General features: G+C 39.9%; 1 protein-coding gene across 1 annotated transcript; it reads left to right on the top strand.

Annotated features, from left to right (window-relative positions):
• The first annotated feature begins 51,220 nt into the window (after positions 1-51,220).
• On the top strand, positions 51,221-137,981 carry TP53I11 (tumor protein p53 inducible protein 11). Its single transcript, XM_070936133.1, has 7 exons — positions 51,221-51,384; positions 107,861-108,024; positions 115,339-115,397; positions 121,064-121,112; positions 123,599-123,695; positions 133,362-133,463; positions 135,305-137,981. Exons 2-7 carry the CDS (start codon positions 107,896-107,898, stop codon positions 135,436-135,438), a joined length of 570 nt encoding a protein of 189 aa, XP_070792234.1. The 5' UTR covers positions 51,221-51,384; positions 107,861-107,895; the 3' UTR covers positions 135,439-137,981.
• The last annotated feature ends 6,198 nt before the right edge of the window (positions 137,982-144,179 follow it).

Genomic DNA, 144,179 nt, shown 5'->3' with positions numbered 1-144,179 from the left:
CAGGTGGGGGAGGAGAACTGCGCAGCAGGGGTCCAGTGGGGTGTGCATGGCTCCTGGCTTTGCCACTTTCTACCTTCAGGTAGGAAGCCCCAAACCAGACTTAAATCCCCGCCCCACCCTCCCTCCCTCCCTCCCTTTCCCTGCTATGCATCTCCCCGTCGAGCCTCCAGAGAACATCTGTGTAGGGAGGATGGAGGGAGCCCCCAAGTTTCTGCTGTGGTGCGGAGAGCTGCAAAGGCCTGGCCTGAAAAGCTAAAGGCGATGGTGGGGGATGCAGAAAAGGCCGGGCCAGAGACAGAGATAAACAGAGAGAGAGGGAGAGAGACACACAGAGAAATACAGAGAGATGGGGGGGGGGAGAGAGACACACATACAGAGATACAGAGAGAGAGGGTGGGGGAGAGAGAGACAGAGAGAGGGGGAGAGAGAGACACATAGAGAGATACAGAGGGGGGGGAGAAAGACATAGAGAGATACAGAGGGGGGAGAGAGAGAGACATAGAGAGATACAGGGGGAGAGAGAGAGACATAGAGAGATACAGAGGGGGAGAGAGAAAGACAGAGAGAGATACAGAGAGAGGGGGAGAGAGAGACACATAGAGAGATACGGGGGGGAGAGAGAGAGACATAGAGAGATACAAAGAGAGAGGGAGAGACAGAGAGGGAGGATTTTGTGGTTCCCATTGTTTTTTAGCAACCGGTTCTCTGCCCTAATCACCATCTGGCTAGGCGTGGCTCGGGGGCTGTCATCAGACATCATGTGACTGATGAAAGTGAGTGACGTCGAGTTGGCCACGCCCACCAAATGTTCGTGGAGAGTTTGGAACTTCAGCCTCACTCTTTTAGCCCAGTGGAAGCACCAGACTGGGCCACAGCAATGCGTGGCCGGGTACAGCTAGTCAATAATAAAAAGAAAACATTCATCATCAGCAATATCTCTGGATTTTCAAGCCTGCAGGCATCTGAAGTCAATCTACAGGCTAGAAATTTTGCTCATTTGCAGTACTGCAGTTCCATGCTGTAGTCATATTATTTGACACCATGGGTGGTAAATTAATACATTTTATTAGCCACTGATGACATATCAATGGAATATGTGCCAATGTGATACCCATGTGAAAAAACAGAATAATTAGAAACTTCTTTATTTTGTTTAGAATACTGTGGATCTGTTTTCATATCTTTTTTTTTCTCCTGATGCTCCTGAGTATTATTATTCTCAGTAGCATAGAGTCTCAGTTGTCATTTGAAAAGAATATCAATGTTACATTCAATTGGCATGCAAATGGGTACTTCAAGTTAGGAACAATGTAATGTAGAATGTGGAAGAATTTTGGGAGATTTGAATGTCTCTGTTTACATTTCTTTTACAGAAATTTCCTTTGTATAGTTTCTCAACATAGAAACCTCTTGGACTTTGCTTTCTTTCTTTCTTTCTTTCTTTCTTTCTTTCTTTCTTTCTTTCTTTCTTTCTTTCTTTCTTTTTTCTTTTTCTTTTTTCTTTTTTGCAAACCAGCAAGCAGATGCATATTTTGCATAAAATATAGGGGTTTTTAAAAATCAACTAACCATTTATATGGATGGTGGCACTTAGCATTTTATATTTTGTGAAGCGAGAAATATAGGACTTTTATTCTCAATTTTCTGTGACAGCAAGCGAGGCAGGGCATTGAGTAGATGATATTCCCTATTGATCAGCTGAAGGATGAGCAATGATTGAGTCATGATATTTCCTATATTTGCATTTCAAGATCAGCCACAATGAAGACAAATGTGGGTCAGATTCAGATGGCTTTGTCACATACTAGGGAACAGAAACTTTCTTGGTGAAGTTGTTTTCCAAGTTTTGGTGTTCAATCTGTTACCCAAGCTTGCAATTACTTTATGATGTTCTTCCAAACAGGCATGTCAAATTAAAATATGACCCCCAAAAAACCCCTTTTATTTGTATCATGACAGTGGGATCAGAGTAATAATTTAAAACATGTCTCTACTCGTTTAATTACAGCTGACATTAAAGTTCAAATTTTCTGTGAAATATTATTAACATTAATAACTGTAGGGATTTTCTCTGCACTAGATGTCTTTTATTGTAATAAAACATATAATTATATTAAAAGTATATTAATTGTAAGCAATAAGATTTTATAGTATGATGTTCTAAATCTTGACAAGGCTATAGTGATTTTTAACATTTTTTTTTGCCATTATTATGATATTAAAGTAGAAGATATAAAAGAATAACAGATTTTATTGTGCAAAATAGATTGAAACTGCATTGAGTGTGGATCTGGAGTTTTTTAAAAAATTCTAGATTCCAAAAGCGATATTGGCAGAGATGTTGTGGATTTCTGAAAATGGGTTCAAAAATGCAATAATATAAGAGTTAGATGGAAAATAATGTCAAAATGAGTTTACAAATGAAATCAGTTTCTATCTTAAAAATTAAAGGGGACATAGAAATAATAAATCAGAAGAGTGTCCTTGAAAGCCTTCTTACTTTGGGTTTTACAAAAGAAATGGGTGAATCAAGGAAACTGTTTCTGAGAAGAGACAAAAAGAAATTATTCAACTGGTTCCAGGAAGAAGAAAACGTGATAAAATATCAACTTATGGGACACTACTTGATGGGACTAAAGAGCAGTTTTTTTATATATTTATATTTTATATATAATGGTGTGCCTTGGTGGCGCAGTGGTTAGAGTGCAGTACTGCAGGCTACTTCTGCTGCCTGCTGGCTGCCTGCAATTTGGCAGTTCAAATATCACCAAGTTCAAGGTTTTACCCACCTTCTGAGGTGGGTAAAATGAGGATCCAAATTGTTGGGGCAATATGCTGACTCTGTAAACTGCTCAGAGAGAGCTGGAAAGCACGGGAAAACAGTATATAAGTCAGAGAAACTGGAAGCGTCACAGCAAGACTGGCTGGAAAATAGTGGGCTCCAATGAGCATTGCAAAAATCCAGCCAGACAAACTGCTGTCCGGCGGGGGGGTGGGTGTCTTCAGACCAGAACTGTCCTGTAGGGATGGTGAAGAAGGAGAGGTGCCTCAGATGACCAAGAGGAACTGACACGTTCCTTGAAAGGTTGGAGGCAGCTCTTCGAACCGGCGGCAAGAGTGGCAGCCATTAAAAATGACCGCTTTAAAGCTGGGGCAACCAGAATAAGATTTTGTGCAGGAGCAGTGTTTGAACAGAGTACTGGTACCGGATGAGTGATTGGCCAACTCACAGGTAAAAAAGGGAATTTTTTTAAAAAAGGTGTCCTGGAGAGGAAATGAGCAGCTAATTGGCACTTGGGAATTTTAATGGAGGGAGAAGAACAAAGAGGAAGTGAAAGTACTAAAGCCCAGAAAAGAAAACTTTATATTTGGATTTAAAATTGGATTTGGAGGAATTAAAACTAATACAAGACAAAGAAACATGAGGGAAAGTATTTTTTAATGAGGATTTGAAATAATTTTGACAATTTTGAAATTTGAAGGAAGAACAAAGAGGAGGTTAAAATATTAAAGCCCAGGAAAGGAAATTTTACATCTGGATTTAAAACTGAATTTGGAGAAATTAAAAACAATAAAAAGAAAATAAATTTGAGAGAAAGTATTTTCAATGTGGATTTAAAATACTTTTGCAAGTTGGATACTTTGTTGTTCTGAGAATTGTGGATTGTAGAAAGACATCTGCTGGTGGAAAGAAAGCACTATAATGACCAGCTTAACTTGAAAGAGTAACACCAGTGACCTTGATCACTACAAGAGCTGTGGGAAATTTTATGGAGTATTTGTTTCTACTTAAACTGCTTGGCCTCAACTTCTAAAAGATGTGGAAAACAATAAAGCTTTAAATTGGAGTGGATTGGACAAACATTTGTATTGGATATTATCTGGAAATAAAAAAGAGACTATATGGACTTAAATCTTAATTAAACATAAGTTAAAATATCAATGATTTTTTAATTTGATAATATGGAGTCTTGGATGTGTGAGGAATTAATTGAGATGCTTAAAAATGTGTGTGAATCAATAAAGGGCAATACAAAGTTAGAAACTTCATTAGAACACACTACCAGGAAAAAGAGAATATAAATGAGAAGCAAGAAAATAATATTGAAGGTAAAGGAATTGAAGGTAAAAAATTGAATGATTACACTGGGATTTACAGTGGCAAAAAAAGAATGGATAAGGGGGAATATTTTCCAAAAAAGAAACAATCAAAGGGAAGGAAATGGGAAAAGATTAAGTAAAAACTGGGGGCGAATTATGCAAGTAATAGACTCAAAAATTAGAGAAAAGATTCAGGAGAAAAGATATAATAAATATATATTAAAAAAGAAGAAGAAGAAGAGGACAAGAGAATGGGATGAAGGGAGAAAATTATTAAGAAATGGAATTCTGGAGAGACCAAGAGAAAACGGTTAAAAGGGGAAGAATAATGGAAAGGAGGAAGGGAAATAAGGTATATATTAGTAGAGCTAAGGGAACTGTATTAATATTAATAATTGTGAATGTAAAAAGCAAATATGATGATGTATATTGTGTATTGTAAAATAAACAGCAGTTGAAATATGAAGTGGTAATTTGGTTCATTATGAAAATAACTGAAATTAAGAGATAAAATTGAAATGTAAAAAAGTGTGATGGGAACTTTGAAATAATATGTTAAAAATGATGAAATTAAATAATTGATGATATAATAAGGAACTAGGAATTAAGGGTGGATAGTGATATTGCTTATTATGAACTTAGAATAGATTAAGGTAAAATGTGGAAGGTCAATTAAGTTAAAGGGTTTTTATGTAAAAATTGAATAAGATGAAGTACATTGTTTATAGTTAAAAATGTGATGGGGATTTTGAGAAATATACTTTATAAATATAAATATTTATATTTGATAAAAGAAGATGTATAAAGTGAATCTGTTTGAAAAGGGTTAAGATATATATATTGTGGTTTCCGGTAGCTGTTAATGGGATTTCCTTTTGATCAGGATTATGTGGTGAGGCTTTAAAGATTTGCTTATCAGTGGAGAGAGATTTCTTCTCCTTTACTTTTTAGAGAAAATGATACATTTGGATTATAACATTGAATTGTTTTATTAAGATTAAAATATATATGTTAATATTTCTGACTTTGGCTGAATTATCTATTTTTTCTAATTAAGGAAGAAGAGGGTATTTTTTTAAAAAAATTGAAGTACTAGACAAAGTATTGTTAGCGAAATTGTGTATACCTATCTGGAATGAAAGGGAATACCTTCTTTTTTCTATTGTTTTCACTTTTCTTCTTCTTTTCCTACGTTTTATATTTAACAGATTAACAGATTTGGAAGGGACCTTATAGGTCATCTAGTCCAACCCCCCGCTCAAGGAGGAGACCCTATACCATTTCTGACAAATGGCAGTCCAATCTTTTCTTGGAAGTCTCAAGTGATGAAGCTCCCACAACTTCCGAAGCAAGCTGTTCCATTGGTTGATTGTTCTCTCTGTCAGAAAGTTCCTCCTCATTTCTAGGTTGAATCTCTCCTTGGACAGTTTCCATCCATTATTCCTTGTCTGGCCTTCAGGTGCTTTGTAAAACAGCTTGACCCCCTCTTCTCTGTGGCAGCCCCTCAAGTATTGGAAGACGGCTATCATGTCTCCCCTGGTCCTTCTCTTCACTAGACTAGCCATGCCCAGTTCATGTAACCGTTCTTCATATGTTTTAGTCTCCAGTCTCCTAATCATCCTGATTGCGCTCCTCTGCGCTTTTTCTAGAGTCTCAACATCTTTTTATGGTGTGGTGACCAAAACTGGATGCAGTACTCTAGGTGTGGTCTTACTAGGGCTTTGTCTTAGGTTGTATTAGTTTTTATCTTAGTATTTGAATTTTAATAGAATTATTAAAGGAAAAACATTCAGTCCACAGAGCAGAGGGGGTGATGTGTGTCCATTCTACTGCATTCTACATCAGCTGAAACTTACAGACAGAGTGCAATTCTCCATCTGGGAGATGTCCAGGCAGAGGTGGTATTCAGCAGGTTCTGACCAGTTCTGGAAAACCGGTAGCAGAAATGTTCAGTAGTTCAGAGAACCGGTAAATACCACGTCTGACTGGCCCTGCCCCCAACTATTCTCTGCCTTCCAAGTCCCAGCTGATTGGGAGGAAATGGGGATTTTGCAGTAACCTTCCCCTGGAGTGGGGTGGGAATGGAGATTTTACAGTATCCTTCCCCTGCCATGCCCACCAAGCCACATCCACCAAGCCATGCCATACCTACCAAGCCACGCTCACAGAACCCGTAGTAAAAAATTTTGAATCCCACCACTGTGTCCAGGGCATAGGCAGAGCCTCCCAAACTAGGAACAGGTGCAACTGTTGCACAACACAAAGCTATCAAGTCAATAAATAATGCAGAAAGATTACAAAACATTTCAAAGCTACTATTCCATTAAGCAGATGGTTATGAGAATTAAGGAGTAAGCAGATAATTTGGTAGGACACCTCAACTGACATAAAATATCTAATAAATAAATAATAATGGATCAGTGCTGGTATTTTCATGGAAAGTATTGTTAAATAAATTAACTGATCTTAAAATAAATTAAGCGATCCTTCATTAACCTTTTAAAAGATTAATGAATGCTAATGTCCTTCCATTCCTTACAACCAACCTCCAGAATATGAATTCAAGCCTATAGCTTTTAATTTGAGCTTTTATTTGTTATGCTGGTTTCATCAACTGCTTCTTAGATTTTATATTAGCCTATGATTGTGATCTCTGAGCATCCATTGATGTTTCTGAAGTGTTTTCATGTGGAAATGCTTTCTCTTGTGGTTTGATTATAGCAAAACAACCGCTTATTCTTCACTAAGCAATAGTTCTAAAACAGTATTGTAATATTGGATTTAACTTCCTAGTTCTAAGATATGTGCCAATTAATTGTAAACTGTTCTTTGGTTTAAATTTGGGAACAGGGCCTACACTTAGCATAAAATTAGGTGTGATTCACAATTTCAGATATTTAAAAAAATCCATATATCTCCAGATTTCATTCATGTTTTCATGTGGATATTTCTTTTTGCAAGTAGCAAGAAAAGAGGTTATGGTTAAGGTTTTTCTTTCTTTATTTTCTCTCTTTTACACTGGAGTGTGAGTTATCATAACAGGATTTTATGCATGTAAGTTTAGTGTGATTCTTGTTGGAGACGTATAAAAGAATTCAATCTCTTGATGCAGATGGTATGTTAGAATCAAGAGTACAAACAAACAGTCCTCTGGTGTTCTGCCAGGCTTTGTAAGGAAACATTTCATGCTGTGAAACTATCTATTAATAATGTAGATGCTTAACAGCCAGATACCAAGTGTATCATATATAAAAGGATGCTAATTCAACATTGTAGTGATAGATCATGTTAGGTAAAGGAGAAAAACAGTTCTGTACAGCACATAAAAATAGGGGTGATAATATGATGTATATTTCCACTGACATAAACTTCATTTACTCTTCTAGAAGCTTTTTTTCTTTTTTCTACGGAGAATTTTTGTATGTTGATTCTTGAGGACTTTCTGGCCAGTCCCTGAAGCTTCCCTACAAGATTTCAGAAGCACTTTGCCATTGCCTCCTTCCTAAGACTGAAAGAGTGTGACTGATCTAAGATCATCCAGCTGGCTTTATGCTTAAGGTGGGAGTATAATTCATGATCTTCTGGCTTCTAGTCTTGTGTAACACCTGGAAAGCCATAATTTGGGAATTATGTCCTCCTCTCCATACACACAGTAGTGTTGGAGGTTTTCAAGCTAAGTTCATATGTATACCTCACTGAACATCATTTGAGAAAACTTCAGTATGTATGTGTGTGTTTGTGTATGTGTGAATACAGGTAATCCTTGACTTACAGACACAAATGAGCCCAGAAATTCTGTTGTTAAGTGAGACATTTGTTAAGTGAGTTTTGCCCCATTTTATAACCTTTTTTTCCACAGTTGTTAAGTGAATCCCTGAGGTCAATAAGTAACATAGTTAAGTGAATCTGGCTTCCCCATTGACTTTGCTTGTCAGAAGGTCACAAAATGTACAAATATAGGTTAGATATAGCTATAGATGATATATAGCTAGAGATGATATAGATTAGATATAGGTGATATAGATAGCTATCGCTATCGACAGATGATATAGCTGATATAGATATCGGTAGATATTGCATCACAGCATTTTCTAATAAAAGAAAAAACAGGAAAAGATATGACAAAGCTAATGATCAAATCTCAGCTTCTACAGATATTGATGCAGTCCAGAGTGTGCCATGCTCTTTGTGTTTACAAAGCCAGAAGTGCATCCACTATGAAGGAAAGGGGAGAAGGAAGTTAGCTCTGTGTAGGAGAAATGATACCAGCCAGGAGCATCTAGCAGTTACAGTATGTCAAAAAAAAAAAAAAAAGAAAAGAAAAAGAAAGAATAAAGATGGCAGCCACAGGCATGGGATTGAAGCTCTACCAGAAGAAAATGGAAAGTCGGGACATTATATCTTAAGGCAGATAGCTCTTTGAACTTTTGTTCATATTGTTGCAGTAACACACCTGGGTTAACCAAGTAGGGATGATTATTATTCATCATAACAATTACACTAAAGTAGCCTGAATATTTCCTTCATTCTTTAATTCTTCTACATGAATTTAATCTATGGAAAAAGTTTTCTTTGAATAATAAGACATGTGTTGAGCCCTGTTTGAGATGCAGACAATACAGATTCATCCCCAATAGCCTGTTCCCGTCTTCAACAGTGAAGGGACACAGGACAGAAAACATCCTGTAGACAAAAAGGCTCCACACACATTTGCACTACTCAGGTGACGTTGAGGCACAGATAAACCTCCAAGTGGCCTCAACAACTCTCTAAACCAGGGGTGGGCAACTATGGCCCTTTTATGACTTGTGAACTTCAACTCCCAGAATTCCTGAGCCAACCATGTTAGCTCAGGAATTCTAGGAATTGAAGTCCACAAGTCATAAAAGGGCCATAGTTGGCCACCTCTGCTCTAAATGAATGCAAATGACCAGCTGCCCGCAAGGAATATAAACCCTTCCATTCCCCACCATCCAGTCAGAGCTGAAGAAGCTTCTTGGATGAGAAGGGAAACATCTTTAAAGAAAAACAAGAAAGTCCAGTTGCCTCCTGAAAAAGCACCTTTGGGACTGGTCTACTTAGTTTTTGAAGGATAACAAAGCTTCCTTTCTGTTAAATTGATGATATAATTCTCTTCCAATGCTACAGCTCAGTGTTTGCCTGTGTGATATTTTGGCTTCTAAAAGTCATTCATCTCTGCTTAATGTATAGTTCTATTGGCAGGAACAGTTTAAGATCAGATTTAAAAATGCAAAAGGATAAAGTTTGATTCATGTGAGGAAAATACACAACAGCAGAAATCCCCCCCCAAAAGTGTGCTTATTGCAATAGAATTAGCAATCTAGACTGAAATAGCTAGCAGTTATAGCAAAGCTATAGTTAAGTGCAGTGATGGTTGCCCACCAGGAGATATGAACCACTTAAAAAGAAACTCTTACAGAACAATCACTTGTAAGGATATATAAAGAGAAAATTTACTAATTTAGAAAGAGAAAGGGAAAGAATAGAGGAGAAAGTGCATAGGAGACAATATTCCCTGCCAAATTGCAACTGCCTGAAATAACAGAAGATCTTACTTCATAGTAAACTTGTAATTGTCCAAAACTACAAAGAAAAGGCAATACAGATAATGTTCGTTTAAGGTTTTAGAGATTCAGTTCAAATTGTCAGCAAATTGGCCACTCTTGCCTAAATTGATCTTGATGTACCCATTGGGATTGATGGATGGGTGCACTTTAGAGTAACACCAGCTGCCTGCAATTACTGCAAGTTCAAATCTCAGCAGGCTCAAGGTTGACTCAGCCTTCCATCCTTTCAAGGTAGGTAAAATGAGGACCCGGATTGTGGGGACAATAAGCTGACTTTGTATAAAAAAGAACACTGCTTGGGGGGGCTGAAAGCCCTACTAAGCAGGTATATACAAAAGTATGAAGGCTATTGCTTAACGCATTGTAAGCTGCCCTGAGTCTCCGGAGAAGGGTGGCATATAAATCAAACCAATAAAATAAATAAATTGCAAAATTAACGAATTCATCTCTTTGGAATTCTTCACATGGAGACCCAACCACAGCCATTCTTGTAGTCCCTATTCTTTTTTGTATGCTACTACCTTTCCAGAAGGCCTGACTCTTGAAATTCTTAAAGGAATTTAAAACAAATTTCAAATTTATTGAACTGTACTGACAAAGAAATATAAGACAAAGAGGCAAACTGTTGTAGATGCACATGACTAATTTTGAGCAGGTTAAATGTAGAGAAGAGTATTGGGCTGTGAAGGATAGAATGTGCATATGTCTTCACTGCCTATCCACCATTTGGAAACTGCATGTAGCAAAGCTGGGAATCACAGGACTAGATGAGTTTGTACTACAAATAAAGCTCCTGTTATGGAATTCTTTAATTATTTAGTTAAATATCCGAGTGCTCTGCATTCTGACACTATCCCTTCCTTTGCTAGACTGCATTCTACCTTTCTTGATGGACACCATTTTTCACTACTTCTAGTATATTATCATGCATAGAAGTAAGACTGGACAATCTAAAACACACTTTCTTTAAGCATTGAGAAAATGCCTTCCTTAATAAGCAAGCGCTGGATACACAGCTTTGATATCCAAGAGAAAAGGAGATTTCTATTATCACTTGGACAGAAACTAGAGTTTGATGAAAGCACAGCTGCTAAATTCAAGCACATTGATTTTTTTGGCTGCATTCATTCAGAAGACAAGAAGAGGACAGTGCTTTTGACATGTGCTTTGTAGGCAAATGAACAGAAATAGAACCAATTAATTAGCCTGGATCAATTTTCAATGAATACAAAGTTTTGTTACTAGTTAATTCTAGCAATAGCAAAGATTGCTAGACCAGGTGTGATCTTTATTTGTTCTCTCCTAAAAGTAAAGAGAAAAATGAAGTCAGGGAATACTATGGAACTTTTCTCAGTATTTCTTTCAGGAGAGAAAAAAATGGAATACGTATTTACAAGCACATTTGTATCACTATAAAAAAAGGGGGCGGAAGCGCTTCTGAACATATTTGAAGTAGTAGAGGATCTCTTCTGCATAACTGAAAGTATGTATAGAATTCTAAACTGTTGATGGGTCAGAATTTTTGAGATCACTGACAGGGATTTTAATCAGGGTGCCTTTTGGTCGGTGTGCAGGTGTGCTCATGTGCATGTGGCTTCAAGTCAATGTTGATTCCTGGTGACTGCCTAGATTAGTCCCTACAGTTTTCTTGACAGGATTTTGGAAGTGGTTTGCCCTTGCCTCCTCCATAGCTCAGAGAGAGTAACTGGCTTTAGCTGGCTTTGTGTCTAAAGTGGGACTAGAACTAACATCTCTCAGCTTCTAGCCCAGCGTTACTCTCTTTGGCATATGTTAAACCACTTAAAATGTCTAATTCATTTCTCATTCATGGAAGTAATAAGATAAAACTCACATCCTCTGGAAAGATCAGGACCATAAACCATTATAGTTATAAAGATCTCATACATACCCATCAGACTTTTCAGGATTGGCTACCAACATTCTCATGCACTTTGATGTTTTCAGCTTTGGTAGTGCCTCTTGTTTTAGCCTCAGCCTTTCCAGTTCCTCCATGCAGATAATGACCACTTTAAGAGCTTATAGTTATTTATTAGGAGACATGGCATAAGTCCAACAACTAGCAGATGTGTATAGCCAAGTATATTATTTTGCTTTTGTTTTTAAAAAGCTCAATTGTTTTATATGCTTGGCTATTTCTTTAGCTCACACAGAGTCATTTCGCAATACTGATCCAGCTATTGAAGGGAGTCTGTGTGCTAACAATATTAATTAAGACCTCACATGTTTTTTGCACAAGAGGCTCATTAGAAAGCCCCATCTGACACAGATATATATTGAAAGTTAGGTTTTTCATTTGGCTTTCCCTAAGCAATTTGGTAACAGGCTATATGCTTATCTTTTACCAGGATAAATCTACAAAAGCACTGTTATGAGTGTCCCCATAAGACAGAGGGATAAGAGTGCTTCTGCAGATTTTATAAGCAGTAGATTTATTGATTCATTCATTCATTCATTCATTCATTCATTCATTCATTCATTCAATAATTCATTCATTCATTGATTCAATTTCTATAGTCACCCAACTCAACCAAGTGACTCTGAGTAGCATACAATTCTAAAATTATAAAACAATTAAAAAAAACTTTAAAAGAGTAAAAATGTCCACAAAATAAATAAATGGAAACAACAGCTGAGATGATTAACAGTAAATACAAGAAACGGGACCCTTCACATATTCTGAGCCTTAGGTCCAGGTACAAAATGAATTTTTTAAAGCCTTGCAAAAGGCAAACAGGAGCTATTCTAATCTCCAAAGGAGATTGTGTAGTACTCAAATATGAGCTGAGTATCAATTATTGAGAAATATAAATGGAAAATGCTAGATCCTGGTTGCAGAATCCCCATTAGACTCTGACTCATCATTGTGAGCTAGTTAGACCTTTGCTCTAACTCACCAGGATTCAGAAAGTAAGGCTCTGTAGCCAGATACTGAAAAACCATATATGAGCTACTTTGATCCCCTGCATATTCACTCTTGAGACACATCTTCTGAACACATTACTCATGTGCTAGGTTTCATGAAGTAATGCCAGTTTATTTTTACAGATTTTTTCCCTGTACTGCTGCCTGATATTTTTATTTGCCAGGAAGAAAATCCCTATGGATTGGTGAGCAATGAGACAGTCTTCAAACAAAGGACATATAATTTTCAGTTTTCAAAAAGATGTTGAAAAACTTATAATTTAAAATGGTACCTAATGGCTGTGTGTTGCTGAATATGTTGCCACTAATTTATTGTAAGAATGAATGCTAAAATCTATGATTATCTAGTTATCTGCCTTGAATGGGCAGAGTTCAGGAAGGTGACTTAAAAGGTAATTAAAATTTTTAAAAGAGAGTAAATAGAATTGTGCTGGGATTTGCCCAAGATATTTTTGATCAAATAAAAACCCCAAAGCTAATATATATGTGTGAAAATAAGATTTGGCAACTGATATAGCACAAAGCCTTTTGACTGCAGCTGTTCAGAAAATGACCTATATTAGGAATTGTGTTACGCTGTGCTGCCATGAAGCAATTTAGTGTACAGTAGAAGAAAATTACCTGCAGGGGCTAATGCCTGGTAATGCTTATTTTTCACATAAAATAGAAGTCACTTAATCTATGGGTGCTTTGTGCAATGAGTTCCAACTCTATGATTACGTTTGATCAATTATGAGACCTCTAGCCTGAAAATGAATTTTGTGCCTCTAAAATATCTTCTTGGTAGAGTACCCTAATCATGATAATGATAGCAAAGCACTTTTTTCTAATTCACATTGCTAGAATTAGTCCATTGTTTCCATTTGGCTCATTCCATTAACAGGGCAGCTTTCCTAAGCCATAAAAAGATGACGGAGTCACCCAGAGCAGAGCTGTATTTCTTTTTGCAGCTCAAAGCTCACTGTCAGGCTTTGCATCTTATGCCTCAAGCAGGAATGAAATGCTACCGGTTCACACCGGTTCGGGAGAACCGGTAGTGAGAAAAGCTACCTGTTCGGGCAAACCGGTAGTAAAAAAAAAAGCTACCAGTTTGTCCAAACTGGTATTTCCTACGATCAGCTGTGCCGCGTGATTTATATTCACTACAAAGCAGGAAATCCTGCTTTCTAGTGAATCTAAATCACGCGGCACAGCTGTTCCTCCTCTCACTGTTCTACTTACCTTGTTAAGCCTTTTTCCACATGAAGCATGCATTTGGTGGGCACCGCACATGCACGGGCAGCAAACTGGTGGCAAACCATGGAGGATTTCACCACTGGCCTCAAGCCATACTCTAAAACAGAGGTGGGGAACTATGGCCCTCTTTATGACTTGTGGACTTCAACAGCCAGAATTCCTGAGCCAGCATGGGCTATCATTCCCCACCCCTGCTCTAAAACTTGAATGGGACCAGGATGCATTTTTAATTTTAATTTAGTTTCACTGAAATGCAATTGAAATTAAAATGGTTTAATACAATAACTCCAATTATTTCTTCTATATTGAATAGTTCTCTCTTCTACTGCCTTGAAAATGATAAGTTGCTCTCATCCCCAATGTTTAGATTGGTTTTAGGTAGCCCTGGAATACTTTCTTTTTGGTCATGCTCTCAAGACATTTAAAGATAAAGTAAGAGTGTTCAGTTTCCCAGTGTATTACATTACATTTCTTTTGTTCTACAGCTCCCCTTTTAGCCTCCTTCATAATTTCAGCTTTTTATTAAAAAAACATCTGAAGGAAGAAGAATACAGGTTCTGTCCCTCCTCCAAGCTCTTAAAAGGGTTTGGCTGTCAGAGAACAGGGTAGCTGTTAATATGCCAGAATGTTGGTGGCCCACAGAGCCATACCCAAAGCTGTGGGATGACCCCTATTGTTTGCTATTTCATTAAGCAATTGTCTCTGTACCTTTTTGAATGATGAGAAACAAACAGCTGAGCAGCTAATGAACTGCTTTGCTTTAACAAGAAAGGCAACAAAAATTACATGCTAATTTCTCTCTTCGTTCAGTTAAAAAAGCAGCAAAAAGTATTGAGCCAAAATGAAGCTGAACAATTGTCTCATGAGCTTGCATAAGCTATTAAGTGAAACTAAGAAAAATAGCCTCAGCAATAATTATTTGCTCCCTATCATCTCTGCTGGTAAAAGCTAACAAGATCTAGCTGAGCTTCCTGGAGGCCAAACAAATTTTAAATGCATACTCAGAATCAACTGGGAAGAATATTTTCAAATGTTGTAGACTCAAAGGTTAAGCCCTTGCCTCAGTAATGAATTGGACTTCTAGTTCAATGGTGGCAACAAATTCGTGAAAAGGAAATAAAAATGGATGCAAGCATATTATAGTCACCTAGTTTTTCAAAGCACTGGCCTGTCCTGGCTGCCTCATTTTGAGGGGGACTTAGACTATGCATTGTTGCCCAATTTCTCCTCCTTGGGAATGGGTCTCAGGATGAAATATTGAAAGCCCTCATTTCTGGATTTCCAATGAACATGGCCAACTGAGGATGGCCATTCTAGAGGGAGTTTCCTCCAGAATGAAGCTTCACACTATTAAAAAGGGAACCCAGTTCCCTTTGTTTTTATGACTTTCCTGAGCTAGGGAATGTCCTAGTACAGGGTTGTCAAACTCATAGCCCATGGGCCGGATGCGTCACATGCAGGCCATGCCCACACCCGGTTTAGCGAAGTGGAAAAAGTTGCAATGCATCACATGATACTGCGATGACAACGTGAGTTTGACACCCCTGTTTTAGAATCACAAGATTCTCCCTACAACAGTGGTCTGTAAGAAGCCTAAGGAGCTGTGCTTTGAAGCAGCTGGTGAACCATTCGGCGGGAGGGGGAAGGGGAAGATGGCAATCACTTCACATTTTTATATGTATGGAATTTATATATATATATATGAAAGCCTTGATCTCCCACACTACTCTCATTAATAAAGCATCAAATAATAGACGGATGGTATGGTAGTGCTCTTTCCTCCTTAGATATTAAGATACTTGGTGCCATTCTTGAAAGTGGAATACAGACACTCATCATAAGTCCCACATTCACACAGATCTCTGAAGCTTCCCGAGATGAGTTATTCAAAACTAGGAACCTCGTTCATGGAATCTGGCGCAGGGATCCTCTTTTGCTATCTATAACCTTCTCATATTTTCCCTTGTCATTCATCTGTTTCCTTAATAAATACATACATATACACAATCTCTTGCAGGAAATGATGGAGCTGAATCCCAATTAAAAGTATGTATAATGAACCTGGTCTACCACTATCTCTGGGAATCCTTAAAGATGGAACATCTAGTATGTGCTTCATTCTGATAGAAAGCATTCATCTGAAGTCACCTTTAAAAAAAAGTTTATCTAGCAACTAAACGCTGATCATATCAGTGAGAACACTAAATTAAACAGCACATTTCATTCCAGGCAAATGACAGTAATCTGTAGATGAGAGATTGAGGTGTAAAAATCAGTCCCGCTACTCAGCCTGGGTCTAGTAAGTCAGAAACAACCTGACCCTTTGAAGTCAGTGTTCCTGCTTAGTGATGCAAACTCCCAATAGTAATTCAGTTAGTCAGAAGCCACAGGCATAAATCAACTCTTGGGCAATTTTGTTTATTTCTTTTTGCTTTTATGCATTTCCATTTTATTTTTATATAGACACTCATTTCAAATGGCATTTCAGTTCCAGGATTCATGTAGCAAAAAATTCTGAGGAAAAGTTCTATTTTTCCTTTTACTACATCCATCGTATTTCCAATTCTTTTGCTATAATCATAAGAATCTCAGACTTAAATGACAAAAATCTTACTGCTCATTTTCACAGACAACATTCAGTAACACTGTTCTTTTACTTAAGGCTACTGTATGACAAATCTGTCAATTTATAGCTAAGTGTTATATTCAGCACATTCTTTCAAAAAATACATTAGACACTGTATAATCTATATCAAATCATTAATATATCATTGTACTGTGTTTTCCTGAAAATAAGACCCTGTCTTATATTTTTTTGAACCCTGAAATAAGCGCTTGGCCTTAGTGCCATGCACTCAAAAGCCCGATTGGGCTTATTATCAGGGGATGCCTTCTTTTGGGGAAAACAGGGTATTACTTAAAATATGCCACAAAGGACAATGCCATTAAGGGCTACTTGAGTCATCTGGGTAAAGTAATGTGCATATAATTTGTGTGTCTGTAAAAAATGTAATTCACATTTTCTGGACTTCCCAAATTTGTCCTGCTAAAATATATGAATCTGCATATTATATTTTCCTGTAGATTGAGGTATGGAAAAACAGTTGGAAGATTCAGACAATCAGTTTTTTGGTTATCTGAAATTGGCAGTAGGTCATCCTTTTTCCGTGTCTTCTCCAATTCCCTCCTCCAAAAGCATGTTGCTTCAGTAGGATTATACTTTTAAATATAGAGCTATAGTGTTTAATTATCTTTTTGTAATGTTATTACAGCAGTTTCAGATGCTGTTTGCATGTTATCTAACTGGGAGATGTTGCTATTATATTAGTACCAGCTGTAATTGTATCAACAGATGCTTGAAACAGTCTCTTGGGAGGGGCAACCTCAGAGAACCTTCCTCCCCTCTCAAGAAGCATAATCTGAAGAGACACAATTGTTCTCAACATGCACAGAAAGCAACAGTGTCAAACATTACAGTTGCATATATTTATTAATCACATTTTGAATATACTTGTCCTTTACCCAGAACAGCTACATAACCTTCGGAAGTGACCTAGACAAACACAGGGGTGGATTCTACTTACCTTTACAATGGGAGCACAAGCGCGCTTCTGCGCATGCGCAGATCACTCATGATGATGTCATAGTGGGTGGGCGGAGCTTCCCGCCAGTTTTACTACCGGTTCTATAGAACTGGACCAAACTGGGGCCAACCCACCACTGGACAAACACCTTTCTAATTCACTGAATTATAAGGAGGAGGAGGAGGTGGTACAGCATAATCAGATATGCAAAATTTTGTTAATATAGCTAATCTCAATAAAAGTAATTTTAGCCTTTCTGTAGAGTTGATTTCATGGTCTGGATGGAGGAGGAGGAGGAGGAGGAGGAGGAGGAGGAGGAGGAGGAGGAGGAGGAGGAGGAGGAATCAAAGATACAAAGACAATAGAGGAGAAAAGGGGCTCTTCTGATATGTGTGACATCTTATTCTCTATTGATGTGAGACTGACTTCCAAGCTATGGTACTTGCTGCTACTGCCATTTTGTGTCCTCATGCTGTCAATGAAAGCTGCCCACAGCAACAGGGGCAGGGGGTGATCATAAGAGCCCTGGCTTCCAACATGCTGAGCCTGGTCCAACACTTTCTTTCCAGCTCTAAGGAGGCACTGTAGCACCACAGACCTCTTCTCTGCCTTTCCTGAGAATCAAACATCTACAGGTACCTTCCTATCTGCCTGCCTTTAATCTTGTTGTGACTCCCCGCTCATAACTTTCCCAAGGGTTATGGTCCATAGAGGACTAAAGGCTTCTTCATTTTAAATCTTCCTCCCACATAGCCAACTATAAGCTATTTCCAATTAAGCCAGTGAAAACAAAGATGAGTCATGTTTTAAGTTTCTAATTGAAACCAATCTAAATGAAAACACCAGTAGAAGGCAGTAAGATTAGATAAAATAGGCAACAAGGACATCTTTGTAAGGTACAGCCTATACCAGTGCAGGGTCTTTAGATTGGTTTGCCCAGTTTGGCTTTGGATTAGTTAAACTACCTATATATTTATAAAATCTTTAGCTTTTTTGTTTGGGGTGGGGGGATTATCTGGAAACTACAGCTCAAAATGCAGCAGCGTGAGCAGCAAGTGACACTTCTGATTATGCCTATGTGTCATCATTGCTACTGGGTGCAATTCGTAGTGCTGATTGTCACCTGTCAAGCTCTGCCTGGCATAAGGTGTGGTTATCTGCAGGACTGCCTGTCTCTCGTTGTTCCTGTCTAATCGCCAAGCAAAATGGCTGTGCTCCAGGTTTCCTCAATTAAATGTTGTCAGCTTGTGGAACTGAAAAAAACTGTGCCTTCTCTGTCACAGTCCCTGCCTTCTGGAATAGCATCTCCCAAGATATGTGTGGGTGGTGTCCACTCTTCTGTGGTCCCTCAAAACCTTTGAACTGTCTCAATGGAAATAAAATTGGGAAGGCATTCCAGCTATATTTCATAAGTTTGGGATCTTCAGCAAATCAAACGATGAGGTTTTAATTCTTTTTGCCCTCTTGGTTTTGAGACATTCTCAAATGCTTTACATTCATTTAGTATGAAACTACACACTGATTGATTGAATATTTAGGGGAAATTATTCTATCCTGACAAGCCTTTTCTCCCTGTAGCAGTGGTATGCTAGCATCAGCAGTGATCATGTTAATGAATGCATCTCAGTACACTGTGTTTCTAACATGATCAGCCAATGCATCTTGCAATACTTCTGAAAGAAGTGATAGAAAATTACCTTTTACTCTCTCATTTGTTTTTACAGCAAGAGATTATGCCAATGTTGTATAATGCTGCATCATAGGAGAGGCAGCCATCTGGGAAGTCATTACTGGTTCCTTTCTTTTACTTTATAAAAAGCACATTTTCAATTTTCAGTGTGTACTTATACAACAGGGAAAGTTGTAGGTTTAAAAAATGCACAGCACAGAGTAACATGATGTAGAAGCACTTTGAAAATTAGGCTGCCATATATACTTATTGAGTTCAAATATTTTCTTCTATAATTCAAAGATGAAAATGTATAGGAAAGAAATGTTGAAAAAATGGTTCTGTATCCTTTAAGTCAGGGCTGTCAAACTCCCGGCCCATGGGCCGGATGTGTCACATGCTGGTCATGCCCCCATCTGGTTTAGCGAAGGGGGGAAAAATCCTGATACATCATGTGACGCCATCGTGACAAAATGAGTTTGACACCCCTGCTTTAAGACATTACATCTGATAAGAATATTTATTCCCCCCTCCCAAATGGAACACATATGGCTCAGTAGCCCAGTAAAACCATAAATTATCTAATTTTTTAAGTCACAAAAGTGATCTGGGGGAAATAGTATATTAAAGGATGGCATGAGAAGGATGGATTGAGGAAAGTATTATGTGTGCACAAGTCAATCAGTATTGTTTCAAGAATGAATTCCCACTGCAAATCATTTCTGAAATTGAATTTTTAATATGTTTTAATTTAGTAAAATTAATGCATACATTTATACTATTTGGGTGACCAATTAATCATTCAACAATCAAAACTAAATAAATGAAACTGGAATAAATATTAATTCTCACTAGCTGATAAATAGTTCTAGACAATTTCATACATTGGCCAAATACTAAAAAAAAGAGAATTAAAGTTAACCTGAATGCAACAACAACAACAACAACAACAACAACAACAACAACAACAAGGCTTATCACCTCTGTTAGCAAAGATTTTCTGTGAATTATTCACTCTTTCTTTAGAGTTCTTAAATATTAATCTGATTCATTTGTCATTTGCGTCCCATGTATCCTCCTGCAAGTGCCCCCCCCCGCCTTAATGTTTTGCCAGTTGTCTCCTTGACTACCTGGCCTTACCCTTGTTCCAGGGCCTCTGAGTAATGAAACATCTTTTAATGCCACTCAACGAAACAACTTATAACATGCCCTGATGGGACTTGACATTCCATCTGTTCTTGAGCAGGTTTAGATTAACCTAATGAGGTCAACACTGATTCACCGCACTCCCTCTAGGATGCTCAGCAGCCTATATTTCAGCCGCCACATGATATACGAGAGCTGTAAAGCATGATTATGGAAAAAGGAGACATTGTCTGTCTGTGTAGCTTACATTAAGATTATCAGCCAGGGATGAGATAGATATTGCCTTTATATACCTTAGGTTCTGCTAACCAGGATGTTGCAGCCAAGATATGTTTAAAAAGATGAAAATAATGAAAATATTGCTTTGTTTGGTGTAGTGATTTAAGTCAGGAGGCTAGAAACCAGAGGACTGTGAGTTCTAATCTTGCCTTAGGCATGAAGCCAGACCTTGAGCTAGTCAGACTTGCTTGGCCCTAGGAAGCAGGAAGTGGCAAACCACTTCCAAAATCTTGCCAACAAAACTATAAGACTTGTCCATGGAGGTGCTAAGATTCAAGAATGACTCAAAGGCTTGAAAAAAGGGGAGGGTGCAAATGAAGGGGGAAGGGGAGGGAGACCGATAGAGAAGATAAACTTCTTAGTTCTGAAGTGGAATGACCTAAATTCTAATTTTCCCTCTCTTGGATTGTTTTCTTACTCTTTTCAAAGGAAAGCCTTTAGGGATTTTTTGCAGGATGTTTGTGGAAGATCTTTTAAATTAACCAGAATAAATACAATTTCTCTACAGGGAAGAAGGCATGTATTTAAAGCTATTAAAATGATATTATTCCTGTCATATATTTTATTTTGCCTTCAAGTAATGGGGTGGCCTACTGTAGGGCATATTTCCTTTCAATATTTCGTTCCTTAGGGACTCCATTACTGTTCTTTTTTTAGTCTCTATTAGGATAGAGTGACTTTATTGGAAATGGTTCCATTTGGAACATAAAATTCATCTAATGTAATAAAAAAAAGTACCCAGAAAATAAGACATCAGTTGCAAACTTTTATTCTGGAAGGACAGAAAATTAGTTTAGTGAATTTCTGATTTATATCTCTGAAAGAGTACAATTTTTAATATTTTTAAGCACACATATTTTGCTTGGAAGGAGGATTAGAATCTGATAAGTCATTTTAGCAGGTCCCTTATACCTTCCCAGATCTGAAGCAAGCAGTGTCTAACATCATAAGGGGATTGCCTTTTGAAAAAGCACCTTTGGGACAACCATGACTTGGAGGACTGAAAATCTCCATAGACATATACTCAGTAGTATGTACGTATGTATGTATGTATGTATGTATGTATGTATGTATCTATCTATCTATCTATCTATCTATCTATCTATCTATCTATCTATCCATCCATCTATCTATGGTTGCATGTATGTATGTATGTAGATAGGTAGGTAGGTATTTATTCATTAATCAGTCAATAATCAATTTGATAAATTATCAAACTTATATGCCACTCGATTCCTAACCAGGGGTGAAATGCTACCGGTTCGCACTAGTTCGGACAAACTGGTAGCGGCAGCTGTGGGTGGTTTGGCAAACCGGTAGCGGCGGCAGCGTGAGACTCCACCCACCCACCCAGACATTGTTACTTGCTGGTTTTAACCAGGAAATAACCTGTTTTGCGCAGAGGGTCTAAAATTGCACATGATATGTGCGCGTGCAGCGCATGCACTTCCAAACCGGTAGGGAAGGTAAATATATTTCACCCCTGCTCCCAACTACTCTGTATGACTTACTACAATCAAAATAATGAAATTACAGTTAAAGCAATTAAAAGGAAGGACAAAGATAAAAGGTGCCAAGTACAACTTTCTCCTCCTCGCCAAAAATCTGGGTGAAAAGCCAGATCCTCATAGCTCTTCTAAACAGCAACTTAATGGGGCCCATCTGCCACAGAGAAGGCATATTTCCAGAGTCCTGATAGATAGCACTGTTTAATTGAAGGAACTGGAGTGCAAGAACCCTGCAGGATTGAATTGACCAGGCAGATATTATGGAAACAAGTAACAAGTAACCAGGCCCCATGCCATGTAGGATTTTATAGGTAATGACCAGCATTTTCAATTGTATCCAAAGGCAAACTGGCAACCAAGGTTTTCCCCCCCAGTTCTTTTAATGTTTCACAATTCAGTTGCTAGGCCATGTTTTAGTCAGCTGGCTATTTATACTGTTTTTACTACCTGTTTTTATTTTATTGGTATTTGATTTTGCCTTTCTATATGCTTTAGTTGTATCTTTTGATTGTACATCTCCTTGAGAGTTATTATGGTAGTACAAAAGCAATTATAATATATTTAACTGCCTTGCTACCAGATATGGGCTGTAACAATCCAGACCCTTACTAGATGGCAGGGAAGAGATACAGTACATTCCCCCTTTTTGCTATCATCTAGTGGTCATCCAGGTTTTTATTTATTTATTTATCAAATTTATATAGCAGCCCAGATCTTGTAGCATCACCTTACATCCGAAGTTTAATGATCTAAACCAGGGGTGGCAAACTGGCGGCCCATGGACCAGATGAGTCACATGTAGGCCATGCCTACTACAGCTCCATGAGGGGAAAAACATTGTGATAAGTCATGTGACAGTAATGTGACGCCGTGAGTTTGACACCCATGATCTAAGTAGTTTTTCGGTGGGAAAGGGAGTTACATGCAGATGTTTTAGTTGTTCCAAAGAATTGGAACAATTTGCTAGAATATTAAAATAGAACATCTAGGTAAGTTGTAGGAAACTTAGTGTTCTCTGCTGAGCATTCTCAATTATCTGTAATAACTTTTGAGATATGTTTCATTTGTTTACTAAATGTTGGAGATACCTTTAATTACTATCTGGATAAATTTTGCCTCTAACAGACACTGGATAAATCTGCTGGGGATGATTCAATTTCAGTTTCTGCACTCAGTAGGAGTTAGTGCCCTAAAAAACCCCTTCCAATTCTATGATTCTGCCATAAAGTCTCTATAAAGAGATCTTTGCATACAAGCAACTGATTTTGTACTTTGGATATATAATTTTTACACTAGTTCAGTTTTGTTGTAAAAAAGGTGATAATAATAGTTAATTTTGGATGTGTGATAGTGGCCCCAGAGAGCTTTTAAAAGGACTTGAAAATGTTCTTTAAAAAAAATATCTGCTAGCAACTTCTCATCAGCCGGAGGTGATAGCCTGTAATCATTTAACTCAGAGAGCAAATTGTGGCCTTGCAAATGTTAGATTGCAGCCTTTATTATCATTCATCATGTTTGATCTGATGGGTGTCATAATTTAGCAACTGATGAGTTTTCCCAACCCTATTCATTCTGTGTACTATATTGATTAGAGTCTGGATATTAATCACATCTGTTTTACAAATTCATTTTGAGGCCGTTTGTTCTATTCTAGCTGTCCCCCATCTGATGATTTCCAGATAAATTTGAATTATAGCTCTCAGAATTCACAATCCATGTGCATGGCATCAAGCCTGGCAAGCTTGTTGTCAAATCATTATCAATATGCTGTAAAAGGCTATCTTCTCTAGCAAATAAACTGATGATCTGAAGATACAGAAGAATTCTTCTGATCTTGCCTTACTGTAAAAGTCAACTGTAAATAGATCAGTACACTCCAACTAAAAGTCTTTTCTTGACATTTCTAAGCATAAACTTTCTGGTATTCAGTGGAGGTTGTACTTCCATAAAAAAATCTCTGTCGTCTAAAATTAGATATTTGCATTTTAAAACATTATTTTTTTTCAATTTAGGTACTTATGGTAATTCCAAAATTACTTTGATTTAGCTATGGGAATGGAGGGGTCAGGACAGACATTAAGAAAAGGTTTAATGCATAAACCTTAATGCTACTCCAATTTTTAATCTCCATTGGATTCAACAACATAGTACATTCAAATTAAATAAAACCATATAATACTGTGCTTTGAAATGTTCTTTTTATTAGTAATCTCTAGACCAGTGGTCCCCAACCTTTTTATCGCCGCGGCCCGCTGAGCGCGCGCAGGGGTGGGGGCACGGCCCAGGAGCTTTTGCGCAGGCCCATTGCGCACGGCCCAGGAGCCTTTGCGCTGCAGCGTTCCTGTCCCCCGGCCGCTGCGCGGCCCGGTGCCAGGTACTCCACGGCCCGGCACCGGTCCGCGGACCGGGGGTTGGGGACCACTGCTCTAGACAACTTCTGCTTCACCTATATTTCTTGACAATATGCCCATTTTCTCTGAGGAATTATTTTCTTTTATGTAAGATATTTCAAAGCAATCCTACTACTTTTTTACTGGATATTTTGGTACAATGATATATTTACAAATCATGAAAAAATGAATACTCATCCTATTATCTGGTATGCCAAGATATTCTAACCAAGTAAGGCACTAATTAGCTTACTGAGAACCAGTTTAGTTAATGGTTAAATTATCAGGCTAGACACGGGGAGTTCTAGTCCTGACTTAAGCATGAAGCCAGCTGGGTAACCTTAGGCCAATCGTTTTCTCTCACCTTAGGAAATAAGCAATGAAAATCTTGCCAAGAAGACTGCAAGGATTTGCCAAAGCCAGTCACTAGGAGTCAATAACTCTCTCTCTCTCTCTCTCTCTCTCACACACACACACACACATAAAAATAAAGGCTAATACATGATTTCATGATGAATATTTTCACTTTAGCTGTAGCTTATTAAGTTGATGTTCAGATATATCTTAAGGCATGCAAACATTTCTGACTGGAGTATTTATGTCCTTAGTTCTTTAAAAGGTACATTTTGCCTTTGGCAAATCAAGAGGAGGAGGAGGAGGAGGAGGAGGAGGAGGAGGAGGAGGAGGAGGAAGAAAGAAGAAGAAGAGAAGAAGAAGAAGGAGAAGGAGAAGGAGAAGGAGAAGGAGAAGGAGAAGGAGAAGGAGAAGAAGAAGAAGAAGAAGAAGAAGGAGAAGGAGAAGAAGAAGAAGAGGATCTATATGTTTCATAAGGCCTGAAAGCTAGGGTTGGATAAGGTTTTCCAATCAAAGCCCCATGAGTTACATTAGATTTTTGTTCCCACAACCCCCAGCCAATGCAAAACAGCAAAACAGACAACACAGTGAAAGGAGATAATTTGGCAGAAAGCAGGGGCATGAATCTTAAACAATATATATTTTGTGTGAGAGAGTGTAAAAGATTGTAGGCAATGTGTATATTCCAGTTGTGCTTCAGATAAAATGTAATAAAACAAAACCATGCAGGTGTGAGCTGACACATGGATCCCTGCAGTGCTGTTACTATTCAGTAAAATTACTGGGATAAGACACCAGTAATTTTCTTCTATGAAGTTATGGCATACTGTATATAGCATGTCAAAACCCAAGCTGTCCCGCCTTTCAAGTGATAAGGGAATGGTAAAAGAATTGGCCTAATGCAATTATTTACTTGTTTGGCAGAAATCCTCTGCTTACAACGCTACTTGCATGTTTATATCATTTAAAGAAGTTGATAAGCAGAAATATGTTTTTCCTTATTGTTTTCCTGAAGAAACCAAAATTGCAGACCACATCTATTAAATTCAGTAAGGTAAGAATTCTTCCACAATAAGTTCTCAAAAGCTTTCGACACCACTGCTCATGGATTATTGTTGGGGTGAGAATTTGGAGAAGAACAGCATATGTAAAGAAAGGAAGGAAAGAACAGGATAAAAGCCATAATTATTTATTAGTTTTACACCCCATCTTTTCTCCAGAACACAAGATGAGTCACATAGGAATATTCCTTCTTCATTTTATTCTTACAATAAATCTAAGTGGTTGGTTGGATCATAAGAGAATAGGTGACCAAGACAGGGAGTTTTCAAAGCTGAAAGCTAACCCTTAATCTCAAATTCCTGTTCCAGATTAACAACTTTATATAATAAATATATATTTTAATATGAAGATGGGATGGCACTTGTACGATTCCTCTGAAAATAATGAGGACGGCAAACTTCATACCCCTTTTTTAGTTTGGCACTTGGGCTGCATCACTGCAGTTTTAGAAAAGCTGTACATGCAACAGAGCTTTACTTTAATAGTTTAATATTTGCCTTACTGTCTAAAATTGCTGATTTGGTATCAGCTAGACGGCAACTGGCTGTGTTTTGAACACTCCAGAAATCATGCATTGTAATTTCCCCAAGGGAAAATTGTTGGTACTGACTATAATAATATAATGAAAAACCTGGACAAAAACGTAAATGTAAAATGTTAGGTGGGTTTGTAGGTGGTGGGTTTTTTGTTTGTCTTTGTATTGTATTGTATTGTATTGTCTTTATATCTGTGTTTATATTTGAATAATAAAAAAAAAGAAAAAAGAAAAAGAAAAACCTGGATTATATACTTACTGAAAACAATGAAATTAGTTATAGCACAAATGGCTCCTTTTAACGGTGGCTCCTGGATTATTCAAAATAATAACTATATTATTATTCTTAACCAGTAGCAAAGTCTTTTCCTAGTTCTATTTACTAGATGAAGCAAGAAGCATGGAAAATAACTGAACTGCAGATATAAGTGGCCTATACATGCCAGTAATGCTTCACAATTATAATTTGATGTTTGGCTTGCTGTCTAAAATTGCTTACACAGTCTTCTGTATCTCTAGCTATCAAAGCTGCAGTAAATCTCCGAGGTGGCATCTGTATTGTCAGAAGAAAATAAATGTGAAGCACAAGTTGAACATTAAAAAGAAAACTGCTAGTGGCGTTAATTTTTGGAATTGCCTATGTTAAAAAGTGTATGTTGCTATTCTTGGCTGACCAGGACTGTACAGGAATGCTCCACTGTCTTGCAGTCTGTTTTTCTAAGATAACTGGGATGGTTTGTTGAGTTATTTGGATGTTTTTGTTTGGGGGTGGGGGTGGGGGATTCAATATCTATACTGCTTTACCTATTTAGGAGTGGTACTTAACATTTTATGTCTTTCATCATAACCATGGACTTTTCCTAACTAGCATGTAACTTTCTAAATGTGACAGACCACATACAGGTTGGCACTTTGACAACTGATCAGGATTAAAGAAGGAAAGTGTTCTTTCGTGCCTAAAGGAGGCAATCAAAAGACTTATGTTAAAGAAAACCTCCCTTCATCTAGGACGGGTGTCAGCAACCTGTGGCTCCGGAGCCACCTGCGGCTCTTTGGGCCCTCTGCTGAGGCTCCCTGTTGGGTGATCCCACCACTGGCTGGCCCCTCCCCTCCTCCTCCCCTCCCAGTCACTCCTCACCTGGCCTGAGAAGGTGAGGGGGATAGCGGGGGATGGAGAAGTGGCCAGGGCAGAGACAGAGAGAGGGAGAGAGAGACATAGAGAGATACAGAGAGGAGCGGAGGGAGGGAGGGAGAGAGAGAGATGTCAAAAGGGTTTTGTGGTTCCCAGTGTTTTTTAACAAAAAAAACTAATGACTGGCCCTAATGACTGGCTGGGTAGGCATGGCTGGGATCATGTGACTGGTAGAAGTAAGTGGTGTTGATTTGGCCATGCCCACTCAGGTTTTGTGGCTCCTGGTGTTTTCTTTTCTGTGGGAAATGGGTCCAAATGGCTCTGAGTGTTTAAGGTTGCAGACCCCTGATCTAGGAAATTTGTACAATTATAGGCCAGTCTAAAACATGCCATTTCTGAGACTGGTGATCAGATGTGATGGTATTGTGGGAATTTTCTTTTGGAGAGAGAAGGAATTGCTACAGCCAGAGAAAGGGTCTGATAAGAGGGAGCTTAATCCATAGCAAGAATATGGATGTGATAAATACTTCGGGAGAGACCCTTTATAGTTTTTTTTTGGCATGGCAGAAGAGAAATGTACTTTTAGACTTGCAAGATTCTGTTAATGTAACTGCACAATTAGAGTTAGGTCATTTGGGTGTGCTTCTTGTCTTGATTACCTCACAAGACTAACATAAAGTCTGAAATATGTTTTCCTTTCAGGTTATATACCGAGTTCATCTCCAGTTAGATTTTACAAATAATTTTCATTTGAAAGTATAGTACTACTATATATACAAAAAAATCTTCAACATGTAGCTGAAGCAGATTAAACAAACAGATCTACGTATCCTTTCTCTTCTTATTTCTGGTGTAACTACTATAAAAGCAGTTAATCATGTTATGTCTTTAATTTAGGGTTTCTCTGCCTCCCATAATGCTTCTGAAGTGAGTGAATCTTAGTTATTATTTCTTGCATATCTATATCTAAGTTCCTATAAGTGTTAATCAAGGGCTTCAAATAAAACTTAGCAAATGCTTCTCCTAGTTGGTAATCTATTGAGTTTCAGATTCTCTTGTCCCTCTTTCCATATCAGATAGACATGATACCCTTCAAGCCTAGCCTGTCTCCATCCTTAGTGATCCTCCCTTCACTGAGGAACTTGTAGATTCTTAGCAGCCCAAACTGCTTAAATCCCATTTAATTTGTCAGCCATCTTGTTCATCTCTCCAATCCCAACAGTAGCTTCCTTCTTGTCACTTTCATCATCCACTTCAACTTCGTCTCTTCTCTCCATGAGTAACTGTTAGAAGCTGGATCTAGCCCAATAACTCAAAGACAGACTCCAATTCTTTTCTGTAGCTTTATTATTGATCTGGTGGTACTGGAGGTCACTGACCTTGTACCTTTCTCTTTCAGGTATACATCTGGAATCATCTGTGGACCATGTGGTGGGACCTTTTGTACCCAGGAGGAGGGGCTAAGAGGTAAGGAGTGGTTACAGGGATTATGGGATATGTGGTTAGTTAACCCTTGAAGGTCCGGGTGATCAGGGAGATATAGTAGTTAGGCATTTATCATGACAGTAACTATGGTTAAAATCCTCTGGTATTTTCCCAGGCCAAATTTATGATCTTTAAGCATGGTTTCTATATTTGGGAGACAGGACAGCATAGCAGACTGCATGCATAGTTCATAACTGCATTTTGTACAGGACTGGTTAGGTTTAATTTTTTTCTCTTAATGCTCAGAAATATAAACCTATGTGAGGAGGTTATGCCAAAGTGCTTTATACTGTGTAGGCCATGATATTTTAGATGCAGCAGTGATATGCAATATGCTAAGGCACTTTGAGTCACTTCCAAGGTTCTGCTGGTACTATACCTCCAGGAGCTCATTCTATATACTTGCAAGAGATGAAGGAGGCCTAGAATTGATGTGGCAACTTTGCTTCACTCTTTAGCAGTAAAAACCACACTGCTTATGAAGCTTTCCTTGAAGTATCTTTGAAGTAACTTTAAGACTGGTTCATCCCACCAGTCTTTCCCTATGGAAAGACTGGTGGGATGAATGTAGATGTGCTGGGAGGGTTAGATGGGAAAAGATTGTACTACTGGAGAAATATTATCTGGAGCAGTTTGGTCTAGGAAAAAAGTCATGGAAGGATGCTTTCAATGCTTTTTAAAGAAGCTTCTAGAAGAGGGAGCATGAGCTGGGCCTTTATTTATTTTTTTATGCTATTCTGTTTACAGATGCTTAATTAGTATCCAAGTAGTTAATGGGAGGCTTTATCCAATTAATTATCATACTGAAATGACTCCCAGAGTTCAGTACATCCTTGACCAACACATTCTGGAAGAGAATATTTGCAACTATTTTCCTTCTGTAGTGAATGCTACTTTCCATTTATCAGTGTTTGATATTTCCCATTAAAAACCTAGTCATTCTCATTTTTCAGGATGGTCTGATGAAAGTTTTGCAAACTGTCCACTTAAATGAATTGACTGACAAATAGAATAATTGATTAGATGTCAGATAACTGCTAGTTGAAAGAACTGTGCTACTTTATCACCTTCATTAAAATGCACCAGGTACCCCCCAAGATAATCAAGAGGCATTTGAAGGAAATAGAGACAGAAATATATTTTCTTAGTCTGGAGAAAGTCTTGAGATCGAAAAATCAAAAGGTGTTTCATTATTAAATCTTTCAGGGAGCTGGTTCTGCTGCTGTGAGGCTAGCAAAGAGAAAAAGAATAGTGCTGATGTCTGGATGGAAGCAGAGGTGGAACTATTATCACTAACAGAACTGAAGAAAAGAAAGAAAATCATCCAGAATGGTTGAAATGAGTGAAATACTATACAACTTTTTGTATTTCCTTCTTAAAAGTCTCTGCAGGAACCCTTGGCAAACAGCAAGACATTTTCCTTCACTTTAGCATGCATGTACTGTATTATTTTTAAAAATTCAAAATATAATGTCTCCTTTGAAGTAAGGTTGTCTCTTGTGATTACATGGACGTAGCATATTTTTTTAATATCAATATGAAATGGTGTGCCACTAGCCATACCTTGAATACTCCATGAATCATGTATTATAAAAAAATGTTTGTGCTTTTGGAAATTGTTGGTACTGCTTATAATAATAATATAATGGCAAAACCTGGATTATTTATTTACTGGCAGCAATGGGATTAGTTATACACAAATGAAATATTAATGGTGGTCCCTAGATAATTCAAGATAACAACTACACTATTATTCTTAATCAACAGCAAAGTCTTCTCTTAGTACTCAGCGTACTCTATTTAATAGATGAAGCAAAGAGCAAGGAAAATAACTGAACTGCAGGTATAAGTGGTAACCTTTTGAAGAGAAGGACTGAATGAGGAACAGGAAAACTTTCTTTTGGGAATAGATGTAGTCTTATCTGGAAAATAATATCAAGTTATAAATAACTTTTATTGTAACTTTATTTTGGAAATATACAGAGTAAATGAGTCAAAAAGCCTATATTTACTAAAGTTGTACAATATTTTTTCACAATATGAATCTAGAATAGGAGAAGCAAAGCAAGGAATATATTTTTTATCCATCCAAGGGAGAACATTTCTCTTTTATCCTACTCACAAGTCAAAGTATTTCACAAAACGTCTTCTCCAATAAGGATTTTGGGAACTCAGTATGCTATATGTCTGTCTAAAACAGTGGTTCTCAACCTTCCTAATGCCGCGACCCTTTAATACAGTTCCTCATGTTGTGGTGACCCCCAACCAGGGGTGGGTTCTAAATTTTTTTACTACCGGTTCTGTGGGCGTGGCTTATTTTGTGGGTGTGGCTTGGAGGTCATGTGACTGGGTGGGTGTGGCTAGCTGGTCATGTGTATAGGGACTACTCAGAGGGCTGAAAAAAGTCATTTCTGACAGGTCCTCGCACTTTTGACTGGTCCTCACACTTATGACCATCCTCACATTTATGCCCGTGCAGCATTCTTAACAACCATGTCACTCATTTCACAACTGCTTCTCTTCACCATGGTGACAAGATAGGGCAAAAACGTAAAATGTGAGGACAGTCGTAAGTTCGAGGACTGGTCAAAAGTGCGAGGACCAGTCAAAAATAACTTTTTCAGCCCTCTGAGTAGTCCATATGCACAAAAGGACTACCCAGAGGGCTGAAAAAAGTCATTTCTGACAGGTCCTTGCACTTTTGACCGGTCTTCGCACTTATGACTGGTCATCATTTATGCCCATTGTAGCATTCTTAACTACCATGTCACTCATTTCACAACTGCTTCTCTTCACCATGGTGACAAGATAGGGCAAAAACGTAAAATGTGAGGACAGTTGTAAGTTCGAGGACTGATCAAAAGTGCAAGGACCAGTCAGAAATAACTTTTTCAGCCCTCTGAGTAGTCCATATGCATAAAAGGATACAGCAATAGAGAGGGATGAAGGAAGGGAAGGGAAATTAGAGTAGGAGTGAGGGTAAGAGAGGGAGGAAGAGAGGAGGAGAAGGAGAAAGGAAGAGGAAGTAGGGAGGAGAAGAAGAGGGGGAGGAAGAGAAAGTAAGAAGGAAAGAAAAGAGAGAGGTGGTAGGTTTGAGGAGAAAGATTGCTGTACAGGGAAGAAAGCCAACCCCAAACAAATATAAAGATATTAAGATAAAGAATGAATTGTTAAACTTTAAAGAATAAAAGAGAACAAATATGAATAAATAACAATAATTAGAAACACACATACAAACATACAATGTATTTTCTTTGAACAGAGTATTTGGCCGGTTCATAAATTTAAACAGTGTTTAGTCATTTCAATTAAATTTACAATTTCTATATTTCCCTTTTGCCATATTTATTCCTCATCTATTTTTTTAAAAAACCAATATTACCCTTCATCCTCATCTCTAATCTTAATCAAATTCAATTTTTCCCTTCTATTCTATATTATACCCCTTCCCATTGTCATCTATTTTTATATCCATCCTCACATTGGTTAATTAAGTAATATTACAGTTGTTTAATATAAATTCAACATTTTAATATAAATCAATTAGTTATATAACTACCTTTTTTGTATATTAATCAATATGAACATGAATATTCCAATTATTTCCATGCAATCTAATTTCTTACAAATCAATTAATTATATTTACCAATAATAATCAGCCAAATAATTTTCCTCATATATTCCTCCAAACCACAACTTAACCATTTCTGCTTTCTACACAATATACAATTAATAGTATCTCAATTATTACAATTCCCTAGTTAAATAGAGCTTTTTTTCTTTTGTGTTTTAAAATCTCATCTTTTTCCCTAAATTTCCCGTTGTTTGCACCTACCTTTTTTGGTGAGGAAAAAGAAATCTGCCTGCCTAATGTTCCAACATGCAAAGCCACAGCCTGCTTTACTTTCTCTTTCGTTTTTCAGTATAGCTAGGGGGGAAAAAATCTGCACTCTTTCCAAGCAAGCAGCAGAGCTCTGAGCAAAACAGCTGAGAGCAAATCAGCTGGGGGTTGGGAGCCGATCTAAGCAAGGGCTAATTAGCCTATGCTGAAGCTCCGGGGCCAATAAAATTACAAAAAAACACCGAACAGTTTGTTAAATTGCTGGCTCGCCCGCCCCTCGCCCACCACTATTTATTGGCAATAAATAGTGGTGCGGAGGGGCGGGGCAAGCCAGCAATTTAACAAAGGGTTCAGCTGCACCACTGGCTCTAGGGCGGCCCTTTGAAGCCCCACGGCAAGAATTTAAACAGTTTTTTTTTCCTCTAGCCATCGGAGGCAGCAATAGATTGGGAGTGGGCGGGGTAAACGAACGGCCAGGGATCCAACAGAGCAGAGAGTGAGGGTGAGTGAAGGCGTGGGGGGGGAAAGGGCTTTGGCGACCCCTGTGAAATGGCTGTTCGACCCCCAAAGGGGTCGCGACCCCCAGGTTGAGAACCGCTGGTCTAAAAGGTGGGGAAACATATAATTTTAAAATGTGTAAACCTTAGTGCTCTCTGAGCTTGGGAACTTTTAAACGGATATTTTGAAACTTCCTTATATTTTAAAGCATCCCAATTGAAAAAGAAGAGATAAATATTGGATCAAATAACTTAAAAGTCTACTCTAAGATCAGAGAGATTCAAGTGTCTTGGGACCATTTTTTACCCAATCATGCCAATTTGGAGGGAGAACAGAAAGAATTTCAGAGAGTTCACTGTTTCTGATCTCCCACTCTCAAATTTTATTTTAAACATCATGGTTGTATCCTTTATCTGATGGGCATAGTTTTAGCTCATTTTCACTTTTCTTCTTTTTAATCCTCCTGTTGCCTTCACTTACTATGATTGATTCCTTTTCTTTATTTCACATCATATTACTTAGCCCAAAAGGGAAACTGTATATACAGATTGATGGATGGACGGAAAGATGGACTCAATAATCTTTTGGATTAAAAAAAAATATGTCTGTGCACATTGACTTTTCTTGGGTGCCTAAAGCAAATGGAATCTAAGGGTTCAGAGTAGAATCTCATAATGCCAATGACTCTCATGAGGAACACTCCTTCCCCAGTTTTGAAAAAGAAATAATATGAAGTTCATAGTAGTTCCTGAGGCAGGAAACAACCATTAGAACAAGATCCCCGAAAGTGGTTCAATATGGATCCCCAAGAGGTGATGGGGCTATCCAAGAGGTTGCTAAATATATGAGGGTCAAAAGGAGGTCAGTAAATATGTGGGGGGTCAAAAGCAGGTCAGTAATGACTGGGGATCCAAAGGAGATTAGTAAATATCTGGAGGTCAATAGGTGGTCAATAAATTATGGAAGGTTGATTGGTATCAATTAATCTTTTCAAGTCTTTGTAGTCCTGTGGTCCTATCCAGTCCTGATGGTGAGGTGAGACCAGTGTTACCCAGGGTTGGTTGGTCAGTGAAAGTGGCCTTGAATTGTCTTTAATTGTCCTTGCTATTATTACTTTCAGGGCTAATAGTTTAAGTCGTATTTATTAAATTATTTTCATATAATAAATGTTTGAGTTCAAAGAACAATATGAAACTACACGAAAGGGTTGAGTTTGGGGATACTTTCTATGCCTCTTTCCGGGGATTTTCCTAACAATGCTAGGATTAGAGTACACTGGCAAAAATAGCTTTGGCTACAGGGTAACATCTGTAGTCAGCTTTTTCTATTATAGTTACTTGTATTTAGTTTTGATTAATATATATAGTGATTGAATTTAGTATTAATTAGTAGTGTTAGTATTAGTAATTCTAGCATTAGGGCTAGCAGGTATTTTAAAGCTCTGGAATCCAATAGTCTTGGATTATCTATAAATGATGTTGTCATTACATTTTACAACAACCAGGATAGGGGGAGAATGATTTTCAATTTGCAAGAAACCAGTATGTGAGGTTATGCATGGTCTGGTTATAAAAAATAATTTAAATGCCTTGTTATACTGTACAAACACAAGAAAATAATTCCCATGCAGAGACAGTGGGCTGCTTTCTATTTTGTTGTTGTTTTTCCCCACTTAAATTGAAAAAGGAAATCACTTATCTATTACTGTATACTTGTCTGTATATGTGTGTTATTTATTTAGTTCAATTTCTTATAGCTGCCCAGCTCATTGTCTTGCTTCTGGGTGGCTCATAACAGTTTTTTTTAAAAAAACACAACATAAACAATAAATACATACTCAGCAGATGAGATAAGCCACAAACAGCCATCAACCTAACCAGTTGACATGGTCTGGCATATGTTCCAACTCACATGCTCAGTAATATAACCAAGACCTTATGAAAGGTAAACAAAATTGGGCTAATCTAATCTCTGGAGGAATGCTGATATCCAGAACTAAAGATAGAAAATCCCCAGAATCTAGAAGCCTTATAAAAGCCACTCACATTTTCTAGGGTTAAGCTGAAGCCTGTTCTTCACCATCCAGACTTCCACAGTTTCTAGATATTGAGATAGAACCTCCATGGCGTTGCTTGGTCATCCTGGGGTGGGATTATAAAGCCTCTCACCCAGTGCTATTAGATGCTCACCTGGTAGTTCCCTTTAGACATCAAACAGGTTCCAGTCAGTGTTGATGGGGGGAGAGTTCTAGCCCATGGTCTCTGTAGCTGTTGTGACCTAGGCTTACTGAGTCATTACAATACACAATTAGTCCCAAACAAACCTATTTTATTGTAACAGCTGAGAATTACGTTCATTCCCAGCTGAATCCCAATTAGTTGCAAAACAAGTCCTTCGGAAGAAGTCCTTCGGGATAATCACCTTTATCTTCTTTGACACCCTGCCAAAGGCATTACTTGGCAAAGCCCCACGGAGTTCAGAATCAAACAAGAGATGCCGACTGGAAACAGAGTTAGCAATGTTGCTTTCCTTCAAAAGGCCCAAGTGCCTTTGTTTTTCTTTTAAGCCTTATGGGAGGCGCCAATCATCTCTTAGCCCTACTCCCGAGTCGTCCCTTTTGCTTTAGCTGCTTTTGCCTTCTGGCAGCTCTGCGCATGCATGCACTAAGAATAGGCTCCTCCTGTTCCTCTGCTGTCCGACTCTGGGGGCTCCAGAGTCCATGCATCACAGAGATTCCCTGGCCCCATTTCTGCCTCTGACACAGACCCCTCGTCCAGGCCTTCCCCAGACTCCAGGCCTGACCCATGTTCCTCCCCAGCCTCCTCACTGTCCGACTCCTCTGCCAGCTCCGCAGGCTGCTGGCGGACCACAACATCAGCCTCCAACACAGTTTGTCATCAACAACAACTGGAACAGACCTTGAAGGAAGAAGGAGAAACAGTGCAACACAACACAGTACTTGCTGCTCATCCCCTTCTGCATGTAAGTGTTTTATTTTAATTTAATTCTGAAAAAACAGTCTATTGTGACATTGTATAAGTTTCAAAGTACGTTAAATATCTTAGATGTTTCTCCAAGAGAAAGCATATACTTTTCAAATTCGGCAACTTTTATAAAAAATAAAAAGGTTTTATTTTTTCAAAAAGGAACGATCTCTTTTCTGAAAGAAATGGGATGTTGAAGTAAGCCTTCTAAAAACTCAGAATATACTAGAGGTGTACGATTTTGACTTATAATTACTCAAAACAACAAATACATGACCTAAGAGGATTTTGTTTAATATTTAGGGAATGTTTAAATAAGTATACTATATTATTTATAATAGTCCTACTGAGGATTTTGTAGAAACATTACACATTACATGACATGTTCTAAAAATCTTGTGGTTATGGATCAGATAATTATGGCTGCAAATTTTAATCAAGCTTTGGATAATTAATAAGCTCAAAATGCTAAACCATTTAAGTCTAATTCTTGTGAATCAGATTAAATTAAATTTGATGGACATATTATGATTGACATATTATGATTGACAACAAGAATACACCTTTCCCATTTCACATCAAAATGCTCTCAGAGTGTTTGGCGCTATATCAATCAGTGGTGGGTTGCTACCGGTTTGCCCCGGTTGCTACCAGTTAGCCTAGTGGTGAAATCTAAAATTTGTTACTATCAGTTCTGTGGGTGTGGCTTGGTAGGGGGGGTAATGTGACTGGGTGGGCGTGGCCATTTTTTTTTTACTTTTAAAACCATTTTTTCTACAACCTCTTTGGCGAAGAGGTTGTTAAAAAATGCTTTCAAAAGGCTCTGATGATCCCAGCTGACTTGCCTAATCGGCAGAGGCTTTTTTTCTTTTAAATGCCTCTGCCAATCAGGCAACTCAGCTTGGATCATCAGAGCCATTTAAAAGAAAAAAGGGTTTTTTTCTTTTAAATGCCTCTGATGATCCAAGCTGAGTTGCTTGATCAGCAGAGGCTTTTTTTCTTTTAAAAGCCTTTGACGATCCCAGCTGAGCCATGCGATCATCAGAGGCTTTTTTTTTTTACTTTTAAAAGCATTTTTTCAGCCGAAGAGGTTGTAGAAAAAATGCTTTTAAAAGTAAAAAAAAAAAGCCTCTGATGATTGTGCGGCTCAGCTGGGCATGGGGGGGGCAGGGATTTTTGCTACCGGTTCTCCGAACCACCCGCCTCCATCGCTACCAGATCGGGCGATCCGGTCCGAACCGGGAGAATTTCACCCCTGAGTTAGCCCCCACCCGCTCGGACGCTTCTGCACATGCGCAGAACCTACTGTGCATGTGCAGAAGCGTTATGTGTGAGTGCGCCTGCGCATGCATCCACGAGCAAACCGGTAGCGACGGGTTTTGAAACCCGCCCCTGATATCAATCCTTTTGTTAACATAACTATATTAAAGTTTAAAAAAAAATAAAAAATAGAAAAACAAATATAGAATAAAGAAAAGAAAGAAAAGTAAGACAAAGACAAAACTGCAGAAAAAAGAAAGAAAACATTAAGAAGTAGCTTCCAAATTTTTTTACCGCGATGCAAACCGGTAGTAAAGGTAAGTAGAATCCACCCCTGGTCACAACCAGTATTTTTTTTTCACAAAACTCCCTTCATCAAAAGTTGTGTCTTATTATTGTCTTTGGTTTTTTAAAAAATATTGATCTTATAACCAGAAAAGAAATCAAAATCCTTCATTAAATTTCATCAGCTGTTGTATCGTGCTTTGTGGTATCATAATGGCTAATACTACATTATCTCTGTAATTTCATCTTATATTCTTCACCTTGAATTATAATGCTGATTATCAGTCTATCTTTCCAGATCTTATTGCCAAGACTTACAAGTTGGATCATCTTAAGTTAAAGTTTTATTGTATTTCCTTTATTAAAGGTTGGATGACATAGTTGAAAAAACATTGGAGTTGTGGTGAGCCAGGACGAGGCACAGAAGCAACAGAGCCAGAGAACAGTTCTAACTCCCCATTATTGCTCCAACTTTCCCCCAAACATCCCCATGTTTACTACAAGTCCTGGAGCAAAGCTCTCACATGCACCTCCGATAGCCTCTGGCTGTGAGTAGTCCAGCAAACAAAGTTAGCAAGGCAGCAAACAAGGCAAGAATTCCAGCGAGGCAGGCAAACCAGGCAAGGCACACAAAACAAAGCACAGCAAAATCTGTTCCTCAGATAGCCGATGTGAGTCCCTTTTTGTGAAGTGGGGCCGTGGGGTACAGATGGGTTTGCTGATTACGTACCTGGCTCCCTGCCACGTGGCAGCGACCCTGCCCGAGCTACTCGACATCATTGCCGGGGTGGTGGTTGATACCCCCAGACTTATTGTCATGGGGGATTTCAACCTTCCGTCTGCAGGTGAGGCGTCAGAGGTGGCCCCGGAGTTCATGGCTTCTATGATGGCCATGGACCTGACCCAGTTACTTCAAGTCCCAACTCACATAGAGGGACACACTCTGGATCTGATTTTTGTCTCTGGTCAGTGGTTGAAAGATCTTGGTAGAGGGGACCTAGACATCAAACCCTTGTCATGGACAGATCATTCGCTCCTTCACTTGGACTTTCCTACCGCTTCCCCCCATCGCAGGGAGATGGAACCGACCAGATGGTTCCGTCCCAGGCACCTGATGGACCCCGAAAGGTTCCTGACGGAGCTTGGGCCATTTCCTGAGACTCTGGCACACGACTCGACTGAAGAGCTGGTGGCTGCCTGGGAGAGTGCAGCCACCGGAGCTTTGGACCACATCGTGCCTTTGCGGCCTCTGTCCTGATGCCGATCTCAATTGGCTCCTTGGTTCTCTGAGGAACTGAGAGAGATGAAGTGTCGGAAAAGACGCCTAGAGAGCATTTGGAGGACTAGTCAATCCAATTCCGACCGGACACAGGTGAGGTCTTATATCAAGACCTACCTAGTGGCGATAAAAGCCAAAATCAAACCGTCAAAATCTAACCATTTTTCCGCTCTTATCGCATCTGCAGACAACCGCCCAGCCGCCCTGTTTAGGGTGACCCACTCCCTTCTTCGGGGGGGAGTGCGGGAAGATCCCTTGCAGGGTCGTGCTGAGGATTTTGTGCAATCCCTGCATGATAAAGTCGCTCGGATTCGGGAGGGCTTGGACTCCGATTGGATGTGTCCAGGGGAGGAGACGAGGGCAGGTCTTGAGAATATTATCTGGGAGGAGTTTGATCCTGTGACTCCCGAGGATGTGGACAGGGTTCTGGGTAAGATTATTGCCGCCACGTGTTTATTGGACCTGTGTCCCTCCTGGTTGGTACTGGCCTTCCAGAAGGTTACACGAGGCTGGCTCCAGGGAATTATAAGTGCTTCTTTGAGTGAGGGTGCCTTTCCTGCCGCCTTGAAAGAGGAGGTAGTGAGGCCCCTCCTCAAGAAGCCTTCCCTGGACCCGGCTGAATTAGCTAACTACCGTCCAGTCTCCAACCTTCATTTTGTGGCTAAGGTTGTTGAGAGTGTGGTGGCATGACAGCTTCCCTGGCACCTGGATGAAGCTATCTATCTGGACCCGTGCCAGTCGGGCTTCAGGCAGGGGTACAGCACTGAAACGGCATTGGTCGCATTGGTGGATGATCTCTGGAGGGCTTGGGACAGGGGCTGCTCCTCTGTCCTAGTCCTATTAGATCTCTCAGCGGCTTTTGATACCATCGACCATGGTATCATGCTGCAGCGGTTGAGAGGGTTAGGAATAGGGGGCACCGTTCTGCAGTGGTTCTCCTCCTTCCTCTCTGACCGCTCGCAGTTCATGTTGACGGGGGCAGAGGTCGACCTCGAGGCACCTCGTATGGGGAGTGCCGCAAGGGTCGGTCCTCTCGCCCCTTCTGTTCAACATTTATGTGAAGCCACTGGGCGAGATCATCCGTGGTTTTGGGGTGAAGTGTCATCTGTACACTGATGATACTCAGCTGTACATCTCCACCCCTGACCACCCCAACAATGCCCTTGATGTGATGTCCCACTGCCTGGAGGCCGTACGGATCTGGATGGGGAGGAACAGGCTCAGACTCAATCCTTCCAAGACTGAGTGGCTGTGGCTCCCGGCATCCCGATATAGTCAGCAGGTGCCATCGCTGACTATTGGGGGGTGAATCCCTGCCCCCCACAGAGAAGGCTCGCAATCTGGGTGTTTTCCTGGATGCACGGCTGTCTTTAGAAGAGCATATGACGGCCGTGGCCAGGGGGGGCCTTTTATCAGGTTCGCCTGATTCGCCAGTTGCAGCCCTTTCTGGGCCGGGACACCTTGCACACGGTCACTCACGCCCTTGTCACCTCCCGGCTGGACTATTGTAATGCTCTCTACATGGGGCTCCCCTTGAAGAGCACTCGGAGGCTCCAGCTGGTCCAGAATGCGGCCGCATGGGTGGTTATGGGCGCAACCCGTTGCACCAACGTGACACCCCTCCTGCGTGAGCTGCACTGGCTCCCAATGGTCTTCCAAGTGCAATTCAAGGTGCTGGTTACCACCTTTAAAGCGCTCCATGGCATAGGACCCGAGTACTTCGAGACCGACTTCTGCCACCAATAGCCTCCCACCGGCCAGTTCGCTCCCACAGAGAGGGCCTCCTCAGGGTGCCATTGGTCAAGTTATGTCGACTGGTGACACCCAGGGGGAGGGCCTTCTCTGTGGGTGCCCCAGCCCTGTGGAATGACCTGCCCCCGGAAATACGTAAGATCTCCGACCTCCGGGTATTTCGTTGCACACTAAAGACCCTGTTGTTCCGCCAGGCTGGGCTATCAACATAACGTTTTTAAATTGGGTTTTAAATTTCTGGGGTTTTAAAATTTAGCCGAATTTATTTAATAATTTTAAACTATTTTAACTGATGTTGTTTTGTGTTTTTAATAGGCTGTACACTGCCCTGAGTCCTTTGGGAGAAGGGCGATATAGAAATAAAATTATTATTATTATTATTATTATTATTATTATTATTATTATTATTATTATTATTATTATTATTATTATTATTATTTATTGGTTAATCTTTAGTGAGATTCACAGCCTTTGAGGCTGGTTAATAGCTCAGCAGCTCGAGTCCTAACCAAGGACCTAGGAACTGTTAAGGTATCATCGGAGGATGTAAGCTGTTCCGAGTAAGGTGGTTTTTTGTAGAGTCAAAATGTTCAAGTCCGGCAAATTTAGAATTTCTAAATAGCGGGGTAGCCCTTTGGGTATTGCTCCGAGGGCTCCAATTACAATCGGGACAACACACAATTTCTTTTTCCACAGTCGCTCAACTTCAATTTGTAAGTCCCGGTACTTTGTGATTTTTTCTTGCTGCTTATCTTCAATTCGTGCATCACCAGGTATTGCAATGTCAATGAACCATACTTTTTTCTTTTCAACTATTGTTATGTCAGGTGTGTTGTGGACCAAGTGCCTGTCAGTCTGAATCCTAAGATTCAGACTGACTGAATCTTGAGTTTCTCATTCTCTAAAACTTTCTCAACCTGATGTTCCCAGTGGTTTTTGCTGTACTCAAATCCAAACTTCTGGCACAATTTCCAGTTATTATTATTATTATTATTATTATTATTATTATTATTATATGTCGGCAACTACATGTGAGGCTTCACAAATTCAGTGCTTGCTCCTGACAAACACCCCTCCCAACGGTGTCTCCTTAAGTCTCAGTCCCCAGGTGAGCCTTGTGAAGAGGGGAGGGGCGCTCTCCCAAGTCATAAGGTGGGCCTGCACTGCTCCCACCTCCTCTCCATTCTCTGTGATCGGGGATCAGGAGAGGGTGGTCCTTGCTCATCGTCGGAACTCCATTGCTCCTCTGCTCCACTGCCTGCCCACTCTTCCCCCTCTCTCAGTCAACCTGCACCAGTTCTTCCTCACCTGCAATCCTTCCCAGGCCTGAGGGACCCAGGGCTGCCTTGTCCTGCTCCTTCATTTGTTCCTCCAGATCCAATGAGGCCAGTTGTTCCTCCATTGGTCCCAGCTTCGGCTCGTTCTCCTCCACAGACTCAGGCTCCAACGGGGCTATGACAGGAGTGGAAGTTGATCCATAGTCACACGACAAACTTAATAGTTGTGATAATTAGAGATGTTAGTAGCTTGCATCAATTTATAGCTGATGAAACCTTTAAACCCATAAGGTCATTATAGAAGGAATTTGAATTGCCTAAAATTACAAAATTTAAACATATCTTCATTTCATAGCTTCTAAAATTCTGAAATTATTTCCAGTGTCTTGGATAAATTTGAACTGAAACTCAGTTCATTGAAACTAAATTTTGGGTGTTTTTTTTTTTTTTTTTTAAAAAACAAGCTATTGAAACTTAGTCATAACTATCAATACTGTTTAAAGAAGTGAACACACTTTTGTAGTATATGCAAAAAATTAGAATGTATCTATATATGATGAATTACCGATTCAATAAACATGGAGGCAAGAACAACAACAAAAGGTTCTTCAATGTGAAAAATATATCAGATTTATAATTTTGGATCACTCCTTGCTTTCTGTTTATGAGCTGGCTGTCTACCAATATTCTCTAGAAATATTGAAGAAATATGTTAATCTGTGTGGTTAGAGTTTGTCTGTTTAAAAATTATATGAAATTATTTTTATATAGTATATAGATTTCATTTTTGTTGCCTTCTTTTTTTATTTGACAGTGTGCTTTTCCTAATTTCTCTCCTCCTCCTTTCTCTCTCTCCCTTTTTGAATATTAAGGCAATAAAAAGTAATTACTTTATTTAAAAAAAAATTATAAAATGAGGACATAAAGGCAAGAAATATCCTGCCTCTCTGGAAGGCCAAATTTTCAACATTTCTCCTGCAAATACAAGAAAAGACAAGACATTGGTCAACTGTTCCATAAAACTGCACTCGTGAAAAATAATTCTAGCGTGAAGCAGTTTATGTTAGATGGTTATTTCAATAAGTCATGCTACCTGCTTTTCAGCATAGTGTCTGTTAGGACTGCAGTACATGATTATAAGTGGCATTCCCAAGTTACTGCTACAATTGCATTTCCATTTCTGCTAAACAATAAGTGGTATATGTGCTATTCCAATACTTGTGATCTAGGACTTTGTTGTGATTGCTGCTGTTTAAAGTCAACAGCTAAATGAACTGCTAAAAGGATTTGTATTGTGGAATGTGTTTGTGTGCACATGCATATGTTTAAGCTGATCATTCTTCATCACTTCTTCAGTAAATCCCCAGGTAGCCTGAGTTTTTTTTTTAACAGCAGCAAAGACGGTGGGATTCCTGCATCAAATCACACCATATTTTCTTCATCTTTTTCCTCCTCTCCTGCATAACATGCAAATGTTTCTCACTATCCTGCTAAATGAAGAGGCCTTATGTGATACATCTATACCTGCTATTTTGTAATGTGTTTTATGTTTAGCCTGGTAAATGTCTGACTAATGCCTGTTTTGTTTTATTAATTTATGACTGATGTGTACACACAGCATCTTGCAAAGGTTGTTTGCTTGCCAACCTACACACATCCCCCCCCAGATGTGCCACGGCTTTCTCCTTTATTTCTCATTGCCTCCTTTAGAAATGTAATATTTTCTCCATTGATTGTGACCACTGAAACTAGCAATACTCTAAATGAGAGTATGTAGGGAAACCCAATATATTGAACGATTATTAGGTATTATATTTCACCTGTTGCATTTTGCTTCCTGAAATTAAAAAGATGGATTCATTTGCTCATTTCAGGCACTGACTATGCTGAGGTAATGGCTTGTGTGCATTTGTAGCTTTGGATCTCATTAAGAAATACAGAGGAACATTGAAATGATGCAGGAAAAAAAAATGCAAGACATCAATGGATACAAGAGCAAGGACAAGCATGTTCATGTCTGTGGAGATTCTCAGGTCATAGTTGTTTCAAAGGTGTTTTTTTTCTTCACAAAGCAATTGGACTGTTTTTCTTTTTCAAGACACCAGTCAACGACACAGCCCTGTCAGCAATTCCAAGAAGATTCCACAACCAATTGCACCCTAATTCAGGTGACAGATAAACCCCAAATGGCCTCAACAGCTCTCAGAGAGAGTGCTAACAACCAGATGACAGCAAAAAAATACAATCCATCCATCCCCCCCACCATCCTATCAGAACCTATTCCTCCATCCAGTGGTGGTGGTATTCAGCTGTTTCTATCTGATTTGGGTGAATTAGTAGCGGTAGCTGTGGAGGCTCCGCCCACCCATCCTTGTTCATTCATTCATTCATTCATTCATTCATTCATTCATTCATTCATTCATTCATTCATTGGTTCGATTTATATGCTGCCCGGAAACTCAGGGCGGCTTACAATGCATTAAGGATTGGCCTTCATACTTTTGTATATACCTGCTTAGTAGGGCTTTTAGGGCCCCACTAAGCGGTGTTCTTTTTTATACAAAGTCAGCTTATTGCCCCCACAATCCGGGTCCTCATTTTACCTACCTCAGAAGGATGGAAGGCTGTTAACCTTGAGCCTGGTGAGATTTGAACTTGCAGTAGTTGCAGGCAGCTGGTGTTACTTAACAGTGCTTTAGTTTGCTGCGCCACCAAGGCTCTTACATCCTCACATCCCGTTTTTGACCCTCTGTACATGCGCAGAAGGCTGTGCACCTGTGTTCTTACATTGGCAAATCAGTAGCGAAGGTACCGGTTTGCAAATACCACTCCTGCCACCATCCCCTTACCCTCGAGTTTCAACTGTCAGTTTCGTCATTCCCGCCATCAGAACTGATGAAGCTTCTTGGATGAGAAGCAAAACATTTTTGTCTTCTTCCTCAAGGGGAAAAAAAAAAACAGTCCAGTTTCCTTCTGAAGAAAAAAAGTACCGTTGAGACAAACATGTTCATACTTACTGTTAATTCTGTTTCTATCTGCATTTACTGTGTCACGAGAAGTTGGGCACAAAGTTATAGAGATAAGACATGATAAGTTAAGTACAGGAATGTAATCACATGGCTTTGTCTGAAATGGATCCATTTGCTTCCTAGGAAAGAGATAGAGGATGCCCCGAAGTCAAACTTTACTCTTGGTAGTGTCAGAGCTGGCTATTCACTCAGGCCTTTGGCAAGGGAGACTGAGACCCCTCGCTTCATCATACTTTTTTTTTTTTTAATTTGATTTATATGCCGCCCTTCTCCGGAGACTCAGGGCGGCTTACAATGCGTTAAGCAATAGCCTTCATTCTTTTGTATATTTTTATACAAAGTCAGCTTATTGCCCCCACAAACTGGGTCCTCATTTCACCTACCTTAGAAAGGATGGAAGGCTGAGTCAACCTTGAGCCTTGGAGAGATTCGAACCAGCAGAAATTGCAGGCAGCTGTGTTAATAACAGGGTGCACTAAACCCCTGTACTATCAAGGCTCTTGCCAACATTTATCTTTTATTGATTCTGTTCTAATTTATTTGACTGTTGTGTGCCAGCCAGAATCAGTGAATGTCAGGTGCCATACAAGTGTAATAAGCTATTATTGATTGTAATATTATTTGAGATAGATGGGATCTAGTCTACTTTATGTTATTTATTGTCACTAAAGGTATGGGTTGGATGGAATCCACTCTCAACCTGGTTGGATCTTATTGATTTGCCTTGTTTTTGTTTTCATTTTTGCCATGCATTGAATACTCATAATAATTTTTTACATAGCTTGAAACTTTCAGCCACTTATATAGAAGAAATCTTCCCTTTCTGTGTGAAGTATTTAGATGACCACTTTACTTTTCTGAAGTAAGGAGTTCTGACTTATGCCACAAGCAATTTTTTTCTTTTCTTTTTTTAAGGTCTGCTGGCTTTGCTATAACAGCCTGACACAGTTCTTTCTCATGATTACCTAACTTTTGATAATCAATATCTAGGAATCATTCATCTGAAGCCCAAACATTTTTCTGTCAATATGTTTTGGTTGATAAGTGATTCTCTCACATGCATGTGTTTTGTATGGAGTTACAACAATGCCACTTCACAAAACATTTCATGGGCATGCAATGTTTTAGATCTATCTCATTTATTAAGGTTTTGTCTAGAGATATTTTATTAAAATCAATGCATCTCATCATGAAATATATAAACACTGAATTTATATGCAGTATATGTTTGATAACTGTTAAGATATGCCTGTGAATAATGTTGTGTTGTTGTTGGTTGCGAAGTCATGTCCGAGTCGCAATCTCATGGACAAAGTTCCTCCAGGCCTTCCTTCCTCCACCATCTTCTGGAGTCCATTTAAGATCACGCCTACTGCTTCAGTGACTCCATCCAGCCATCTCATTCTCTGTCGTCCCATTCTTCTTTTGCCCCCAATCTTTCCCAGCATTAGGCTCTTCTCCAGTGAGTCCTTCCTTCTCAGGGGTTGCTCCTCTGTTCTGGTCCTGTTAGACCTCTCAGCGGCTTTTGATACCATCGACCATGGTATCATGCTGCACCGGTTGGAAGAGTTGGGGATGGGGGGCACCGTGTTATGGTGGTTCTCCTCCTTTCTCTCCGACCGGTCGCAGTTCGTGTTGGCAGGGGGGCAGAGGTCGACCTCGAGGCCTCTTATATGTGGAGTGCCTCAGGGGTCGGTCCTCTCGCCCCTCCTGTTCAACATTTATGTGAAGCCGCTGGGCGAGATCATCCGTGGCTTTGGGGTGAGATACCATCAGTACGCTGATGATACTCAGCTGTACATCTCCACCCCAGGCCACCCCAACGATGCCCTTGAAGTGATGTCCCAGTGCCTGGAGGCTGTACGGATCTGGATGGGGAGGAACAGGCTCAAGCTCAACCCTTCCAAGACTGAGTGGCTGTGGTTCCCGGCATCCCGATATGGTCAGTTGACTCCATCACTGACTATTGGGGGCGAGTCTTTGGCCCCCACAGAGAGGGCTCGCAATCTGGGAGTCCTCCTGGATACGCAGCTGTCCTTGGAGGAACATCTGACGGCTGTAACCAGGGGGACCTTTTATCAGGTTCGCCTGATCCGCCAGTTGCGGCCCTTTCTTGATCAGGATTCCTTGTGCACAGTCACTCATGCCCTCGTAACCTCTCGCCTTGATTACTGCAATGCTCTCTACATGGGGCTCCCCTTGAGGAGCACCCGGAGGCTCCAACTGGTCCAGAACGCAGCAGCGCGGGTAGTGACAGGAGCAGCGTGGCGCTCCCATGTAACACCACTCCTGCGTGAACTGCACTGGCTCCCGGTGGTCTTCCGGGTGCGCTTCAAGGTGTTGGTTATCACCTTTAAAGCGCTCCATGGCATAGGGCCTAGCTATCTTCGAGACCGCCTACTGCCACTGACGACCTCCCACCGACCCGTGCGCTCCCACAGAGAGAGCCTCCTCGGGGTGCCATCAGCCAAACAATGCAGGCTGGTGACCCCCAGGGGGAGGGCCTTCTCTGTGGGGGCACCCACCCTCTGGAATCAGTTGCCCCCTGAGATAAGGAGAATCCATGACCTCAGTGCCTTCCGCCGTGCCCTTAAAACTCTCTTTTTTCAACAAGCCGGGCTGGCTTAATATCTTTTTAAGGGTTTTTTTAATTGTTCTGTTTTGCTTATCGTTTTAATTAATGCGGCCAAATCTATATATATTTTTAAATGTGTTTTAATATTTGTATCTGATGTTTTTATCTGGCTGTTCACCGCCCTGAGTCCTTAGGGAGAAGGGCGGTATACAAATTCAAAAATAAAATAAAATAAATAAAAATAAATTAGGTGGCCAAAGAATTTGAGTTTCTGGCCTTCTAAAGAGCAGTCAGGGTTGTTCTCCTCTAGGACTGACCTGTTTGATCACCTAGCAGTCCAAGGGATTCGCAGGAGTCTTCTCCAGCAGCATAGTTCAAAGGCCTCAATTCTTTGGTGCTCAGCCTTTCTTATGGTCCAACTTTCACAACCATACATTGCAACTGGGAAAACCATAACCTTGACTATACACACTTTTGTTGACAGGGTGATGTCTCTGCTTTTTAGTATGCTGTCTAGATTTGCCATAGCTTTTCTCCCCAGGAACAAGATTCTTTTAATTTTATACATTTTCCATACATAGTGATAATATTCCTTAAAGTTTTGAAGGCTTCTAAAGAGATGGCTACCTTAGTAATTCAAAATTAGCCAGATATTCTCATCTGGCCTTCATAGCATATTTGGCAGGCCTTTATCTACAATGTTGCTGCTTCCAAGAGCGCCACAATAGCTGGAGATGTTTGACAGGAATTTGGCCCATAATATGATTTATTAGTCATTACCACTCTAGTTCATTCAATAAAAAGCCTGCTTGTCCTTTAATTAATCCCCTTTGAAAAAGAGAGTGGTTGCGTTTCCTATGCACATTCCTTTATTTGTAGGCCAATGCTGCAACACGAAGAACATTTTCCTTCTTTCTCGTATACTTCTTTGTTCACAATATGATAATCTGGAATCATAAATACCTCCATGATTGGAGATATCACATGAAAATTAATTTCTATGATAATTAAAGGCTTGGGGAGGAACAATGTATCACTTGCTTCTCTGGCGGCTGACTGCCTTTCGATGGGATGCACAGCACAGTCATCTCAGTTCACCTCATTTTATACCCACTGACTTTTACACTTATAAAATTCAGAGTGGATGTTCAAGCACAAAGTCATCTTTCATCAAGATGGGGCTATTAAGGAATAATTTTTGGAACACACTTGCAGGCATTCATATTCCTGGAGGTGTGGAATGGGAATTTCTCACTTTAAAACATGGTCTCCTATCCACTGTGAACTTGACAAATTACTTGACAGCACATTCATCATCTGGTCAGAAGAAAGTTCAGAGAGGCTTTTTCTCAGGTAAATGAAAATAAAGTAGTAGCAAGTAGAGCCTGCAATTGTCTATGGGGAAGGTTTTTATCACTTAAGCAGTATTAAACCTGATGCCTTATGAGTCACAAAAGCTTCAATTTAGCAGAATCAAGCTCTGCCTGTAATGATGCATATATAGCAAATCCTGTATATAGAGCCAGTCTGGTCTAAGTGGTTAAGGCACCAGGTTAGAAACAGGGAGACTGGGAGTTCTAGTCCCATTCCTAGACATGAGAGCTTCTTGTCACTCTCTCACAGCCCAACTCACCTCACAAGGCCATCGTTGTGGGGAATAACCCATGTGTTCTGAAGATGCCACCTATACTTTTTAAGGCACTAACTGAACTCTGGTCTACTGAATTAACCCAACGGCTTGAATTTACGCAAGACCCTGAACCACAAACTAATCACACTGGCTTGGTTTGACAACACACTGAACCACAAAGTAGCCAACTACCTTTTAATTTTGTGGGTTTTACTAGAGGGAGAAGAGGAAGAGGAAGAGATGAGCACAGCACCAATGCCTGCACACGAGTCTTCTTTAATATGAAAATCTCTTCCTTCTCTGCTTCACCATCACCAATCCTACAATAAGCATCTCTGAAGGAGGAATATGTCAAGTGAAGATCTTCCCATTACCACTCAGCCATTATTTCCAACTGTTCTATAGGAAGGAGCAGTTTTCAGCTATATTCCTTCTATTGCACATTGGGAAGGGTTAATTCTGAAAAGGAGGATATAAATGATTGTGATGAATTAATAAACCAACCGTAGGTTCCCTCAAGTCAAAGAAAGAAGCCAGGACTTTATTAAGAAACTTAGATGTGTTTTTGCAGAACATGCAGGCCTAAGTGTGATTCTAATTTGTGATTTATGTATTTATTTACCTGCAAAAAGTACATGACTGCCCAGCTTGAATATATAAATGTGGGCAGCTAACAAACCAGTTCACAAGAAAAACAGTATTTTTTTAAAAAAAAAGCTGCCAAAGAGAACAGAAGACATAATTAAAAATAAATTCTGTATATCATGCAAAACTAGCTGATGTGATCTACATTTCTTTTGTGTTCAGGGTACAGAGTTGTGACAGGAAGCAAACAATTCTACGTGCTACAAATGCATTATTCATTTCGGGTTTTCCCAGATTTTTTTTTTGGGGGGGAAAGGGAAAAAGGAACAGGCAGCTGAACTTCGCTGATCTCCAAAAGCCAAGTGGGATCTGGGAGTCCCAACAACGTCCTCAATGACAAACCCCTGCTTTATTTCTGCCACCAGAAAGCTCCCAAGACCTCTTCCACAAAGTTACGGGGAAGTCTCATCTTTCCAGGCCATCAGAATAGAGGTGGAAGGGATCTTGGAGGTCTTCTAGTCCAGTCCCCTACTCAAGCAGGAGATCCTATACCATTTCAGTCAAGCGACTGTCCAGTCTCTTCTTAAAAACCTCCAGTGATGAAGCACCCACAACATCTGACGGCAAGCTGTTCCACTGGTTAATTGTCCTCACTGCTAGAAAGTTTCTCCTCAATTCCAGGTTGCTTCTCTCTTTTCGATTAGTTTCCATCCATTGTTTCTTGTCCTGCCCTCTGGAGCTTTGGAAAATTAATTGATCACCCCACCTCCTCTTTGTGGCAGCCTCTCAAATACTGGAATACTGCTATCATCTCTCTCTCTCTCTCTCTCTCTCTCCCTCCCCCCCCCCCCAGTCCTTCTTTTCTCCTGAGTGGACATGAGTCTTGTCTACTCTCCTGGGCAGCAGGAATAATTCACAGGCACGTGAGCCGGGTGATGTGGGGAGGGGGCGCAAAGCGCTTTCTCCCCAACGAAAACTACCGGCCGGTGCCCAGTCTGCGCCCTGTAGAACCACCGGCTTCCGGCAGGCGTCGCTCCTCCAAGGAATCGGCGCAGCGTGTGGGCGAGCGGCAATATAGCCGCCAGGGGTGATTTGGGGGTGGTTCCTCCCCCCCGCCACAGTAGGATAGTATATGGTAATGTGGGGGCGGGGTTAAGCCCGGCCTCCTTTTTTCTTATGGAAAGCGCGCTGGCTGATCCGAAGTGCTGGGTTTCGCCTTGTCCGTTTCTGGAGCTGGTGCTTCAAGGGACCCACAAAATGTGACTCACCGCCTGGCTGGTCTCCCTGGCGGTTCACGGATTGTGACTCTTTCTCTGGGTTTTGCCTTCCCGGCTGCACCAGCAACCTTTTCTGCGGGCGGGACATGTTTTGAGGCTGTAAGTGGATTTTCGTTTATTTTACTCGCTGGGTGTGGATCCTTCTGACTTTCCAAACTTGGTCGTTTCCGTCTGCTTACCTGGGTCTCCCCGATCCCATTCGTGAAATACTTCGCGGGGAATGAGGGTGGGTGGGTGAGTTGGCTTCCCGTGTCGCCAGGAGTCTGTATTATAAATAGAGCTTGAGTTTGAGAAAGAATTGACGCCCTCTCTCCAAAGCCGCGTCCTCCGGAGTTGTGGAACTACAAGTCCCATTGTCTTCGGCCGTCCTGGCCCATCGTCTTCCGAAAAGCTTGTCGATCTCGAACCGTAAAACATGCATCTTTCCAAAGGGGGAGTTCCCCAAAACAGGGGGTGGGTGGGGACGACAGGTGATAGAATCGGGATTGCCTTCGTTTCCTTTAACCAACTTGGCAGCTCCGCGCCCAGCCGCCGCTGACGTTAACTTTCCAGGAGTTAGAAAGGCAAGGAGAAAAATCGTCTTAATTCAGCAGGGGAATAACTTCCTGTTTGTAGGTACAAACAAAACAAAGCCAAGCCAAGCCAAACGAGTGAGGCGTGGGGGTGGGGGGGGGGTGGGGGAGAGACCTGACAGCTGTTTTAATCGCGCCTGCCTTTGTTTTAAAGCATTTGCAACTAGGCTTTTATTTATTTTTATTATTATTATTTTTTTGCCAATGTCTCAAAAATGGTTTAGAACGGCGTGCTTTGGAAATTAGCGCAGGCGAACGTGGGTCTCGTTTCGAGAGCTGCCGATGAATCGGATCGGATTTTGAATATACCATAGGCAGCATCATTCCTCGGGGAAGAATAATGACGATAATGATCGGAGAAGATTAGGAAAGGAACATCCCAACTACTGACAAGCCAGTGTGGGGTATTGAATTGACAGGAAGGAGGTTTGGGGGAAGAGATGCCCCCCACACCTGATTGCCTGTAACTTTAGCTCCAGGATATTCTCCATACAGCAGCTCCCTTTGTTTAAATAAAGATGGGGGGAGCGGGCTAGTTGTATGGTAAGGGCATTACAGAGCTGGTCTCCCCCCCCTTGGTAATTTGAATATTGTATGTATAGAAACATGCCTTGAATCCATGCTGTGCTCCATGGCTCTGCTATTTTTTTTCCCCTTTTGCTCTGTGCCAAATGTAGCATCCAAGGACCATCCTAACGGTGCAAGTGTCTGTAACGTGCTAGAAAGGGAGGAGATTCCTTTGTCAGCTTCCTCTCCTCTTTGTGCCGTTGGTGGAACATTGCTAAGATAGCAGCACTAAGTCCTTGGACAGGTCCGGTCCCATCTCTCTCTCTCTCACACACACACACACCGCAAAAAACTGGGGGGGGGGGGACACCCACCAAATCCTGTATTTCTGTATCTCAGGAGGCTGGGCTGCTTCTCCTCATGGAGATTTGAGATTCTGCTCTGCATTCCTGGTTTTTCTTTTCCCCTCCCTTGTCTGCAGACGCTCTGTGGCTCCCTTGTCTTTATGGGTGCTAGCTTTGAATTTTCTAATGCAAAGTTTCATCTGGGGAGCCAGGTGAGGAAGACCTCCTTGCTCTAAGGTGAAAAGCATCAGTGCCAAAAAGAGAAGCGGGTGTGGTCCTTGTCAGAAGGGGTTGCCTTGCTTGCAGTGGACCCACACTTCCTCTGGTTGATCTAATAATCTTCCTTTGTGCCAGTTTCCCCCCCCCCATGGTTAATTCTCTTTGTGGTGAAAGGGAAGGGAATGAATGCTCAGTTCAGTCTGAAAGCAATGGAGTTATAGCCTATAAGCAGAAAGCCTTACAGTGGATGACAGAAAACGGAGGGGAGGGGGAACAGCATTCTCCTTTAATAAGGATATGAGCTGGGAGGCTGTTCTGGTTTTGCCTCTACTGTTCCTTCCCAGATTCAGATTCCTTTCCCACCATGCATGGGATAGTAATATCATCCTACCTTGCAAGGAAATGGAATCAATCTTCATCAGCTCCTTCGACTTCAATATTTCCCAGATAAGTAATTTAAAGGAGACTAGGTTTGGGAATACCATTGTAAGGTGATCTATTGGGGGTGGAGGCTTGTTCTTTTTTTTCCGTGAAAAATTGCATTCCCTTTGGGACAATTTATTGTGGATGGCGACTGCTGTTGGTAGATGGTAAAGAAATACATATGTTCCTCCCCCCCCTCACAGTTGAGCTTGATTCCTGGTGGGGCAGGCAAGTCTGATCTTTTGCTTTCTATTTTTCTTGGCATTTCACCCTCTTCTTCCCTGCAGCCTGCTGGAGGAGGCTGGGAACACATTTGCCAAAAAGGTGGTTACTTGCAGATTACTTTTCTCATCCATTGCTTAGTTAGGATTCTACATTTTCTTTTCTTTTTTCTGCTATTTTCCTGCACTTTATTTGCCCAGCCTCTTGGCTTATCACTGCTATCAAATTATACTGTAGGGTACAAGCATTTGTACAAGACTGTATTCCCTACCTCAGTGGTCCCCAACCCCCGGTCCGCGGACCGGTGCCGGGCCGTGGAGTACCTGGCACCGGGCCGCGCAGCAACCGGGGGACATGAACGCTGCAGCGCAAAGGCTCCTGGGCCGTGCGCAATGGGCCGTGCGCAAAAGCTCCTGAGCCGTGCCCCCACCCCTGCGCGCGCTCAGCGGGCCGCAGCGATAAAAAGGTTGGGGACCACTGCCCTACCTGACCTTGTTATAAAGAGTTTGAAACATTTTGAAACATTAGTTCTGTCACTAAACAGTTGGTTTATGTGATAGATGGAAATAAAGCAGATTATTAAGTAATGCAAGCTTGCCAGCCCTAAAAATCTGGCTGACTTTCTAAAAGAAATATACCAAGTAACTTACAAAAACTAAGGAAACAAGTAGAAAATCCAGTATACTGTAAGTGCTGCAAAAAAGGAGCTGACTTTGAATACCTGTGGGAACAAACTAGGACTGCTGACAGATATCAAAATATTTGATAGCAGGCTGTAAGCATTACATTAAAAGTAGTACCTGAGCCGTCATATAGCTGGGAGGTAAACAACTTGGTGCCCTTCTGAACATTTGAACAACTCCTACGATCCCTTCTGATTGGCATTACTAGCTTGGCTAGTGAGTTGATGTCAAAAGCATCTAGAACATATTTGTATTTCTTTTATCAAATTTCTACTCAACCTTTCTGTTTTTTCAATAGTCAATTGGGCTTAAATCAATCAAAAATAAAAAAATAAACAAAAAAAGTACAATAAAATAGAATTGAATTTAACACTGGAATAAATTTAAAAGTTGGCAGAGGATAAGAGTTTACCATCTTCCTAAACCATCTTACCACTCCTCCCTTGTGGGGGGAGTGTTCCATAGCCTGGGAGCTTTGCAAGAAATGACATTTTCCTGTCTACTAGATGATAGAACTTCTGACAACAGAGAGATCTTTTCTAGGGCCTTTCCTGATGCTCTGAGAAATGAGGTAGATTGATAGTGACAGATAATATTGTAAGACAAAGAAATGATTGAAGCCTTGGAAAAGGGGGCCCTTGTCAGTCAACAGGAGTGCTGATTTACCACCAGCTTATCAGGTACTTACAAGCGTTGACGACTCAGCAGCACAAGGAAAGAACAGCCAATCACTGGCCATCAACACACCAATCCACCAATAGGAAGGCACCACATCAATACAACATATAAAATAGCCCAAAGCACACATTCTGGTAGAGAGAACTTCCCTGAGGATGGGCTCCGGCATGAGTCTGAAAACTCAGAAGACTAAACCTCTGGTTGCGGTGACTGATTCAGATTGGATCTTGCAACATTATCTTGGGAAACATATATTTGTCTTCATTTGTGATTGATAAAATTCCCTGTCTACTCTCACATTGATTATGTGCCATCCAGTCATATTCAGCTCTATGCGACCCCATAGATAATTTTCTCCATGATAATTAAATGTCTCCAGGGCTACTTATTCTTATTTATCCAGATACTATAAACAAATGCAGGTGTGCAACTTTTACTGTTCATTTTCTGAACCAAGACCCTATCCTTCTCTCACACATAGCCATGTATGTCTATGCAGTTCAGAATCTAGAAGGCCAGAGTCACTCAGAAGAACTGAGATAGGAGAAACTAGTTCTTTGCCAAGACTCCAAAGTACTACAATTCCCATTCAGTTCACATGGAAACTATCTATTTTTTGGGAATTCAACTTTCATTATGAGAATAGACTCTTGACTTTCAGGACAACTTATGACTTTTTAGAAATCTTCCCTTATTTTTCCATGCAAAAGATAACCTCTATCAGGCCAAACTCTTTGCTTATGGCATCCTTTGAGTGGGTTTCATGCACTCAATTTTTTTTGTAATACATTGATTCATTCATACATTCACACAATATATGGCATATAAGAAGCAAGTCATTCTAAGTCAATATGGAATATATGATAACTTCATAGCAACCCTGGTAGTATGTTATCAAAATAACGTATAACTATTTTTAAAATTGTATTGAAGTGTTGCTTCCTTCCTGGTTTTTAAAGCTGAAGAAAGGTTTTCAGAATGCTTTCCATATCAAAATAAACACCAGTTACCATGATAATGGTGTAGGTTTTCATATCTGTTGAGCGATGTTGCACTTGGGTGTTTAGACAACAGATGTCTAGACAATAGATTTCCTGACAATTTGCCAGAAACTGTGGCTGGTATCAGGACATCTGGCTATAAAGACCGGAGCCCAGTCAGTCTCTGCTCAGTTGCCTGTGGTCTACATAGCATACCACTTTCTTCTTAAGATGTCAGCCATAGTTGCTGGTCAAACAGTATAGCTGTTGTCTACTCTAGACCAGGGTTTGGTAACCTTAAACACTAAAAGAGCCATTTGGACCCGTTTCCCACAGAAAACAAAACACCGGGAGCCACAAAACCTTTCCCATGCCTGACTATTTCCTGAGAGGACACAGAACTAGCATATGTAGTTGAATTAAATGTTCTGTTTTCTTCTGAAACTTTTCTTTTCGTGGATTTATCCATGGTTGGCCTACCGGGGGTTAAAAAGTTCAATAAATCACATGCCGGTGGGTATCACACATTGGCAGTTGTAATGCATATTTTGAGTGACAGGGAGCCGCAGCAGAGGGATGAAAGAGCCACATGCGGCTCCAGAGCCGCGGGTTGCTGACCCCTGCTCTAGACCATGGTCATTAAATCCTAAAGCCCAATGCTATCCATCAGTTCCCATGCATTTGTAATTTGAAACCAATATTCTAAGTGAGACCTAGGAATGTTTCTTGCAACAAACCACAAGCATCAGCGAAGCAGACCTGGAATCTTTGCTATATTTCTGGCAGTTGATCTCTGACTTGTTTGGGAGAGACGAGATAGAGATCTAGATTCACACCTCATGCTGAATAAACTATGCATGGAACTTCTGCTTTAAACTGATTTGGCAAGAGGTTTTAAGAAGGAGCAGTATATTCAATCAGAAGACCAGAGGAGCTTGCAGATTTTTTTCAGACTTAGGAAGACAAGTTGTCTTCCCATTTATGGGGATGTCTTCAAAATGGGCAGTTAGAGGCTAAAATGACCTGGTGGAAAGCACACCATTGGCTCTGGAAAGAATAACTTGAGTAGCTGGTGCAACACAAAAAGTTAGAACTTATCACTCCCAGTGTGTTGGCTAGTTTATGATTTCCTTGATCCCCCCCCCCCCATCCTGCTTCCTTGTTTAAAGGCTTTTATAGAGGACAATGAAGATGAATATCTTCAGTCTAAGATTTGACATTGTAAATTGACTTTTGAAACAACTTAATGTTATCCTGATAATTCTTATTTTGCTGCCAGATTTCAGTGGCTCAATAAGAGGTGTATATATATCTAAATTGTTCAATTTAGCAGGAAAGACACTGTGAGTCTGCAAGTTCTCCTGCCAGTGATGATTTTTCACCAAGATTGAAAGAAGAGAGAACCATGGATCAATCTTGTGCTGTATTGCTTTCTACATTTAGCGTTTGCCATCAGGAAAGAAGCAATGACAAAATGAGCCTTGGTAGTACAGTGGTTTAATGCACCCTGTTATTAACACAGCTGCCTGCAATTTCTTCAGGTTCGAATCTTACCAGGCTCAAGGTTGACTCAGCCTTCCATCCTTTCTAAGGTAGGTTAAATGAGGACCCAGTTTGTGGGGGCAATAAGCTGACTTTGTATAAATATACAAAAATATGAAGGCTATTGCTTAACGCATTGTAAGCTGCCCTGAGTCTCCGGAGAAGGGCGGCATATAAATCAAATTAAAAAAAAAAATAGAGATTATGAAACGGTTGAGGAAAAGATCTTAAAATGAAACAGCCATCCCAAAAGTAGCTTTATTATGAACACTGTAACACACAGTTATTTGAGAAGTGGGTTGGAACAGGTTCTAGACAGATTCTTTTCAGTCTATTTGAATGGATTTAGGCAGAGGATTTGATCACCAGGTTTTTTGGCTACAGGAGGGTATAAATACTACCATGTATTCCCTCTAAAACTAAGGCATATTTAAAAAGTTAGGTCTCTGAGAAGTCTTCAGCATTTCAGTTTCAGAACAGTCACACAGAATTGAGCAAGGGAAGGTTTGATAGATCTTCCTTGTAGACCAAGAGTTTCCCACCTCTTTCCAAATAACCGGCTTCCTGGATTATTTAGAGATCAGTTTGAATTATGTATATTGTGTGAACAATATAAACTAAAAAGTAGATGAAAATATTGCTGTGCTTGATGTATTTTTAGAAAGGCTTTTTGCTATTTCTTACATTGGGTTTAGCAAATGCCCGTTTTACATTTTCTTCTTTAGAATGCCTCACTTGGCAATGATGTTTATCATACTTACAGAATATTTGCATTTCATCAGCATTTCACAGATGAGACTGGCAGTTGCCAAAAGATGAAGTGTCAATGAGATACCGAACTAGCTTTCATCAAAGAAAAATCAGTTTAGCCACAACACAGTTCTGTTGGTATTTATTCATTAAAAGAAAAACTCCTTTTCATTTTATTTAAATTCCCTTACTTATTCAATCCTGCTCCTCTGATTACAGTTCCCAAATCACCAGCCAACATAGCCAGCAGCTGAGGATAATGGGAATTTAATACTTCTAAAGGTTATAATTGGAGAAATTTAGGTTTAATAGACATCTGAAAATAACATAGAGTCCATGAAACATCAACATACCCCAAACATGCAAGAACTGGGCCACACTTCAGCTCCAAAACTAGTCTAGCTTTTCTCTTGTTTCAGCACCATCCTTTAGAGGGATGGTAAAAGCATTGGCAGATAGATGATTCCAGAAAGACTTATATTTTTTTCAGGTCCTCTGTAGCTGCTTTTGGACAGATTTATATGCTAATGTCATTGCCAATGCTTTGTCAACCTGAAATTTAACAGCAGTGAGAAACAGCTTGTGTTAAGAATGAGAAATTTTAGAATGCTGATGAGAAGATAGTCTTGATTTGCATTCTTATTTAGTTGCTCTTAACTTTTGGAATCCTTGACTTTTTTCAGTGAAAGTAATGTGCCTGTTGCCATTTATATATTATATGGAAAAGCTCCTGCATTTTTCAGTCAATCTATCAATTAGTCCTTCTTGACTTGAATTCAGATTTCTGCTTCGTTCACGCTTTTAAAAAATTCTGTGTTCCTCTAAAAACACCGATTAAAAAATGAGGTGATTTAGATTGAGAATTACGCATATAAACCTCCAATCATTTGTTCAGCTTTTAGCTAAATAATTTCTGGCCCATTTCCCATTATTTACAGCATCATTTTATTCCCCAGTATAGTTTAAAAGCACATCTGCCTTCAATTCCTTATGACCTTTCTTATACTATTCAGGATTTTTTTCCCCCTCAGAAATATGGCTTCTAATGCTCCTGAATCCATGGACATCAACTGGCATCTTCTTATGCACTGATAATCCCATATTGGAATAAGAACATCAAAACTAAATGCTGATATTTGGGGCTTGAAGACAAATGAAATGGCCTGTTTACACCATGGGAATGTTGCTTTAGAAGAGGGGGAAGCATTTTAAAAATATCTACCTACAAGTCATACAAAAGATTAGCAGTAATGCAAGGCAGAGTTATTACAGGGTTTGAATGCCACAGCATACAGAGAGTAGATTGTCCTCTCCCCAACCCATGGGCAAATGTTGACTAAACTAGCAATGGATCTTACTTTAATCCTGACTATGGAATAATGTTCACCCCCATGCTGGAGCCTACTATGGTAGTTTAAGGTAGCAGACTAGTATGTGTATGAAGCATAAACAACTCAATCCCTGAAACAGTCAAAGAGTTCATGGGGAGATTGCTGTACTGCCTCTGGCATTTACTGCCTGAAACAATCATTCTGCTTTCCATAATGGTAGAACTAACTCTCACTTTCTATTCATCTCTTGGAAATTTCTTCCTTAGTTGTTGGCCACCCCTCTTTTGCTTTGGTTCAGATCAAATAACCATCAACAGTTCATGGAGATGGCATATACTGTCACTGCGTTTTTTGTATTTACCAGATGAGCTATTATTTTTGGACTTTCAGACTTACCATAGCTTGCCAAGTTTCTTATCTGTAAGCTAACTGTGCATGTCTACATTCCTTCACTTTCTTCTAAAACTTTCTTTGTTCTCCTGCCAGGAGAGGTCCGGCAGGAACGTTTGCCAAGATGTAACTAATTAGACTAGTGAGATGTTTTATTTTCTTTATAACAAATAAATGAGTTTTTCTTAGAAAATATATCTTCGGGTTTATTTTCTTGCAAAAAGTATACACAAGGAAAATGCCACGATTCACCTCTAACTCAGGCAATTACCCCAGGATGGGAACGGGGCTGATTGCCACTCTGACATATACAGTAGGAGTGCTTTTTTAAGTTGGGAACTTTAGTATGGGTAGACTTCAACTTGCAGAATTCCCCAGCCAACCCACAACTCTTAAAGTTGCCAAGTTTGAAAAACATTGTCATGGTGAAATCTAATATAAAGATAAAATATTTGATATTACATATATTAACGGCAGCAAGAATTGCGTTTGCGCAGTATTGGAAGAAAGATAGTATACTGCCAGAGGGATTAGTAATTCAAAAAATATTTGATTGCGTGGAAATGGATAAACTCACATTAGAGCTAAAGGGAAAGGATGACTCAGAATAGTATGCGGTATGTATATAATGTATTGAATATTGATTCTAGTTGTATGAATAATGTCACAGATCTGTTAAATATGTAATAGAGATATGTAAAGAGAAAAAAAGCAACAAGAAAAAACATTGTCATACATGAAGCCTGCTAGCTGAGGACATCTAATTTCTTACCCTTAATTCTTCAGCCTGTTGAAGACTGAGAAATATTCTGAATAGTCTTGAGTGGTAAGTTGGGACCTGAATGGAATGAGGGGAAAGAATTATATATATCATATGTTGCAGTGCTTTCTTTTATCAGAGTTTTTCAAATATTCTGAACTTGCTTTCCCCCCAAAAAAAAGAACAGCCACAAAAAGGACTTTTAAAACAGGTTCATACAATAAAGTTTACTTCTAAGCAGTATTTGATTATGTGTGTATTTTAGAAAATAAGTATTGATTGGACCTGACCTTCACTTTCCATCACTATGTGGATGTACATATACAGTACTCATTTTCTGTTGTAGGAGTTTAATTTAATTCTGTTCCTTGCTTCATCCACCTTCGTACTTAAGCCTTACTTTCTACAGCTATTGTGTTGTTCTCTCCAATTGCAACAATTCATAGGGCTTAAAGTCTTGCAATAATTCTCACAGTTTGTTGTAGGACTTCAGTCACTGAGAATGTGTTTGCCTTGAACACTGAAAATGTTTTAGGAGAATAGTCATCCTGTTGTTCCAAAGTCTAATTCCTTTACTCCATTAATTTGCCCGCACCAAAGCATTCCATGAACAATTAATTTCGAAACATTCTCTTGTTTTAAAAGATGGCGAAGTTGTCAAGTGTTAGAAACGTGTAACACTGAAGAAAATTCATAAGACTCCAAATAGCCATATTGTATATGAGCCACACTTGAAGTACTCTCTGACTGAGACTGTATAAAACAATGGGAACATTTCGTTTTACTTTTTTGTCTCATGGTGGCCTCAAATGAAATATTTTTCATATGCCATCCACTCTTTTACCCCATTCTCATGGAATTTTGTGATAAGCAGTGGTGGAATTTAGCCGGTTCATGCCGTTTGGGTGAACCAGTTGTTAAATTGCTGGCTGACCCCTTCCCCACTCCTTCCCTCCCTGCCCCTTCCAGGAGTCCCCACATACCCAATTTTGGCTCCAGGTAAGTGCAGCGAAGCCTACTAGGCCCAAAACAGGGTGCGGGGAGTGTGGTGCGGCCCCCCCACGGCCTGTTTTTGCTCCCCGGGGTATGCAGGAGGCCGAGTGCTGCCTGTCACACCTGGCCACACCCACCATGGCCACGCCCACCCAGCCAGTCATTAGGGCAGAGAACCAGTTGTTAAATTATTTGAATCCCACCACTGGTGATAAGGATAGATGGAGTTGGACATCTGTATCAGAAGCTGGGAAACCTCCTTTGGGCTCTGAAAGTTCTCTAGTATTATCTAGTATTGCAGGAATCAGGCTCCAGAAAGATGCTTAAAGGGAGAGAAGAATACAAATAATTTCTGGCTCCATTGAGACATTTGGGAGCAGATCCGTCCTCGGGAAGGATATTGGTTTAACTGAGCAAAATGTGCAGGAGAGCTACATGGTATTACAGAAAAAACCATGTTGCAAAAAAAAATAAAAATGGAAACAGTAGCATTCTAACATAAAATATGACATTTAAAGGCATATATATAAAAACAAAACTGCGTGTTTTTTCAGGGCTCCTTGATGCTCTCTGAGTTTGGTTGTTTTCTTGCAGATGTTTCCTTATCCAAACTAAGTAATATCATCAATGCTTTTGATAATACCTAGTTTGGGTAATGAGACATCTGCAAGAAAACAACCAAGATCATAGACGATCCCTTTTTTCAACCCTGAGCTACAAATATTCTCCTTTATTGAAATGATACGTCTCATACTTCCATCTTTCCTCATTTTTTGGAAAGTAATAATACTTACTGCTTTCTTACAATTAGCACTGTTGAGCCTAATGGGGTTCATTCAAAGTAACTATGTTACTTTGTGCCTTTAGAATGGAATACATGGAATACTTACTAGGAAATAAGTCTCTATGAGATTTCCCAACTTTATATCCAGGCTATATTCTTTATATCCTATGTTATTTTAATTTTTTTAAAATAGCTCTGGATCCAAGCCCAGCAAGAAAACAGAAGTTGACAATGAAAATCTAAATTTCCTTGGCAGCCACGTCTTACTGTTACTATATAGAGCCCGAGGGCATGCTCAGAAACAAATATGCAGGAATCCAGCCTTATGGAAATCAGACAGATCCCAGAAAGTTTAGCTGATGCAGCTATAATAGCTGAAGCAGGAAGCGCCTAACAGCTAATTAACCCCTCTTAGGGCTACCAAGCAAAAATCAGCAAACTGTTGTTGTGCTCTTAATAGTCAACCTGCGGCTGGATGATATATCTTAATTTATAAACAACATCTATTAAAAATAGTATATACAAAAATAGATCTAGTTTGTGGTGGGATATTTGGTCTGAACGTCTTTTTAAAAAGATAATAAACAGTGGTTGGAAACAAGGTCCAAGAATAAAGTCTTTTTATAACAGTTTCTGAATATCTGCATTTTGTATAATATTTGAAAGGGGGGATTAAGACTTTTATGCCAGAATTCTAAATAAAGTATGCTTGGATGATTACTCATTGCTTTGCTAATAACAGTTATTGTGAATAACAGTAATTGGATGGCTTAGTGCAATATAGTGAAGCAGAAACAGACAAATCTGTTTTAGGCTTATTATATATTTCCAAACCTAGCCAACCTTTGAACAAAAGATGCATGGTTAGAGACCTCTTCCTTCTAAGACCTTTGGCTAGTATTGGGGGTTGGGGGATTTCCCAATAGGAAAATTACAAATTGGCTTATGCCGGATGAGGTCACATATCATAGTAAGACATCAGAGGTTCTGTCTTAGTACAGTATATGCATCTATTCATTGTGTAGGATGTTAAGTAAAGATTTTTAGCTTAGTGTAATGAATGAACCAGGGCTGAAATCCAAAATTTTTCCCTACCGGTTCTGTGGGCATGGCTTGGTGGGTGTGGCAGGGGAAGGATACTGCAAAATCTCCATTCCCACTGGGGCCAGCCAGAGATGGTATTTGCCAGTTCTCCGAACTACTCAAAATTTCTGCTACTGGTTCTCCAGAACCTGTTAGAATCTGCTGGATTTCACCCCTGGAATGAACCCAGGGATTGCATATTGGTCCATCGAGCCTAGTATTCCTCACATTACTAGAAGATCTTTAGAGTTTATCCTAGTCATTCTTGATGCTATTATCATGATAGTAGTGTTCCAACATCATAATAGCCATCTTCCAATACTTGAGGGGCTGCCATTGAGAGGAGGGGGTCAAGCTGTTTTCCAAAGCACCTGAAGGCCAGACAAAGAATAATGGATGGAAACTGACCAAGGAGAGATTCAACCTAGAAATGAGAAGGAACTTTCTGACAGTGAGAACAATCAACCAATGGGACAGCTTGCCTTTGGAAGTTGTGGGAGCTTCACCACTTGAGACTTTCAAGAAAAGATCGGACTGCCATTTGTCAGAAATGGTGTAGGGTCATCTGCTTGAGCGGGAGGTTGGACTAAATGACCTATAAGGTCCCTTCCAACTCTGTTAATCTGTACATTGAATATTCCAGGGACTGAACCTAGAGACTTTGGTATGTAGCAATGCCATAGAATTATGGTTCTCCTCAGAAGTATAGCTGGGGAAGAGAATATAGAACTTTTTCACCAAACATCCTATGGGAGATATCTAATAGAAGGGCACCCAATGCCATTATGTTCTTTTTTTGCATCTTTGCCAAGCGGCTATACTATATATGGAAAAAGAATTTGATACAAATCTGACCATTGAATGAAAGCCAATGGTCTGCCAAAACAGACTATTTAAATTTTTACTCTGTGTGAACTGGGTGAAGAATGTAGATAAAGGTAGTAATTAAATTCAAGACTTTTGTCTTTGGAAAGATATTCTGGATACATTGGCAAATATCTTAGAGCACCTCATAGTACAGTTCTACAAATGAGGAAAAATGCCTCATATCATAGTACAAACCCTGAGACTTTCTGTTTATATCCAGTTAAGAGAACATTAAGAACAAAGACCAAGGTTTATATTGTAATATCACAAGGCATGTTTCATTATTTTTGTGTCATTGTAGTTTGTTTTGGTTATGAATGCTACCTGACTTTCAGGGGTGGGATTGAAAAATTTTAGCAACTGGTTTTCTGCCTGGTTGCTGGGTGGGCGTGGCCATGGGGGCATGGCATAGTCGGCTTCCTGCACCATGGCGGGGAGGGGGCGTTTTTGCCCTCCCCAGGCTTCAGAGCTTTCCTCGAATCTCTGGGAGGGCGAAAACGGGCTCCCCTGGGCTTTGGAGGCCCTCCGGAGGCTGGAAACAGGCCCGTTTTTCCCCCTCCCAGAGCCTCCGTGTGGGCCCTGGACTTACTTGGCATCCAAAATGGGTCGCGTGGAGACTCCTGGGAAGGACAGGGCAGGGTGACCGGGGGCAGCCAGTCCTTGCAACTACCGGTTTGGTGAACCAGATTAAAATTAACATCCTATTTGCCCGAATCAGTCTGAACTGGCTGAATCCCACTCCTGCTGACTTTGGCAGTTCTTAAACATTAACCAAGTCAGTCCTGATAACATTTGGGTAGAGAACCAGCTGGAAACGCCACTGCATTTTCTTGACTGAGAAGCTGAAAAAACAGCCCTTTTGCCAGAATGATTGTAGACTGTGAATCAAGTTTTTTTTTTCTTGTTTAGTTTAGTTTAGTTTAGTTTAGTTTAGTTTATTTGTATACCGCCCTACTCCTGAAGGACTCAGGGCGGTGAACAGCCAAGCAATAAAATACATAAATACACAAAATTTAAAACCAGATAAAATCAAATTAAATCATTTTGGCCCAGACAGATTAAAACACCCCAATAATTTAAAAACAGATTAAAATTTACATATTAAAAGAGGGAGGAGATTAGGCCAAGCCCGCTTGATAGAATAAAAAGGTCTTCACAGCGCGGCGGAAGGTGCGCAGATCCGGGATCCTCCGTATCTCTGGGGGGAGCTCATTCCAGATGGTAGGTGCCCCCACAGAGAAGGCTCTCCCCCTAGGGGCCGCCAGCCGACACTGTTTGGCTGATGGCACCCAGAGGAGTCCCTCTCTGAGAGCGTACTGGCCGGTGGGAGGCTATTGGTGGTAGTAGGCGGTCCCGTAGATAACCAGGTCCTAAGCCATGGAGTACTTTAAAGGTGGTAACCAAAACCTTGAAGCGCACCCGGAAGACCACCGGGAGCCAGTGCAGCTCGCGCAGGAGAGGTGTCACATGGGAGCGCCATGACGCTCCCATTACCATCCGCCCGGCCGCACTCTGCGCCAGTTGGAGCCTCCGGGTGCTCCTCAAGGGGAGCCCCATGTAGAGAGCATTACAATAGTCCAGGCGGGAGGTGACGAGGGCATGACTGTCTACTTTGACTACTGATTTGAGCTGTCTACTTTTATGTACAGGTAGCTCTGCATTAGTGCAGTTAATGAATCCCATCAAATGGCCATATTATTTGAATTTGCCCTACTCAATGTGATATTTCTATGGAATGTAGGATAATTAGTTCCAGCTCAATGGGATTAAGCAATTAAAATGTTAAAACATAAATGTCAATATATTTATTAATGAAATACTCTATACAGTAAAAGAGGATAAACCCATATGCAGCACATATCTGAAGAGATAGTAAGGTTGTTGCACCATAAGAGCAAAGTAAGAAGTAACCACAAGTTTATATCATATTTTGTGATGGACGAAATATGGAGGCACGGTAGCTCAGCAGTTAAAACACTGGGCTTGTTATCTCAAAAACTGGCAGACCAGGTTTGAGACCTGAGCTCCATGCAATGGGGTGAGCTTCCATCCTCTCCCCAGTTCCTGCCAACCTAGCAGTTCGAAAGCATACACATGTGAATAGATAAATAGGTACCACTTTGGTGGGAAGATAACAGAGCTCTGTGACTTCATGTTGGCCACATGACCATGGAAATATCTTTGGATGATGCTGGTTCAGTGGCCTTGAAACAAAGGTGAACACTGCCCCCTATAGTCGGTAATGACTAGGGGAGTAAAATCCACAAGGACTGCTTTACTTTTTTTTTTTTTTTAACCATGCTTATTATGCTTTTCATGCTTATTATGACAGACATTTTGTCTCAAGTTCACCAAATTTCAACCTATCTACCAGCTCCTGGTAGGCTGGGCAGGTGACTCCTGCCCTAATCTATCATCAAATTATTAGATACTCTTGGACAAGTGTTTTATCGTAATCACACACAGTGCTAACTCAGGTTTACTTAATCATGGCATATTTATAAAAGCACAAGAGACTGTAAAGCCATGACTTACAATCCATCTAACATAAAACAAGCCATGTTAGATCTACCATGATATTTGAACTCTGTTTTTCTCTCAGCTTATTGTGGGAGGATTCCCTTTATTCTTTTCTATATTGTTTACTCCCAATCCAAAGCAATTTTCAGCAATTGGAGGAAAAAAGCATTTTTTAAAATTCCATTGTATTAACACAATTAAAGTCTCAGGTTATGGAGACATTTTTCAGGAAGTATATAGATTACATAGAAGAAATAACTGATTACATACCAACTCTATAAAAAATCTGTATTTTTGCTAAAATGAAAGTGAAAGAATCAAAGCCTTTTTGGGTATTTTAATTCTCTTACGTTTTTAGATTCCTGAAAGATCAAAGAGTTAAAAGGATCCTCCATATTTTTTTTTACAATATATTTATTAGTAAAGGTCCAAACCAATGTTCCATTACAATGCACAGGTAGTCCTCGATTTACAACCATTTGTTATGTGAGCGTTTGAAGTTACAATGTCACTGAAAAGAGTTAGTACTTACGACCATAGTAACATTCTCACAGTCACATGAGCTCATATTTATAGAATAGAATGGAATAGATAACAGAGTTGGAAGGGACCTTGGAGGTCTTCTAGTCCAACCCCCTACTTAGGCAGGAAACCTACACCACTTCATACAAAAGGTTATCTAACATCTTCTTAAAAACTTCCAGTGTTGGAGCATTCACAAGTTCTGGAGGCAAATTGTTCCACTGATTAATTATTCTAACTGTCAGGAATTTCTCCTTAGTTCTAGGTTGCTTCTCTCATTTATTAGTTTCCACCCATTGCTTCTTGTCCTGCCCTCAGGTGCTTTGGAGAATAGCTTGAATAGCTTATAATGGCTGCAGGATTCAATGAACTCTTATTTATGATGATTACAGGTTGCACGATTGCCATCTGAGACTTTCCCAGCTGGCTTCCAACAAGCAGAGTCAATGGGGGAGGCTGGATTCAGTTAATGACCATTTTATTCACTTAACAACTACAGCAAAAAAGTTGTAAAATTGAACATGAGCCACTTAACAACTGTCTTACTTAACAACAGAAATTTTGGTCTCAAATTTTGTGGTTGTAAGTCATGAACTACCTGTAAGAGCAATAGCATTTAGATTTATATACCACTTCACAGTGTTTTACAGCCCTCTCTAAGCGATTTTACAGGGTCAGCATATTGCCCCCAATAATCTGGGTCCTCATTTTACCCACCTCGGAAGGATGGAAGGCTGAATCAACCTTGAGCTGGTGAGAATCGAACTGCTGAACTATTGGCAGCTGGCAGTCAGCAGAAGTAGCTTGCAATACTGCATTATAACCACTGCATCATAACGGCTCTCATCATATTACTACTTTGCTGTATAGTTTATATCTTTTGTGAATAAAGGGCTTTTTTTTAGCAACAAAGTTAGATTCCCTCTCCCCAATATAATTTTCTGTAGATATCATATTTCATCTTATATTTTTCTACTAATTGACATACTCTATATACTTTTTACCTATAGTTGAAAGTTACAAGGGGAGACCAATACTCCTGTCTTCTAATACCTATACAGCTGCTAATATCTGTTAAGTATTTTATCATTTTTAATTAACAAAACAGTGGAACCTGGGACTATTCATGCTGACCTGTGTTACACAGGTACATACAAAGTCTATGGAGAGACCATATACAGGGAACTTCTTAATTCATTGGCTTTATAGAAATGCCTTATAATTTGGACACTATATTAAATTGATAGAAATTAGACTGGGCCGTAAAAATACATTATTTATTTATCCTTTCCTCCTCATAAGTACACACCATGTGCATCAAATACATTTACTTCTGCTGGAAGTCTCCAAATAGGTAAGAAGGGAGATTTTTTTTTTTTTTTTTTTTTTTTTGCTGCTGGCTTCATCCATATGTATGTTTTGTGTACAAATAAAAATAAGGGAGTATCTTGTTTCTAATAGTAAAAAAGATATGCTGAAAAGTTTTGCTAATGTGTCTCTCTTCTTCTCAATTAATCCGAAGCCAAATGTGTGTTGGGAACTAAAATAAAATGGCTGGAAAAATGGACTGAAGGGAGAAATAGAAAGGAAAAAGCAGCTGGTTTGCTATCCATTTCCTATGTGTTCATTGCTTCCAGCCTCTTTTATATACATGAACAGAAATATACGCCCACTGCAGTTACATACACTTCATTCATAATTAATAAGCAATTGAGAGTTATGGTGTAATGATTAAGGCATCAGGCTAGAAAGCAGAAGACTATGAATTCTAATTTCATCTTCAACATAAAGCCAGCTGAATGACCTTGGATCAGTCATTCTCTCTCAACCCTAGGAATCAGAAGGCAATGCCAAACCACTTTCAAAGCCTACACTGGTACACTTTCAAAAATGTTCCCAAAAAACCCTGTAGAGACTATTCTTCAGGAGTTAAGATTGATTTGAAGGCACCAAAACCAGACAAACAAAAACCCCACACATTAAATCTGACACTGCATCATCTTTGTTGTAAGATCATATATTACATTCTTGTTTAATTTGTACACAGATTGTATTATTTGTTTCTTACAGCAACTTTATAGCACTGCCTTCCCAACAACTCCAGGTGATTTTCAGAAAGCCAATATAAAGCCATAAAATCAATCTTCATCCCAAGAACCTGGCATACAGACAGCAACGTCTACTGCTGTTCAACAATTATCACCTAAACATCTTGTGCAGTAAATGTTTTCATTGCTTTCTAAAGATCTTTTAGGGAAGGACACCATCAGATTTACAAGGATTTCCATTTCCAGTCCATTCCAAAGTGCTTGTCATAACCTAACCTGAGAAAGAGCATGTTCTAGCTTCCCCCCTTTGATCTCTTATGGGGGTGCCATTTCCAGTTCCTCATTTGGAATGAATGAACTGGGTGTGTCATGTTCTTTCTGAACTATGGGTCCTGCAGTAACCCAAACACCAAGCCACTGGTCAAACTTTCACATGGCAGACCTCATATTACAGATTACCCTACTACTTTCTTGGACTCTATACTGTAATGACTGACAATTAAGGCATCTATGAGCCTTTCTGTCATAGAAAGCCCTACTAACTGCAGTGGAACTCACTTCTAAGTTTGGTATCCAGTGGAATTGCCTTTGCCATCTAGAAAAGAATTAGTTCTTTTTCTGACAGGATCCCTGGCTCTGTGTTTTCTTACATCTGTCTTCAATTATAATTTAGTCTTCATCAAGCCTACTTGGAGAAATCCAAATATTGCTGAAATCACTGATTGTTAATGTATGTTGGTTCCTCCCCCCGCCTTTTAAAGTGAGAAACCCTTCTCTTTGTGCTATTGCCCAATCAGTAATACTCTTTGAAACAGCCTAACCCATTTCGTACTTTGTAAACCATTTGAATGATTAAAATTCCTATTTCATCTGCTTCTTTATTCCATCATCTTCTCTTTCTCTTCTCACTGTCACCAGGTTTGGTTCACACAGAAATCCATGTATTCTTGTCCTTCCACAAACTGGTTTTGCCATGGAAGTCTTCTGCTTTTGTTTTTGTTTTGCTTACCCAGGCAAGGGAATTCTACACCTAGAACTAATAATAATGTGCTGGGAATAAGCTTGTTTCCATAGAAACCAAGATGGTGTCAAATAGATGCAATGGCACTTCCACAATTTAGGAACGAGGCACATACCAGCTAGATAATGGACTGCATGATCTCTGGAGAGAAAGAAGGGTGAATTAGTGTTTTGATTTCCAAAAGTCACAGGGTATAATCTGTGTTTTGAGTTTCTAACTTGCATTTGATCTGTAAAACAGCTGTAATCTTCTTTTGGAACTATAAAAAAACATACTGAGAATTTTGCTGTGAATTAAGAGTTGTAGGTTGTCGTATTGAAAGTATCATTGAAGGCAGGGGTGTGTTCTACTTACCTTTACAACCGGTTCACATTGGGAGCGTGCGCAGAAGCTTCTGCGCATGCGCAGATCACCTATGATGACGTCCGGGTTGGTGGGCAGAGCTTCCCACCGGTTTTACTACCAGTTCTTGTGAACCAGTTTGAACCAGGGACAACCCACCACTGATTGAAGGGCATATCTTTTGCAGTATTAGTAGTATCTTTAACTAGTCTATTAATGATCTGATTGATGTTTACACTAGTCTGATAGCTTCATTTTAATCCCATTCAGATGGTGAATGTATAGCACAAATTAAATCAGCATGCTTGTTATGGGTGATAACTCTGATTGTTTTGTTTTTTTAATGAACTGTTGATTACCATATTCTCCCCAAATAATAAACTGCCCAGCTCTCAACCTAAAGAAATTCCTTAAGAAAAGTGAATTTATTTGTAAGCTTCAGTTAGATGGAGACATTGCACAGACAGGTACTGTTTCTCATTTAGTTTTATGTCCTGGCTTGGATTACATGAATTGCTTTCAGATTATTATGAGACATGCAAGAATTTACAACATGGAACAAGTTGTAAAGAAGTTGTGAACAGCTTGGCTTTCCAAGCTTTCTTAACTGTCGTCAGATTATATTGACAGGATTAATGTGCTCAGTCACTTTTCCCAGGAGCAGTGTCATGTCTCCAGAGAGTAACTTTTACTATGTCTGGGTGGGATCAGAACTGTGCAGAAAACTAATATTTCTTCAGCAGGCAGTAAGATTTTAGATGATGATACTAAACTAATGAATATTTCTCATATACCTGGAAAAAAACTCCCCAGCATCTTTTGAATTGCTTTTATTCATTTATATTATACAGAACAGAAGCATATCAAAATTCTTCCGGAGATTTACAGACAATAAAAAGTTGCCCTGCAGAGAAATGTAAGAGTTTACATTCAATTTGAGGAAGGAAAATCTGCTTTAGAAAATGTTTCAGGGAAGAAAAGGATTTTAGAAAAAAATTCTGTGCATGGAACTTGTCGGGATAATTGAGAGGTATTTTCATTATCAATTATCCAGCAATGTGCAGTCTCACTACATTCTTGTATTTCAGTCAAATCCCAAGGAAAGACATTCTAAGGTTCACTTTTCTGACCAGATTGGGAAGTATTGACAACCATAGAGATTTTGGGATGGTCAAAAAAAAGGTGTAATACTAACATTCTATGCTGGCTGGAGAATTCTGGGAGTTGAAGTCCACTAGTCTTAAGGTTGCCAAGTTTGAAGACCTCTATTCTAGAGGAAAGAGCTTTCATCACTTTCAGCTCTAAAATAAGCTTAGAAACCCCACCAAGATCAATTTAAGATAAATGTCTATGTTCTGTGAAAATTAGGCAAAGAAGTTATAAGAAAACACTTCTGAGAAATTGCAAGGTGGATTCAAAATAGCTTTTAAACAGATGAATTTCATTTTCCTCCTTTGCTTCCACCAAAAATCTGATCCACCAGTTGATAATATTAACTGAAAAGATAAACTACAAAACTATTGGCAACACCCTCCCCCTGAGCCTGGTGGCTCAGCAGACTGATAGCATTGTGATTAACACCAGCTGTCTGCAATTACTGTAAGTTCGAATCTCACCAGGCTCAAGGTTGACTCAGCCTTCCATCCTTTCTAAGGTAGGTAAATTGAGGACCCAGTTTGTGGGGGCAATAAGCTGACTTTGTATAAATATACAAAAGTATGAAGGCTATTACTTAACGCATTGTAAGCCTCCCTGAGTCTCCGGAGAAAGGTGGCATATAAATCAAAAAAATTTTTAAAAAATTATATACATTCTTAAAATAAGGAGTGGTCTAAAGTCTGCTGTCTTTTTTTCAAGGTGAGATATGCATTTGCCCTTTGATTGGCTGAGCGAAGGATACACATCAAAAATGGCCAGGGCGAGTTGGTCGCATCAAGTTGTCCTAGATCAGGGGTGTCAAACCCGTGTCATCACAGAGTCGTCATGTGACATATCAGGACTTTTTCCCCCTTTGCTAAACTGGGCGTGGACGTGGCCAGCACATGATGTATCTGGCACACGGGCTGCAAGTTTGACAGCCCTGTCCTAGACCCTTTTTAATGATAGCCATTCCAACTGGATTTTCCTTCTATGTATCTCTTCATTTTTATATGCATAGATTCTTCCATGCAAATAATGATGAATGTGCAGATAGACGATCTTCTGATCAATATTCATATTCTATTTGATGTAGCATTATGATCTCATACCAGGGGTGAAATCCAGCAGGTTCTGACAGGTTCTGGAGAACCGGTAGCGGAAATTTTGAGCAGTTCAGAAAACCGGTAGCGGAAATTTTGAGTTGTTCAGAGAAGTGGCAGATACCACCTCTGACTGGCCCCAGAGTGGGGTGGGAATGGAGATTTTGCAGTATCCTTCCCCTGGAGTGGGGTGGGAATGGAGATTTTGCAGTATCCTTCCCCTACCAGTCCCACCAAGCCACGCCCACAGAACCGGTAGTAAAAAAATTTGGATTTCACCACTGTCTCATATGTAGAGATATTTCTATTGCTGGATAAAAGACTTCTTCACAGATTGGACATTAAGTGAATGCTTGGCCATAGTTATCCATGTCATGTTCACATTCTATACAGATATTGGAAACACATCTGATAGTACCCTTAGAAACACTATTTAAATGCTAAAGTCCCCCCACCCAAAAAAATAGGTCCTCTAAGTTGCCCACAGCAAGTTGTCCCATTCTGCATTTAAATGTTGGATGAATGTAGCAAATACATTTAATTCCTCAAGCAGAGGTAGAACTGGGACCATATTCACATGAGCTCACATGCTGCATGGTAAGGATATGATAGCTGGAACTCAGAAGACTAAGACTGGTGGAAGAAGCCACCAGTGATAAAATCTGCCCTAAAATAATGAGGCATGCCAACCCCAGTAGTCTATACCATCTATACCAACAGATTCGTGCCATTTCTACCAGCTTAAATTGAATAGTTATCTTCTAAAGTCTAAAAGTGTGAGCAAAGATTAATACTGCCTTCATATTGTGAAGATTATGCAGCAAGAGCTAAGATTAATATTTCTAATACATACCTTCGTTTTTTTCTATAGGGCTATAGAAGATCCATTAGCAAAGGACACCAGAGAAACAGAGGAGAATTAAATGTGTGTTGCAAGAAATGATTTTTTTTTTTGCTTGATCTACAAATTCTATACATCAGTTTTAATTTTCTATTCAAATGTCTTTGAGCATAAAAAAAAAATCGCTGAATTCTGTTATTCCAAAAACTAGTTGAATCCATGTCCATCCAAAGTAGATCACAACTCTTTCCCTTTTAATTTCCAGAAACTTTACAAGGGCATTCTAAACATCCACCATCTTATCTACAATCTACCTTTTATTTTAACAGAATACTGTATTACAAGTATTAAGCAAAAGAAATGAGGAATGTTCAAACACCAGTTCATTAGTTAGACAAGGTCTGTTAGAAAACTACTTTATATTTTCTGCTTTCGATTCTGTAAGCACTAACAATGTTTTGTTTGGGCAGCTATTTAATAATGAAAAGGCAAGTATATTCTCATACACCATGCAGTTCTCTATCGTAGCGTTTGGTCATGTGGCTTGAGCTTAATTTTTATTGATGGAGCTGGTGGGTGCAGAGAGAGAGATGGCACTGCAGTAGTGGAAGGAAGACAGCATTCAGAGTATTGAAACCCCTGCAGCTGAACCTCACAATGAGATCAGAAACAGAGCTGTGAACATTGCTTGGCATTAATGTAGCCCATGTGTCTTGCTGTGGCCTGATGAAACTTTATTAAATTTTGGCATGCTCTCAGACTCTTCCATCTCAGAATGAAGCTGCTTTGAGCCAAGTTTACATTCTTCATGAAAGGTCTGTGCAACCCTCATTCTAAAATCTGTTAAGAAAAGATGGATAACAACCACTGTCCCCCTTCTGATGTTACATGGACAAGCTACATACTAGTGTTGCATATGTTTTCTGTGCTTTGTTTTTCTTTGCAAGTCTGGTGCTGTTTAGCAAACTGCTGGGAAATGTGATAACACTGAGGAAGCCAGGGCTCCTTGAAATCTTCTGAGTATTTGTCTGGTTCCCAGGTTGCTTGCTAGGAAGAAGGATACCAGCTCTTCGAAAGGATAGAGTGGGATCTCTGTAGTCCTTTAGCTGTGTATTTCCAACCCTTACTTTGCCATAAATCATAGGGACATCTGTGCCAAAGAGTGGTGTACATCTGTAAATAAATCAGTGATGTCATATGACTCTTGTGAGTATGTATAAATCTACCACATGTTCCTTCAAATTGGGGAAATGCAGACAATTATAGTGGACTTGCAGACAAAATCCTACTATTTACTGAAAAGGACCTGTACTGAAAGACTTGTACCTTAATTAAGCAGAGTGTAATTTGGGAGATGTGCTGCTTGTGGTTGAAGACTGGAATGCCACAGCTGAAAATAGTAAGAATTAAAATGTACTGTAGATGGATTGTATGCCTATGAAACAAATAAAGCAAGAGAACAACTCACCAGTTTCTGCTAATCCGGTGATTCCTTTATCACTAAATGTTCTTTAAAAATATGTGTATATATGTGGACATCTCTGAATAGATCACATAGAAATCATATTCAACGTGTTATTGGTACAAGGAGGCTGGGGGACTCAGTTTTAATAGTAAGGATATAGCAGGGGGCTCATTGTGGAGTAGTTCATGAACTGCTCATGTGGACATTTCAAATCAATCTAAAACAGATGAACAAAGTTAAATTGGTTTCCATGATACAATCTTGAGCATCTGCCTATCTACTCTGAACCTCTGTAGGAACTGGAAAAATTGTGCAATGTAATCTAAGCAGTTATTAAGGATGGCTATAAAAAGAAGCTGTCAAAAACCAGAAACAGAATGGAACAGCGAATTGAATGTCAGAACAGATAGTGGAAATAGCCAAGCAGAAATGAAAAGTTAATTCCAAGAATGACAAAAACTCAGAATTTTTTTTTTTATTTGATTTATATACCGCCCTACTCCCGAAGGACTCAGGGCGGTGAACAGCCACAAGATAAAACACATAAATACAAAATTTAAAAGCAAAGTAAAACCGAGTTAAACAATTTGGCCCAAGACAGATTTAAAACATCCCAATAATTTAAAACAGATTAAAATTTACATTTTAAAAAGGGAAAAAAAGGAAAAGATTAGGCGAGACCAGCCTGATGGAATAAAAAGGTCTTAAGAGCGCGGCGGAAGGTGCGCAGATCCGGGATCCTCCGTATCTCTGGGGGGAGCTCATTCCAGATAGTAGGTGCTCCCACAGAGAAGGCTCTCCCCCTGGGGGCCGCCAGTCGACATTGTTTGGCCGACGGCACCCGGAGGAGCCCCTCTCTATGAGAGCGTACCGGCCGGTGGGAAGCTATTGGTGGCAGCAGGCGGTCCTGTAGGTAACCAGGTCCTAAGCCATGGAGCGCTCTAAAGGTGGTAACCAAAACCTTGAAGCGCACCCGGAAGACCACCGGGAGCCAGAAATAAGCTTAACAAAGAATTTCAGAGGGCTGTTAGAGGAGGCAAAAAAACAGCATTAAAACATCTGTAAAGACATTAAAGATAAAAAAGATGAGGTAAATCTTCCAAAATATCTCTAAAATCAGAAGATACCAACTGGTATCATAGAAGATCCCAATGGACAGATAACTGATTTCAAGAATATCAAACAAAGATGGAAGAAGTATATTGAAACTTTGTACAATAGAGATGTATTTTGCAGATATTTTCTATTTACTTCTAGTACTAGAAAAAGTAATATTTCACCATTGTGGTAATTATCACATTGGAAGACTACAGGAATTGTGTTTACAATTGCAGACTAGCACTGTAATACAGTAAAGAAAGAAAAGGTATTCAAATGTTGTGTCATGTCTGTGTTTACAATGATCAGAAGCACACAGGCATTGTTTTTCCTTGTAACACTTCATGGATGTGAAAGTCGGACTTTGAAGAATATAAAGCTTTTGAACTTTGGTGTTGGAGAAGCCTCTTCAGAATGTCATAAATAGCCAAGCAAGCAAGCAAACAAACAAACGGATCATATAGCAGATGCATCCAGAGTTGTCTCTCAAGGAACAAATGTTCAATCTCAAATTACTATATTCTAAACATATTAGATTAAAACCTATTTCCCTTGAGAAGTCCATAATGCTGAGAATGGTAGAATTAAAAAGAAGATGACAATCAGCACCAAATTGGGTGGACTGAATTGCAATGGTGGATGAATTTTTGGAGATCCATGAGAAAAAGGAAGATGACCTTGACAGAGATATGCAAGATCTGTTGCCAGGATGATAGGGTGAAAAATATTTTAGTCCCCAATGGCCAGACACCTATCTAATTCACTGAACTAAAAGAGGGGAGGGTACAAACAATCAGATTTGCAAGATTCTGCTATTGTGCCAATCTCAATAACGGTAGTTTTAGCCTTCTTTGGAAATTTATTTCTTGGTCTGGCCTACCTAATAGGGCTGATAGATCTGAAGGGATGGACTGGGAACAGATTTGAGAAGGTCTTTCAATATATTGACTAAGAATTGAAACTGATTTGATGAAACTGGCATACTTAATCAATATAGCTGAAGAAACGTGTAGACATTTTTCAGCTCCAGATAAGCTTATATTAGGAACAGTCTTCCAAGAGTTGCTTGCAATGGTGGTGAGGCAAGTGAAGAAAAAAAATAGGACCAAAGCTATATTCAAGTTTATTGACTGTTCCTTTCTCTCTCCATGTTGCACAAAACTGGTAAAGTCCCCTTAAAACAAATAGCACCCTTAAAAAACAAAACAAAAAATAAAAATACAACAATCTCATTGTTCTAATGGACTCAATGTTTTCAGTATCTGGCAGTTTACAGGAAGGGTATTACTAATGTTCTCCTTTCTAGCTGCTGTGCTTTGAAAATTGTGTGCGTACTTAAATTCTCACATGTTGATGGTAGAAGAAAAAACTCCTTTGTGTGATTAAAACAGTTTTCTATACGAAATTCAAAGTAGGGGTAAAGAATGAGAAAGGAGAGTGGTTAAAACGTCAAGATGGCAGCCACATTCATTTGATTGAACCTAGTCCTTCTTTTTAATATACAGGCCTTTGATCATGCAGCTACAGCCCCATCTTGACATTTTGACTCCTGCCTCCACAAATGCCCATTAAGGGGAGACTATGAGCTACATCTTGCCCACAAATTGGAACTTCTCCACTCTTGTTGCAAAAAGACAAAGAAAAAGACACCATCAGACCCAGGGCAGGAAAAGAATTAGTTCTGAGCAGTCTCTGGGCTGCTGTTCCAGGATATAATATGAAGGGCATAGAGATTTTGTTTCTAGAAATGCTTGGCTATTTGCTTCTGTCTATGAACTTTCCTAGCTGCAATACTATGTTGGTATGTAAATAATTCAAGTCTCCAGTAATCTCTCTTCCAGGTGAAAGCAAACATAGGCGAGATGTTCTTTGGCACTTCTTATATCCTATTGCAATATCCCATCTCAGTTTTTTTAAAAAAGACATTCACTAGTATTTATATCAGTATATATTTTCAACAACAACAAGATAAATGACTAAATTGAAGTAGAAGGTTAAGTCAAATGTACTGTGTGTATTTCTTAAGCAATACTTGGATAATTAAAGGTTGTACATTTTATTACTGTAAAATGTTTGGATAATCCCATCTTTCCTAGATAGCTGGCCGGACCGTGTTTCCCAGAATTTGTTCCAGTGGATAATGGTGATACAGCCCTCTGAATTGTTCACCTTATTGAACAAACATAGTATGTTTTGTTAGTTTATGTTTCAGTGTGTTTGCATGGACTGAGAAAATTAAATTGTGTGAATTATGGTTCAGTCAGCCATGACAGAATGAATCCTATAAAAACAACCTGTTTATTTATCCCAATTATGTGTTTATCTATTCTGTTGTGCCAATTTTTATTTAGAAGAATTATAACGTGATTTGTTATAATTTTGAGGTTGACAAAGACTCCCAACGTATGCATCTCGCCCTAAGCTATTCTGAAATCTAGACTTTCTGCTGTTGTCTACCCAGGTTAAAATGGCAATTTACTTCTCTTTCCAGATCATTTAGCCATGGTGACAACAGCTTCGTCAATTGATGTGTCCAATTGAGTGAGACTAAGAAACTTCTCTCTTTTTTTCTTGTGAAGGTGCTGAAGGGGAAATAAATTGTCTTTTCTTCACCCACATCCTGTTATTGGGTTTGGGGGATTCGTTAGTTTTTTTTTCTTTTAATTTTTTTCGTATTTTTTTTGTTTCATTTTTAAACCACCCAGAGTCTTGTTAAAACTAAGCAACATAGAAATTGTAAACATAGACAAACGGATTTCTTTCAAATGAAGAGTTGCACTTCTTTGAAAACAGGAAAGGCAAAACAAAGAGCAGAGAGGTCAGGTCACTGTCCTGAAGTCATTAGAATCAACAGTCTTGGAGTGCTGAGACTTTCAGGTTCATTAGTCAGAACCTTGACAATGATTCCATATCTCTGTTAAATAGGCACATCTCTCAAAAGGTCCTGTAAACATCAGTTCTTACAGAGATTTTGCAAGTTATCCAGCTTCTGGATTTATTTCAAGGTGCTGCTTTTGGTCTTTCTAATATTTTGTGGTTTGGATGTAGATTTCCTGGTGAAAATATTCCCATCTATACTCCCTTAGTGACAAACTTGTGCTGTGAGTGTCACCCCATCCCCTCCTTGAATGAAATGTCCTGAAGTTACCCAGTCTTTTTCCAAGGCCAAGAGTGGGCCCAAAGCTAACTCTCTACAGTTCTGATTTAACTTTTTAACCTGCACTGCTGTTTGTATATTTTATTCTCATCACTAAACCAGTTTGTGTTTTTAACCTCTGTATGTGTTTGAACTTAGCTTTGATTTCTCTCATTTTTCTAAAGTTTTCAGACCATAAGACACTCCAAAGTATAAGATGCACCTAGCTTTTGGGGAGGAAACCAAGGGAGGGGGGGAAATCTGTCTCTGCCTTCCAGCAATTTACCTCCTTAGAGCAAACAGCAAACAGCTTCGTCAGCTTCAGCACAGCCTGATTTAGTACAAGCAGCTGATTGATGGTTGGATCGGCCTCCTGGAATACCGCCTATCAGCTGTTCCAGGCTGCGGGGATCACCACTGCCCATCGCCACCACCAATCACTGCTGCCACCTATCGCCACCTCCGTGCCCCATTTTCAGCCTCCATGTGCCCCGTTTTCAGCCCCACATGTCCCATTTTTGACCTGTTCCAGGCAGCGGAGATCGCTGCCACAGTCACCTATCCCCACCGCCTGGAACGGGCTGAAAACGGGACTCGTGGAGGCCAAAACGGGGCACGTGGAGCCAAAAATGGGGCATGTAGAGGCAGCGATAGGCAGCAGCAGTGATGGGCAGCAACAGCAGCGACAGGTAGTGGCGATCCCTGCAGCCTGGAACAGCTGATAGGTGGCATTTCGGGAGGCCGATCCAATCGACAATCAGCTGTTTGTGCTAAATCAAGCTGTGCTGAAGCTGACCAGGCTGTTTGCTGCAAGGAGGAAAATTGCCGGGAGGCAGAGGCTGAAGGGTGGGGGCCAGCGGGTGGGCAGGGTTTTGGCAACTTTCGCTGTATAAGACGCACAGACATTTCCACCCACTTTTTGGGGGGAGGAAGTGCATCTTATACACTTAAAAATACAGCATATGTTTAATGTCAATGCATCCTTAAACTGCTACTAGACTATTATTTGTTTTTTAAAAACCTTTTACTAAAACTACGAATGTGCAAGATATATTTTAATTATGTTATATCCCTGTTGAAATTTGCCTCTAATGCCTTGTAGACCTAACTGAGCTCATTGTTTTTCTAACAATAATGATAAATTAGAAGGATTGCTTTTATGACTCATCTTTTATAATATACAACAGAACAACAAACAATAGTAGCAGTCAAGCTGTGGGAATTTTGCACATTCCATGTATGAAGTCCTTTCCAGACTGTTGGTGCCTCTGAAGTGCTACTTGAGTTTCTGCATCACTCAATTATTAAGAATATTGTCTGGATTATACCTTTGAATCAGGTCTGCTGCAGTGTCTCTCCAATTATTGATTCCTACAGTTGATGTAAAGCTGAGGAAACCATATTACCATATTACCAGAGAAAGGATATTTGAGTGGAGTTTTGTTTTGTTTGTGGATTTAATCTGAGACTAAAGTCATATTTCTGAATCTTCAAAAATAGCAAGGCCCTAGTGATGTAAAGAGTAAAGAAGATGAAGTTGAGGGAGCTAGGCAATTGTTCTCACCAAAGTGACAAGGCATAAAACATGCCTTAAGTCCACAAGAGATAAAATTCGGAAGATGCTCAGGTAGACAACTCTCTAATTAAGAGAAGTACAAACATGGGTGAATGGGAGATGGAGGAGATAACATTTGCAAGGTTCTGTTATTACAGCCAATCTCAATGAAAATAGTTGTAACCTTCCTGTGGAATTGATTTCCTAATTAATTTACTTGAGGCTGACAGGTATAGCTATGGGAAATCTGCCTTATGAGACCGAGCATAGCTGCTGGATTCATCTCACAGTTAGGGTGTGTATGTTCTCACAGTGATATAAAAACTAAAACCAACTTATATAAAGATGTCATTAATGTATGTGAATTGAGACACTTGCCAGATAAGGAATTCAATGATAGGTTAAAAAATGAAATAACCGTGATGATTTACAGCATTTTCAGAAGAATGAGGCGAAACAAAGTCAATCTATTTATTTACCTGTTTCAGAAAAAGGGGAAAGTGGAATACGGCTACTTGGAAACTCCCGGGAGAAATTAAAACCTCCCCTGACTTCTTTTTGTCTCAAAAACACAGTTTTAGTCTTTGATCTGAAAGTGATAATTGTCTAGGATCACATAAAATTTTCCATCTCGAGGCTCATGGAGATGACAATAGGAAAATGAGGGAAGGCGGTGCATTTCTTAGGAAGTCCTGAGCCTAGTCCAGCCATACATCCCACCTATCTGAATATAGGTCACAAACGGAATTTAGAATAGAGGGTTCTCCTGGGTCTTTGATGTCTGCCAGAAGGAAATAGGAAGATATTAAAATGCAGGAAAATAGCACAATGAAGAGCAGGGCAGAGAGGCTAGCAGCATTTTGAATGCTGTCTGTCTCTAATATCCTTGAAAATTTCAGCATTATGTCCTATAGTCTCATTCAGAAGGAAAACCAACATCATAAATTTTATCTCTCTAGCAGCTCCATTATTGCAATGTGAAATGCTTAATAGAATGTAAGCCGCTTATAGCTCTATGAATTCACATCCAGGCATGATATAGAGATCCTCTCTGTGTTCTCTAATCTAATGCAAGCAGCCTAACCAATATGGATAGGCATTTTGATAAAAAGATAGTCATCGTTGCTTTATGTTATTGCTCTTTTAAGAAGAAAGCAAGATGAAATGAGTTTGGTCTCAAAAGACAAGGCAGTGGTTAGCAAAAAAAGTTCACAAAAAACCAGTGACAAGTGGCTGAATGTTGAGCACATGAAAGGATATTTATCTAATGGAGAGTTGGGATCAAGCATTGAGCAGTCATATTGTTCAGCAAAGGGACAAATGGGATAATGGTTATGGAAGATCAACTACAAAGCCACAAGTCTATAGAACAAACATAATAAGTCACTGGTGGCTCCCAAGAATTGTGCAGTGTGTAGCAATCAAAATTAATAAGACAACTTTCAAGAAATGTCCCTATATCAAAAATAAAGAATTGGGATCTATCTACTTGCATGATTTGATTCCTGACTTCTGGTTACCAAAGAATGATACTAAAACTGTGTTCCTCAGCTATCAAAAGGCAGGCATTATTCAAGATCACAAGGAATTGGAAAGAGAACTTCAGTAGCTCTGTTATCTTGAGGCATAATTATTTTAGGATTGGACCACGTTCTCCATTCAGGTTAGGCAGAATTCATTCTTGCAAGTTATCTGATCAAGGCAGTGAGATGGTCCTCAGACAGTCACTGGCATATCTGAAACCCTCCGTTTTCTGATATTTCAAAGACATTTTACAGGTAGCCCTCAACTTACAACCATTCATTTAGTGACCATTTGAAGTTACAACAGCACTGAAAAAAGTGACTTATGACTCATAAGTCACTTTTTTCATTATGACTGTTTTTCAGACTTATGACCATTGCAGCATCCCCGTGGTCACATGATCAAAATTAAGATGCTTGGCAATTGGATCATATTTATGACAATTGTAGTGTCTCAGGGTCATGTAATCAACTTTTGAGACCTTCTGACAAGCAAAAGTTATTTGGGAAGTCAGATTCACTTAACAACAGTGTTACTAACTGAATAATTGCATTATTCACTTAATACCTGTGGCAAGAAAGGTCATAAAATAAGTCCTAATTCACTTGACAACTGTTTTGCTTAGCAACAGAAATTTTGGGTTCAGTTGTGGTTGTAAATCAAGGACTATCTGTATATGAAACTAAAAGGTGATTAGTTTAACATCATTTTCCTTGAAGCTGCCTTTAATTCTTTGCTCATCTAGATAATCTTTTTTAAAAATTTGGCATATTAGGCAGAATACTAAGGTAGGGCTTAAACAAAGGCCAAATATAAGGTATGTACATTTAAACATAGCTAATGTTCTCAGTTACATCAATAAAAAGAAAACATGTTCTTACATTTTCTTGTGAATTAGTGCAAAGACACTGGTATGCTGAAAACAAACAAGACAAATTTAAGTTCAGTTGAACATGTCTAGCTGTTTGCCATCAGATTATGCTCTTCACCATTCACCATTAACATTTTTTCTCCTTTTCATCAAATATAAAGCAATAATAATGATATTGCAGTACAAGAAGTGAAGGAAACCTTAACTAAAAATGGACTTTTATATGTTATAAATTAAAAAAAAAACTTTTTATTAAAAAGAAAAGAAGTGAAGGAACTGAAGGAAATTATGAAATACAAAAACCTGCAAACAGAAGTAGAATGTCTGTGGCAAAAGAAAGCAAATATAGTATTATTACAATAATAATAGGCACCTTGGGTGCAATCTGACCCCAAAACTGGAACACTTGAACATCATCGGCATTGACAAAATTACTATCAGTCAATTGCAAAAGGCAAAGTTGGAACAGCATATATCCTATGATGGTACTTTTAACACTGTCAAACTACAACATCTACCTGTCTCAGCTCCTTGGGAAGGACTCAATAGATGGATAAAAATGCCAAATCTAGTCTAAACTTCTTGCTGCAACCAACCATAATGTACTAAACTTATATGTCATCTAATTCTCAATAAATCTGGGCAACTCACAGCAATCAAAGAAATTACAATGGAGTAATAAAACATGAAAGAAAAATGTTCTTTTAAACAGAAGGATTATTGGATTTCAAGGGGAATCTCACTATAGAAGGCTACGCTTCTGGGATCCTAATGGATGTAATGGAATGTAGGAATAACCTTGAGGAACAAAGGGAAGAACCGTAACCAAGGCAACAGTCAGAGAAAAGAAACCTGAGTCCAGGGCAGAAATGTAATTTGAGTAAGAGTCCCAGATATGACTTTCCCTAATTCTCATGAAAATAAAGGGGGGGGGAGAACCATATTGACTTGCAAGATTCCTTGCAAGAATTCATAATTCTGCTGTCTCAATTTGGTCTACCTTGAAGGGCTGACAATAGTTTAATCAAAGAAACCCAGATCACATCAACTCTACGGGATCAAACTGGCCAGACAAACATTGTGAGAGCAGGCGGTATCTACTTTTTATCTACTTTTACTCATTGTGGTTATGCTTAAGCGAAATGAAATCTGATTTGGTTTGGGCTCCTTTCTTATATCAAGAAATGCCTGGAACTCATGTTCAGTCTAGACGATCCTTCATCTGGGCAGACTGCTGTGATTGCACAGCTTGATGTATTTAGCATGGAATAGAAAACATGACCCAGCTGATAAATATAGCTATTTATCTTCAGTTTTCTTCTCCTCTTCCCCAACCCCCTTTTTTTAAAGAGAGAACACAGATACCTTCTGTACATTTGGATATTTGGAAAGCAATTACCAGCCAAGTAATTGAGTGGGCACTGTGTTTAATTATAGCACATACTTAAGGAGCCTAATAGAATAATTGAGATGTTTCATTTTTCTATGATGAAAGAAACCAATTTTTATCTTTCTCGAGATGAAAAGTTTCAAAACAAAGAGGCATTGAGGAAGGCTATCCATCACTAGCCTTTTGCCCAAGGATCTTGTACAATATTTCTTTTGTGCCCTGATCTGTAAGAGAGTGTCTCTCCAGAGAATTGTGACCCACAGCTGCATTTCCAGTAGGTCAATCAATGGTAGGTATTAGAAGTGCTAGGTGGAGAGCAAGCTTTATAGTTATGCATGTTTTAAAACAATGCTGGAAGTAGTGTGCAAAGTAATTGCGGACAATTTCTGTTAAACCACTGCATAAGATATTAATTTTTTATTTATTTAACATATAGTAATGCTACGTTATCCAGGAAACTACAATATTAATGCAGAGTAGTAGTTTGGGTGCCTGTTTGTTAGCTCTGTTTGGTTCACACTTGCACACTTCCCAAGGTGCACTACAGGCGGGGGAGCTAGGCCTGCATCAGAAAGAAAGATGAACGGCTTTCCTGCAGCAGCATCTTAGGTCCTCTCCCTCCACCGAAGATGCCTCATGAATGAGCGTCACAACCAGTAAGGTTCAGCACTGGCAGGATTCTGACCATCCACAGAAAACACCAGCTCATCTCCCCACCAAAACGATACCTATTTATCTACTTGCATAGAATGTGCTTTCAAACTGCTTGTGGGCTGAAGCAGAGGCGAGTGTCAGGAGCTTACCCCACCATGCAGTGCTGGGACTCGTACTGCTGGAGCAAAGACCATCTCCTGCATCATTAAGCCACTGAGCCAACACGCCTCTCAGTGTATTAATTAGAACCTTAATCAGAAATCTTAATTTGAGATATTTATTTAAAAAATATATTGTTTCTGTGTTTAAAGTCTGAATTATTAAATGAAGCACTCATTCTGAAATTCCCAAGTCTAGTTAGTGTTCTAGTTGAAGACCAAGCTATGGTAACTTAACACCGTGCATTTAGACTACAGTAGTACACTCTACTTGGGACTGGTCTTAAAAAATATTCAAATATTCTTTGAAGAAATTTCAATTTGTCAAAATGCATTGGGCTACCTCTGTTCAGACTCCAGCATTGGGAGCGTATTATACCAGTTTTGTATATCCTGCTGTAATGAGCTGTGAGAGTAACCTTGGGGGACAGGAGGAATTGCTGAAGCCTAGACAACAGTCTAATAAATGAAACCTGAATTCAAACCAGGAATGGGAGCAGGAAGGGACCATCCCTAGTTCCTTGGAAAATAAATGTAGGGGAGAGCAGAAGTACTTTCAGACTTACAAAGTTCTGTTATTGTAACTTCACAGTAAATATAGTGTTAGTACTTATAGTGTTGTATTCCTGTCTGGGTCTTCTGGAAAGGCTGACACCTTAATTGGTTACTGATTGATTTTTGCGTCAAATTTAAAGTACTGCTCTCGACCTATAAAACCCCTATTAAAGCCTACCAATTGTACCTTCAAGGTGAACTTTGGTACCTTCAAGGTGAACCTTCAGGATCATCTACTCCTATCAGACTCAACAATTAGTGCTACTAGAAAGAAACTACTGCAAATCCCACACTTAACAGAAGGTTCAGGAGTTGAGGTGAGGCAGTATCATAGGACAGCCTATCTGTGGAAACCGGATTGGCTCCTTCTTTGCTGATCTTTCAGAAACTCCTGAAGCATTTGATGTGAACATTGCCATGTTTATATTAACTACTTTTATGTAGACTACATTGCATGGGTTTTAATTTGGTGACATAAAAACATTAAGTATATAAAACAATATCTATCTATTCAGTCTGCTTAGGCACAGTGTAGTTTTCTGGCCTAATCTTTGTGCTAAAAAAATCTTTGTGACTGACTAATTTACATTTACATGGCATTACAGGCAGTTCTCTCAATAACCTTTTCCCGTTCTCTGTTATTATCTTGGGAAAGTCAGTGCTAGAAGTTTGCACACAAAACAAAATTGGATTTTAATTTAGCTTCAGCAGCACTGTTAGTTGTCTCTTTCATTTCAGGCTACTTTCTCTGCTCATACAAGCTCCATAACACAATCTTCTTTTGTACATTTGAAGCATTGTTTTTAAAATTGATAGGGGGAAAAAAATCAATCTGCTTTACATCAATAGATCTCAGGATAGAATACAGTTAGTGAAACATGACCACTTTAAACAGGTACGTATAATACATTAGTAATCAACATCTTGCCTGCCCCAATTGATTTTCATGGGAAATGGTTGTGTAGGTAACAGTGTAATTGATGAGGTTTTTTTCCACCTCTGTTATTTTAGGAGTCAAATCAGTTTCATTCTATGTACCACCTATCTAAGGTCATGAAACTGTTGAGAGGTTGGTAAGACCGAACCACAAGTATTGTATCTAGGTCTAGCCCAGGGGTCTGCAACCTTAAACACTCAAAGAGCCATTTGGACCTGTTTCCCACAGAAAAGAAAACACCGAGAGCTACAAAACCTGGGTGGGCATGGCCAACTCAACGTCACTCACTCCCACCCAGTGGTGGGATTCAGCCAGTTTGCACCACTTCGGGGGAAGCGGTTGTTAACTTTCTGAGCAGCTTGGTGAACTGGTTGTTGGAAGAGATCATTAGGGTAGAGAACTGGTTGTTAAATTATTTGAATCCCACCACTGCTCCCACCCAATCACATGACCCCCCCCAGTCATGCCTACCCAGGTTTTGTGGCTCCCAGTGTTTTCTTTTCTGTGGGAAACAGTGCTCTCTCTCTCTCTCTCTCTCCCTCCCTCCCTCCCTCCCTCCCTCATCTCTCTCTGTCTCTGTCTGTCTCTGTCTCTGTCTCTGTCTCTGTCTCTGTCTCTGTCTCTGTCTCTGTCTCTCTCTCTCTCTCTCTCTCTCTCTCTCTCTCTCTCTCTCTCTCGTGTGTGTGTGTGTGTGTGTGTGTGTGTGTGTGTTCCCTCTTGACCCATTTCCAAAAATCAGGCAAGGGTTGGTGTTGTTTTTTGCTGAAGTTGTTCTTTCTTCTTCTTTGGTTGCTTTTTACCATATGATTTAAATCAAGAGTCATTTCAGGTTCCCAGATAAAGCTCTTTCATCCCCCTGCTGTGGCTCCCTGTCAGCTGAACCCACCACTGGCTGGGTCCTCCCCTCACCCTCCCTTCCCAGCGATGGCGGCCGGTGGAGATTTGCTCCATATTCCAGAGCGGAAGCGAAGCACCCCTGTACTTGCCATATCTCAAAGGCTGTTGTTGGTGCTGCACGCACCTTGGCCTCTCGGGGAGACACACAACTTGCTCTCTGCCCCAAGACAGTGGCTCGGCCTGGCTGCAGCCGATGCTGCTATTGTTGCCACCTCCATAGCCTGCCTGCTGCTCTCAAAGCGCCTTGCGTGACACAGTTAAATTTAGCACATTTCACAATGGTGGAGACGGTGTCCCTTCCTCCTCCTGGAAACCATTATGACGTGGAGCATCAGCCACAGCCGGGTTGTGGCAGAGAGCAAGTCGCATGTCTCCCCGGGTGACCGAGGTGCGCATAGTACCAACAAGGGCCGGAAGAAACACTTGTGAGATATGGCAAGTACAGGGACGCTTCGCTCTGGAATATGGAGTGAGTCTCCATCCCCCGCCATCGCTCTTACTTTCTCAGGCCAGGTGAACAGTGACTGGGAGGGGAGGGCAAGGGGCGGAGCCAGCCAGTGGTGGGTTCAGCCGACAGAGAGCCACAGCAGGGGGACGAAAGAGCCGCATGCGGCTACAGAGTCACAGGTTGCAGACACCTGGTCTAGCCCATAATTTTATTCACATGATTTAAAACAGAAATTCAAAACAAGACAGGGAGATTGACCAGAAGAGTAGAGATTAAGTTTTGTAAGGTGATACAAAGGGAGTTGACTACATTTAACAGAAGGAGATGTAATAGTACTCTACAAGTACTTGAGAAGATAGCAGATTGAACGTCAACATCAATTCTCCCATCACTGAGCTTTGATCGTACAGTGGTCTAAGCACCCTGTTATTAACACAGCTGCCTGCAATTACTGCTGGTTCGAATCTCTCCAAGGCTCAAGGTTGACTCAGCCTTCCATCCTTTCTAAGGTAGGTGAAATGAGGACCCAGTTTGTGGGGGCAATAAGCTGACTTTGTATAAATATACAAAAGTATGAAGGCTATTGTAAGCCGCCCTGAGTCTCCGGAGAAGGGCGGCATATAAATCAAATTAAAAAAAAAAAACTGAGAATGCAGGTTGCAGAATAAATGGATTTAAATTTTGAAAAAGCAGATTCTGATTAAATATCAAGGAAAGCATGTCCTAATAATATGAGCAATTAAGCCTTGTAACCAATTACTAAGGGGGTGGTGGTGGTAATGAGTTCCTTTTGGCTGGATGTGTTCCAGTGGAGGCTAGACAACCATCTGTTGAGGATGCTTTAATTTGGATTCCTGCACTTGGTTGTCTAAACATTCCCTTCCGCCTTTGATTCTGTGAGTCAGGCTCACCAGTATTTAAGCATGCATTTTTTAAAATCAGAAGTGTCTCTTCCCACCTGAGTGAACTACAATTTTTATTGAACCTACTGCTTTCAGTGGACCAATATGGCCAAGGATGTGGGATGCCAGGAATTTCAATTCAGCATATTTGGAGGAACTGCTTCCCCATCTATGCTTTAAATATAACTTGCCATGAATGCATTTGTAAAGCAGTAAAAGGATAAAAGGTTTAACATCCTCAAGTCATGCTTGTACGCTCCTGGTTGGCCATTATAGAATAGAGAAAACAGATGAAATGAATATTTAGCCTGTTGAAAGCACATTCCTTTTTAGGTGCTTAACTTCTGAATGTTGGAGATCACCTGAAAGAGTGAATGAATGAAGTTAAAATGGGTCCAGGTAGTGGAGGATGACAAAACCGCTATAAAAGTTTTAGAATGGTAAGTTATTAAATTCAATCCATCATGGATAAGCTACTCCTTCTGGAAGGCTAAAATGTTTGCTGCCTAGAAGGACACATTCTAGGAAAAGATTTCTTCATTGTCTTCATCCATACACTTACAAAGTCAATTCTTAATCTTAAAAACTCTCTGAAAATCCTTTGTAAGAGTGGGAAACTGATTTGAATAGTTAACTAATATAAGGAGACAGCTGCCCATGTTTAGCCAGATTTGTTGGCTAAACCAGTAACAAAACTAGTTTGAGTTGTTCTTAGTGTTTCTTCATCTATCATTATTGATAGGAATGTCCAGAGTTTCTGAAAGAACTTTTTCATATCATCTGTTGTCTTCTGTTTCTCTTTCTTTCAAAGCTTGAGAATAAGGTATGCTCTCTACCATCAAGCTAGCAGAGCTGGAATACAAAAAGAAGATAAAAGCAGTGGCTCAGCGATAGAAAATATAATAGATTCTCTGGGATAAATGTCGGCATGGCCTAGAATATGGTGTCTATTAACCTGCACATTAGGTTAAACTAAGATGCAAGATGTACAGATTTAGATGAATGTATGCCCATCCTACCTTGAATGAATGACTGCTAGTGCTGAACTCCCTAAGCCCTTTGAAAGCAGAAAGCAATTTCAGCTTTTTGTGACAGTAAAATAAAAAGCTTTTCCTTTTAGATAATTTTTATTCCTCAGCTTTATATTTTTTGTAATCTCTTTTGGGTCCACCAGAGTAATCTCAAAGTAGCGCTATAGCAAATAGTTTTTGAATAAGTGAACTTTTCATTTCTACAAATGTTGAATGTCAATAGGAGCAAAATATCGCAATCCTTTGTTCAACCCACCATCTAAAAAAAAATCACAAGACAAATTTGATAACTCCTGCATTCTGTCTCTTTTCTTTAGTTATTCCTTGATAAAAGGGCAAGACAAGGGCAAGAAATTGCAGGTCTAACATTCATTAAGCATGAAGAGCATTGAAATCCAATATTTAGTAGCCAAAAGTTAAATGTTTCCCAAATGCAACCTCAGCAGATTTTTACAGAGTTTGTCTTAAAGGAGATTTTTCTTACAGATGTCTAAACTTTAGTTATTCATTTTTAAAGAGCTGATTCAAGCCTTTTCATCAAGAATTCAGATTTGACCTGGTAGGACAAAATAAAACATATTTAGGATAATTTGCTGAAGCCTTTGAAGCCTTTGTTAGTGTTATCTTGTGAGGTGTGGGTTTGGGTTATGAGTCTCTAAGCCAAATAGATTAGACACACATTCATGCAAAGAAGGATCAAAGAGGAGTCTTCCTATTTGCATAGTACAGAACAATCTATTTCTATTTCCTCTATAATATAATATCAAATGAGATTCTTAGACCAGCCAACCTTCTATTCTTTCAGAGCCATGCTTAGAATAATAAGACTTGTTTCAAACATCGGATGATTCAACCATCAGTTGACATTTTTGCCATGTGGAGCTAATTTTGCATGCACATGATCATAGGCCATTCATCTAAATATGTTCTCCTGTGAGGATTGCCATTATTTCTGGAAGGAAAGAATGTTCCTTATCTTTAAGGGTAGATTGCAACATTTCAGACATCTTGTTATATCTGGTGCAAATTGTTCACTGTGCCACATGGTGCAGGATATTAGAAATGACTAGATGGTTTATACTGTGCTTTAGCCTCCCGTCACTTTTGTACAAAAATGGTTAAATGAGCCTTAGAAAATACAGAGGATTCTTTCTTACGGGAAGGTTGTAAGCATTTGGTTTTGTGGTATTCTCCCAGAATATCCCAAAATGACTGAAAGCATTCATCATGAGCGGGTTTATTCAGAGCAGCAACCACCATATTGCCTTTCAGTCTAAAATTTGCACTGAGCTGAGCTATTCCCCAGGGAGAAGAGATATGCATGTTGCTTTTGCATGCAAGTAAAGGAATTGGAAATATTCCAGGAGCCATGAAAGTTGAGGCAGAGTAAGCACCACATGCAAATTTTAATTTGGAGAAGAGTATTAGTGATTCAGAGAGGCACAATGGCTCAGCAGTTAAAGATTGGAAAGCTGACAGCCCGGTTCAAGACCCGAGTGCCGCACTATGGGGTGAGCTCCCATTACTTGCACCAGCTCCTGCCCACCTAGCAGTTCAAAAACAGTAGGGGTAGATAAATAGGTACCACTTTGGTGGGAAGGTAACGTATTCTCTGTGCCTCAGTATATAGTCATGCCAGCCACATCACCACAGAAATATCTTCAGACAATGCTGGATCTCTTGGTAAGAAACAGAGATGAGCACTGCCCCCTAGAGTCTGATAAAACTTCACAGGGTAAACCTTTATTAGTAATCAACCCCCACCCACACCCCTAAATTATTTAGGCCAGACCAGTGGTGGGTTGCTCCCGGTCCTGTCTGGTTCTTGCGAACCTGTAGTAAAAGCAGCGGGAGGCTGCGCCCACCCACCCGGATGTCATAATGGACGATCTGCACATGTGCAGAAGCTTTTGCGCATGCACAGAAGCTTGCGCGTGTATGCATGCGAAGCGAGCATGCACTCATGCTCCTGTTGCGAACCGGTAGTAAAGGTAAGTAGAACCCACCCCTGAGCCAGATGAATGAAATGAAAATAATTCTGAAGAGAAGAATGGCTAATTTGGTAGAAATCATCCTATTTTGATACAAATCATTCCAGTTCTCTGATATCTGATAACATAATACCAAAGGCAGGAAGGACTATAAAACATTAGGTATGAGAATTCAGCAAAGCTCAGGAAAGTGACAGACACAAAAATGTGTTACATAAAGATAACACTTCATAAACTTATCTCAAAAAAACATACCAATAAAGACATCTGACATAAAAATATCTCTCGTTTCATAGGGATGACAGACTTTAATTGTTCCAGCATCTGTTGGGAGGCAAACTCTACCAAGCATGGTCCTTCTGGGAAAATGCTACTTTGTCTTGCTGACAACTTTCTTTTTCAGAACGTAGAAGCCATAAGAAAATCATCATCATGCTCCATATTGAATACATTCATAGATTTTGACTCTGCAGACACTTAAACTTGTATTTGAGAACATTCTTGGCAGAAGTTCACTGATATAACATGCCTAGACCAGTTTTTTCAACTGAAACTAGAATGATGCAAAATACACATAGAAGAACCACTTAATGTAAATACACAAGAATCAAAGCCCACATACCGATTTGTGCTCCAGGTTTGAAATATTAGGGGTTTTTCCTTCCCTTTTTAGTCAGTTGGCATTTGGCCATTTTCTTCAAGACCATTGAATTTATGTGAATTCAGTTGGTTCTCCTGAGGACTACTTATTTCTGGTTTGTTAGCTTCATTTCTGACAATCTTTATTTGAGGCTACTTAATAGGAAAGTCTGGGACATGGGAGGAAGAATTTAGGACATTGGAAGAAAATGTGATGCCAGAGATCTTCATTTTAGGAAAAATTAAAACTAAATAAAATCAAACATGTATCTCACACTTCAAAAGAGCAGACATTAATAAACTAAAACAATGCTAAGTCTTCCTCAACTATATATTTCCACCAGGTAATTTTGAAGAGTCCACCAAAGGCGATAAAAGGTGCTTTCAGAATGATTATATTTCCAACATATACCATTATACATCTTTGACAATTTATCAGGTGTTAAATACCAATGATACATCTTCTTGTAGAAATTTTCTTTCAGCTTATAGCTCAAAATGAATTTCATGTTTTCCCACTGAGCTAGCATTATAATTATATCATTTTTGCCCACTTAATTACAGTCTTTAATATATTCACTTTTAATAAAAGTCTATAAGCATCTTGGCAATGACATGCTCATTATCAATACACAAATCCAGTTCAAATTCAGTTTTCTAGTTTATAAAACCAAAATTCTTCTTATCCAATTTAAATCTTTCTAATAACTGCACATAAGGAAACCACTAACATGAAATCCTCCTTTTCCAATATTTCCCTTGTTTTTAATTTAAAGTCTCCCTTTATGAAAGTCAATAAATCAAATTTGTGTGGCTATTATTTCTCTTGAAAAGCTTCTTGGGATGTTTCAAAGGATAAGCCAATACTTTATGAGGATTTCTTCATATTCCCAGTACGTCGTTTAAGGCACTTGAACAGATTTAATATTGAAAATATATAATAATTGATCAAACTCCAATTTAAATAATCTAAAAGTGTGATATTCTTCCAGAATCTGATTTTGCTGTATACATCAATAACTTCTTTTCTTCCAATTCTAACCCTGAAATGTAATTTTCTTTTTTTCAAAGATGCATAGGCTATTATTGACCCACTGATAGAGCCCATCTATTTGAAAAATATGTGGCTACATCTTATTGTTTTACCTAAAGAAATATTAAAATACCACCATCTAGTCCAATTGAACCATTGTTGTGGAATGGGCTTAATTAAGCATTAATTATACTTATATGAATATAACTTTCACCCTTTCTCATCTAAATTGAATTCCTCAATATTTGTGCAAAGAGCATTCCAACTCTGGAACTCTTTTTTTTCCTCTGAAATCTGACTCCAGTTCAGTAATGGATGAAAAATTAAAATCCCTCTCTACAATTAATTGGCCTATGTGTAATCCAGGGGTGAAATGTTCCCAGTTAGGATCAGCTCAGGCGAATAGGTAGCAGAGATTGAGGCTAGTTCGCCAAACCGGGAGCAATGGCTGACTGGCCACGCCCCCGAACCGATCCATGGCCCGCAGTACTGCCATGCTTGCCTGCCTTCCATGCTGCTTCCTGGTGTCCTGGTGGCCAGAGGCAGGCAAGCAGAAGCCCACATGGAAGGCAGGCAAGCATGGCAGGGCTGTGGGAAAAGAGCCCCTCCCACCCCATTCAAGCAGTGGCTTCCCTGCTCAGCCCCAACAAGCTATGCATCCATAGCAATGGGGTGGTTTTGTTCACCGTGGTGGTGCTTTGGGAGAGCAGGTGGACATATTCATTATAGCTGTCAGCTGCAGACATCCGCCTGCCCTCCCGAAGCACCACCACGGCGAACAAAACAACCCCATTGCGCTGCACCTCCTCCTGCAGCCAAACACGCCCAGCCGTCTGTGCCCTTTCCTCAAACAGGCTGTGCATGGGGCGCTTGGACAGAGAGCAAGCAAGAGAGCTCTCAAACCTCTGTGTGTGTGTGTGTGTGTGTGTGTGGGAGCGACCTGAAGGCGAGGCACCCAAACTTCTGGCACCGGCAGGGCGGCTTCTGAGCAGCCCTGAGTCAGCCAGCTCCACCTGACCTACTCCCTGAATTTTGCCGTTCTCCTCGCCCCTCCCCCACTCCACTCAAGCAGCAGCAGGCTCTGTGAGACAACAGGAATTTTTCCCATTTTTCTCATTTTTCCCACAGCACGATGTACGCTTGCTACCTCTGCTTGTCTGCTTGCAAGCTATGATCTTCTCTGCTTCCCTTGGGATGCTGGTGCGGGCACCATGGATGCATAGCTTGTTGGGGCTGAGCAGGGAAGCCGCTGCTTGAGTGGGGTGGGGTGGGGGCGAGGAGAATGGCGAGACTCAGGGAGTAGGTCAGGTGGATCTGGCTGACTCAGGGTTGCTCAGAAGCTGCCCCCGCCGCTGCCAGAGGTTTGGGTGCCTCGGCTTCAGATCGCTCCCTCCCTCACACACACACACAAACACACACACACACACACACACACACACACACACACACACACACACAGAGGTTGGAGAGCTGTCTTGCTCTCTCTCTCTCCATGCACAGCCCGTTTAAGGAAAGGGCATACACGCTGGGCATGTTTGGCTACAGGAGGAGACCCAGGTGGAAGGTGGCTTTTTCAGCAGCATCCCCTTCCCCTCTTTGGATCGCCCTGCAAGGGGGAAGCTGTTCCTTTGCAGAAATAGGGTGGGTGGTTTCTACAGAGGATTGGTGGGGGGGATGCATGCCCTCCAGAATGAAGAGCAGGGCAAGAGAAGGCTTCGAGGTTCACCTGGGCAGTCAAGCCAGAGGGAAACTTAAAGCGTTGGGGGCTTCAGAAAGGCAGAATGTGCTTTTGTGCAGCTCCTGGCTTCTGTGACAGTCTGTGAAAGACAGAATGTGCTTCTGTGTCAGAATGTGGAGCTCTTGGCTCTAACAGTGAATGACATGAGTGATATCAAACTGGCCATGCCCACCCAGTCACATGACCACCAAGCCACGCCCACCAAGCCATACCTACAGAACCGGTAGCAAAAGAATTTAGATTTCACCCCTGGTGTAATCCCCAAATCAAACCAGATATATAAAATGTCAGTTTATCTTTGGTTCCAAAACTCTGAATTTTTACAAAAAAAATATATTAGCAAAATTATATAATAAATCCTTTGTGCCCCAAATCTCTCATTCAGCTGCAAAATTAGGAGTTCTTAATTAAATTTTCTATCCCTCTGCTAATTATCAGATTTTCTGCTTATTTGAATCTGATCAACCCAGCCTATAATCAAAAGATATTTTTCATCAGGGAGCATATAAATATCTCCTGAGAAAACAACTTCAGGCTGTATTATCATCAATTTATCAAATATCCTCCTCCATTTTATTATACCTCTCAACACTGTTCTATTCCATAAAGCAAATATTGTTTGACAAAACATTTAACAGTATCAGTTATATTCTTTTCTAGAATGGAAATAGGTTTGGATCCCAAGTCTTAGTTAAAGTTCAAAGTTCAAAAAGGAGTTGGGTTGAAATTACGGTATTACATCATTATATAGTATGACTCACCCATGGAAGTACAGACGGCTTTAACTCTCCTTGTTTTTTAGAAGCAAATTAAAGTCCTATTCCAATGGACTTTTGCCCATTTATCCCTAAATAAAATATAAAAAGTCAAATGACAAATGCTAAAAATAGAATTGTGACTGCCATCTTTTTAAAAGTCATGTATAACATAAATGAATAAACCACAAAAATAAATAATAAAATAATTAAAACTAATATTAAGATGGGAATAAGCTAATTCTTTAATGATTAGGCCACAGAAGCTCATTTTCTTTCCCTGATAAACTGCAACCCCTTAAAACAAAGAAAAAGGGATAAAGATGGCTCATTCCATATATATGTGTGTGTGTGTGTGTGTGTGCGTGTGCGTGTGTGTGTGTGTGTGTTATAATATATGAAACCATCCTTCCATTCATACAGCTAATTTCTTAATGGATTGTGGTAGAGTTCCTGTCACAATCTGAATATCGACAGTCATCAGTAATTTCAGGATTGTAGATCTTCCTTGACCAATATCTCAGGACAGCCAGAAATGTATAATACAAGGACAAAATCACTACCATTTGTTGCCTTAATATGTCCTTGATGAAACTTTATGTTTAGCATATTCCCCCAACCTTTCTGGAAATAGTATTATTTCCAATATAGTTTTTTTTTACCTTATATTCAATAACTTTTACATTCCTGGCTGTGCTTGCAATATATTAATCATGATCAGAAAGACTTCTACAGCCACAGGTTTAGGACTTCAAAGACCGTTATACTCTGAAGGCATGTGAAAAACTGAAGCAAGCAATTCATCATGGTTTACATGCTCTGAATGCATTTCTCAATAGCATTTGCAGGGGGTTGTTTATCTTTCTATAAGGAAAATTCAGAGCATGATTTTTCCCTACATGCTTGACTTTGTCTTAATATTGCCTAACATCTGGCTATTTTTGCTTTATTTTATTTATTTTATTTTATTTGATTTGATTTGATTTCTATACCGCCCTACTCCCGAAGGACTCAGGGCGGTGCACAGCCAAACAATAAAACACATACATACAAAATTTAAAAGTAGAATAAAATCAAATTAAATAATTTTGGCCCCGACAAATTTAAAACCCCAAACTTTTAAAACCAATTTAAAATTGAATGTATAAAATACTAAAAGATATTTGAAAATTAAAAATCTTTTATAAAAGAGGGAGAAAATTAGGCCAGGCCCGCCTGGTGAAATAGTAAGGTCTTTAAAGCGCGGCAGAAGGTGCGCAGATCCGGGATCCTCCGTATCTCTGGGGGGAGCTCGTTCCAGATAGTAGGTGCCCCCACAGAGAAGGCTCTCCCCCTGGGGGCCACCAGTCGGCATTGTTTGGCTGACGGCACCCAGAGGAGTCCCTCTCTATGGGAGAGCACCAGCCGGTGGGAGGCTATTGGTGGTAGTAGGCGGTCCCGCAAGTACCCAGGTCCTAAGTCATGGAGCGCTTTAAAGGTGGTAACCAAAACCTTGAAGCGCACCCGGAAGACCACCGGGAGCCAGTGCAGCTCGCGCAGGAGGGGTGTTACATGGGAACGCCATGTCGCTCCCATTACCACCCGTGTGGCCGCACTCTGCGCCAGTTGGAGCCTCCAGGTGCTCCTCAAGGGGAGCCCCATGTAGAGAGCGTTGCAATAGTCCAGGCGGGAGGTGACAAGGGCATAAGTGACCGTGCGTAACGAGTCCCGATCCAGAAAGGGACGCAACTGGCGAATCAGGCGAACCTGATGAAAAATCCTCCCGGTCATGGCTGTCAAGTGCTCTTCTAAAGACAGTCTTGAATCCAGGAGGACGCCCAAGTTGCGAGCCCTCTCCGTGGGGGCCAATGATTCGCCCCCAATAGTCAGTGATGGCGTCAACTGACTATATCGGGACGTCAGAAACCACAGCCACTCGGTCTTGGATGGGTTGAGCCTGAGCCTGTTCCTCCCCATCCAGATCCGTACGGCCTCCAGGCACCGGGACATCACTTCAAGGGCATCGTTGGGGTGATCCGGGATGGAGATGTACAGCTGGGTGTCGTCAGCGTACTGATGGTACTCCACCCCGAAACCACGGATGATCTCGCCCAGCGGCTTCACATAAATGTTGAACAGGAGAGGCGAGAGGACCGACCCTTGCAGCACCCCACATATGAGGGACCTCGGGGTCGACCTCTGTCCCCCTGTCAACACAGACTGCGACCGGTCAGAGAGAAAGGAGGAGAACCACCGCAACACAGTGCCTCCCACCCCTAACACTTCCAACCGGTGCAGCATGATACCATGGTCGATGGTATCAAAAGCCGCTGAGAGATCTAACCGGACCAGGACAGAGGAGCACCCCCTGTCCCGAGCCCTCCAGAGATCATCAACCAACGCGACCAATGCCGTTTCCATGCTGTACCCGGGCCTGAAGCCCAACTGGAACAGATCCAGATACGTCGTTTCATCCAGGTGCTGGGGGAGCTGTTGTGCGACCACACTCTCTACAACCTTCGCCACGAAGCGAAGGTTGGAGACCGGATGATAATTTACCAACATTGCCGGATCCAGGGAAGGCTTCTTGAGGAGAGGCCTCACCACCGCCTCTTTCAAGGCGGCAGGAAAGTCACCCTCACCCAGCGAAGCGTTTATAATCCCCTGGAGCCAGCCTCGTGTCACTTCCCGGGAAGCCAGTACTAACCAGGAAGGACACGGGTCCAATAAACAAGTGGTCGCGTTCAGTCTACCCAGAATCCTGTCCACATCCTCAGGGGTCACAGGATCAAACTCATCCCAGATAACATTCTCAAGACCTGCCCCTGTCTCTCCCCCTGAGACTACCCAGTCGGAGTCCAAATCTTCCCGAATCTGAGTGATTTTGTCATACAGATACTGAACAAAATCCTCGGCTCTACCCTCCAAAGGGTCCTCCCGCGCTTCCTGATGGAGCAGGGAGTGGGTCACCCTAAAGAGGGCAGCCGGGCGATTATCTGATGACGCAATAAGAGCAGCAAAATAGCTACATTTCGCTGCTTTTATCGCCACTAAGTAATTCCTAATGTGGGATCTTACTAGTGTCCGGTCAGATTCAGAAAGACTGGCCCTCCAACTACTCTCTAGGCATCTTTTCCGGTGCTTCAACTCCCTCAGCTCCTTGGTAAACCAACGAGCCAATTGAGATTGGTGCCGGGTCAGAGGCCGCAAAGGCACGACCCGATCCAGAGCTCCAGCAGCCGCCCTATCCCAGGCGGCCACCAGGTCTCCAGTCGAGGCATGTGCCAGAACCTCAGGAAATGGCCCAAGCTCCGTCTGGAATCTGTCAGGTTCCATCAGGCGCCTGGGCGGAACCATCTTACCAGCTCCGCCTCCCTGCGGCAGGGTGCAGCGGTTCGAAAGTCGAGACGAAGGAGAGAGTGATCTGATCATGACAAGGGTTCAGTAACTATATCCCCTATCTCAAGATCCCTCAACCACTGTCCAGAGACAAAAACCGGATCCAGCGTGTTTCCCCCTGTGTGGGTAGGGCCATGAATTAACTGGGTCAGGTCCATAGCTGTCATGGAAGCCATGAATTCCCGAGCCATCTCCGACGTCTCACCCATGGACGGCAGGTTGAAATCCCCCATGACCATAAGCCTAGGGGGTATCAACCGCCACCGCGGCGATGACGTTGAGTAGCTCGGGCAGGGCTGTTGCCACGTGGCAGGGAGCCAGGTACGTGATCAGCAAACCCATCTGAACCCCATGACCCCATTTCACAAAAAGGGATTCACAGCCGGCCGTCTGAGGAACAGTGACCTCCCTCGGTCTCAGACCTTCTTTAATGATAACCGTTACCCCCCCCCTCCCCTGTGACCTCGGCTGATGGAATGCTTGGAAACCTGGCGGGCACATTTCAACGAGGGGAACCCCCCCTTCCTGGCCCAACCAGGTCTCCGTAATACCTGCCAGGTCCGCACCCCCCTCCTGAACAAGATCACAGATGAGGGGGGCTTTATTTACTACAGACCTGGCATTGCACAGCATCAGCCGAAGCCTGGGTCCTGAGGATCTATGCAACCTGAGGATCGAGTAGAGCCTTGGGGGCCAGAGCACGCCACCGCTCGTAGACAGCAAGTGTGCACTCCCCTAACACGATATGGCCCCCTGCTCCCGCCATATCTACCCCTCCCACTTACAGTACTGATGTTCAAAAAACCATCCGGACAAGCTCTAACCCCCCCCTTGACCCCGGTCCCCCACCCCCCACACCGCGCTTCACTGCCAGACCCGACCCTCCCCCTTGTGGGTTATCCCCCATACCCACAGCCCGAATTCCAATCTGACCCTCCCCCTACCTGGGACCCCTTAAAAATTTGACTAAAAATTTCAATAGAAAACCCCTCAATCCCCTAGTTTGCACATGCCACCTCTCTGGGTCCCAAAACCCGTCCTTGAGGTGGGCCCTTGGTAGTGAGGAGGGCCACATCTGCGAGAGGGGGGAATCTCGCAGCGCAAGAAGATCCGCTGTCGTGTACATCTCCAAGATACAGCGATGGAGGCACGGAGCTCAAGCAGGGACTTCACAAAAGATGTAACACAGCCATTTGTTCATTGATGTACTATTGGTATCTCTACTGTCCTCCCACGACAGTAGGAGGGTCCTGATTATCTCATCCAATGGGAACAGCCTCCGGCCCGCCCTCTCACGGCAGGGCCCCCAGGGGGCTGTAGATGGAAAAAACTTCTCCGACAGACGAGACTCATGATGTAATAAAGGACCCCTCAACAGTTGCATAAATTGGCTGACCCATGGTCAGAGGAAGAGTTTATCAGTCTATCAGTCAGTCAGTGAGTCACTTCAGGGGCAAAGATGGAAAATCCTTGGCATAGTCTTATACTCAAGATCACATCCGAGTAAGTCCCGATGAAAAAAGGGGAGGGAGAAGAAAGGAGGGGGAAGAAGGGAAAAGGGGAAGAAAGGGGGGAGAGAGAGAGGACTCACTCAGGGCAGATAATGAGCCCATTTAGGCGGACACAGTACCCGGGAGGGGGAGGAAAAAGGGCTGGTATCCAAACGAGGGAAAACCCTCTGTCACCCACCAGCCCTATTTTCCTCAGTTCTTCCAGTCCCCAGCCTCCATTAAATGTCACAGGAGGCCTCCAGGTCCTCTGCAGCCACCAGGATATTCCGAGGGGGGGTCTCTCTTCTCTCTATTCTTTTCTCCAATCCCAAGACCCGTTTATTCTCCTCTCAGTTTCTGAGTGGGTTAGGTGGAAATTCAACGGGCTGCCACCACTCGCTGCCCCAAAGCCATTCTTCCTCCTTCATCTTCTCTGCCAATGCCTCTGGGCTTATCCAGGGGCGAGGGAGGTCTTAAAAAACCCTCGCCCTGAGCTCCACTGACTGAGCCCGCCGCCGCGATGATAAGCCACCATATCTCCGCTCTCTGCGCTGCTCTGCTCTCTTTTCTCACCCTTCTCCACTCCAGCAGCGCTTCCATTCTCAATTCTCCTCTCTCGGTTCTCGCTCGATAAGCCACCATGCCTCAGCTTTCGGCTCCGCTCTCCGCTCCCCTCCAGCAGGGCCTCCGCTCTCGGCTCTCAGCTCTCGGCTCTCTCAGCAGCGTCAGCAGCATCAGAGCGGCACAATTTTCACTCTCCCTTGCCGCTTCCGACTCCAGGAACATCCAGGGGCGAGGAAGATCTCAAAACCCTCGCCCCGGACCCATCTGACTGAACCAGGGGTTGCTGATGGTCGAGCCCCTGTAGTACCCCCTAAGGCCCCAAAAAAGTCCTCCATCTCACCGCAGCGCTTCACCACGCAACCGCCATCTTGCACATTAGTAGATCTACCAGCAACTTCAGAAAGTCATCCCACTATCCCTCGGTTAATTCAGGCTAGCACTTCATTGGCTTATTTGGCACTTTATGCACACTGCTTGTTCATACTTGAGTCGTAGTCCACTACGACATTTGCTCGTTCTCAACAGTTAGAGCCAGCAGTGTTGGCCAAAAGAGCCAATGCAGTCCTAGGTTTTATCAACAGAGTGTTAACATCAAGACAACGAGAAGTGATAGTATCACTTTACATAGTGGTGGGATTCAACTTTTTTTACTACTGGATCTGTGGGCGTGGCTTGGTGGGCATGGCATGGGAAGGATACTGTAAAATCTCCATTCTCTCCCCACTCCAGGGGAAGGTTACTGCAAAATCCCCAGGCAGAGGATAGATGGGGGTGGGGCCAGTCAGATGTGGTATTTACCAGTTCTCCGAACTACTCAAAATTTCCACTACCAGTTCGACAGAACTGGTCAGAACCTGCTGAATACCACCTCTGACTTTACACCATGCTGGTGAGACATACTATGATATGTCATAGTATACTAGATATACTATGTCTAGTTCTGGTCACAAGATACAAAAAAAGATGTTGACACCCTGGAAAGTGTGCTGAGAAGAGAAACAAACGTAATAAAAGGTATGGAAGCTAAATTGCATGACGAATGGTTGAGGGACCTAGCCTTCAGAAGAGAAGGATCAAGGGAAGGGGTGAGAGAGCATGTTAGCTGTCTTTCAGTATTTGAGAAGCTGTCATGAAGAAGAGTGGCTTGATTTATTCTCTAGGGCACCAGGACAAGAAGTATTGGGTAGAAGCTTGTCAAAGAGAGATAAAACCTAGAAGTAAGGAGAAATTTTCTGACAGTAAGAGCAATGAATCAATGGAATAGCTTGCATCCTGGAATTGTGGTGGTCTGTCACTTGATGTTTTCAAATGTAGACTGGAGAATCATTTTATTGGGATGGTATAAAACTCCTGCCTTGATCAGTGGGTTGGATTAGAAGACCTCCAAGGTCCCTCCCAGCCTTCTGATCCTATGAATTCTTTGACCTCATCAATTAATTTCTGGTAACTTCACCAACCACTCAACATTTGTTCTGCATCATACGGAAATATTAGAAGGAATTTCTGCTGTGAAAATCACTCTCTACAGAGAGATTTCAAAGCGTTTCAGCAAAGTCAGTCACAGCTGTGGGGGTTGTCCAAGAGAAGCCATCTGTTCCATGAGAGGAGGTGAGAGAAAAGAAGAAAAACTACACCTTGTATTGACAAGGCATTTTATCTGTCCAAAAAGAGTGACAAAAAAAAGCCAGACTTCTTGTTGTTTTTTTGATTATCAGTTTTCTTCACTACAGGCAAAAGTGTTATTTTCACAACTTGCTGAAGGAGAGAAATAACTATCTCAACAAACCCCCATCTTGCCAGGATTCCTGACAATTAATTAGTTACCTAACTGGCTTGACAATCATATTCAAAAAGTTCTCATCAGTGGCTGCTCGTCAAACTGAACAGACGTATCAAATAGATCAGTGTTGGTGAACCTTTTCGGCATGGAGTGCCGAAACGGGAGCGTGCATGTGCATGCGGAGGAGCATCAAAAACCGGAAGAGCAGCTCTCTGATGTGCATGCACGGGAGTGCCGGAAACCGGAAGAGCAATTTCCCAGCGCGCGTGTGCGTGCCAGGAAGCTGAGCTTCCGGTTTCCAGCATGTGATGTGTGCCGATCACCTGGTCTTCCATTTTCTGGTGTGCAGGGGAATGCAAAGACCGGTGTGTGCATGCATGGGCAAAGACCAGCGTGCGCATGTGCGCCAGGGAGCTGCTCTTCCGGTTTCCAGTGCTCCCATTCACACGAAGACCAGCTGGCTGGCACCGGAACCTGGAAGAGCAATAGCCAATGGCTGGCGTGCCCAGAGAGATGGCTCTGAGTGCCACTTCCGGCACGCGTGCCATCACGGAAATAGAGGGTCAGAAGGATTAGTCATTCAGTATTTTCATTAATAACTTGGATGAAGAAGTGGAGAGATCGGGAAATGAGCTGAAAAGTAGCAGACTATCAGGGAAAAAATTGCCATGTCATTCAGTTTAGGAATCAAAAATCGAATGCACATAGGTGATCTTCATTCCTCAGAAGAAATGCAGTTGGAAGCTGCATCAACTGAAGTAACATTTCCAAAACACCTGAAGCCCCTCCTCTTCATATCACAGCTGGTCCTGAATTGGAGAAGCGATTTCCCCATGGGATCCCCTGGCAAGATCTCTTTCAGTCCATTGCAAATCACTGTAAGCAAAAGGCTGTTGCCAAAATCTTCTACCCGCTCAGGGGCTCTTGGGGTAATGTCCTTGTTTTCTGGGCATATCCACTGAGAAAAATGTAAGGCTTTAGTAAAAAAAGGACTTGAGTATTGTGTATGATGGGAGAACAACAGTCATAGATAAACAAATAGTATCTGATGGCAATAACTTTTAAGTAACACTAGGGTAATAAAATAGTCCCCAAAAATCTGAAGGGCATTGCTTTAGGAGAGTGTTTCTCATCAATATGGCAATTTTTCTTTGTTTTGATATTTTATTCATTATTTATGTGCCTAATTCAGTGCACATAAATTATCTCTTTCTCTTTTTTTAATTAACTTTAGTGGAATGATTAACATTCCTCATGCCATATCAGCGTTTCTGTTAATTGCTTTGAAATATATGTTTTTAAGATTATATCTATTACTTAAGGAGACAAAAATGTATTGGGTAGATTTTATGTTCTATTTTCCACTCTTTTCTAAGTGCTTTAAAAGTCCTTGTAGTCCAAGTTATTGTATTGCATCTAATTTTAAAATGCCTAAAGAAATCAGTTTTGTCCTCAATAGGGGGAAAAAAGTGTTAGGGTATTAAAAGAAAATTAGGAGAGGAATAAATTATTGAGCTATAGTATTTTAATGGGATTTCATGTTTTTTAATAGCTTTACCAAATGGGGTGATCTCTAGATCTATGAATTTCAACTTGTGTAAATCTCATCTACCTTAGGAAGTCCATGCTGCATGTAGATTGGAAAAAATAGATTTTTGTCCCTATAATATTTTTCCCCACTCTGTTTGAGTGAGTTTTAAAAGATTTTCTCATTTGAGGTGCCATTCAAATATGTGGAGTTCATCTCCTGTCATTCTTCAGTCAATAAGGCTATTGCTGAGAATTTTGGGAGCCCATCTGGTGGAAGCCAAATTGGGAAGGTGCATTAGAGAAATGAATCCCACTGCTAACTCAAACTTTCACAAGAAACCTCCACCTTTGCTTGTTCTGTCAAGGTGTTGTCTGTATTTTTCTATGAAGATGACATTCTAGGTATTTCTTCACACATACACACACAGAGAGAGAGAGAGAGGGGGGGGGGAGGGAAGGAGGGAGAGAGAGAGGAGAGAGAGGAGAGGGAGGGAGGGAGAGCGAGAGAGAGAATGTTCTCCATTGCTGGATTAATGGAAGAAAGCACTTTTCTAATATAAATTATAATTAATCTATGGAAACTAAAATGAAGCCAATTTTCTAAGCATATTTGCTTAAAAATTAATTCCAAAAGAATGGAGATATTTCTGTAAAAAAATGATCACAAGAAATGTTCATATGTTTTCTTCAGTCCAGATTCTGGACTGTGTAGTTCAGAACATCCCCATTTCTGTGCCCCCCCTTTTTTTTTCTTCATGATCTCTCACAAATAGGCTTATGTTACCATCATAATCGCCTGATTTTAATTTATGTTATCTCTCTTTCTGCATCTAGGCCCTGGGGGGCACCCTGGCTTGACTAAATGCTGTACTTTCTTGACTTTAAAATAGAACTGGAAACAGAAAACCTCCTATAATCTTTTGGAATCATAAACCTCCCCCACTTTCTATGAGCTGGAGGGAAGACAGGCTCTTGGCTGATAACAAAGCTTCCCACACCCACTATAATTAATAAGATGAAGCACACAAAGCAGCTGCCTTCAGTGGATTTCAATAACTGCCCTGTCTTGTTTCAGAACCCGAGAAATCAGCAGATACCAAAAATATTAATCTGCAACACATCTCCCTCCAGATGTGTTAGGAATATAGCCCCCAAAATTCTCAGCCAATGTGGCCAGAGATGACCACAATTTAGATGATTCCAAAGTGAAAATGTCTGTTCTTCAAGGACATGAACTAATGCTTGATGCAAGGTTTCTATTCTTGCAGTAGCTGCCTTACAATGGTGGTTAGGGATGATCACTTCTGGTACCAGGTGTCTAGTAAATGCCAAGTTGGGGAAAGTTGGGTCAGAGTATTAGTTAATAACATAGAAATCCTGATTCCCACTCCTAGGACAGGGGTGTCAAACTGGCGGCCCATGGGCCAGATGCGTCAGATGCAGACTATGCCACCCCAGCTCTGCAAAGCGTGATGGCAACATGACGTGGCGAGTTTGACACCCATGCCCTAGGATTTTAAATGTACTCTTAGCTTGAGCAAATCTTTCTCTGGCACTCCTAGAACACTTTGACCATTATGGAAATAAAATTGGAGTGGAACCATGTATTAGTGCTTATAAAGTGCTAGGGTTATGTACAAATAAATGTTTTACTTTGACAGTGGTTCAAGAAAAGTGACTCTTGGTTTTTCCCAGCAAGAACCTCCTGTGTTCAGCTACTGTTTTGGAAGTAGATAGACTGAACGATGCTGATGAGTCCCACCCTGGTTTTTCACTGAGGCAGAGTAGAGTGATAGACCAATATTTTGCAGTGCCAGGGGTGTGTGCAATACCTTTGTGAGGCAAGGGATTTCACTGAGGCAGAGCCCTGTGATTCCTCTCTCTCTCTCTCTCTCTCTCTCTCTCTCTCTCTCTCTCTCTCTCTCTCTCACACACACACACACACACACACACACACTGTTTTGTGAGCTGAATCCTATGCCTGAGTGTTTTATTACTGTTGCTTCTCAAACCAAGAAGCATGAAAAAGCTGATCTTGTACATGTTTAAGAGTCCTTTGAGATATGACTTGAGGAGCAAAATTTACTGCCACGCTTGCCTGTTCCTGTCTAAAGTTTACCTGATTGTAGATGCACCATGAGGGGGATCTTAGTTTGCTTTCATTATTCAAGTGGAAGTAAATATTCCACAGTCAAAAAATATTTTATTGCTGCAATTGTTGGGGATACTTAGAAGTTTGTAACAAAAGAATAAAATAGTTGCCATACTGTGTTTGACTAAATCATTTACATGAAATGAAATGAAAATCTTTTTTTTAAGAAAAATCTGGATTTGAACCTCCCTAAGATGCATGTTTTTTCTAATATATCTAACCTCTAGTCTGTCTAATTTCAGTTTCTGCCCAAGCCAGCAAGTACCCGTGAGTCACCATGGCAACCAAGCAGCCTCCCCCTCTGATGAAGAAGCACAGCCAGACAGACCTTGTAAGCCGTCTGAAGACAAGGAAGATCTTAGGTGTTGGCGGGGAGGATGATGATGGCGAGGTTCATAGGTCAAAGGTAATGGGCTGCCAAGAGTATCTATAATTGTGGTCCCTTAGAATCAACCATTGTTCTTGCTGAAAAAAATTATATGCTTTGAACACATACTTCAAAAACTGCAGGAAATGAGGTTAGGCAGGGATGAAGAACATGTTATCCTCCAGAAATTCTTAAAATTCCAAAACCCATGAATCCTAAGTGCATAGCCCTTTGTGAAAGATGCAGAGAGTTGCAGTCCAGCAACTTTTGGAGGATTGCAGCTTGACCATTTCTTGACTAACATTTTTTAGAATACCTTCTAGCTCTAAAGTCATATTCCTGGTAGAACAAGGGACACTCAGCTGGATAGAAGATGTTGGTAGTTACCTCCCTAACATGAATATGCTGTGTTCATAAAAACATCCAAAATCTGAATTGCCTTTCAATAGAGGATAAATCTGCTTAACACACTATTAATGTTAATCAGATAGATTGAGTGTATCTGAGAGGGGAAGTGTGTCTGGGGACTAATTATGTTACTTTAAGGTTCTTATTTCCTCTAAGATTCTAAAAAAAGATGAGAGAATTGATGAAATGTAAACCAATGACCCCTGGGTATTGTTAGACTCCAATTTCTGTCAATTTCAGCCAGAGTAAGAATGCTGTGATCTGTATGCAAGCAATACAGATGTTTCCCAATCCTCATGTCAAACGCTGTGTATATGTAGAATGATTCAAACCTAATAAGAGCCTGCCTTGTTCCTTGACATGTTAACTTCTGAAAGATTGTGACACTTGGTGAAGGAAAGAAAGATTCTGTCTTCATCAAGCACTTGTTTCTTTGTTTCTTGAGTCATCTTGTTTGGTCATAACTAAAAAAATAATAATCCTTTTTTTTTGATTCCAGAATTGAGGATTGGGAAACTATTAACCTAATTAATCAAATATTTTATTTGATCAGAAAGGAAGTGTGATTGCAGGGCACATACATGAAGAAGGAAGGGGGTTGGGAACAATCTGTGCAAGTTGCACAAATGTGTCTTGGAGTAGGACCAACTTACTAATAGTGATCAGGCTTGTAGGACAAACTTCTCAGAATGTTTAGCAGAAATTAGAATTGAGAGGGCTGTATACATGAGTTCTTGGAAACCATGATTTCTCCTATATTCAAAGCAGCATTTAAACAAACAAGATTTAAAAAATTAACCTTTTTGTTGATACTTGGAAAGAAGGGGGTTGAATGGTGGGATGGAAAAGGAGAACCAATTAATGGCAGGGGGGAAATGCTAGATTTAAGCCTGGGTGGAAGGAATGAAACTGCACTTGAGAGGCAAAGCAGATGAGACGGGAGAAAGTGGAAATTCATAGTTTGTATTTATTGCTTTGGTTTCCCCTTAATTTTATAACTTATATTGAAGCCAATGTTTTTCTAATCAATTGCATAACCTCCCCTTTCTACTAACACATACACAGAACTGTTGTGTATGTGAATTAATTGCAAAAGCTTGAGGATAGATTCACAGCAGTGGGTGGGATTTATGAGGCCTATGTGGTTGGGTGGTGGGGGTGGATGGTTGAAGCTGCTGTTCTCACCTCATTAGAGACATGTCTTTGTAGGTGTAAAAAAACCTATGGTTCTCTAATCTGAAAGAATAGAGAGCTTTGATTTCTAGGTAACTCACAAAAATTCTTTTTTCAGTGTAGCTATCATATCTCTCCTCTCCACTATTTATGCCTTTTTCTCACAGTGTTCTTTTGCTTTTGATCAATGATGTATTACAGGAGCATCAATTGCCTTAAAGGGAATGGCCAAGAAATGTACAGCTAATCTGTTGCTGTTTTCCAGAATGTTTCATCAACTTCCAGACTAGTCTAAAATTCAATGCCCGGCAATTGCCCATCCAAGTGTTAAGCATATTGCACCTTGTATAGTTTGGATTTTCTTAATTCAAAGGCAATCTATTATTATTATTATTATTGGTTAATCTTTAGTGAGATTCACAGCCTTTGAGGCTGGTTAATAGCTCAGCAGCTCGAGTCCTAACCAAGGACCTAGGAACTGTTAAGGTATCGTCGGAGGATGTAAGCTGTTCCGAGTAAGGTTGTTTTTTGTAAAGTCAAAATGTTCAAGTCCGGCAAATTTAGAATTTCTAAATAGCGGGGTAGCCCTTTGGGTATTGCTCCAAGGGCTCCAATTACAATCGGGACAACACACGATTTCTATTATTATTATTATTATTATTATTATTATTATTATTATTATTATTATTAGTCATATTTCTATGCTGCCCACTCTCCGAAGACTCTGGGCGGCTTACACCAAAGACAGTATACTAAATAGCATATTGCCCCCTAACAATCTGGGTCCTCATTCTAGGTTACAACCCAACTGCCATGGACAGTTATCACATGGTAGAATTTGAATAAGTATCTACTACATATCAGTTAGTGCAAATTTTGATGAAACTTTTAGTTTTTTTAAAAAAAAATATTTATCTTAAATTGACAAATTTGTGACTTTTGAAGTTTGCTACAGAGCTTAACCCATGAGGTATAAACTTGCCCTAGCCAACTCTTTTTTCTGCCACATCTTCATGTTGTTGCCTTCAACTCATTCACAACTCACACCTGAATGTCCTCCTTAATATTCCACAATTAAAGTAGTTTTTCCTCCTAACCAGGTAGTCAGCCAGGACAACCTCATTGACCATTTGGTCAGGTATCTCTATAAAGTGTAAACTCAACCTAGCACCTATTGGCCATTTTAGGTCGATGTACTAGTTTTGGGGTATTGCCCTCTTGTCCAGATGTTTCCAACTGGTGTCTCACACGTACTTATCAACGAGCTTGGAATCAGAAGTAGAAGCTGACCATGGACCATGTAGAAAAGGTGAAAAGGCTTCAGAATGCACTACCATTTATTGGTACCTTTTCTGTGGCAGGATAGAAATGTCAGTGGGAGTGGCACATTTTATGCAGATAATATGCCGCCAGCATTAAGACTGGTGGATAGCACTTCAACTGAGATATGCATGCCCTCTGAATGCTCCTCTTTGAATGGACAAAACAGAAGAAAGAAAACGTTTATACACTTCTCTGTCCACCCCTCCACCACTTCCCTTTCCTCTTTATTATATGCCTACTTCTAACTGTAATCCTTGGAAGCGGCTTCTTATTCAAAAACAAAAATTAAAAACAAAAATGAAATGCTTTTCCCTGACTGAAAGGTCCTTGGACAAAAAGTGAAAAGGAAGCAGAAGAAAAATTCAAGGAAACATTAATGGCTGAGAATCTGCTGTTGCCGATTCAATGTTGCATGAATGCATTTTAATAAGGCCCAAGAGGGTGAGTTTGACACCCCATGCTGCAAAGTTGCAAAGTGTGACTTCGATGGCCAAATTCAAAAGCCAAGTTGTCAGAGGAAAGGATAATGTTTTGCTTCTTTATTCTGGCAAATCGAAGCCTAGAATGTGCCAGGAATATGCAACAGATCGAGTCTTTTCTGGCTGGGGCAATGCCGTGTGATTATTTTAGGCATCCATACTGACTTTGCGTCTGGGATTTTCCAGGGCTGTTTTAATCCAGCTTCCTTTGCTAATGCGTGTCATTCCCTTTTTCTCCTCTAGATTTTTATCACCCTTTCCAGAAGAGCAGTTTATTATCCTTGTGTTTTTATTTATTTATTTATATATATCAACTTTTAGAAACTGCCTATCTCTCTCTCTCACACACACAGAGTGAATAAGTGGTGTTGTTAAAGTAGGGAGAAGGTGCTTGGCTCCATGTGATTACAATGTCCATTTCTCTGTGTGAACTCTGCTTCTGACAAATGGTTGTACTTTTAATTAATGGATTGACCTTTTGTCGTTGAACCCCAGCAGTTGCTTAGCAACTTAGAATGATCTTTATCCGATGACTTTCTGAACAGGTGCCTTTCATGTATGTAGCCTTTTCTGTTCTGAAAGTGGAATTACAGTAATCCTTTTTTGAAAAATGGAATTACCTTAAAATGCTGGTAATTTTAAAAGGTCATTGGAAAGTGTCCATAATATAGTTATATAGAAGGGAAAACAATTTCTGTAAAGAAATAATTTAATGCTCCATTTTATTTTATGGATATATATTTTTTTTTGGCCAGATTCTCCTCATAGTAGATAGTTTCAAATTTCTTTCTTTCTCTTTCTCTCTCTCTAACCAAAAGTATGACAAACTTTCAGACAAACATTAGACTTGCAGTAAGAGTTCCCAGGACTTGGAACAGTAAGAGGACCTATGGGCAAGAATAACTCATGTCCTGAAAATATCCATGGTTACACAACACTCTAATTGGCATGTGAGGCTTAAAAACCTCACATAAGAAAAACAATTTTATTTTTTACATCGTAATGTACTGGCTATTGATTGTAGAATCCCAAAGCTTGGGAGCTTCATCTCTATGGCTTGGTGATTTCATTTGCAATTCCACTCCACCCCAAAGAATATCACTTTCTTGAAGAGGAAATTGATCTCTTTTTAAGATGAGGGGTGTTGTTTTTTTGTATTGGGGAAATCTATCTATGTTTACGGAGATTCTCAGTCATCAAGTCATGATTGTTCCAAAGGTGTTTTTTCAAGAGGCAACTGGATTTTCTCATTTTTCTCTGAAGAGGTTTCACTTGTCATCCAGAGTTGAAGAAGCTTTTTGGATGAGAAGCGAAACGTCTTCAAAGAAAAACCAGAAAGTCCAGTTGCCTCTTGAAAAAACACCTTTGGGACTATCTATGTTTAATTATACTTCTCTAAAGCCACCCTATAGCCCAATAAAGTAGCAGGGCTTTGGCCTACCCAGAGCGCTCACAGAAGGCTATCTCTATTTTTTTTTTCTCTTGCCAACTTTTCAGTTGCTTTTGTATCATTTGTTAAAAGCAGGAAATAATGATGCAATGCATATGCAAACTGTGCTTTCCTAGCTGATAGTGCTAAGCTGGAGATGGCAGGAAGCAACTGAAGGCTGTTTAAATTGCCTTTGTTCTTGCTTCCGTGGGCCTCTCTCTTTCCTGTGATTTGTAGTTTCTTGACTACTCAGAGATACTTTTGCTGGAGTACTCATTGTTCAGTAATTAGGATATTTCCCTTTCTCTGCCATGAGATGGGGGACAAATAAATTTGATCGATAAATAAAAATTAAAAAAAACAAATCTCTGCAACAGGGTGCAGAATTTTGCCTTTTAAACTCACTGGTTTTTATTTTAAAACTATTGTTGGAAGAAATATCCTTCTGGGTTCTGCTCCAAGTGGGGGAAAAGACACTGGAAACATGGAGACTGTTTGGAAACATGGTTTAATGGTGGACAGGATCACATGGCTTGAGTTCCTGAACAGAAAAGGGGCAGATACAGTAAATCCTCGGGTTTTTATGCTCTCTCTGGCTTTACATTTCCTGGGCCCCCGAAAGAGTATCCTGATTGGTTTTCAGACTCCCAGGGGGTGGGGATCTTAGCTAGCCTTGCTAGTTGATGGTCACATGTGCTTCCCAGGTCGTGTGGTGAATTTTGGTTGCTAGATGGGGCCCATTGTGTTAGTTTCTGTTGCTATTGTGTTGCAAATGTCCTTTGACAAAGGATTGGGTTTCTGCCTCTGGCCCATTGACAAAGGGTGGGGGGCAGGAAGGTGGGAGCTGCTTTGTCTGTAAAATATGCTTCTCCATTTATCATCCAGGGAAATATAATATTATGCCTTTTTTCATATTTCCTAAAATATTTCACTCTTCCAGGAAAGGGGTGGGTGCTAACTTCCTACACTATAAAATCCATTATTTTGCCTGTTGTGAATATTGAGCACAACCCATTGGGAAAGTATTACATATTTTCTGGTTCTCTCTCCTGGAGTGAGAAGAATCATTCTAGTAAATACTAAACCATTTTGGGAATAGTTGCATTAGATGTAACCTATAATGAGTGTTGGTAATTTGTAGTTACATTCAGATAACTTTCTATGGATTCCACAGTTTTTGTCGCCGATCTTTCTTTGCCTTTTATATTTAGGTCTTTTTAAATTAAAGCCTATGTAATTGTCTTTTTTTAAAAAAGAAAACCAACAATTTTAACCATCCTTTTTCTTTTGAAGAAAGGATGAGCTGAAAGCTTTTATGACTTCACCAATTTTCTTGAGTCACCTGGGACTGTTTGTTTTTCAGGCAGTCAACTTTGAGATACTGAGTTTCTTTTCTCCCATTTCCCATCCTCCCACTTTCTTGGTCAAACTTGCACAACCAGATCACGCTGTTCCCCCAAGATGCTTGCAAAGGGATCATAAGCAAGTGATAGATTACATTTTCTTTGTGCAAAAAAATCTGGAGTCTATTTCAGACATCTTTAGCAAGCCACTCAAGATGTTTGAGTCCCTGGAGAATTGCTATCAGAGACACAGGAGAGGAGAGATAATACTACACTGGAGCTTGCCTGATTTCTTGATATAGCAATTTCTTATATAAGATGTCCTTTCCCATAGAGAGCCAGCTTTAAATTGCTGAGAAGTATCTCAGTACACCACCTTACCCAGTAGCCAAACCATCAGTTCAACTTCCTGCCTTTTCTGGAATCGGGAAGGCTGATGCTGCTAATTCCATACAAAGAGTGGCTGTTGATTTGGGTGTAGGCAACTTATTTGCCATCTGTTTAGACCAATCCTTCTCCAAATTGGTATTCTCTAGATGTGTTGGAGTCATAATTAGTTGACAATATGAATAGTTTTGAATGTTGTAGACTACACATTATGAGAGTAGCAGCTGGTATACGATTTATTTGAACATTTATTTTCAACCACAGGTTTTAGCAAAATTCAAATAAAATTACAGCAATCCATGTCAATTCAATACATCCCCTCTAATATTAACGGCACTGTTTGTCAGGATGTGTCTTCTTATCTTCCTTACAGCCATTACAAAAAATGCAATTTGCTTTGTTACATGTATGTTTTAGTCAGAAAACAAAAAGTAGATTTTTTCTTCTTCTAAACTGGACTGATTCAGTTGGATTAACAAGGGCACAAGAAGTCTAGCTTTGTGCTCCTGAGAAAGTTTGCAACGTAATGAGTAATAGACCAAATCTTCCACCTGTAAGTTATTACAAAGGCATAAACAGTGTGCAGTTGGCAATAAAATAAAACTGGTATAAGGTGGTTTAGAGGATCAGTGAGCTATTTTAGTAGTCACAGTTTCACTCTCAGGAAATATCATTAATTATTCTGTGTGTGTGTGTGTGTGTGTGTGTGTACCAGAAATTTGCATGCATTTTTTTCCTCAGATTTTTTTTTTTTGGGGGGGGACAGGGTAGCTCTGAATCAGTTTATTCATTCTGTTCATTTGAATTCCAGATCAGTCAAGTCTTGGGCAATGAAATCAAGTTTGCAGTGAGGGAACCTTTGGGGCTCAGGTAAGTTCCATTCAGAACCTATGAGCCAGGAATACATAACAGGGATGCTAAGTATTTTACTCATTTTGGTTCATGCTTGCTTTTCCTGCAAATGTATACATGATCAACCTGCAGCCGAAAAAGCCCTATGTGGTGAAATTAGTGGCAAGTGCAACCTTGCCTCCAGAGCCGTGATGGCGAAACTATAGCATGTGTGCCACAGGTGGCACACATAGCCATATCAGTGGGCACGCAAGCTCAGCTTCGGCACACATGTGCGTGCCAGCCAGCTGATTTTCGGATCTTCTGGGCTCACCAGAAGTAGGGAAACAGGCTGTTTCCTGCCTCCGGAGGGCCTGGGAGGGTGGGGAAGGCCCGTTTTTCTTTCTCACCTGGCTCCAGGGCGTCTCTAGGACTGTGGGGAAGGCGAAAACGGCCTTCCCCACCTCACCTAGAGGTCCTCTGGAGACCGAAAATGGCCCATTTAACAACTTCCGGTGGGACTGGAAGGCCTGTTTTTTGCTATTCCCAGCCTCCAGGGCCTCTCTAGGAGTCTGGGGAGGGTGAAAACGGCCTCCCCCCACCCGGGAGGTCCTCCGGAGGCTGAAAATGCCCTGTTTGACAACTTCTGGTTCCGGCCAGGTGAGAAAGAAAAATGGGCCTATGGGCCATCGCATGCCAGGAGTGGGGAGGAGGGGGGGTCACGCACGCATGTGCGGGGCATATAGAATTATGAGTGTGGGTACACGTGCACACAACCCGTGCTCCCCCCCCTCCTGGCACGCGATGGCAAAAAGGTTAGCCATCACTGCTCTAGAGGCATGTCCTGGTTCTTTCCAATATAAAGAATATTGTCTGGGCAAATGTATGCAGAAACAGAGTAAGGAGAAGGCTTTATATTTAGAGGTCTTAATTACAGTTAGCCAATGTGGCTGTGGAATATTCTTGTGATTGGCTACTGTATGTTAATCAGAGTTCTCTCTTCAATTTACTGTCAAGGATGAGAGAAATCCATCAAGAGCTAAGCGGCTCTTGAAATTGGATTTAAAGTGCTGCCAGGGGATATTTTAAAGTTAGAAGATAACCTTGAGTTTGAATGGCTCTAAAAAGGAATAGAATTCAAAAGTACAGTGGTTTAAGGCATTGAACTTGGACATAAGTATTGCAGACTTATGTCTGTATTCACCTGGTGGCTTGGGGCGGGGGGGGGGGGCACCAGTCATTTTCTCAGTTCAAACTATCTCACAGGATTATCTAGGTGTTAAAATTTTCCTGCTCTGAGTTCTCATGAAAAAATAAAGGGGAGGGGTATAAATATGAACAAATATATTTTTTTTGCTCAGCTTGTGGACTTTGGCATAGAAAAATCTGCCATGTTGTTTCTGGGTAAACATGTTTGTGTTTACCTTGGTGCCCTAATTCAGAACATAAGAAGAGGATGATGGGTCTGTATCTAATATTCTTCCAAATCCTATAAGGTACTATCTCCCTGAATTCAAATAGTTGATATTTTGAGATAGCTGGAGATGGAAGCTACTGATGTTGATAGCCAATTATCAGCATTGTCAAAGAATATGACACTGGAAACAGTAAAAAGAATAAATAGTTTGTTCCCTAGAAAGAGAGGGATATTGAACAAGTGCTGAGCATGTCTTTCAGATATATTGATGTCAGTGGATTGTAATATTGCTTCTTGTCCCTTCCGTCATATGTCTTCTTAAAAGGAGAACGGAAATTAATCTATAAAGCTATCAGCTCTCAAAGCATATCAATTGTTTGACAATCTTGTACTTCATGTCTATAGAAGTGGGTAATCAGCAGTGGCCAGATGATTCTTTAAGAGGACAGTGAAAACATGCAGATCAAGGTGGTATCTCTGTTTCATGTGTGTGTCCTTGTGTTATGCTTACTTGTGCATGTATGCACTAGGAAGCATAGGGCAGGCTGAATGCACTCCTCCCTGTGCATATGACCAAGAGGGAAAAGGGGTTAGAATGGAGCAGTCGGCAGTCTTCTGAGCCACTGCCAATTGCTTTTCCCATAAGGATACATTGAGGATTTTTTTTTTCTGGATTGTTTAGCTTCACATCATTGACTGGATTCAGCCTGTTTTCAACTCTTTTCTTTTCTTCCATGTTTCTGTGGGGAGGGGGGCTCTCCTGTTTGAATAACTAGCCTGCTGACAGATTGGCAGATGTCCAAAGTCCTCTTACATACCCTAACTTATTTTCAACATTGGACAGAATAATTTTGGAAAATATGTATGATAACTTATTAATACTAAGATATATCTGCAGAAAGTGTGTGCCAGTCCCCAGTTTGGCAGGGTTGTGCGTGGGTATGGATGTGTGCCTTTTGTGTGCTTTATTCTTAATTTCTGACTGCTACACGGCCATGTTCCAGTGGATTTTCTGGTAACATTTCAGAAGTAGGTTACCATTGCCTTTCTCCTATGGCTGAGAGGGGATGACTGGTCCAAAGTCACAGAGTTGGCTTTTATGCCAAAGGCAGGACTAAAATCCATGATCTCTTGACTTCTGATCCAATATCTTTATCCACTCTACCAATTGAAAAGTTTAGATGATAGATATAAGCTGGTGATAATAAGGATAAAAATATCCCATAGTTTTTTTGACATTGATATTCACCATAGTTTTATTGATGGGAAGCAATTCAGTAAAGTCTTCCAAAATAAGGAAAAATGTGACTCATTCCACAATGGAGGGACCATTATACCTGCAGCCACTATACTACTTAGATAATTAGGATGATGCATCAGGCAGAGAATAAGGTTGATTTCCCCTCTCCCTAAGTTCATCAGGAGCAACTTACAAATAACAAACTTGAGAATGTTTTGGAGTGCTTTCAACCAAGTGTTTACAGTGGTGTGTAAAAATAAAAGCACATCTGGTTGTATGTTTCATTGGATCCCCAAGTGAAAAGAAATTGACACAGCCTCTTCCATGGTACAAAGCTAAACCTATCTTTCTATAGATTCAAGTGCCTTGATGTACTGTCATGTATAGATTCAGAATAAGAAGCAGTGAATATGGCAGAGGCAGAAGATTGGACACACACAAACATGCACATAGTTTTTTTATATTATTATTGTAAAGTTTTGAACAGGCTTCAAAAGATGATAGACTACAGTTAGCCAAGTGAAGACAGTAACAATATTCTGACTTGTCTAACCTTTTAGGCTCTGTGGCTGTTGTCTCTTTCTACTTCTAACAATCATGGACTCCTCTGAGATATGAAAAATAGTAAAGTAAAAAAAAAAAGCAGGTAGGCTATAGTAAAAAAAAAAAAACCCTCTATAAGTGCTTCCAGCTGGCAATTTCCATTGTGAGAGACATCGCTAAGAAATGAAAAATATTCTAAATGAATTTTTCGCTGCCAAAGGAAAATACAAAAGACAAAGTAAAAGAACTGTGCGAAAACCGATCAGAACTGCAAAGCAGAAGTCACAGATCACTGTAAACAATAGGTTGAAAAGTTTAGCTGATTCTTGTATAGATGTGTAATTGTATAGTTGCCCTTTGAAGTGTTTGGTCACAACCAAACATGATACATTTGGAGGACAAGGCTGAAATATTTGAAGAAAAAACAACTTCTTGCCAACCCTTAAACACTGTATTGAATCTATTGTGCTTTGGAAGTGTGGGACAATCAGCATTACAGGAGTTTCTTATACGGGTGGGGGGGGGGAATGGATTCAATTAGCGATCAATACATCCTAAAAACTAATGTCCTACTCTCAGTGGAGAAACTGAAGCTGATACTTCAGCAAGATGATGATCCAAAAAATTTCCTGAAGTGCTGTCTGCTCTTGGGAAAAACAGCTGCAGCCAGGCAGAAATGCTTTCCACCCCCACTTCACCAAGGCTCAGCACAGCTCATGCTTCTTCCCCAAAGTCAAGGACCACAAAGCTACAGTAAACAGCAAATCCTGGTGGGATTCCTGCCTGGAGCTTGGCTTGGGACCTCAGCCAAGAGCTCAAAAGCAACACTGCTGAAGGTCAAGTCTTAGAATTTGGCCTGGAGCTCAGGAGCAACCAGAAAAAGAGCAACCTCACCAAGGCATTCCATGTGGTGCAAGAAATTTGAGAGAGAGGCAAAAGTTATTTTCAGATTTGTGTTTGTTTTAAGTACTGAATATTTGAAAGTATATGTCTTTATATTTACATGGCATGAACTTACAAGGCTTAGGAAGATGATGTTAACCCAGAGCAACAGTCCATTGTTGGAAAAGGTGTGTGCCACAATAAAATTGTGTACAGTTATCTGCAAAAAATAACCTTTGTAATCTCCACAAAACAGAAAGATTGAGCAAGAAGAGTTCTTCAAGGAAGAGTGGAAAAATATCCCAAAGCAAGGATAGTAACACTTGTAACCAGAGGTGGGCATCACATAATGTAACAACCAGTTTGCCCAGAACCAAAAATGTGAGCGCGCGCATCAAACACACCAGGGGTGAAATCCAAAATTTTTCCCTACCGGTTCTGTGGTTGTGGCTTGGTGGGCATGGCAGGGGAAGGATACTGCAAAATCTCCATTCCCTCCCCTCCTGGGGGAAGGATATTGCAAAATCTCCATTCCTATTCTGGGGCCAGCCAGAAGTGGTATTTGCCGGTTCTCCGAACTACTCAAAAATTCTGCTACTGGTTCTCCAGCACCTGTTAGAACCTGCTGGATTTCACCCCTGGAACACACGGAGATTATATAGGACGGGACAGCACCAGGGCGGGTGGGTGGGCCCAACTGCTGGTTGGAACTACCAGTTCATCTGAAACAGTCCGAACTGGCAGCAACCCACCTCTGCTTGTAACTGACTAAAGAGGAAATGTTTAGAAGCTGTTACATTAAGTACTGGCTGAAAAGTTTTTCAAAGTCTAAATCTGCTATAATCACTGTTCTAAATCTATAAACAGCTACACATAAATAGAAAATATGCATTCAACTAGCCAAAAAGATGCCAAATTTAACTTTGTACCATGTAGATCAGCTTCTCTTCACTTAACGAATACAATTTAAGCAGGAGTGCCAAAATTTTTGCATGCACCTTTGAACAGTTGTTAAACAGGGCAGTCATGAAGGATTGCCTGTGGCATTAAAATCTCTAACACATTGTTTATTGTTGTTCATAGAACGATAGAACTTACAGTTCAACAGACCTGGAGGACTGCTGGGATTTATATAAATATAGCAGGGTTCTGCTAGTCAACGAAGACAAATTCCTTTCAGGAGGTGTTAATTTTTATGATAATAGCCTTATAGGCATTATTCTTGAAATGGCGTAACCAGCTGAAGACAGTTCATTAACAAACTTAAACATGGCACTCTAAATATTTTTTAAAATTTCCCTTACTAGCTGAAACATCCTATTTTCCAAAGAAAACCTCGTTAGCAATGTTTGGATGATATTAATGATAGGCAATTAGCATTTACATGTTCTTTCTGGCCTGCTTGGTGATTTCCCCTACCAAGTGTTTTGAAATTGCTTTTAGAAAGCCATATTTTGTTGTCTTCTATACCCTGTTTTATTTTGCATTCCCTTGTCAACAGGAATTGCTCAGATGATCCTTTTTGCAGAAGTAGAAGTAACTATTTTTCATTTATTGGTGACTGGAGGAGATGCCATATTTAAAGGATGTGATAATTAACCTTTTTTTCATTTGAACTTCCAGGGTTTGGCAGTTTGTCTCAGCCATCATATTCTCTGGGGTTGCCATCATGGTAAGTAAGGGAAACATTTTCATATCAAGGCCATCTGATCAAATTACTTAAACGTCTGTCCCTAGACATGTTTAGCATTCTGTTCTTGGCAATTTATGAAACTTCAATGAAATCTATTAAAATTCTGTCCTCAGATTCAGTCCCTTGGCCATTGTTCTTCAATCTTTCCTCATCATATTGGAGAGATAGCAAGTGGTCCTTGACTCATTAGTTTTCATTACTAATGTGAACTAATAAAATATTAAGTTCAAGTTGTATCAGATTTGCAGATGTCATAAACTTGAGTTGGATACTTAATACCCTAAAACAGAGGTTTCCAACCTTTCTGGCTTGGTGGACCTGGCAGGGAGGAGAGAGAATAGTTCCATGTGAGGGGCAGGCACAAGCACTTGCCACTCATACAAGTGAAACTGTGCATATGTGCGTGCACTTAGCTGCCACTTGTGCAGCCTAGTCCCAAACAGGCCGTGATCCAGTAATGGGCTGCAGCCCAGGGGTTGGGGACTCCTTCCTTAGAAGAAAAAAGAGCAAAAGAAATTTAAAACAATATTGATTGGATAGAAAAATCGTCTGTAGTAACAGAATGAAACTTACTACAGGCAAGTTCTTCAGTCAGGAATCAAACATTAAATGCATTGGTAAAGGAAGTGAAACACCAAGCTTGGTAATAAGATTTTGAGAAAGCTTTCTAGTAGTAATTGATCCATATTGAATAAGATCCAGTGGTGAGGTAGGACTGCCAAGAAGGCAAATAGAATTTAAGAGTGCATCAACAACCTTAATATAGTACACAAGTATGATTTCCAAATCAGAGGAAGTAATCATGCCACTCTATTCTGCTTTGGCCAAATCATACTTAAGCATTCTAGTTCTGGGTACCACTTTTAAGAAGGATTCAGAGAATTGTAACAGATTTATACAATGGCAATGGAAATGATAAAGAGATCAGAGATTAAATCTAGGAAGTGGCTGGTATGGTACGTTTAGGCTTTCATTTCTTCTAAAAGAAGACTCAGGAGGAAGCAGTAGTCAAGAGCACTTTTTAGATACAAGTAGTCCTTGATTTACAACCATTTATTTAGTGACTGTTCGAAGTTGCAAAAACACTGAAAACAGTGACTTACAACCAGTCCTATCACAAACCAGGTTCCTAATGATGATATGATCAAAATTTAGGCCCCTGGTAACCGACATCTATTTATAATGGTTGCAGCAACCCGGATTCATATGGTCACCATTTGTAACCTTCTCAGCTGGCTTGTCACATTGTGACAATGAAAAGAAGGACTAGGGGAGACACGATAGCAGTGTTATGAGGGGTTGCCACAAAGAAGAGGGAGTCAAACTATTCTCCAAAGCAGGTAACCAGCGATAAGTTGGGAGCTTGACCTTGTGCCATCCTCACCAGGATATTAAATACGTATCAGAACGTCTGGAGCAATAATGTGTGCTGCAACTCTCTTATTGCTGTAACTGGTACACACACTCTGGCACTGGGTAAACTGCCCTCTGCAGAGTAGAGCGACGGACCAGACAGCGTTGCAACACAGATACTCTCAGACTCTGAACGTTGTTAGAAAAATAAATAGTCTTTACTTGTTGTAAAACAAACAAACTTGGCTTCTCATAAACAAAGATAACACTTTCAATATAAAACAAAGTTTGCTTACAGTTCTACTTCCGTAACACCGACACAGTATCTTTAGCAGTAATATCACGAGCAGGAGTGAGAAGGAGTGAATGAACTTCCTGCCTTCTTTTTATTTCTGTTTTAACCACTTAATCAATTAGTCAACTTGTAGCAGTTAAAGTAACAGTACATATTATCTACCCAACCATAGGATAAGGATCCAACAGGGTTTTCTCTCTCTTTTCTTTTTTTTAATATAAATGTTATTAAACGTTTTAATAAAACTAACACAAGCTAATACAGGAGTAAAGAAAATAAAAAAGATATGCAGCAAAATATAAGTATAATTACAAAATTATATCTATAATTACAACAAAAACTCACTTTTTTCTATTATCCAATTTTTTTTCTAACCCACAATTCATAATGCATTTTTTGTTTCATGCAATAGGGGGTTTACAGTCAGCATAAAAGTAGATAATTGTTCTTCCTCTAATCAAAGCAGTCGATTTAGCCATCTTTGCAATCTCTATTGTCTTCACCAACTATTTCTCAAACTTTTCACTTTTGAGTGTATAGTAATCTCACTGCAGTTGTCATATAAAAGAACAAAATTCCATGTTTTAGTAGCTTTTCAGCTTCCCTCTCTCTTTTCCTACTATCTGCGCCAATTGTTCACGTGCATGGATGAAAACAGTGGTCCAAGTGAACTTCTCTTTGTGAGCATTGACATCTGTCTGACACAGATTTAATTATATCTGATTTCTATTTTCAGAGAAAATCCTTTTCTTTGGACACTAAATATTTCAGTTACAGAAGGATTTTTTTAAAACTGAAATTTGTTTTTCTCTTCCAGGCTCTCACCTTTCCAGATCAAATCTATGATGCTGTCTTCAAGGAAGAGGTAGTCAACAGTAAAATGCCTATCCGTCTCTATGGAGGAGCTTTACTTAGTAAGTAATACGTAAGCATCTAAATGTTGATGTGGTCTAGTTGATTGGGAATAGCTGAGTAAATACTATACAGGTAGTCCTTGACTTGCAACTGGTTGCTTAGCAACCTTTGGAAGTTTCAAAGCAGAGTCTCACGGTCACACGATGCATTTTGCAATAATGGTTTGGCTGAAAACTAACATTTACTTCCATTTTTTGGCAAAACCATGCCCAGGCAAACCATTAGTTCTCTTAATGGTTGTGGTATTCACTTAACAATCGCTGACAAAGAGGTTGTAATGTTGAGTCAGTCACATGATGACAACAAGCAGGGTCCATTATGGTCATAAGTCGAGTACTTCCTAGAAGAGTGAGGGTTTATTTCCTGGGATGGAAGGAGAATGAAGCGTGCACTGTCTTTGCATAGAGATTGTCTGAATTGAAACTAAGCCCCAGGTGATTTGAGATTATAATTTTTGTAATCACTTGCCATTGGACAAGAGGTAAATTAATGGAATGTTTACTGTTGATCTTCATAAAGTTTCTTCCATGGAATTTTGCCCAGAGGAAGGAACGCATACTATGCAATCAAGTTAGGCTTTGAAGTCATTAAACAGGCTCAAGAAAAATGGTATTGTAAATAAGAATCAGGACCTGTAATGTTTTTAATTGTCTTGAGTTCCTAGGGGCAGAATAAATCTCCATCATCACCGTCATTGGAAATAATGATACTGAAATTGCACAGTTATAATTTCCTCACTGAGATACAACGTTTGTTAGTTCAGATGGAAATGTGCTGTTCTGAGACTGTAATACGTCAAATAAACTTCATTATTCAAGACGCTCCAAGAGTTTTTAAATTATTTAATTTTAATTTACCTTTAATGTCAAGGTAAAAATATATCTGGGAAACTAGGTATGATAACCTAGCTCACTGGACAAGTGAAATCAGCCATATTTTTTCTTTCTTTCTACACAAACTTTGGAAGCAATATCGTAATGCCATTTCTCAGACACACAGAAAATAATGCTGTTTGAATGATGGGGAGGAAAAAAACATTTTTGATTCCCAGGCAGAGTTTATTATTTACTTACATGCCACATTTGAATCAATTAATTTCAGTGGTATTACTTCTCTGTTGATGGATTCAAATTGCTAGCTGTGATGTGGGAATATGAATCCATCATTACAATTTTGTGTTTGTGTATCTGTGTGTATGCTCATCACTCTGAGACAAAGCCATGGAACTAAGACCTCATTCACAAGGAGCGTCATAAACTTGAACTGTTGAAATGCAAAATTGGGATTTGCTATGTTGAAGCATGAATCAGCTCCATCCCCCCCCGGGGGGAAACTGTAATTAATTAGAGGTGAATGAATCTTGTTTTCCATGGTGTATACTCTCAAAGAAAGAAAACCCGAAGTATATATTCTAAGACTTACGGTAGCCTGGCCAGGGAACTTATCTGTAGCAAACCGAGATAAGACTGGTCTTGTGATTTCTGAGCTACTGTGCATGTCTACATTCTTTCTTTTCTAACTTCATGATTTTCCTTTGTCCGGTAAGGATGTAGTTATCTAGTTTAGTTTTTATAATAAAATGTTTCTTAGAATATATACTTCGGGTTTTCTTTCTTTGAGAGTATACACCATGAAAAACAAGATTCAAAATCACAAGTTCAGTCTTATCTCAGTTTGCTACAGATAAGTTCCCTGGCCAGGCTACCGTAAGTCTTAGAATGGGAGCTCAGCTGGCAAACATTTAACGCAGTGACATGCTAGGCATATAGGATGTTAGAATAATTAAATGTCAGATTACAGTAGCACGGAGATAAGTCATCATGATTTTACCACTTCCTAATCAGTCCCAAAGTTATTCTGATGTTTTACACCAGAGCTATCAATGGTAATGAAACCGATCCTGGACTGTATAATTCTGGAGCCCAAGATTACATTTATGATAGCACTAAGTGGTCATTTCAAAACTGTAATTTTATAAAATGGTGTAAAAGTGGTTCATTTTGAAATTCTGTGGGGGAAGACTATATTCTTGGCAAGGCCATGAACACTGATTAAAGTCCAGTCATTTCCTTCCTTCTCCATTAAAAAAACCATCCATCCAGGCATATACACATAGGCCGGTGCAAATGTACACATAGACATACACATTTGTAATGTGCTTCTTTAAAAAAACATCCCTTCCACCCACCTAAGAATCCCTCACATACTTGATTTCTCTCACCCATCCACTCTGCATTCAGTCAGTTAGTATTAGCAATAGCAATAGCACTTAGACTTATACTGCTTCATAGTGCTTTACAGACCTATCTAAGCGGTTTACAGAATCAGCATATTTCCCCCAACTGGGTCATCATGTTACCGACCTCGGAAGGATGGAAGGCTGAGTCAACCTTGAGCCAGTCAGGATCGAACTCCAGGCTGTGAGCAGTGAATTAGCATGCGATACTGCATTCTCACTACTGCGCCACCACGGCTCCTATTAAAACTGCATGTGAAATAAAACAGATGATTTAAATAGAAATTTAAAATTTGTGGGGGGAAATCCCTCCAAATTATCAGGGTAAATTAAATGATTAAAAAGACCCTGTTAAGGGAGTCTCAAATCTTGGCCAGCCAATAGTGTCTTTGGGCAGGGGTGGGTTCTACTTACCTTTACTACCAATTCGCAGTGTATGCGCAGATCACCCATGATGGCGTCGTGGCAGGTGGGCGGAGCCTCCCGTCGGTTTTACTACCGGTTCTATAGAACCGGACAGAACCGGGAGCAACCCACCACAGTCTTTGGGATAGGCCCTGCATTTCTGCACAAGCTTTCTTACGAGCTTGTCATTCTGGCAATATAATTAGAGGAGATATACAGTGTGTGCAGAACTGTGAGCAACCCCAGAGAAAATGGAACATAAATTGAACAAATAAAGAGACCCAAACTCTACCCTACAGACATGTGCAATAAAGTAGAATAAAATTAAACTAATCTAGTTAGAGAGAAGGATAAGCTATAGCTTGTATGGCCTAGTTTTGTTTTGTTTTTTATGTGAAAGCATTTATCCAAGCTGAACCACAGCTGTTGGCTTGATGTCTAAAATGATCTGCTTCAGGGCTATGAGTCTTTTTTAGCATTTACAACCCAGTGCTATTTTGTGCTCACATTCCTATTGCCTTTCTGGGGGAAATTACTGTATAAATAAGGTTGGGACTGTATGGGCACAGCTATTAGAAGTCATACATTATGTTTGCATGGTTGCAGGAAGTCAAAATAGATTTGAGTCTGGTTGTCACCAGCAATTCTTTGTGTAGAGTGAGAACTTTTCATGCCTTATTCTTTTTTCGAAGTCTGCAGCAGCATCTGCTGGCCACCAATAAAAATACAGAGTAACTTGGCTATGCTGGGGCACCCTCATTTTTAGCAAATTTTGTGCATTCTCTTTTTCCCCGCTTCAAAAGGGACACTTCAAAAGGGACAGACCTCACTCTGTCAAGGACCTTAGAGTACTCATTTCTAAAGATCTAAGTTGCAGAGCCCACTGTAACAACATTGCCAAAAAATCATTAAGACTTGTTAACTTAATCTTGCGTAGCTTCTTCTCTGGTAATGTTGTACTACTAATTAGAGCATACAAAACATTTGCTAGACCAATTCTTGAATACAGCTCATCTGTATGGAACCCGCACTGCATATCGGACATAAATACAATCGAGAGACTCCAGAGATATTTTACGAGAAGAGTCCTCCATTCCTCTAACCACAATAAAATACCTTATGCCACCAGACTCCAAATTTTGGGCTTAGACAACTTAGAATTATGCCGACTTCAGTCAGTCAGTTCAGTCAGTTCAGACCTAAGCATAGTACATAAAATTATCTGCCACAATGTCCTTCCTGTCAATGACTACTTCAGCTTCAACCACAACAATACACAAGTAAATAATAGATACAAACTCAAGGTAAACCACTCCAAACTCGATTGCAGAAAATACGACTTCAGCAACAGAGTGGTCAGTGCCTGGAATGCACTACCTGACTCTGTAGTTTCATCCCCAAACCCCCCAAATTTTAACCTTAGACTGTCTACTATTGACCTCACCCCATTCCTAAGAGTTCTGTAAGGGGCGTGCATAAGTGCATCAATGTGCCTACCGTCCCTGTCCTAATATTCCTTTTTACTTACTCTTTTCATGTATTCAAATTATGTTTATACTTTTACCTGTTATCTTATATATGCTTGACAAATAAACTTATGATTATGAGGTTTAGATTATGAGACAACATACCATATTGTCCCCAAACAGTTTAATGGGAAAAATATTAGCTTTGCTTTAGCTTCTTATTCTTGAAATATGTGAACAGGCTGTAGTTGCTGGAAGTAAATTAGTGATCTGTGAACTGTCATCTCTAGAGCTTCTGCAGGGATTTTATTGCTTATATTTATCTTTCCATTGATTGCTGAAGTACACAGCCAATCCAAAGACAAGGGATAAAGATTTTTGCTATGTCAGACACACAAATCTAGTGATGAATATGGTAGATTATGTTGATTGATTATGTATCCTTTGTACCATCAAGTCAGTGTTGATTCATAGCAACAATATATAGAAAGATTTTCTCCATGCCAGTCTCTCCTCAGCCTCATTCTTCAAATCCATTTGGACTTCTTTTTCCTCACATCTTTCTCAGCCTCAGAGCCTTCTCAAGAGACACTTCTGGAGATTGCAGAAGAAATAAGAAACAGTACAACTATTGTACTGTACAACTATTGTACAGTACAACAGTACAATAGAAATAAGAACCAGTAAAGGTATTGGCTCCTGATACCTCTTCTTCAGATTAAGAAGAGGACAAGAATCACCCACAAGTTTGTTCCAAACAGAAATTCCTCTGGGAAGAAATTGTGAAACAGCTGTCTCCAGCAGGTTTGAGAGTTCTTATAGCTGTTGAGGCCAGTGAATCATCTTACCTAAGCAGTGATTTGGCATCTTCAAATTGGATGCTAGCAGTGGTGGGATTCAGCCAGTTCGCACCACTTCAGGAGAACCGGTTGTTAACTTTCTGAGCAGTTTGGCAAACTGGTTGTTGAAAGAAATCATTAGGGCAGTTACCCTAATTAAATTACCCTAATTTAATAACTGGTTGTTAAATTACTAGAATCCCTCCACTGGACACTAGGTTTGCCTATCTCCTCTCTTAATTATTTTACAAGCTTCTTTATTCTTGAATTTCTATATATTAAGAATCTTCTGAAGGGAAAATTTGATGGGAGAATCCCGTCTCACCCTGGATGAAAGAAATTAAATGTAAGTGTAAGGATTAAAGGTTTTTTTAAAAAAAAAAACTTAATTTTTTGAAAAAATGGCAAAAGGGGGACTAGAAAGTTGACTTTAGTTAAGGGGCTAGATGGACTTGAAAGAATATTTCCTATGGAATATTTAATAAATAGTCATTAAATGGGGACTAGCACTAGCATTTAGACTTATATACCACTTCATGGTGCTTTACAGCCCTCTCTAAGCAGTTTACAGAGTCAGCATATTGCCCCCAACAGTCTGGGTCCTCATTTTACCCACCTCGGAAGGATGGAAGGCTGAATCAACCTTGAGCCTGATGAGATTTGATTTGCCAAACTGCTGGTAGCCGGTGATCAGCAGAAGTAGCCTGCAATACTGCACTCTAACCACTGTACCATCACAGCTCTTATATCTATTTCTTTCTGTACAAAAGAAATTAAATGTAAGTGTAAGGATTAAAGGGTTTCAAAAAACCTTAATTTTTTTGAAAAAATGGCAAAAGGGGTTGACTTTAGTTAAGGGACTAGATGGACTTGAAAGAATATTTCCTATGGGGTGTTTAACAAATAGTCATTAAGTGGGGGTCTAGCACTAGCATTTAGACTTATATACCATTTCATGGTGCTTTACAGCCCTCTCTAAGCAGTTTACAGAGTCAGCATATTGCCCCCAACAATCTGGGTCCTCATTTTGCCTACCTTGGAAGGATGGAAGGCTGAGTCAACCTTGAGTCAGTGAGATTCGAACTGATGAACTGCTGGCAGCCAGCAGTCAGCAGAAGTAGCCTGCAGTACTGCACTCTAACCACTGTACCACCACGACTACCTGTATAGAAGAAATTAAAACTATTTGGGAACAATTTATTTAGAAGATACAGAAGAACCAAAGATTTTATTGGATAAAACAGAGATTATGGCTGACTTGAATGTGGATTTGGAGTTTAAAGAAAATGCTGGATTGCAAAAGTGATATGGACAAAGATGCTGTGGATCTCAAAGTGCATTTTAAAAATACAAGAATATGAGTCATATGGAAAAAGATACCACAATGGATTTACAAATAAAACCAGTTGATGTCTTCATAATTAAAGGGATATACGAATAATAAATCAGATGAGCGATTTGGAACTTGATTTTGGAATCTATAGACACAAGGAAACTTTCTAAGAATAGATGAAAATACAATGATAAAAAATCAGTTTGTGGGGCATCATTTCCCAGGATTAAAGATCAAGAAACGTAAACAGAAGGAATTTAGAGTGGACTTATTTGACCAGGATTAATATAAGCGATAGCTATTAATAGAATTTCCTTTTATCCAGGACTGAACAACGAGGCTTTAAAGATCTGTTTGTAAAATGAGGAAAGGTTCATTTTGCTTTATTTCTTACAGAAAGTAATAAGTTGGAATAAAAAATGATTTATGGATTTAGTAGTTTAAGGTTAAAATATAATGTTACTATTTCTGGTATTTCTTAATGGATTTTTACTGATTAGAACCTAATGATGACTTTTTATAAATTAATTATTGATAAGGAATGGTATCTAAATATTAGAGATGTTAAGTTTTGAAATTATTTATACTTATCTGGAGGGAGTCATCCTTTATATATCTTTTTTTTATTTTCTCTTTCTTTCACCTTGTATTTTTTATTTTACTTTTTATATTTTTCTTACTTTATATTAGTCTTTTACCTTTATATTTAACATACTACAGTCTTACAATCTAAATGAAGAATGGCGATTAAGATGGGCAACTTTTTATAACCATAACCAAATAGATCACACAGATCCAACAAAACCATTTCTAGAAATGCAGTTGCCTCCCAAAATATGAAGCCACAGGACAGGCCATGCCAGAACTCAGGCAAAGCTTTTTCAGTGGGGAATGACTAAGAGCTTGCAGTACAACTGTGGTACACCCGAAAAAACTATAACACATATAGTTCAAGAATGTTCCCTCAGGAAATTTCAAGGCACCTGAGTTGATCTCATCACAGCCACACCAGAAGCAGTTAGATGGTTAGTTTCCTTAGATATTGAATTATAACCTTTAGCCCATTGCAATTCTATGGCTCCATATTATGGTGATTTTATTGTGCCTTGATCTTAATATATTATCTCCTCCAGTGTATTGCATTGTATCTGTGTGTGTATATATGTGGTGCAAAGAGCCATGGAAAGATGCTCGGCATTACAAGACAAGATAGAAAGATCCACACATGGATTAGAGAACAAATGAAAATATATCATCAAGAGAATAAAAGAATTGAAATGGAAATGGGGCTGATCACAGAGCAAGAAGAACTGATGGCAGGTGGACCAAGGCAGTCATAGAGTAGATCAAGATAAAAAGCATCCATAAAAGAGATCTAAAACAAGATAGATCGATGACATCAGCAATAATTGCGGGCCCAATTGGCAAAAGAAAGCTCAAGACTGTATTGATTGGAAACATGCGGAAGAGGCCTTCATCCTGCAGTGGATGGACAATAATAGATCAGTGATTGCATGACCTCTGTAGATGCCATATACTAAATAAATAAAACCAGGGGTGAAATCCAGCAGGTTCTGACAGGTTCTGGAGAACCGGTAGTGGAAATTTTGAGTAGTTCAGAGAACTGGCCCCCGAGTGGGGTGGGAATGGAGATTTTGCAATATCCTTCTCCCAGGAGTGGGGAGGGAATGGGAATTTTGCAGTATTCTTCCCCTAGGAATGGGGAGGGAATGGAGATTTTGCAGTATCCTTCCCCTGCCACGCCCACAAGCCACACCCACCAAGCCACACCATGCCCACCAAGTCACACCCACAGAATTGGCAGTAAAAAAAATTGGATTTCACCACTGAATAAAACCTTTGTATTTGTAAATCCTAATAAATGATGAGAGAGGGAGAGGGAGAGGGAGAGTGGGGGGGAGAGCTTTCTCTAGAGACCTATATCGTCACGTAATGTGTCCAAAGAGAAATGTGCTACTAGGAGATAAACATCTATCAATAATGCAGGGCAGGGTGAAAGGGAGGAGTTGAAATTTTGGTAGATTTTGGAGAAGGGAAAGATATTGTAAAGTTGTATGTATGAAAGTGGATAAAAATACTCTGAACTTTTTAGTTTTATTGATTCTGAAACTTGCTTCTTAGAAAAATATTTTCAGGACTGACTTTAAAAAAATAAAATCACAGCACAGATAACTATTAAAGCAAGGTTCATTCATGCACACAGATAAAGGAAATGGATAAAACAAAAATGGAAAAAATATACAAATAGGAAATACAGACAAAGAACAAAATGTACAAAATGAAATATGGGCAGATAGCCAACAGTTCTAAACTAGCGTTGGAAGAAACATCCTTCTGGGTTCTGCTCCAAGTGGTGAAGCAGACACTGGAAACATGGAGACTGCTTGGAAAGATGGTTTAATGGTGGACAGGATCACAAGGCTTGAGTTCCTGAACAGAAAAAGGGCATATACAGTGAGTTTTTCGAGTTTTATGCTCTCTCTGGCTTTGAATTTCCTGGGGCCCAGAAAGAGTACCCTGATTGGTTGTCAGACTCCCAGGGGGTGGGGGTCTTAGCTAGCCTTGCTGGCTGATGGTCACATGTGCTTCCCAGGTCACATGTGGTGAGTTTCTGCTGCTATTGTGTAGAGGGGGTAATCCTATCTTTGTTGGATCTTTGGCAATTCCTACTATGGCTCTGCCTGAAGGAGGCAGATCTTTGTTATGTAGAATAGACTGGCCCAGGCCTTAATGGCCCATTGACAAAGGGTGGGGGGCAGGAAGGTGGGAGCTGCTTTGTCTGTAAAATATGCTTCTCCATTTCTCATCCAGGGAAATATAATATTCTGCCTTTTTCATATTTCCTAAAATATTTCACTCTTCCAGGAAAGGGGTGGGTGCTAACTTCCTATACTAGCATATAATTAAAATATTCTGATACATCATAAATGCTTATGTTTAAATGCTTATATTATGTATAAATGCTTATATTATGTTACAAGTCCATTTTCAAATAAAGCATGCCCCTGTTCAACCATGGACAAAAATTACTTGGTTAGCACATTAAAAGTGGGGGAGAGTAGAAACTGAAGAGATAAACAATTTGTTAAGGCAGTACTGTAGATTTTGTGTCAAGTTAACATTGAACATTTGGGTTTTGGCTGTGGCAAGATCCAAAATTTGCAAACTGAAAGGGCGGAGACCTTAAATCACGGTACCTGTGAATCTGCAATAGCTGATCGTGTGGAACTTGTCCTTTCATAAAGCTTTGGTTTATGAGCAACATGAATGGCAGCATTTGCCTGCGCATATCCTGCAGCTCTCCTTATCCTGTCCTAAATCAGCTAATCTGATCTTCTCTTTTTTCCCCTTTCAATCTGTGATAGGCATCTCGCTCATCATGTGGAATGCCCTCTACACATCTGAGAAGGTCATAATCCGTTGGACCCTACTGACTGAAGCTTGCTACTTTGGAGTACAGTTCCTGGGTAAGCATTGCCAAAAAGGCATTAAGAGTTGTTAACTTAATTTTGCAAAGCTTCTTCTCCGGTAACACTGTACTGTTAACTAGGACATACAAAACCTTTACCAGACCAATCCTCGAATATAGCTCATCTGCCTGGAATCCACACTGTATATCGGACATTAAGACAATTGAATGGGTCCAAAGGTATTTTATGAGAAGTGTACTCCTCTCCTCTGCTCACAATAGAATACCTTATGCCACCAGGCTTGAAAGTTTGGGCTTGGACAACCTTGAACTATGCAGAACTACGGTCTGACCTAAGCATAGTACAAAAAATTGTCTGCTACAACATCCTACCTGTCAGCAACTACTTCAGTTTCAATCACAATAATACACGGGCAAACAATAGATACAAACTCAAGGTAAACCACTCCAAACTCGACTGCAGAAGATACGACTTCAGCAATAGAGTGGTCAATGCCTAGAATGCTCTACCTGACTCCGTTGTAACCCCTATAGTTTTAACCTTAAACTGTCTACTGTGGACCTCACGCCATTCCTAAGAGGTCTGTAAGGGGACGTGCATAAGCGCACCACTGTGTCTACCGTCCCTGTCCTACTGTTCCCATTTATTTGTACTCATTTCATGTGCTCATGTCCATGTTTATACTTATACCTGTTATCTCATACATGTTTGATAAAATAAATAAAATAAAAAAATAAAATAAATAAGTAGGGGTCTTTTGGGAAACAGGAATGAAATCTCTATTCTCTTCCCTCCCTCTCTCTTCCCTCTCTTTCTGTGTAAAGAAGCAGTCCCATTATGATCTACATATTTCCTAACTATTTTGAGAGACCAGAGCAAGGAATTTGAACCAACAGTGATATTAGAACTCATATTTGCTCACAAAGAAGTGCTGAAAAGAAAACGATACAACCTAGTTGTTTCTTCCCAATTCACCAAAGCTTCTAAGCTCTGAAAACAAAGCAGTTCACAAGCTTGATTAATTTCATTTAAAAAACTAAGCCTTCCCTCTATTTTTCAAACATTTTTTTTCTTTCAGGGCAGGCAGGGAGTTGCAGTAGAAAAGACCTCCAAGATCCCTTCCAACTCTGTCATTCTGTATTCTTTCATCAACTGATAAATGTGGCTTTTCTCCTTTTGTAACCAGTTGTCCCAGGATAAAAAATTTTAATGGCAGAAATCCTGTCTACCTTGCACTTTCTGAGAGATTTGGAAATTGCTTTCTTATCATAAGTCAGTGGGAAAACTAATCTTTCATGTTTAAAAAAAAAAAAGCTGTTAAAACAGGGAAATTTAAAAAGCTGGAATCCCAAGCAAAATATGTGATCTGCTTTGGTTTGAATGTTCAGATCTAAGGGGAAATGTATACAGTACAAGTCAGCTTCATTTGCTGTTCTGGTTATTACTACTAAACTGTCAATGAATTCTAAATCTATGAATCCAGGGTTTTCCATCATTCTTCTTGGCCTTAAAATGTTCTGGCTCCCACTTTATAGCCTAATCTGAAGCAAAGTTTACGTAACAGAGTTAAAAGTGATCTGAGTTATAGGGATCCTTCTTTCAAGAAATAAATATGCGCAAAAACACATTTGTAGACCAGCCTTCTTCATGTTTTAGCTACAACTTCCTTTTCATCATTGTAAAATAGGTCTACCTAACCTTGGATGACTTTTGTTCAAAACCAAAAGTAACATGGCCATCCTGCTAAATAAGAATGCAGTAAATTAGTTTTTTTAAAAAAATCTCAAGATGAGTTCTAGAAAACCGCTAATGTGTTGGTAGTTTGCTTGGTGTAAGTGTGGGTATTTTAGCCTTCAGCTGTCTCCTTTCTCTTTCAGTGACTTCAATCACCTTGGTTGAGAGCGGCCAAGTGTCTATGGGAGCCACATTTCTTCTCATCAGCCGAGCCCTCTTTGTACTTATCAGCATTTATTACTACTATCAAGTTGGACGCAGACCCAAGAAAGTCTAATGGCCAGAACTTTAAGGGGGTGGAAGACCTTGGTTGATTTGGAAGGGCTGGAGGGCTTTTCTATTTTTTTCTTTTTCTTTTCCACATTCCTTTTTGTTCACATTAGTGCATTGTCTTTAAAAGCAGTCATTATAGCATGCATCAATGTCTCAGTCCAGTGCTGGTCTCCCTGCCACAGCAGACAAGAAAAAAAGAAAGATCAAAGCTGAGCTCCTTCCTACCTAATGTCTCTTTGGAAAGGACAGATAATGAGGCTTGCTCAAAATGTGGGGGAGAGTGATTCCCAATTGTTAGTCAAATTACTCTGTAAAACTAGATGATGGGCCCAGGATATCCCATTTTACTATCCTCCAGACCGACTGGACTGAACATCTGTCACAGGATGGGGATGATAGGAGTTGAAGTTGAACGATCATAGACTTGGAAAGGGATTTGGAGCAGCTTTCCAAGGTTTACATAGATAGACCCAGCAATTACATTGAAATTGCAGTGGACATCTTAAGTATATTCTTCCTTTTCATTTGTCACTTGTGATTGGGTTTCTTGTCAAGTCTGTCTACTAAAATCTTACAGCCAAGGCTGAAACAATGTCTTGCTTTATGGGGGAATCCCAAAGGCACATTATACAGAATTCTTAGAAAGTTGAATATTGATCTTTTAATGTGCCTCTTAGAAAATGATATCATGACCATACATCTGAAACCTGGACATAAACTATATTAATTTAAAAAGAGATTCAAACTCTTTTGAAGAAAGCCTCAATCTGCTACTGCTTCTAAATATGCCTTTTTGTTTTTGGTCATCATTTCTCCCTTTCTTCTCTGCTGTTGGCCACTTAGTACTGTTCTAGTTAGCGGTGTTTGGTTTTTAAAGTACTAGTTGTTAACTAAAATACTCTCAGATAATTCTAGGAAGAGGAACATTAGAAGAGGAAACTGAAATAATGATTTAACAGGCTTTTTTCAAGACGAAAAATGAAAACACAGGGAAATATTTACCAGTTTTTACAAATTATTGTCAAGTGTTAGTGCAAATTAAAAAAGCACAAGAGCTTGGTTATAAACAAGTACCTAAAATGGCATAGTAAATACTGAACATGTCTAGGTTAGTTTGTATTGTATATGCTGGAATGATTTGTGAATGTAGAAATGTCTGATTTTGGTGGTCTTTTCATCCTTCTTGAAATGGAAAGATCAGTCAAATTGGTATTTATGTGCACGTGTAGGTCTAGGAGCACCGAGGGGGAAATTACAAATGATTTGGTCATTTCTCATGTTTGGCAGTTAGCTCCAAAACTGGATTGCACCCTATTACATGAACTAAATCAGTGTACTGTGAACTGTGACTCTGCAAGATGCCCCAAAGAGGTTTAGATATGGATTGTCCTCTCTTGTAGTTGCAAGAGGCTGCTAACCTAGAACAAAGTAATTTATTTGAGCCCAGTTAAGATTCTCTATATTGTCTATGTAATGTTTGCCAATTACAAATGGCAGTCTTAGGATGTCCTTTTATCCATTTTGTTATTTAACCAAAAGGGATAAATATAAGCTGATTTCTTCAGACTCAAAAGCAAAGTTCTTAATGATATGAAAAAAGGCAACCATAGACTAAAGTAAGAGAAATATTGCTTCAGGTATACTCATGGGTCTACCCAAACTGCAATTCATTGTGTTCAGTTGGGCAAATAAAGCAAATTTGCTTTTTTTTTCTTTCCTGCCCTGTTGCTCCCATCAAAATATTGGGAAAATCTGCAGATAGTTTTTAAAAAAATCAGGAACTGGTTGCTCTTTCCATACAAACCACAATGTTATCTATTACTTCAGGATAAAATCTAGCAGTTTACCTTTTACTTTTCAATCTGTTCAATGGTGAGTCTCATGCTTTCCCCCACTTTTCCTTAATTTTCCTTATAGTGGTTTTTGTGTTTTGCCTTATATTGAATTTACATCAAGCAACTGTCTTCTTGAAACGGATTGCAAAAATTTTACTAGCATATATCTGTTAAAATGGACCAAACTTTTTGGACTGAGCACAATGACTCTAGAAAAAGGGCATATGATTTATATTGTGGAAAGACCTGACTGTATCCATAAAACTGGATAACATTGAAGACTGAAGTAGCATCTTTTCATTTTCAACAAGTAATGGTATTTAGAAAATCTAAAGACTTATTTGTGGATGGCCAATTTTATGTGCTGATTTTGCCTACTGTGGTCTTTTTTTTTCCTGCTCAACTATTTCCAACACTGCCGCCTTGATCAACTTCTGGCATTAACTACATATGCGCATGAGCATGGACTACCATGTATGCTGCAGCTGAAGACCATACAAAAAAACATGAATCAAATAGAAATTCTTGAAATGTTTGACTTTATGATAAATGTGGTGATTCAAGTGGTGAAGTTAGAATTAAGAGAGAATGCCTGGAGAGATTAAATTCCTCTATAGGAATGAATTTGTTAATGCTACTTTCAGTTATTTAAGTTCTTGCTCTGTAGAAAAGATGATTTGTACACTTAATGAAATAAGTATGATTCCAAGCAGTTACCATCTGGTATTGAGCATTTTGTTCCCAGGTAGAAAACTGAATTAGAGGAAGGAACACTTTTCAACTGTGCTTTAATCCGGGCTCCAAATCTTTAAACTGAATTTTGGTTCAAGGAAAGGAATTATATGATCTTATGAATCAAGATGTTGCCCTGTTATATTTCTATAGCAAATATGACTCATTAGCGTATTAAAATTCATAATTATCTCTTTACCAAGGCTCACTTTGAGGCATTTCAAAATAGTAAAAAAATACATAAAAAAAATAACCCTGCCATATAAGTATCCATGTTTTATTATCATACCGGTAGATTTTCACCAATATTTGTGAAACCAAGAGAGATGCATATAAATTGGGCACAATTGATTGAACAACTGTAGCATATTTGTAGAACAATATCCTTTTCATGTATATTACTATTATTTATTATATTTATATGCCACTCATCTCACTGTCAGGCGATTCTGGGTGGCTTACAACATCACATATAGTTTCTCAGGGCTGGAATAGTTAAGTCAGTGCCATCCTAGATCAGTGGTCCCCAACTTTTATGGCTTGGCAGCCTGGCTGGGGGCCAAAAGGGGAACCAGGCCATGCAATCAGGGGACCAACATGCATGTGTGCTGGGACACTGCTCACATGAGTGTAGCAGCAGTTTGCGCACAAGTGCTCATCAGCCCTCCTCTCGCATGTCCCGGTTTCAAATAGGCCACGGCCCGGTATGGATCATGGCCCATGGTTGGGACCCCTGTCCTAGATAGTAAAGTCCATATATAGTAAGGGTAGGTTTTCATCCTGGATCACAGTAACAGGGGCTTCAACATAGGCTGAGTTTTTTTCTTAAAGATCAAACACTTGCCTGCTGTTCTGAAATCAAATATGCTCAGGGATTCCATGAAAATGTTATTAAAAGCTATAAACTGTTCCACTGAAAAATGCGGACCACCAGCACTTCACATACGGCAGGAAAGCAGCAGTTCAACATAGATTACTGAATAAAAGTACTCATCGGCTTCCCAAGTGTGTGAAAATCAAATACACTTATTAAACGGAAGCTAATAAATAATCTCAAACACCCAGACTTTATTAGCCTTTCAATTATTTTGCATAAGTAATCATTAGGCAATAGACCAGCAACCTCGTTTTATATTTACAAAATTCCATATGCCTGCTAACTCCAACAAAATCTGGTATTGGTAAAATACATTATGAACAATTGAAAAATATTTTACAGGCAGCTTGTCATAAAGCCGCAGTCCTTCTAATACCATCTACAGTCTTTAAAGACTGCCTGGGGTACTTTAACATTTTTAAAAAAGTGGAACATGCCACCAAGAGTAATATTTTGTAAAGAAGTGGTGAAAACTTCGTTAGGGGTTAAAAGTTATTTGAAGATCACGTTCAGTTATAAGTTTATCTGTTGCTGAATTAATTTGCCTTTGGTCTTCAATATGATAAAATCTAATTGACAATAGTAATTTTTAGCCATAATGCTGAACAGCCAGAAATGGTTGTGAAGGAGGAACAACCTTCTAGCAGGATTTTGGAGACGTTTTGTCCCCTCTGCCCAAAAGGAATGGATCTTACAGTTTTTCAGATAGAGAAGCAGAACTGAAGCAAAACAGCAAGTAGAAAGGATGTTGTTGCTGCAACACTAAGACACTGATAGGATTAGGTGTATACTCAGGATTTGTGGCTAAAGGATGGATAGCTGCCAAGCTTCCTTCCATCATTCCTTTTCCCCACCTTTCATCTTGTGATGTGTTTCAGCAGTTTTGGTTGGTTGTTCATTTACAATACTTGTAGGACAACCATTCCTAGAGGTTGTCCCAAAGGTGCTTTTTCAACCATTCCCAGAAGTTATAGGCAGCTAAACATGAACAATGCAAAAAGAACAAGCAAAATCAAAATCCTTAAAAAATATGCGCCACCTGCACAACATAAAACTGCCCCCTCTTGTGCCAATTGGAAGAGGAAGATTTTTTGCAAGTTTCCTAAGGAACTTTGAAGTGCAACCAGAAGAACATTCTAAAGAATAGGGACAGCGATAGAAATTTATTTATTTTTATTTATTTATTTTAGAAAATTTATATTGCTGTTTATTCACAGATGGTGACTTAAGGCAGTTTATATGAATATAAAAATACCATATATAAAAAATAAAATGAACAGAAGAAAATAATAAAATAATTAATAAAATAGCCCCCACCCCCCGCACCTCCTCTCCCCAGTGACAACACATCACACAAGCCATTTAATGGTCTCCATCCCTCTCTGGGTTCTCTCAATTTGCTCCCTCAAGTCCCATCAGATGGCAAATCCCTTAGCTTGAACACCTTCACCCTACAAGTTTTTGCCATTACTGTTTGCTGTTACAATTTTTGTGCTGTTTCTAAAATATTTGAAAAGGGGAATCCACAATGCAATGCCATATGCCCCAGCACTTCTGGACTTATGGAACATCAGGAAGAGGACTAAAAGGTCCTTCATCTTTTTGGAATCATGGATGTATCAAGGTTGTAGAAGAACTAGAGGTGATTACTTGGAAGGATGATATTGGGCATCCTTCACACAAAACAACACAGACTAGGTAACTGGGTTTTTTTTTTTTTAAATTTGATTTATATGCCGCCCTTCTCCGGAGACTCAGGGCGGCTTACAATGTGTTAAGCAATAGCCTTCATACTTTTGTATATTTTATACAAAGTCAGCTTATTGCCCCCACAAACTGGGTCCTCAATTTACCTACCTTAGAAAGGACGGAAGGCTGAGTCAACCTTGAGCCTGGTGAGATTTGAATTTACAGTAATTGCAGACAGCTGGTGTTAATCACAATGCTATCAGTCTGCTGAGTCACCAGGCCCTGGTGGGAGGAGGATTGTTGTCTCATATTGATTTGAACAATATGAGCCAAGTAGGTTGGCTTCATACAACATGCTAAACTCTAGGGGGAAAATATCAAACTTAGCATATAATCTGACTGTATCTCTTGGGTCTTCATCTGATATAGCAGTGTTTCTCAATCTTAGCAACTATAAAATGTGTGATTTCAACTCCCAGAATTTCCCAGCCAACCTGCTGGAGAGTTGTAGCCCATACATATTATCAGTCAGTGACCCCCCCCAAAAAAATCTTTTGGGCACCAGGGGCCGGTTCCATAGAGAAAGGTTTTTCCATGGACCAGAGGGGGCATGGTTTTGCATGCTGCCTGCATCTCGCAGATGGGGCTTCGCTTGTTTGCACAGTCTGGTTGCTGGCATGCCATGGACCAGTGCCAGTCAATGGACCAGGGGTTGGGGATCCCTGTTATAAGTTACCAAGGTTGAGAAACAGTGCTATAATTAAATGTAGTCTCCAAATCCATGTTGGCTGGAAAATTCTGGGAGTTGAAGTCCACACTTCTTAAAGTTTCCAAGCTTGAGGAACATGTCCAATTTGAGTAACAAAGCAACTCCATCTAAGTACAATTTACCAATTACCTATCAACTAAAATATAAAGATTATCTTAACAATCTAAATAAGAAAGAAGGGTCCTTTCCAATTACAAAATCTTAATTTTATTGAACTTTGGTAAATATGGAGAAGAGGGAAAAAAAAGATATACTTTGTATAAAGTATTACCTTTGTAGAAAATATTATGTTTTCTATCTGCTTAGTATTTCAGTTTATGTCCAATGCTTTACATTGCAACAATTCATTGAAATTGGTGATACTTAGACCAGATTTTAAATATGGTTTAAATTTTAACTATTAAAACAATTTAACTGGCTACTATCAATATTTCCAGGCTAAGCACCACCTAAGGTTTGCTGTGATTCATGTTGATTGCAAAATGTTTGAAGAGGCAGTCGCAGCAATGAATGTTTTATCACAAAGAAATTTTGTGCCTGTTTTTTGTCTATTCAAATCAACAGATTTGAATAGGAATAAATCAATAAATAAAGAAAATAAATAAATAAATAAATAATCAATCTTTCAATCAGTAATAAATCAATCAGCCATTTCCCAGGTTAAGAATTAGTTCTGTTCTTAACTCTCTCTTTAACTCAAATTTGCATATAAATTGGAACTCATACTTTCAAACAGACTGCCTATACAAAACTATACAAAAATATGAAGGCTATTGCTTAACGCATTGTAAGCTGCCCTGAGTCTCAGGAGAAGGGCAGCATATAAATCAAATTAAAATAAATAAAAATAAATATTGCTAAAAGAATAGCAAAGATGATTAGGACACTGAAGGTTAAAACATATGAAGAACATTACAGGAATTGGTTATGTCAAGTTTAATAAAAAGAAAGACTGGGGTGACATAACAGCAGTGTTCCAATATTTAAGGGGCTGCCACAAAGGGGGGGGGGTCAACCTATTTTCCAAAGCACCTGAAGGCAGGACAAAAACAATGGATGGGAATTGATCAAAGAGAGAACCAATCTAGATCTAAGGAGAAATTTCCTGACAGTAAGAGCAATTAATCAGTGGAATGACTTGCCTCCAGAAGCTGTGTGTGCTCCAACACTGGATTCTTTTAGGAAGAGATTGGACAACCATTTGTCTGAAATGATAGTATGGGTTTCCTGCTTCAGCAGGGGGTTGGACTAGAAGACCTCCAAGGTCCTTTCCAACTCTGTTAAAAATGGTAGAGAGCATTGTCCTTCCTTAAGCTGATGAACCACTGAAGCCACACAATGCTTTCAGGAGCTGCTTAATACAGGATATTAAACTACAGTACTTCAGCAGTTCCTACAAGCATTACATGGCTTCATTGATCCCCAGAACTCCTCCAAAAGTTGGTACTCTTGTAGAATTTTAAAGAGAGAAAGGAAAAATTACCAATTCCAGAGAGGAGTAACTACATTTCACCTATTTCACATGTACCATTATATTTAAATAATTGTGTCTTTGTCATGGACACTATGTTACAGTCCTGCCCACTTTTAGCAGTGTTATCTTTTACTTACCATTCAAAGGCAAAATGCAGTCATGGAGACAAAATAAACCATTGTGTACTGGAATCCTAAACAAGACTGTAATGTTTGAACTTCTCAGTCTGGAGTGCAACAATGCAGACATTTTCTCTGTGCATTCCAGTTTCGTGGTTGTGTAATAATATTTGCCTATTCATCTAAGGGCTTTATTAGATTTTTTTAAAAAAAATAAATGCTCAAATTACTTGTTTTTGACTCTCATTGGTCAATTATTATGAATTATTTCATTTTATGAAATAATTATTGAAAAAGTGTCAATTTAAGAGAATGAGTTGTGTTTTACAAATTCAGTGCGATTTCCGTCTTGTACTTTGGTGTATAGGCAAATTTTCTTTGAAGTACCATTTCTTTGTCTTCTGAGATAATGGGTGCATCTTACTTGCCACATATATGGTGGCAGCTATTTTTTCCATGGGAAAACTTTGAGAACCATTTGATGAGAGGCTCTAGGTATTCTTCCAGTATACCAAATGTGGCCACTAACTATCAGAAGTTGTGATCTCAGCATGGTAGTAAATATTAGTGACATGAGAGGGCCAGAAAAGGAATGAAGAAGCCACAGGGAAAGTAGATGATTTTTGACAGATGAAGCACAAGTATATAAAAAAAGCAAGACTGAATTACAAACATAATGATTGAAAAGAGAATGTAAGGAAAGAGAATGTAAAAACTGCTTGAAACACTGAAAATAATCTGTGACTCAGAAGATAAACTAATGGAAAGTATAGAAAGGGAATGAATGTTGCCAAAAAATAAGGATGAGAAAAAAAAAAAACACTGCATGACATGCATGCCCAAAAAATATATTGCAGAAATTGCAGAAACATTTGGATAGAAATAAAACATTGTTTTGGAAGTGGGTGAGAAAAGCTAACCAAGGAACCTTCAGTAACATAGATAGAATTAAAAACAAAAGTGGTAGAATTGGGTTTGGGAATGAAATAGGAATGAGGGAATACTGAAAAAGGATTTCAGGGATTTGCATGGGAATATGCTATTTAACAGATTAACAGAGTTGGTAGGGATCTTATAAGTCATCTGTTCCAACCCCCCCCCCCCCCCCGCTCAAGCAGGAGACCCTACACCAGGGGTCTGCAACCTTAAACACTCAAAGAGCCATTTGGACCCGTTTCCCACAGAAAAGAAAACACTGGGAGCCACAAAACCTTTCCCGTGCCTATTTCTTGAGTGGCCACAAAACTAGC

Source organism: Pituophis catenifer, unplaced genomic scaffold (assembly GCF_029215685.1).
Source record: "Pituophis catenifer annectens isolate HBS135680 unplaced genomic scaffold, rPitCat1.0.hap2 SCAF_1, whole genome shotgun sequence".
Taxonomy (NCBI): Eukaryota; Metazoa; Chordata; class Lepidosauria; order Squamata; family Colubridae; genus Pituophis; species Pituophis catenifer.
Note: the sequence above shows the minus strand (reverse complement) of the source record. Positions and strands in the feature narration are given on the sequence as shown.

What these genes read in the sequence shown, in the direction of transcription:
- TP53I11 (XM_070936133.1), top strand. Translation starts at nt 107,896, where the DNA reads ATGGCAACCAAGCAGCCTCCCCCTCTGATGAAGAAGCACAGCCAGACA. An exon ending in GCGAGGTTCATAGGTCAAAG is followed by an intron (nt 108,025 to 115,338) that starts GTAATGGGCTGC and finishes TTTGAATTCCAG; the next exon opens with ATCAGTCAAGTCTTGGGCAA. An exon ending in CTATGGAGGAGCTTTACTTA is followed by an intron (nt 123,696 to 133,361) that starts GTAAGTAATACG and finishes AATCTGTGATAG; the next exon opens with GCATCTCGCTCATCATGTGG.